The sequence below is a fragment of the Miscanthus floridulus genome, chromosome 2 (assembly GCF_019320115.1).
Source record: "Miscanthus floridulus cultivar M001 chromosome 2, ASM1932011v1, whole genome shotgun sequence".
Lineage (NCBI taxonomy): Eukaryota > Viridiplantae > Streptophyta > Magnoliopsida > Poales > Poaceae > Miscanthus > Miscanthus floridulus.
Window position 1 is genome coordinate 162541016 of NC_089581.1, and position 143627 is coordinate 162684642.

A 143627-nucleotide genomic window follows, 5' to 3' on the forward strand; every position below is an offset into this window, starting at 1 on the left:
CATGCGTTCTTATATTCGATTTTTATTAACAGCTACATTAGTTCATTATCTAACCATTCTATGTAGGCACTTGTACTACTTTCAAGCAGGTGGTAAGCAATCAGAGTTTCATTTTTTCATCTTTTATCTTTCAGTTCTTACTATGGTGCTAGACCGCAGACAAGTCATACCAGAACACCGACGATTCGTGAATCAATGCTCCCAGCTGGGTATCCTAAAAACACATGCCCTGCTTGTACCCAAGGCACAAGTAGGACCAACCCACTACCCTCCTATCATGAGGTCCAGGTCCCCGTCCAAACTAGGACTCCAAGCCCCCGCCCCTGAGTCCTAGACTCAGTGTGGTGCAAGGACCACCTAACCAAAAAACTACCATGACAGTCGGTCCGAAAAGAGTCAGAACCCATGACAAGAGAGTAACAAGTCTTCCAAGCGCTCATACCCAAGTATGTGCTTAGGATAATAAGTCTATGACTTGCCTAGAGCCTTATGCAACGGCCGGTCCTTAACCGACATGGATAGGGAAAGTAGTGTAACCAAGCTATGCCCCACGTCCACGGCGACACAACTTCTTACACCCACCAATACCCAAACCATATCTCTGTCTGGTCACCATTTTTCCTTTTCACCATTTATATTTTCCAAGTGATAATAATATAGTAATATATTTTCTATCTCTCGCGAGTGACAGGCAATCACTCGACTTCTACCAGAGTCCTGTAGCATAGCATTCTACACAATCCTATAATACTAGTAAGACTCATAGGATAAAGATATATATATATATATATATATATGCAATTAGGTTTCATTCAACTCCTTAAAACTTAATGCACAAATATAATTTAAAGTATAGCAAAATAGGGGTTATGCACCGGGGCTTGCCTGGGTAAGATATATATTAAAAAGTTAGTATATGCATCTTCAGATCATCCACTATCAACTGAATAGAAAGCCCATTGTATCATTTTCTAGAGAGAATCCCATTACATCATCCTCGGATTCCCAATCATCGTACCTATATGATATGCATTGATGCAAATGCATAGATGTAAATAATCAACGACAGCCAAAATGCTTAGAAATCTGATCACGCCTCACAAGCTAACGAGATTGCTCTAACACTGGTCTACGTATCCATGTTGTCGAATAAGACGTTACTTCCCAACCAATGTTTTAGTTATACAAACCCAAGTTATTTCTTTATTTCATTCTATCGATTTAATCATTATATGAAATAGGGCATCATTATCTATCTAGCAAACTAATTATTCCAAAAATTATAGTGAGCGGCTAATAATATTAGTAATTTACTATAAAATTTTTAGAGTCAACGTTATCACTGATTTATCACGGAAATTCATACAAGTTCATATTTTAACAATATTAAACATGTTAAAATAATTAGAGCAGCCCTAAAAATATACCGAACCTATGTGAACAAAATACACTATTAGATAGATCATGATTTTAGAAACTCAACAAAACTAGTTTCACTATTTTTGGACATCTATACAATTTTATATTGATTTTACGAGTTTATTTATGAAACTAAATTAACAAATACTTTAGAAACTAAAGAAGGCCAGCGGTCATCAAATCGGCCCAGTGGAGCACAGTGCGCGCACGGCTAGATCCCTAGGCGAGATGCACGGCAGGATGGCCCACAGGCGCGATGAGCAATAGGCCGGCCCAAGCGGGGGCGAGTACGAGTGGCCCAGCAAGGCGCGGCAACGGCGCAGGGGGCCCAAGCACGATAGTCAGTGGTAGGCCAGCCCAGTAAGGTAACCCACGGGGCCCAGTAAGTTGACCCACGGGGAAGAATCCAGCGACGGTGGCATAACTTTGTGAAAAGGCCCCTGCATTATCTAAAATTTACCCAGTAGTACTCTAGACACTAGTCAACACTTTTAACATGAGTCACGTATTTCGCACTGAGAACCCCATATTAGTTTGTATTCACTCTATCTCACCTTCTCAAAATAGAGCACTGAGTAGAGCCACCGGCCGGCGGTGGCGGCAACGACGCTGTCGGGCTAGGGAAGGCACAACGATGATGGAGGCGGTGTGCAGGGGCAGCGAGGGCACCAACCGCTCCCATGGGCACTAGCGGCATGGCCATGGGCACCCCGAGGTAGCCTGGCCACGCACCCATGTGAGCGACCACCGGGCTACGATGGCACAACCCGGCAAGGCCTGCTGGAGGACACGCAGGGCAGTGGCAGGCGGCCATGGCACACTAGGGGGCTACGCAGCGGACCCGGTTGGCATGTGGTCGACGACGATATGGCCCGCGGTGGCCCATGGCATGGCAACAAAGGTGAAATGGAGCCACACGTGGATGATAGTAGGGCTGCCTAGTGCAACGGTGGGGGCGCTTCGGCGACGAGGCACTGCGGATGGGAGGCGCGCGAACGAAAGGCAGCATGGTGCTGGCCTAGAGCGGGGATATGGCGTGGGATCCGGTGCACCTACGCACTACGACCGACGACGATAGGGAGGGAGAGCAGCATAGTGGAGCACAATGGCTCGGGCGCGCTCAAGATCCACCTTAACGGCGGTGAGGGTGTTGGCGTAGGACGCTGCGATGGTGGGGCAGTGCGGCGGGAAAGGCAAGCAGGAGCTTGGATCCAACGCGGGGCCTCAGGGCTCGCACACGCAGGGGAACAAGAGGAGCCACGGTAGCTCAGGTGCGCTACGAGGAAGGCGAGGCTTGGGGATGGAGGCTTAGGCGTTGCGGAGTATGGGGTTCAGCATTTGCAAGGTCATGGTAGGCGCTGTGGTTGCTGCAGCATGGGAGAGGCAACGTAGAGGAAAAAGGGAGGGAGGGAGAGATAGGTCTGGCATGGATTGATCTACGATGTGACTGAGCAACAGTGGCACACGTGTAGGCGTAGGCACGTCGGTTGCTCGGCTCGGCATAGAGGCAGACAAGAAAAAGATCGTGGCAACAGAGACAAGCAAGGTAGGCAAAGGCAGTAGAAGCATTGAAAAGCAGGCATGCGCGAGAGAGTGGGGAAAAGAAAAAGGACCTTCTACTGCTTGAATGCTCGGTGCGACTGGTGCTCACATAAAAATATCAGACGCGACGCAAGTGAGGGAGAGAAGGACAGGGGTGCAGGCAAATGGACACGCCGTGGTGTAGAGCAATGCAGAGCCACGACGAGAGACATGATGTTAATAATTGCCATGCAATGAGTACATAGTATGCCATGCTAGGAAAAGTAAATGAAGCCTACAGAGCTGCTGCACTACCGCTCGTCTGTTACATGCTTCTCAAATTAAACACGTGAGTATATATATATACCTATAGATATTTCTATCGGTTTACTAATTTAGACAATTAGCAACATCTAGGCATAAGGAGATCTTCAACAAAGCTCGAATTTAAATTAGATTCAAAAGCTATGTATATATCATTCTATTTATTAATGGATTTTATTTTATTTATAAAGTTGCTTTTCATGATTAATCTAATAGAATAAACCGTTCGCTATCTATTTACTCGAATTGTTGTGTGACATTCCTAAATATCTTTACGTACTGAGTAATTTAACTTGGGCGTTTATTTGAGTCCATAAAACTAAGTCACATAGGATTCCCTTATCATGGCAAGTATGTTTTTAAATAAAAAATCCGAGAAACTCGTTTCGGAAATTTTTCTTATGCCTAAATCGTGGTGCTAAACAAGCTCGTAACACCAGAGGTGTTACAACCAACCCCACTTAAAAAGAATCTCATCCTGAGATTTGAAGCAATAATTAGAAGAGGGGAAACACGATTACATTTCGTTGATCAGAGATCACACAAAAGATTACACGACTTCGAGTGCTAAACCACACAGGAATTTAGGGATACATGGTTAAGAGTAACCTAATACAACCGAGACTTAATCTAGAAGTCGAGATAGATGAGGATAATGGAGAAATAGTAGGATAATGAGTATCCAAAACATGGCGTATGACCAACAGATCTAAAAACAGTTGACTGAGAAGTAAAACATCATGAACCCTAACATCGACTAACCAACGGTAGACTTGAACTTCTTTGAAACCGAATCCTTTCTTCTTCTTAGATTACACCATCACCTCAGAGTGACGAACCTAATTCCACGAGTGACGACTGGATCTCGTAGCTCTACTCCAAGTGCAAGGGGACTGGGATGAAGAAGAAGAGCAAGGACCAAGGGTATTTTATAGTGGCGAACGGAGGTGGGGCGCAACACATCAGAAGTGGAGGTGGCATGAATGACATACATAGATGGTTCATGCTATGAAGATAAGGTCAGACATGGTGTGCTTCCTACGCGAGTGATAGAGGATAAGGGAGAAGAGAGGAGAGGGGGGTCTAGTAGGGGGACGATGGCATGGGAGTCGAGAGCCGACTAGATGCCAGGAAAAAGGAATAGCGCACAGTGCATAAGGACGGCAAGTGTGGCACGATGCCGTGGCCATGCGAAAATGGGGTGCTAATGGGCTCGACATAGACGACGTTCGTAGGGCACGCAGCGCAATAACCCAGCATGCATAGTGTGGTCAACTAAACACATGGCTTAGGACATGACATCCACTTAGGCTTTTACAATCACTCCTGACTATCCATGACTAACTTTTCTTACTACTCTTCTTTCCTTTCCTTGTCTACCATGTGTACCAACCTCTGTATGAACTAAGAGCACGACATACACACTTTCTCCAAAACCATATTCTCTTGGTTTCTTTAAGGGAACACTATTTCATCCACCCGTTGTGGATTTCCCATTGGAATGCCTGAATATTTTCAAAGAGAATATTTGTAGCAAAAGCGATATGACGGTGTAACTTGGTAAAGATACTTGCTTAATAACCTCGATACCAGTGCATGCCGAGCAGCGTCACATGTGGTAGCTGTTCCACAGAGAGCCCTCGGTTTCATCATGGCACCATAAGCTATTGACCCATCAACTATTATCAACTTACACGCTATGAAGGCGATGGGGTCACAGACCACAGAATAAGAGGAGTATTGCAAGAGAAGATTCAAACAATAAGGGTTCCCTTTACAACAAGGGACAAGGAATTCAAATCCAACAATAGATTTGATTTAAAGGGATTCAAGTGTTCTACTAGGACATCTATAATTAGTCGATACAGTGTCCTATGTTCTCCAATCATGGTAGATCTACTGGTATCTAAATAGCAACTTCTCTTGTAACCCGCTTAATATCGCCCATGAAAACTCTAAGCACATCTCACAAAACTTAAGGTGGATGAACGCAATAAACACAACAAAATAACAAAATGCATCTTCCAACGGTCTTATGTAGGTACATCATACAGGCATCTAGGCTCCCATTCACGACACATCATTCCCTATGGTCGGACGGCCCCAACAACTATGGACAACAACAATGGCAAGAGTACAATACCAGAGGACAACAATGAAAAGCACAACTACTATAGGTACAACATTCCAAGGCAACTAATCTATTCTAGACCACACATCTTCATTCCTAGGCTTAGCGGATTCTTCTACCGCCTTGGCTATGGATCTACATCTTCTCGTAGCAATGGCAGAGTGAGAGGAATCAAGGGCTCTACTTCTGACACTTCCGAAGGTGGAGGTGTTGGTGGCACTGCAACATCGGTTCTCCTTCTTTCTAGTGGATGGACAGGGATCCCTTCCAAGATCGAGGCATCCTGCCTTTCAGCAGCCAGCATCCTCTGCTTGGCCATGGTGACAAGATAGGCCTCACCCAGCTGATGAACATGCCAGTCTTCAGCCTCCTTCAGAGCTTCCAACAAGGCAGTCTCTCGGCTCTTAGTAGCTACGACACTAGCATGTGCTTTGGCAAGTTGCACCTTAAGCATCCGGATGAAGATCTTAGCTTCCTCGACTCGATGGAGACACTTCCTCATCTCCAAGGCTTATCGGTCATTCTGCACATCTAGAGCAAGCAGGTATGTGTTCAAGTGCACCATGGTAGGACTATCTTCTTGCGCCTCCTACCCTTGCAAGGCTTCCACGCGAGCCCTCCATACCCACCGATTCCTGTCCAAAGGGGGAAAGAACCACATGAGGGTACAGGCAATGGGCTCCTCATAGATCTGTCAAAGGTACCACAAGGCTTTGTGGGCCACAACCTGGTAGGTGTCAATGAAGCTAAACCTAGTTGTGGTCACACACTAGGCTTCAGTAAGGTTGGGGAACTCTTTACTCTTTCTAATGTAGACAGTAACCTCACACCACTCGGTGCCACGCTCCTCTACTCACGACCCTCATACTCAGGATGATCTTTAACTCTAAGCTTTTGTAGGGTGGCATGCAGGATTCTAGGAAAACCCTCAACATTCAGGTAGTAACTACTAACCCAGGCTCCTGCCATCTCTGGCGGTGGTTGTGAGGAAGGCTGAGCGAAAAGCTTGCTAAAAGGAAAGGCTAGGTGAGCTAAAGTGCGCTAAGTGGTGGTTCCAATGGCTAAGCTAGGCTCTACTTATAAAGGCGGAGCATTTAGTGGTCCTGGCACGGTCCACCAGGGTTCCTATGCGGGGTCACTATGAATGAATCAACCAATTTTTTTCGCACATTCGAGGCGAGCGAGGTCCGAAGCCATTACTGACTAGTACGACTGTAGGACAGGTGTCTGACAAGAGCACAAAAATGGGTACGAGGAGACATGGGTCACGACCAATGTGAACCATAGGCGAACACGGAGCACGAAGCCACAGTGCAGACCTAACTCTAGAATAGGAACGAGTTAGTCATGCACAATATGACACGTGTGACACCTATGGATGGCATATCTACCAGCAATATGGCACTATAATGCACAAACAGGATATGCATGAATACATGTCCTATATGTCCTTTCACTGTTGCCAATATATAGGGCAACCGTTATAAAATTTTTGGCACATCATTCTCTCTCTGTAACTAGTCGATACTATCAAACTATGCTTGGATCAGTGTACCTATAGAAAAATTGATTAAGCCTACCTAAGTTAGCAGACTGCCATCTATCCTAGATACATCACCATAGTAATAGGGCTACTTATGTAACTTCACATAAAGATGTCCTATTCTTTGAAAAGAATTTGTTGTCAAATTTTATTTTAGAAAAGGTTTTTTAGGCTTTATTTCCTCATTTATGCTCTGATACCACCTATGTTAGAACCGCTTAATCCAATGCCTCCCAGGAGTGCTCCTCTACCATTAAACACTAAGTATTCAAGGGAGAACACCAAATTACGTGGTCCCGTCGAGCACATCTAAGGGAGAACCCAAAAATCCACATTTTTCATCAGGATCACAAATGAGAGAATAAATGTTACATCATTATTAACCATTTCTTATATCTCTTTTAATACAACATCAGAGTATAATATTTATTGTTATAACAACAGAATGTAATCATATTATCAGAATTATGAATAATTTAATTGAACAACGGAATATAAACATGCAATCAGAATTACAGCAGAAATAAATATTTATTCATGATATGATAAAACATCAAAATGTAAACTATGACAACATTTATAAACTTTTATTTATAAAAACATTTAGTGAGAGTTATAAATAAAAACTATAATCATAGCGTAAAGGAAATTCTCTCTAAGCCCACCAGGAGGAATCTACACACAAGAGTCAGCTCTAGCATCCACCTGTCACCTACAATAGGGGAAAATAAAATCCTAAGTACTTAATTGTACTTAGCAAGACTTACCCGACAGGAGGAAATAAAAGACTTCAAGGATATGCAAGGCTATCTGGCTTGTGTGTTTATTGCATCTACAGAAGCATTACTAAGCGTGCGTCCTTATATTCGATTTTTGTTAACGACCGCATTAGTTCGTTATCTAACCATTCTATGTAAGCACCTATACTACTTTCAAGCAGGTGGTAAGCAATCAGAATTTACTTTTTCCATCTTTCATCTTTCAGTTCTTACTACGGTGCTAGACCACAGACAAGTCATGCCGAAATGTTGGTAATTCACGAATCAATGCCCCCAGCTAGGTACCCCAAAAACATACACCCTGATTGTACCCAAGGTACAAGCAGGACCAACCCACTACCCTCCTATCATGGGGGTCTAGGTCCCCATCCAAACTGGGGCTCCAAGCCCCCACCCCTGAGTTCCAGACTCAGTGCGGTGCAAGGACCTCCTAACCCAAAAACCACCATGACAGTCGGTCTGGAAAGAGCCAGAACCCATGACAAGAGAGTAACTAGTCTTCCAAGCGTCCATACCCAAGTATGTGCTCAGGGATAATAAGGGCTTTTACCTCCTTATTCAAGCTCTTGCATTCCCTTCTCTTAATGTCAAAGTGTTCTTTAGCATCTTCTAGCATGTCAAATAATTCATCCTTAGTAGGTTCATCATCATCACTATCACTATCATTTTCTTTTTCATGTTCATTATCATCAATATGTTCTTCATCACTTTCATCCTCACAAGAATGTACCTTAGTGGCCTTAGCCATGAAGCATGATGAAGATTCGAAGAGAGAAGGCTTCTCATTGATGGCAATACTTGCAAGAACCTTCTTCTTGGTGGTCTTGTGATCATCACTATCATTATCATCATTACTTGAGGAGTCATCACTATCCCAAGTGACTACATATGAACCACCCTTCTTCTTCTTGAAGGCCATCTTGTCCTTTTTCTCTTTCTTTTCCTTCTTGTCCTTCTTCTTGTTCTTCTTGTTGTCATCATCATGGTCACTATTGTATGGGCATTGAGCAACAAGATGATCTTTGCTTCCACACTTGAAGCACCTTCTTGACTCTTCTTTGTTCTTGGATGAAGACTTCTTTCTTCTAGCATGGTAGCCCTTCTTCACCATGAACTTGCCAAATCTCTTGACAAATAGAGCCATCTTCTCATCATCATCATCATCCCATGATTCATCTTCTTCACTTGATGTTTCTTGCTTTGCTTTGCCCTTGGATGATGTGGCTTTGAATGCCACGCTCTTCTTCTTCTCATCCTTCTTCTCATCTTTCTTCTCCTTCTTTTCTTCCTTCTCATCATCATCTCTATAAGTGTCATCAGTCATTATATCTCCCAACACTTAGTTTGGTGTCATGGTGTCTAAACCACTCCTCACTAGAATAGTAACCAATGTACCAAATCTTGAGGGTAAGCATCTCAAGAACTTGTGGGAGAAGTCCTTGTCCTTCACCTCTTCTTCAAGTGCTTTGAGATCATTGATAAGCACTTGAAGCCTATGGAACACCTCCGGCACACTCTCATCATCCTTCATCTTGAAGCTTGCAAACTTCTCTTTGAGAATGTATGCCTTTACACCCTTCATGGCTTGAGTGCCCTCAAATAATTCTTCCAACTTCTTCCAAGCTTCATGTGCCATCTCAATATTCTTGATTTGCTCAAATGTTCTTTCATCAATTACATCATGAATGGCACTTAGAGCAATGTCATTGTTTTGGAGAAGCACTTCTTTAGCGGCGGTGGGATTCTCCGGATCACCAATCTTAATTTTGGTTTCTACCACCTTCCACACATTTCTATTGATTGACTTGATGTGTGTGGTCATCTTTAACTTCCAATAAGGATAATTTGTGTCATCAAATTAGGGTGGCTTCTTGGTGTTGTTGATTTGAGCCATTTTAACACCGAAGGTTGTTAAGCCTCAAATAATGGTGACCTCGGCTCTGATACCACTTGAAAGGTCCTAATGGCTAGAGGGGGGTGAATAGCCTAATAAAATTTCTACAACAACACTTAACAAAAGGTTAGCCAATTATGAGGCAAAGCAAGTGTTGCGCTAGCCTACTCAAAATGCAAGCCACCTACCACAATTCTAGTTTAGATAGTGTCGATTCACACAAGAGGTATGGCACTACTCTATGTTAGTGTGCTCTCAAAGACTAACTAAAGAGCCACACTAACCAAGCAAGCAAGCTCTCACAACTAGTTACACTAAAGAGCTTGTCAACTAGTTTGCAATAATGTAAAGAGAGTGATCAAGATAGTTATACCACCGTGTAGAGGAGTGAACCAATCAATCACAAGGATGAATAACAATGGAGACCAATCACCTCGGAATCAAAGAATGAACACAATAATTTTTACCGAGGTTCACTTGCTTGCCGGCAAGCTACTCCTCGTTGTGGCGATTCACTCACTTGGAGGTTCACGCGCTAATTGGCTTCACACGCCAAACCCTCAATAGGGTGCCACACAACCAACACAAGATAAGGATCACACAAGCCATAAGCAATTCACTAGAGTACCTTTTAGCTCTCCGCCGGGGACAAGGTCAAGAACCCCTCACAATCACCACGATCAGAGCCGAAGACAATCACCACCTCTGCTCGATGATCCTTGCTGCTCCAAGCCATCTAGGTGGCAGCAACCACCAAGAGTAACAAGTGAAATCCGCAGCGAAACACAAACACCAAGTGCCTCTAGATGCAATCACTCAAGCAATGCACTTAGATCACTCCCAATCTTACTATGACGATGAATCAATGATGGAGATGAGTAGGAGGACTTTGGCTAGGCTCATAAGGTTTCTATGTTAATAAAAAATGGCCAAAGATGTGAGCCACAGCTGGCCATGGGGCTTAAATAGAAGCCCCCATGAAATAGAGCTGTTGTACCCCTTCACTGGGTACACTGCGCTATGACCGGATGCTTCGGTCTTACTAACCGGACCCTAGACTCAGCGTCCGGTCCACTGATGGATGCCATGTGTCACCAGCTTCAAACGCTGTTCGTCAGTTTTCAATGGCTATGAAGCCGACCAGACGCTCCGGTAAAACTGACCGGATGCTGGAGCCTTAGCGTCCGGTCGAGTACAGTAAGGGTCGAAAACTGGTTTTCCTTGACTGGACATAGCCCAGCATCCGGTGGTAAACCCTAGCCTCTGTACTGCCAGTCAACGCGACCAGACGTAGGCAGTCAGCGTCCGGTGCTTTTGGATCTAGTATCCGGTCACTTGACCGACGCTGGCATCTCCTCTATTTTCACTTCTAACTTCTTCACCCTTGCTCCAATGTGTCAACCACCAAGTGTATCACCTTGTGCACATGTGTTAGCATATTTTCACAAGTATTATCAAGGGTGTTAGCATTCCACTAGATCCTAAATGCACATGCAATGAGTTAGAGCATCTAGTGGCACTTTGATAACCGTATTCCGATACGAGTTTCATCCCTCTTAATAGTATGGCTATCAAACCTAAATGTGATCACACTCTCTAAGTGTCTTGATCACCAAAACAAAATAGCTCCTATAATTTATACCTTTGCCTTGAGCTTTTTGTTTTTCTCTTTCTTCTTTTCAAGTTTTGAGCCCTTGATCATCGCCATGCCATCACCATTGTCATGTTATGATCTTTATTAGCTTCTCCACTTAAAGTGTGCTACCTATCTCATGATCATTTGATAAACTAGGTTAGCACATAGGGTTTTATCAATTCACCAAAACCAAACTAGAGCTTTCACCCGGCCCCCACCTCCTATTTATGGTGTTGTGCGATGGGGGCCCACTAATCATATTAGGGTTGGGCGCCCCCCATCAGGACGCAGATCCAAGGACCCAATAGGCTGTTGGGCCTATTGGTGGAGATCAAGTAACATTACAAGCTCACTTAGGCCCACTCAGACGCACATTCTTGGACTTAGCTCTCCCTGACTTCCTAGGCTTAGCAACAACAGCTACATCACGTGGGTGTGGACTGCTGACATCCCCTCCTCCTTAGGTGGTGGCATGTCCCCATGCCGCAGCGGGAAACGCTACCGGATAGCGACTTCATCTTCCCATGTGGCGAGGCTATTGTTAGAGGCCTGACCATTTGATCAGGAGCTGAGGCATGGATCCAACAGCACTCGTTCTAGTACTTGATAGGCGTCGTCAGGCTCGGGAAGCTAAGCGAAGATTGTTGGTGAGGAAGAGGTCACCGGCTTGAGCAAGGATACATGGAAGACCGGGTGCACAGAGGAGCCTGTTGGCGACTAAAGCTTGTATGCTCATTGATCTTATCGACGATCTATGGCTAGAGGCACAAGTAGACGTAGTCGTTGATGTCGCTGTGAGAATTCTTAATTCATGAGTTATAGGGAGGGATTTATGTCATCACAAACAGAATCTAAAGCAAGTGTTAGATTTAAAGCTGGTGTTAATGATTCTAAATTGACTTACTACACCCCGGAGTACAAAACCAAGGATACTGATAGCCTATTTGCTTGTGCTGTTCAACCGGCTTTAATCCATATAAATCAGCCATGGAACAATGTTTTTCTCTCATAACAAACTAGCCGTATAAATCAGCAGAAGCCGATTTAATACCAACCAAACAGAGCCTGATATCTTGGTAGCATTCTGAGTAATTCCTCAGCCTGGGATTCCGCCTGAAGAAGCAGGGGCTGCACTAGCTACGAAATCTTCTACTGGTACATGGACAATTGTTTGGACTGATGAACTTACTAGTCTTGATTGTTACAAAGGACAATGCTATCACATCGAGTCCGTTCCTAGGGAGGCAGGTCAATATATCTGTTATGTAACTTATCCATTAGACCTATTTGAAGAAGGTTCTGTTACTAACATGTTTTCTTTCATCGTGGGTAATGTATTTTGTTTCAAAGCATTACGCGCTCTACATTTGGAAGATCTACAAATTCCCCCTACTTATTCAAAAACTTTTCAAGGTCCACCTCACAGTATCCAAGTTGAAAGGGATAAGTTGAACAAGTCGTTCTTTATTGGGATGTACTATTAAACAAAAATTGCTTGTACACTCGTTGATCTTATCGACGATCTATGGCTAGAGGTGCAAGTAGACGTAGTCGTCGATGTTGAAGGACGGCTCATAGCCACGCTTGTCTGCCTAGTGCTTCATGCACTACTGCACACAGAGCAAATGTTGGTGCACCGCTGTGAGTACAGTGGAGCGCTCAGCCAACATAGATGCCACATCGGGGATAGGGGAAATAGAGTCCCGAGAAATACCGAAATGACGAGCACAACCATAGAGTACCTCGAAGGGAGAGTGTCAAGGTCACTAGGGTCAAGGATAGTTGGACCTCGACTATGGAGCTCGTAGTCTCGATCCGTGGTTGAGGCGAGGTTTTTCCCCTTAGCTCTCAGGTTTGGTTGGAGAAGAAGGAGATCAGATAAATATTTCTTGCTTGCCTTCCCAGAGTTTGCTTACATGCATATATATGGCCAAGGCCTAAACTGAATCTGAGCCAATTGCTCCTAGAATTAAGGACTGAAAATAGGAAACTATCCTATCCTTCCACGCGCGCTGCGCATTTCGTGGCTCTGCGCACGTCATGGGCTCGCTAGCACCGGATATACATGCGCCCCCACATGACATCTCTCCCTCCATCAAGGAGCAGCTCGTCCTTGAGCTAGAACGTAGGATACTTGGTGCAGCATGGCTCGATGTCCTCCCAAGTCGTCGACACCGTGGACTCCCCTTTCCACTAGATCAATACCTGGCGCACACCATGAGCTAGGCGTGTCCGTACTACATGTTCTGGCTCTGGGGCAATGGCTCCATGATGAATATGAGGCAGAGGCGGCGGAGCATCTGGAGGCGGTCCCTGGAATTTCTTAAGGAGGTCGACGTGGAACACGTCGTGAAGACGAGCCCGAGGAGGCAGGGTGAGGCGGACAACGATGTCGTTGATCAATTCGACAACATGGTAGGGCCCGTAGAACTGAGGTTTAAGCTTGCCAGAGGTGGCCTGGGGCAGAGACGACGCCGCACGCTGTCGAAGGCGGAGGAGCACCTAGTCGCCCACCTGGTATGAGACTTGGCGATGAGCTTTGTCATAGTGAAGCTTCTAGACTGCCTGGGCCTGCTCTAGTCGGTAGCGGATGTCAGCAAGGAACTCTTCACATTCTTCCATGCTCCTAGCGACTGCTGCCATGCGTGTGTCCCCCGGTTCATAAGACCGAATGGATGGCGGATCGCGTCCGTAGATGACGTGGAACAGCGTGTCCCGCAATGAAGTTTAGTAGGAGGTGTTGAAGATGAACTCCACCCACAGCAGCCACCGCAGCCACTATCGCGGCCGATATCTAGTGAGGCAGCGTAGGTACATGATGATGACGCAGTTGGCGGCCTCCGACTGTCCATCCGACTAGGGATGAAAAGTAGTAGTCATGTGCAACTTGGTGCCCACCAAGCGCATGAGCTCACGCCAGAAGTGTGAGGTGAAGACCGGATAATGGTCGGACACCATGGACTGTGGTATGCCGTGTAGGCAAACTATGTCGGTGAAGAACGCTTGAGCGACGGTCTTAGCGGAGTACGGGTACGCCAAGGGAATGAAGTGGCAGTACTTGCTGAACCTGTCCACCATGGTCAGTATGACTGACTTGCCCCAGACGTGTGGCAGAGCTTTGACAAAGTCAAGGGCGATGTCTGTCCAGACATCCTGTGGCATGGGTAGCAGAAGGAGGAGACCCGCTGGGTGTAAGTGCTCCGACTTGTAGCGTTGACAAGTGGTGCAAGCACGCACAAAATCCTGCACAAGTTGTTTCATGTTAGGGAAGTGAAAGTCATGCTGTAGACGGTGCAACGTGCGCTGGACCCCTTCATACCCGTCCTCGTGGACGGCTGCCATGATCTCTTGCATGAGGGGAGACGCCGGTGGAATGTAGAGGTGCCCGCCGAACTGCACCATGTCATCGACGATCGCCCACGGTGCTTGTCTGGAGCCCGCATGGACTTCGTCCTAGAGAGCGATGAGTGTCGGGTCGAAGAGCTGTGCTTGGTGGAGACGCGTGACAAAGTCGAAGCGGGGAGCCAAGAGGACTAGGATGGCCCCGTCATCCACCGTGTCGCGCCGAGAGAGAGCGTCCGCCACTGCGTTTGCCATTCCGGGCTTGTACTCGACGGAGAAATCAAAGCCCAGAAGCTTCCCCACCCAATGATGTTGGGGAATTGTCGCAAGTCTCTGATCCAACAAATACTTGAGGCTATAATGATCCGTCTTGACAAGGAAATGGCGGCGCCATAGGTACGGTCTCCAGTGTCGGATGGCGTGGACGAGGCCGATGAGTTCCCGCTCGTAAGCGGCGAGGGCATAATGTCGAGGCGCGACTGGCCGACTGAAGAAGGCAAGCGGATGGCCATCCTAGACGAGCACCGCGCCAAACCCGTGTGATGAGGCGTCGCATTCGACGATGAACATCTTGGAGAAGTCCTGCGTGGTGAGGATCGGAGCTAAGGTGACCGTAGCCTTGAACGCGTCGAACGCCGTGGCCGCCGCCTCAGTCCAGGAGAAGCCATACTTCTTGAGGAGGGCCGTCAACGGTGCGGCGACGGTGCCGTAGTTGTGGACGAATTTGCGGTAGTACCCCACCAAGCCGAGGAAGCCACGCACCGCTCGTGCCGAGCGAGGTACCGGCTAGTCGCGGATGGCCTGCACCTTGGCCGGGTCCATGGTGACGCCCACCGCTGATATGACATGGCCCAGGTAGGCGACGAAAACGACACCGAAGGCGCACTTGGCGCGCTTGACAAAGAGCTGGTGCTGCCGAAGCTCGGAGAGGACAACGCGGAGGTGGCGCAAGTGATCCACCCATGTCTTGCTATAGATCAAAATATCGTCAAAGAAGACAAGTACAAAGCGATGGAGAAAGGGCCGGAGTACATCGTTCATGAGGGCTGGGAATGTCGCCGGGGCATTGCACAACCCGAACGGCATCACCAAGAACTCATAGAGACCGTCGTGGGTGCGGAACGCGGTCTTGTGTACATCTTTCGGCCGCATTCGTACCTGATGGTACCCCAACCGCAAATCCAACTTGGTGAAGAACCGCGCGCCATGGAGCTCGTCGAGGAGTTCATCGACGACGGGAATGGGGAACGTGTCCTTGACGATGAGCGCATTCAGAGCGCGATAGTCGACGCAGAACCGCCACGAACCATCCGCTTTCTTGACTAGGATGATCAGCAAAGAGAACGCCAAGTCGCTGCCGCGGACAATGCCTTGTTCAATCATGGCAGCGCACTGCCGCTTGAGTTCATCTTTATGGGCCGCCGGGTACCTGTACGGGCGGACTGCCACCGGTGGCGTGCCCGGCCTGAGGACGATGCTGTGGTCGCGGGCACGCTTGGGTGGAAGTCCCTTGGGCTCAGCGAAGACATCCTCAAAGGAAGCCAGCAGCTCGTCGAGGAGGGAGTTGCTGGCTGCTGCAACGGAGAGGCCCGGCGCACTGGGCGCGGCCACGCCCGACCAGCAGACCTCACGGCCGTGCTGGTTGAACGACATGGTGCGTGCGGTGAAGTCCTAGATGATCGGTCCGAGAGTGGCCATCCACCGCGTTCCTAGAACCAAATCGTACCCTACAAGTGGCATGACAAAAAGGTCGACGCGGAACTCATTGTCGTCGATGGTGATCGGTGCTTGCCGAAGAACGTCGGGGCAAGTGACCTTCTCGCCGTTGGCCACGGTTGCCGTGAGGCGCGGCCGGGGTTGGATGGACAACCCGGTACGAAGAGCCGCGGCCTCGGCGATGAAGTTATGGGTCGAACCGGTGTCTAGGAGTGCGATGAGAGTGGTGGCGCCCAACGACACGCTGATCTGCATCGTGTCGCAGATCGGCACACCGGCGACTGTGTGCAGGGAGAAGACCGGTGTCTCTGTGTCCGGTACCTCGGTCGCCGCTGTGTCGTCGTTGTTGGTGATTTCCACGCTGTCGATGTAGAAGAGCCGTCTGTAGACACAGTTATGCCCACGTGTATACTTCTCGTTGCAGTTGTAGCAGAGGCCTAGGCGGCGGCGCTCCTTCTGCTCCGCCTGGGATAGACGCTTCACCGGGCGGCCGTCCACCGTGACCGGGGGCGCTGCAGCCTTGTCGACCAGGGGAGCCGGAAGGGCGAGGCGTGGAGCTGGAGTAGGCAGCAGGCCTCGGGTTGTGGCCTTGGCTGGTGCCGGCGTGTACTGCTCCCGCAGCTCTAGTTGTCGTGCCAAGCTCATGGCAGCCGCCAACGACTGGGGGTTCTGGATGCGGACGTCGATGCTAAGCAGCGGTAGGAGACCCCCAGTGAAGAGCTGCACCCGCTGCGACTCCTCCAGAGGACCCGCGCGTGCCAGGAGCGCTTGGAAGCGATCCTGGTACTCGTTGACCATGCTTGTACGCCGGCAATCGGCGAGCTCGAACAGCGGGGCAGACGCAGCGGCGGTCCGTAGCGCAGGTTGAGGAGGTCGGTGAAGCGGCGCCAGGAGGGAGTACCCTCGTCCAGCTGAACTTGGATGTACCACATCTAGGCTCCCTCCTCTAGGTTATAGGACGCCATCCAGACCTTCTCCTCTTCCATGATCCGCTGCTGATGGAAATACGACTCGCATCGATTAATAAAAATTAGCGGGTCGGACTTGCCGTCATACCGCGGGAAGTCCATCTTCTGGAAACGCGGCGGCTGGTCGGTGTGGTGCTCGCCCGTGGCCTGCCTGCTGCCCGAGGCGGAGGACTGAGCGGCGGACAAGGCAAGGATAGCCTTGGCATTGGCCTCCGCTGTGGCTTGCAGGGTTTTGACGGCCGTGGCCAGCGCCTCCATGGTGGCCTTGAGATCGGTGGAGTCACCCATAGCGGCGGTGCAGGAAGATGCGGAGGCGGGGGAAGGTGGCGCGGCGCCTGTAAGTGGAAGTGGCGGCGCGGCGGCTGGTGTTGAGGTGGAACTCGAGGACAAGGATCGACGAGACCGTGATACCAGGTTGTCAAGGTCACCAGGGCCTAGGATAGCTCGACCTCGACTACGGAGCTCGCAGTCTCGATCCGTGGTTGAGGCGAGGTTTTGCCCCTCAGCTCTCAGGTTCGGTTGGAGAAGGAGATCAGATAAATATTTCTTGCTTGCCTTCCCAGAGTTCGCTTACATGCATATATATGGCTATGGCCAAGGCCTAAACTGAATCTGAGCCAATTGCTCCTAGAATTAAGGACTGAAAATAGGAAACTGAAAATAGAAAACTATCCTATCCTTCCACACACGCTGCGCGTTCTGTGGCTCTACACACATCGCGGGCTCGCTGGCGCCAGATATACGTGCGCCCCCACATGACAGAGAGCGCCCCAGGGAAGCGTGTGGACTGGCATTCAACAATTTCTCATATATATAACCTCGTATCCCGGATAATCAATCTACTATCTCGTCCATAATCTTACAAGTTTGATTAGTTAGGATTGCACTATCTTGTGCATAATCTTACGAGTTTGATTAATGAGGATTGGCTTAAGGCCAAGCCACGCCGAGCCGGTAAAAGGTTAATCTACCTTAAATAATCATAACTTCCATAACACTCACGTAGCTTCACTAGGTAAAAATATTTGACTCTAAATCTGATGAAGCATATCACCATAAACATTGCGACAGGCAAACTATCCAGAAATTCATTACAGAACACATATCACCATTGAGCGAGTTGAACATCGTGATATTGGCAGTTATCCTAAAACTTCATCTTGGTGCTAAAAGATATTCGATTGATAAACAAGAAACCAGTTCAACACTCAAGTTGGCTCATTTGTAGAAATCGAAATCTGTCTCGGGCTTCTTCACATTGGTTCGGTAGCCCTTCTCAAAGTCCTTGGGGAGGATGACATATCGGTTTTTACGGATAGCATGCATGCCAGCTTCTTGACATATAGCAGCAATCTGTAAAAGCATAATGCGAGGGGCATTCAGGGTGACAGGAAAAAAAGATTACCTGATTTTACATCGTCAAATCAATAATCTATAACTAATGCGAGGAGCATTGAGGGTGACAGGGGAAAAAAGGTTATCTCATTAAACATTGTCAAATCAATTATCAATAACTAATGTGATTGGCATAAAAGTATTATCTAATTTAAATCACCAAATGCCCTAAGAATATATATCTACTGCTACTGCAATAATAAGGAGGAAAACAATTTACTAATATGTGTTTACATGACTATGGTGTATCATGCTAAGAACAAGAAAAGATCTAAGATCATAAGCATTACCCTTGTAATGTGGTTTGGCCATCCCCATTAAACAAATATGTGCATTATTGGATCCAAGGTTTACTGGATATAGATTTCATCAATACTACCTCACTTTCAAATTTTCAAAATGCAAGGTGTACCTTGAAGTGGTGCAGTCTCTAACACCACACTCTGAACACTATTATCTCTTATATTATAATTCTAATAACCATGAAATTGATATCATATGAAAGTGCTTTTAATATGAATTAAACAATAGTAAAATTGTATGGTACAATCTAAAAATCTTTGGAATACTGTGTTGCGCATACACCTTTAATAAAAATAAGAAAAGGAGGGAGTAGGATATAAGTGTACTAGCTACGCAGTAGAAATCACAAAAGCACCCATTTACATGTCAAAAACTATGGGGGAAAGTGGTATCGGACGCTATGAAAAGTGTATTTGTATTATTAATTTAGAACGTTACAATGAAAAAAGAGACTCACATCAGCAGCACTGATCTTATCCGGTCTGGAAACATAATCTTCCAAATCAACCTCATCGCTCAAGTTCATTTTGGCAGTGCAAACCTGAAGATTAGATGAGCTAACTATCAAGTGTGAAAAATAGATGACACAAGAAAATCTAGTGGCCCAGAAAACCAAAACCAAACAGCATGAGTTGACAAACGAATTTGTAAAACAGAATTGTAATAAAGAAAGTGGAATTGTTTGTAAATCCTAGGTAGAGAAAACATAACACAGAAACAAGCAAGTAAACTGGTACTTTTTTATAGCATGAAGATAATTTAAAGATGGTGCATATCTATACATCACAAGTCTTGTTGTTGGTATGACGATCCCACTACATGTATAATTATCACAGATAGAGTAATGAAAAATGCTACATGTACAACCCATAGCACAGAAGCCAATAAAGCCTTTCCCGGTGCACTCTTTCCAAGAGTGAGGTGTGGGTGCTAAAATTAAATAAGACCCACAATACACAGTTTCATAGACCCACATAACACAGAGTGAGGTATTTAAATATTGCATGTTTTTTTCAATGAAATGCTCCCAGTGGAGTTTCACTCAACTTCCAACAGGCGGGGATGAAACAAACCGCTCCTAGTGGAGTTTCACTCAATTTCCAATGCATTGGAAATGGTGTGCACTGAGTTTCATCTAGGTAAAACTCATATCCTCTCTCATAATCCACATGCCACGTCGTCATTTTTGCTGATGGTCACCTCATTAAATGGGAATGAAACTCCCAGTGGAACTGGCCTAACAGTGCTCAGGAATCATCCACATGGGCCCACCAAGGAAGCGACTCTATAGCAATTGTATCTAGGACAGATGTAATAGGATGCATGGTTATTTCCATAAATAATACCATGTAGAATAAATAGCTATTAACACTAGGCAACTCATACATCTGGATTGCTCAAAGTTGGTCGTGTATCCAAAGGAACTCTTTATTCCTAATTAAACTTATGTTATTATCCCTTTGAAGAGTGATATGATATGACCACATGTGAACGAGCAAGACTCAAATAATTCCATAGTAATACTCTACAAATCAACAAATACTTATAACTCAGCTCTTGTAACATTATCACAAAACATAACTTACTTGGAAAATAAGCCTCTTCTGACGCCGGTCTGGCAGAGGGAACTCAATTTTCCTGTCAAGTCTACCAGGACGCAACAGAGCAGGATCTAGAGTGTCTGCCCGATTAGTTGCCATTATAACCTTCACATTCACTGTTTGATCAAACCCATCCATCTGCAACATAAATAACCACATTACTAACAAGAAATAAAAGAACTAGTAGGAACTATAATCTAGGAAACTGTAGGAATTCCCCAAGTTAGCTTTTAGAGATAAGAGCTGTTTTCTAAATTCATTTCACATTGCTCTCTTTTCTAATAAAATAGAAGTTCTCAAATTGAATACTATAATGAAAATTGGTTATTTTAACTTGCAAATAACCACTTCTTCAATGTTTCAGGTCTGTTGCTAAATGTTTTCTAACAAAATAATAAATCTTTTAAGTCCTAAAAGTTCATCCTGGTCTTATAATAGCTAAGCTTTACCTGATTGAGTAGCTCCATAAGAATACGCTGAACTTCTCGGTCAGCACCAGTCTGAGCATCAAAACGAGCAGTAGCTATCGCATCAACCTCATCAATGAAAATGATTGCTGGGGCATTCTCCTTAGCCAAACGGAACACATCACGCACCATTCTAGGGCCCTACAAAGGAGTACAAAGATCATAACGCGCCAAGAATAGGACTGACAAATATTGAACAGCCGAAAAGAACAAATTGCAAATTTTTATGTCGGTGATAAGTATCTATGAATAACCACTAATCATACAAAAAATTAAGACATGCATAATGCTTATACTACTCAAACATGATACAGGAAAAATAATAAAATATTACTCCCTCCGTTCCAAATTGTAAGTCATTCTGGCTTTTCTAGATACATAGCTTTTGCTAGGCATCTAGATATACACTATGTCTAGATATACATAGTAAAAGTTGTGTATCTATAAAGGCCAGAACAACTTATAATTTGGAACAGGGAAGTAACATTTACCTTGGTTACATTATATGTGGTACCCAATATAGATTGGGTTAAGGAGATAGCTTTATGGACTATCACAGATACAGTTCCAATGCTAGCATGATGCAACAATTTTGACACAGATGAAGAGCCCATTCAATAGCTCTATGGACTATCACAGATACTGTTCCAAAGCTAGCATGAAACCAGAATGCAACAATTTTGACACAGCTTAGAGCACATTCAAGCTTGTACTAGACAACTTAGAGAATCTATGAACACCTTTCTACTTGTGTTTTCACTTCAGTATAGAGGATGCATAGATACCCATCAGTTTCTCCCCAACCATTTTCGAAAAAGCAATGACAGCAGTATCTACGCTACCAGAACAACTGAGCAACTATATTTTATTATCCAAAAAGCATGAGTGGGCATAAAATAACTCATTAACCTTATAACATGCATCAAATCACTACATTTTATATCCAAACCAAAGGAATTCATATTGGGATTGTAATAGCTCCCAACTTACCTCACCCAAGTACTTTTGTACAAACTCCGAACCGACGACTCTGATAAAAGCAGCAGTGGTGTGATATGCGACTGCTTTGGCAAGCATGGTCTTGCCAGTACCCGGAGGACCATACAGAAGCACACCTCTTGGAGGATCAATACCAATCTGCTTGTACAACTCATGATGAGTCAAGGGTAACTCAACCGCCTCCCGTATTTCCTGCTTTTGGATGTCGCATCCTCCAATATCCTGCACACCATAAGAAACCAAAAAATTGTAATGCACTGAAATTAAATGCATAGATATACCTCAAGAAATTAGAGCCAATTCCTTACAAGCCACTAGAAAAGTTCCAAATTCCGTCTTGACCGCTGAAAAAGTTCATGTCATTTATGCCATCATTTCATTTTTTTAACACCCTTGACCCTTCTATGCCACTGTTGTCTTGTCTGTTAGTTGAAGATGCCGTTACAACACACGTGGATGTCAGTTTTTTTTTAATGACCATTTTAACCCCAGCTATGACTGGAGGCCTAGAGTCTGTTTCATCTTCACTCGTTCTCTCATCTTCCCCACTCCCCCTCTGCTCCCATCAATCTGCCATCCTACCTGCTCCACCTACGGAGCGTCTGCTCTAGAGTTTTGAGATGGAGATCCGCTTGAGAAGAGTGAGGGAGGCGTCAGGGCCGTCTACAACTTGCTTCTCCAGTTCATGTGGCCGTTCATGTTGATGATGAATCACTAGTCTTATCCATTCTTGCAATCTTGCTTCTCCTGTTCTCTGGTTCTTACCACTGCCAATGTTGCAATGAGGCCAAACATCCATGGCCACATTCATTTGAGGGTAAAATGGACATTTCGTCCTTTAGTTAGGACCGTTACTCTAGAGCATGACGGCAGTGGCATAGAAGGGTGCAAAAAATGAAATGATGGCACAGAAGACATGAATTTTTTCAGTGGTCAAGACGGAATTCAAAACTTTTCTAGTGGCTTGTAAGGAATTGGCTCAAGAAATTACGAGAAACATTTCACTTTAGATGCCAAAACAAAACCGCAATGAACCATATTTTGTTTCCTATTCAAAGAAATTCTTAAAACAAATGAAGCACAGATCCAACGTTAATGCGGCATATAGACTTAAAACCCACTGAACCTACAAAAAAGAAGAAATCAATATGGTTTCCATTGCAGCAGAACCATGATATTTTACATGAAAATTGAACCAGTTTCTGCACCAATTTCCACCATTTTCCATAACTCATCTATTGAGGTCGTAATAAAACCTGCTATTATCTACAAATTGGCACAGAACCAAGTGAAACCATCCCCATTTTGTTGTTTGAGGGCATGCTCGAAAACTTGTTTTTTGTGGTCCTCCATGTTGACTGATTTGATGTCGTTTAAAACTTTAGTGATTCTTCCGTCCAGTCTTTTTTACTTCCCACAATGTCCTTGCACTTCTCTTTGTCTCGTCTGGGACAAGACTCATGACCCTTAATTATACAAGTCAGAATCGTGTGTTTTGGTGCGTCCAGTGATGGTACGGAATCCAATTCTAATACATATTGATGACGGGGCCGTAATATAAATATACGAGCCATAAGTCATTCAGGTGTGCACAATAACATGTGTGTTCCGTTGAATCACATGGACACTGTTTGCTGGTAACGATAATAGGAAAAGATGCGGCCTTTTGCAAGTTCTCAAAAATAGATTTGGCCTAATTGTATACCGTAACTAGGGAGAAAATTGCATATTTGGGACTCCAATCGTCGTGCTTCGCAGATTTGGGACTCCAAACATCGACTTCGTAAAAATAGGCCTCCAAACATTTGACATTTGATTTTCATGCCATTTGGTGTATTTCCTTTCTTTTATAGTATTTTTCTTTGTATTTGATACCTAAAAAGACTCTTGTACCCTTCTGTGTAATTTGGATTTGGCACCACGTACGTGGAGGTCGACGTTTCGAGTCGAGTCGCCCTAACCGCGATCCCGACCTTCATCTTGCCGCCGCCCACCGCGATCCCGAGCCTGCGGCACCGGCAGCCATGGCGGTGGCGGCAGCGAGGCAGGCGGAGCTCAGGCGGCGGCGGCCACCTGCCTGCCAACCAGCCAGCAAGGGCGGCGGCGGCCTACTGCCTGCCTGGAAGGGCGGCGGCCAGCCTGCCTGCCTACCAGCCAGAAACGGCGGCGGTCAGCTTACCTCTCCTCTATGTAACCGTGCACGAATCACAGAAGGGCAAATACGTCCATCTAGGTGCTAAATACACGAAAGAATACTAGAAAAGGAAGAAAATACATAGAATGGCAAGAAAATCAAGTGTCAAATGTTTGGAAGCCTATTTTTACGAAGTCGGCGTTTGGAGTCCCAAATCTGCGACGATTGGAGACCCAAATATGTAATTTTATGCCAACTGCAATCAATAACATCGACAGATATGTGGAGCCTGACCAATGAAGAAGCAGAACTCTACAGCAAATGGAAACATAGAAAGATCTAGGGTCCAACCTGACGGATGTACAAACTAATAAGCACATATGATTCGGGATAACAAAGTAACGACCAAGTGATTTATCATCAGAAACATAATAAGAAGTCAAATTAACCAAGGGTTTCATGCGAATCCGGCAATTCAAGGATAAACTTACGTTATAGGTGACGTTGGGCTTCTCCGACGATCCCAGCAAGGAGATGCTGGAGTCGGCCTCGGGCGGCAGCACGTCGACTAGAGCGTTGGAGTGACGATGCAACGCGACGGACGCTGACGGCTTGAGCAGCTCGCGGTTGATGGTACTGAGGATCCGCACGTAGTAGTTGCTGCCCGTGGTAGAGCCCACGATGCCGTTGCTGCCGTCGACCATCTCCATAAACTGGCCGATGACGAGCGGTACGGACTGGATCCGCTTGACCTCCTCCTGCGCACGGAGGAGTTCGCGCTTGAGGTTCTTCTGCTCGTCCTTAACGTACTCCTCCTGGATCTCGACGAACTCCATGTGGCGCTGGAGAGACTTGAGGCGGCCGTAGAGGTCGTCGTCGTCCTCGACGGACGTGGCGACGGAGGCGGAGGCCGTGGAGGAGGCCGGGTAGGACGGAGGGGGCGCCATCGGAGTAGCCACCGGAGGGGCTGGGCCGGTGGCGGCGGACGACATCGAGAAGGGCGAGGGTTGCGAGTTACGACTTGGTGGCTTAGACTTTGGGGATGGGGGAGGAGATCGGTTTGAAGGCTAAAGACGGGTTTGGTTAGTTTTGCGCTTTTGCCTTTGCTTTGCAGGAGGGGAAACCATGGAAGTAGCCTAGTACTCCCTCCCTCGGTCCCTCCCACAAACAAGTTATATATATAAAAAAAAAACTCAGTGGCCGTTGGGCGGTATTCTAGGGTAAAAAGAGAATCTTCTCACGTAGATCGAAAAAAACTCCCGAATCTTGTCCCGCCTCCTTACACAACGGCGCTGCACCGTAAGATAAGCTGGCCATAGACATGTGCTTTGAATATGGGGCAAACGAGGGAGTTTTTTTCTCCTCCCGGTCGCCGTAGCCAAAGAAACAAGAATGAATCCCTTATGACTCGAACTCTAACCACAGGAGGGAGGTACTGAGCCTCGATCAGTCGACCGTTCCCCACAGATAAGTCAAACGTTTTAACTTTGATATATAATATATTTAAGAAAGTATTAATACGATACATAATTAACATCATTTGATAAATCACTAAATATATTTTCATAATAAAATTATTTAGAGTTATAGATGTTACTATTATTTTTAACAAATCTAATCAAACTTAAAGAAACATTGACTATCATGAATCTCATAACGTTGTACTTTTGGGACGGAGGAAGTACGCTTGTAGGCATATGTAGCCGAGTATTCTTAGTTGATCCGTACATAATATGACTCCTACAAAAAAATTTAGCTGAGCATAGGTAGCCAATCTAACAACCTACTTGTATAATAGTTAGATGACTTATAGCCCACACATTTATCTCACAAAAAAATTTGGTTTTTATACATATGATGGTTTACAGCTCGCTTCTCCTTTCTCCTCCGCCTCAACACGCTTGCTCCTGGGAAGTAGGCTGTGCCAGGCAAGAGGCCACCACCCTCCACGTTAGGGAGGAGGCCGCACCAGGCAAGGGACCGCTGCGGGTGCCGATGTCGTCATGGGGGAGGTAGTCATCATGCTATGAAGCATGAAGGATCGATATGGACACGGGAAAGGAGTCGAGGCTTCCGGTGCCACCACACAAGCTGAGCCCGCCCGCCTGTCTACCTCGACAATATCTTCAACACCACGAAAGCACCAGAAGCATAACCCACGAATGCTAGGTGAAACCCACGACAGCCTGTTCATTTGGCTGATAAATCACTAAAAAGTAATGTTCACTAATTTGTTATGAAAGAAAAATATTGTTCCTTCGCTGAAAAAAATACAGCTTATAAGACAAGCAAACAGGGATACGTGCAAAAAAACAACCCATCACAACTTTGCTCAGTTGCCATCGTATGACAAGGAAGCTAAACAGTACCAACTTCACATATAACCAGCTCCATAAAATTATTCGCCAAAGTAAAACCTTCCAACAAAAAATGGAACGTTAAGGGTCATGATTCATTGTAAAAACAACACCGGGTGGCCACCCAAGTCAGTCGAACCTGCCTATCATTTATTGACAGATCTGGACAAGACAAGAAATAAAACAAATTCTCAAAAAATTCCTCCATCCAGCACGTAATGTGCAGTGCTGAGGACTTATAATATACTGACGCCAAAAGTGGCAAATTTTATCGTCTATGCAGACCGTAAACATGGTACACCTGACAGATAGAACTAGTAACGGAGCATGTAGGTCCGGCGTCTGAACCAGTTGTAGTCTGGAAGTCCTTGGATTGGTCCCATTGCAGCAATAGCAACATCCTGAAACAAAAGGCATAAAAACTGAAATGTTGTTTTCTCAAGCTTGATATCAAATAATTCAAATAACACAGTTCTATTTTTCCCAAACTGATGACAAAGTAAAAGCCTAGCATTGAACTTCACGCTGAAGAGATCTGATTGTCTTAAATCATCCAATTGATTGGTTGTAGGCATAAGCAGCACAACATGAAAATGTTTGGAGAACACTCCTATCACTAGAGGTCTATCACAAAAACAGCAGGATATAAATATTCACAACAAAAAGGGTACATCTTAGATAATGAAAGCTGGAATCAACAAACGAAAAATTGGGCTAGATTTTAGCAATTCACCAGAGAAGGAAGCATACAGATGCTGAAAATTCTACAGGACAATAGGTTGTAGGTTGGCAAAACAGTACCTGATCAAAGATGAAGCGATTTGCAACGCGCTTCACAGTGCTTGCATCAACAGCATCTATTCTTGCAAAAAGCTCGGGAGTAGGAATTCTTCGGCCATAGGTCAGCAGCTGGCACAACAGGGGAACAAAAGTAAGGTACCAGGTGCTGAGTACTAAGATTTGGCATAACATCATTGTTTTTAGACATCAAAACAATGGAGCAAGATAATACCTGACGGCCAATGTCCTCGACAACAGCAGTTGAACCATCGAGGTGGAGTTGGATTGAGGACTTCAGCTGAAATTGTCATCACAAAGCAATGAACATGTGATACTAGGCTGAAAATTTTCTAAGGATGAATCACATATGCCAGCATATCAATGAAAAAATTATCATAAGGCTATGATTGTCTCTCGAGCCCAAAAGAAAGAGGACAGCATACATGATGCTTTGTAGCATGCAGTGTCTGAGTAAACTGAGATACAATACAGGTATGACAATGTTCTCCCATAACAACTTCAAGCATTACCTGATTACGTGCACGGATAACATCTTCTTCCGTAACCCGATATGATAATTTGCTCATCTCATGCATAATTGCAAAAGCCAAATCATCCAAGCAATCAGCCTGAAAAACCAAGTTTGCAAGGTCGCGTAAGATCAATGATCGTTAGGAAAAGGAAGGCATGCTATTGCATAAGAGCAACATCACAAGATTACAGTACCACTGCATAAGCAAAAATTAAGGTTCACAACATATTAGTGGGAACTGAAATTTGATTCAGCATTGAACTACAGGAAGGGCAAGCTACATTAACACACAAATACAAGTCTTATTAGTTTTAATATTTTGCAGTAGATTTACCAAGTACATGGGGGCAAGGTTCTTATGGCGGTAAGGTAAGGCGTGGTGAGTCACCTCCTTCCAGACGCCTAGGCGTTTAAGGCGCGCGGCGAGGCGACGCCATACAAACATCTTATAATATATAATGCCACAAGATTTAATCCCATAATAACTAGTGCTACTAGAGTACTAGTGCACAAAGTAGCAAATATGAAATCTCTCCATAGCAGCAAATTAGTCTCTAATGACATAGCAACTTAATAACTAATGACATAACACCCAACTCTTGCCTCTCCCGGTCTCCATTGTGTTGTTGCCTTGTTGGCTGCAGAGCAGAGAAGAGCCAAACACCACCAGTCAACCACATAGGAATCTAGCACAAGCAGCAAGCCAGCAACCAACCAAGTCCTAGCAACCTTATCTAAGGAGCAGAGCAGAGAGCACACAGGCGACAAAGAGGAGAGGAAAGAGCAAAGCAGAGCACAGGAAGGTGCAGAGCAGAGCACACAGATGACAAAGTGGAGAGGAAGGAGCAGAGCAGAGCACACAGACGACAAAGTGGAGATGAAGGAGCAGAGCACACAGACGACAAAGTGGAGAGGAAGGAGCAGAGCAAAGAACATAGGCGACGATCAGAGGAAGGCGCAGAGCAGAGCAGAGCCAAGGAGGAACACGCACCAGTGGGCGGAGCGGAGGTTGGAGGCGCAGATCAGCGGGCGGAACAGGTGGGGTCACAGAGGGAGGCGGAATCGTGGAGCGACGGAGGGAAGCGGAAGGCAGGCGACGGATGGAAGCAGGCAGGCGGCTGAGCAAAGCTGAATCGCGAGGGGGCAGGCCGCCCCGCCGGACTCCAGGCGCACCTTCCTCTTTCCCCTTCCTCCCTTTCCCTCCTGCCTCTCAGTCCGCACCTGCAGGATGAGTGCCTCCTCGCTGGAGTTGTAGGCGGACGATTCCGGCTGCCCTCCCGTGCCTTCCTCTTTTTCCGCGCAACTTCCCCCACGCGAGACTCCCTTTCCTTTCCCGCGCGCGCGTAACTCCTGCTCCGTTCCCGCGCGCTCATTTCCCTCCGCGCACAGTCCCTTTCGGCTCCTGCAGCGTCCGCCCCAAGCCATCCGACGCCACGGCGACAACTTCTCACGGGAGGCGACGCCATACTTGCGGAGGCCGTGGCGAGCTCGATGCCACGATTCAAAAACCGCCCAAACGACTAGGCGCCTAGGCGACGACATAAGAACCTTGCATGGGGGCCCAATATTTTAAATTGAAGTAGGAAACAAAGCTCCCTCTCTTTTATTGTTTACACGGAGAAGAAAGGACCTTCAGTTTGGTATGTAAATAAAGATCAAAAATTCAGAATGAAACCAACTTTTGTCATCAAAAGCTATCAGAGCAATGGTCAATACAAAATGCTAATTACTTGTTTCCACTAAGTGTAAGGGGTTAGAATTCGTCCCAACAACATTGTTGTCACTAACAGACCCAGCTGCAACACCTTGTGTGCCACTTAGATACAAGTCTGTGAGCCGGGAGAGTTTAATAGGAAGAAAAGGTACAACAACACTACAAACATATCTAGAGAATGTGGACTGTGTATCTAAGGCCTGTTTATTTATCTTACTATTCAAGGAATTTTAACAAATAAAATAGCTGTGGGTACACATTTCTTTCATGAGAACGGATATGGACAACATATATGACTACACAAAATGTATAGGATAAAATATTATTTCAGGCAATTTATATCAACTTTATCAAAGGTAGAAATACAACACTAACCTTAGCAACAGCATAGACACCAAAAAGACCAGTGTCCTTGTAATTTGTGTTGAATGCCATTACACTCTCAGCAATGTCATTGATTGCTGCCCTCTGTACAAGCTCTGAACTGTAAACAGTAAAGCAAGGTAACATAACAAAGATATGATCAGTGACAGAATATGAAAAAATGAGGATCAGGCCTGTACACATGATGGCAAAAAGAAAGAACGAGAAAAAAGAGTGAAACTTACCCCATGTGCTTTCCTCCACCAGCACTCTTGTTCCATGAACCAAGCATTGATTGCATAACCATCAGTGCAACAGAATCAGGATCTACCCATGATGCTCCATTGAAAGCAACAGCAAATTGAGCTAGGGGCATGTCATCATCAATGATTCGAACCTATCGAGAAGCATACAATGATGAGATAATGTGTTCATGACAAATAGCACAATTAAGTATAGAACGAAAATTGCAGAACCCACCTCAGAACCAGTAAAAGAGGCTGGTTCCTTAGCGACCAACATGTTTGTCGTTGTAGGGTCAGTTGATACCTTATTAAACAACTTCGTTGCCTGCTCAACAATGTCTTCATGTTTAACATTACCTGCAGCAGTGATAACCTGAAAACATGCAGAAGTACTTCCATCATACTCCAATAACAGGAACATAAAATGGCACAGTTGCGTCGCGGTTGAAAATTTTAAATATTATGTACCATTCTAGGAGCTGTATAATGAGTTGCAATGTAGTTCTCGAGGTCCTCTTTGGTGATTGACTTGACATTGTCTGCAGAACCCAGGATTGGTCTGCCAAGAGATGTATATTGGAATGCAGTTGCATGGAGATGATCAAATATAACTTCCTCAGACTGTCCCTCAACCTATGTAAGGAAGAAACAGAGAACAATTATGTTATAAGAATTTCATAGCACTGAACACACAGATTTTACTATACAGAACACCTTGGCTGTTTAATCAAATTGAGAATTACTAACAAGTAACAGCGATGTTAAGGGTTGATTAATATAATGAGCAAAGGATCCAGGTATACTGATAACACCCTGATATGAAGTGACGATGTGTGCATCAGCTAGATGTATTCAACTCTTTCATCTCCTTGCCTGCTTGGAAAAATATTTTTCACTCGGCTCTTTTAACTTCCCAGCAAGTTTAAGAGGAACAAATGCCTAGCAGACTACTCACCTCCCTTCCTCACTCTAAATTTTCCAGACAATTCTCCCATGTCAAAATGCATAGTCCTCTTCATGATATAGCTTTAGGATTAGTAGAAATGCTAACAACAAACCAGAAAGATCTATTCATCACACACCATAGAACACATAGTGCATCTTATCTGAGGTAAATAAAACCATCTACTTTAAGATGACAAAAACTGTCTCGATAAAAAGTTTCACATGGCCAATAAACTTAACCATAGAGAGCAATGAGCATAGATAAAACAAATGCCTGATTAGTGATTATTACCCAAACTGATTAATAATAAAGCACAAAAATGAGAACTTTGAATAAAAGATATCTACAAGACTACAAATCAGGGTGCATACCTCCTGCATCTCTCGTAGGATCACGTCGCGCTCACTTTCAATGCGTTTCTGGTCGAGATTAGAGTTCTGCAGGATGTCCGCGAGGACCTCCATCGCACGGGGCACGTCCTTGTCAAGCACCTTGGCGTAGTAGGTCGTCTGCTCCCGCGACGTGTACGCGTTGAGGTGGCCACCCATGTCCTCGATCTCCTGCTCCAGCTGCGCGGCGCTGCGCTTCCCTGTGCCCTTGAACAGCATGTGCTCGACAAAATGCGCGACGCCGGCCGCCTGCTCGTTCTCGTACCTGCTGCCCGCATCGATCCACACGCCGACTGTAGCCGTGCTCGCGGCGAGGGACGACTCCGTGGCGACGCGCAGGCCGTTGGGCAGCGTGGTGACCCGGGTCTCCGGCGCCGCAAGGATGGCCGTGTGGTCGGCGTGGGACGGCACGGGGCTGGCGTAGCGGAGGAATCGCGGGTCCGGGTGTTCGAGCCGCCGGAGCCTGGCGTTGACGGCCTCGGCGATGCGGTCATACGGCATCACGGGAGCGCGCACCGGGGTCGCGTCGGGAGCGAGCACGCCGGGCGCCGCGGCGACGGCCGTGGAGGCCTCGCGCGCGTTCCCGGCCGCCGCGGCGGCGACGGCCGAGCGGCGGCGCACCGCGGTGGATAGGATGCGGCGGAACGCCATCGCAGCGGATCTGATGCGGTGCTCTCGCCGGCGGCGGCGGAGGCGAAGATCTGGCTGGACTAGGGTTTGGGCACGGATGGATCGGGAGAAGGGGAGGAGAAATAGAGAGAGGGCGGAGAAGATGCCTGGCTGCCAAAGGGCGGAAAGAGAAGCGCTGGTGCGCGTAGCTTAGCTTACGGGGGACCCACGTGTCATAGAGAAGAGGCTATTGAAGCGTCTCGCTCTCGCAGAATGAGAGAAAATTGCTACTTCGCCGTTATAGCTTCGCTCTTTTGCCATTCCATAAATGGGATCCGTCCGTCTGTTATTTTTAAACGTGACGCACCGTCAGAATGTTTTAGACCAGTATATGTATCGTATTTTGATTTTGATTTTTTTTCGTTATTTCCTTTCCCCTTTTACTCTTCACCCATCCCCATCAGAACCCAGATCTCCACTCCTCATAACCTTTTCCTCAGGACTCACGATCGAGAGAGAGACGCGAGACGGAGTCGTTGACTGCCACCGCCGGTGCCTTCAGCGCGGCCTCCCCGACACCCCACGCCGCCCCGCGGCCAGCACGCCGTGGCCGCCACGACGCTACAGGCCAGCCCACCGCGGCCGCGTCGACGCGCCACGCTGTGTTGCGGCCCGCCGCGGCCGCATCGACGCTTTAGGCTGAGATCTCCTCCAGGCCAGCCGCCGCGGCCGCCCCATCCACGCCGCAGCCAGCCCGCCACGGAGCGACTCCCCGACATTGTCCCCGACACCAGCCTGCTATGGGTGAGCCATCTCCTGGTTCGTCGTTCATCCCAACAGTTGCCCTTTCCCAGTACCTAGTTGGTCCTAGTGGGGTCCCCCTGATTCCATGCCCAAAATGCAGTGATAAAGTAGTGGAATGCAAATCCTGACAGAACAAAGGCAAAGTCGTCTTCAAATGCGTAAACTACAATGAATATGTGAGTATATATTGCTATATTTGTCGTATCCAACTGAATGAACTAGTTACTTTGTCAAGGTTTGGATAAATAAGTTGTGTTATGTGTTATCATCCACAGGCGGAGAAGAAATGTCCATTCTTTGCTTGGTTGGCAGATTACAAGAAAGTAGTCACAAAGAAGCTTAAAGAAGACTTGCAAGCTACAGTGCCATATGAAGGTCATGGTGAAACTAAAGGATTGCCATACCAAGGTAATGGTGAATCTAAAGGCTTGGTCGAAATGAAGCTTAAAAACAGGCTGTATGAAGAAGAGATGATGGATCTTAAGATGGACAAGCATGAAGGGAGGATGGACCTCAAGATGGACAAGCTTATTGGTCTGGTCCAATTGTTGGTGATGCTGTGTTTAGTAATTGTTGTCATAGTTCTTCTAGGTGTGGTAGTGCTCATTACCAAGTGAAGCAAGTGTGTTGTAATGTTGTGCTGTAAGACTCCTGGTTAGTAAATGACCAGCAGATGTGTTGCAATGACATGTAAGCACTATGGAATGAAGTTGTTTTCCAATCATCTCATCTGCTGGTTTAGAGCCTGAGTATTCTGCTAGTCGTATTTCATTTCAGAGTATGTCATCTTGCAGATGACCGAAATGTAATGATTTCACATAAGCTCATACAACATCCTCGTCGTGTAATGCCTGAAGCTTTGGCATTTAGCATAAATAAATGCATCTTGGAAATAGCCTTCTAGAGTTGATTTTCTATTATGTAAGAGCAGTAGCTTTTGGCTAATGAATGCATGCCCATTTCAAGATATGTACATGCCTTTTGGACAGTGGGAAACTACAATTTGCTCCTGTGTTAATTGGAGAAAGCATCGAAAGTGCTCAAACCTGCTCATCGAAACTTGTCTGGTATCATCATCTGGGACTGTCATACAAAGCTAGGTTCTCACATAAATGATCTAGTGACCAAGAAGAAAAAAACAAGAGGAGAGATGATCAGATGGCACAATGCATTACTTTTTGCCTGATGTGATAATTTGGAACTGTTTTACAAGCCCATTTTTTTACATAAAAGATCCAAAGGCAGAAAACATGTGATCCTCCTTCTCTAGTCTATTCATGTGCATTGTTGCTGATATGGAAACAGTCCCAGAATGGTTCTGCAGATAATGAACAAGAGCTAGAACGAAAAGCACTGGATCTGTTAGACTACTAGAAATGTGAAAGGTCCAAATTCACAGAACATCATCATACTGACTAAAGTCATATGGTGTACATGATCACAGAATTTTCACAGAATTCTAACAGAGCAAGGGGTGTCATGATCACAGAATTTTCATAGAATTTTGACAGAGCAAGGGGTGTCATGATCACAGAAGCATAGCTTGAATATTGACAATGTCATGATCACAGAAGCATAGCCAATTTATATGAATTTCACATCCCAAACCATAGCCAGGTAGCATTTAAGTTCTAATACAATAACATAGGTCTACATAGGTCTAATACAACAGCACAAAGCATCATTTGATTTTTAGTTTCCTGGGCTTCATTTTTTTCGTCGGGCTCCTCTTCTGGATTGTCTTGTCTGGTGAGGCAGCAATGCTTGAATCCACACCTTCTCCCAGCAAAATTTGGAGTCGACTGCAATAGAAGCACCAATATTGATTATAGTTGTGTATATCTGTAAAAAAAAGGAGAACTAATGTGTTGCGTACCCTCTTGTCACCCTAATGGGGCTGTTCTGTATGATCTGGTCTGCTGTGAGCCTTATGGGAATGCAGACTGCATATGTGGCTGTTGTTGCCATTTCTTGGTCATTGGGGCCAGGTGGTGCCATTTCTTGGTCATTTGGGGAACCTGGTGGCATTTCTTCCATTGTTGGTTCAGCAGCACTGTGAACCGCCTTCTTTGCTCTCTTTGTTGGCATCTTTACATTTTCACCATATTTTGTTTTATTTGAACTTGGCTTCCTTTGCCTGCAAGTGAAATATTCAAGTGAAATATTGAAGTTAATGAGCTCAACAAATCAAGGCAGCAAGTGAATATAGGAGTTCTTGCCTTTTCTTAGTCCCATTAAGATGGCATTTGTAGCTTGTTTCACCATGGCCTAATTCTCCACATCTCCTACACTTCCTTTTGCCTCTAATCATCCTTTTGTTGCCCTTTTGTGCCTCATTTGCATCTAGTTTATCTGCCTCTATTGCTGTTTCCTTGGCTACCCTTTTCCCTCTGCTATTTCCACCTTCAAGATAGCTTCTTATCCTAACTTTTCTGTATCTAACAGCTTCCTTCTTGTCAAGGGGTGCCTTAAGCCCAAAAGGCAATTCAACATTTGGCCACTGTGACCTATCAGGCAATGGCTCTATGAGTCTCTTGTAGGCTGCCTTGAACCTGTCTACAGAGTAATACTCGTGCACAAAATCCTCCATATGCACATTAGCAGATTGCACACTTGTTATCAAAGCCAGAGCATGCTGGCAAGGCTTACCAGTATGCTGCCACTCAAGACAGGTGCACTCATGTAGATATGACTTAACAACATGTCTACTGTGAGTGTTTGAGGTGTCCCAAATTTTTGTTGCAGAATATCCACCATCCACGACAGTCAAGTGCCCAAGTCCTCTTGTTCTTGCATTCAACTGATACATGACTGCTGGGAGGATTTTACCACTAAGCCTTTCTGAAATTTTCCTCCTTTTTGCCCACAAAAACCATTATCATCTCTCTGTTTTTTTTTCTGCGAGCTCCACAACAGGAAGGTCCTTCCAGTCCTTGATCCAATTGTTAAACGACTCAGCAAGGTTATTAGTGATATAATCACATTTAATAGCAGGGTTGAAGGCAGATCTCATCCACAGCTTATAATGGTGAGCTTGCAGCCAAACCAAAACAGCAGGACTAGCTTCAACAACTAACTTGAAAAAGTACTGGTGAACTTCTTCTCTATAAGATCTGGCTGCAGGATACATCTTAGAGAATACGTCACCCCCAAACTTTTTAATAAAGTTGTTCATTAGATGTCTAAAGCACTCTCTATGTTCAGCTCTTGGAAACACGTTCTTAACTGCATTTTCTAGACCTTTGCATGCATCTGACGAGATAGCTAAAACAAGAAGGTCTCCTATGGCCTTATGCAACTGAGTCATAAACCAGGTCCGGTTGTCTGTTGTTTCACCATCAATGAAGCCAAAAGCAACTGGGTACATCCAGTTGTGACCATCTATACCATAAGCTGCAGCTAAATGACCATTCCACCTACCATTAAGCGTAGTAGAGTCAATGCTAAGATATGGCCTGCATCCTTCCAAGAAACCATCTATGCAAGGTTTTAGTGCATAGAAAAATCTATGGAAATAGAATATGCCATCTACCTCCTTAACACCAATCTCGATAACACTACCTGGAGACCTCTTCATGACCTCTGCCCTCCAATTGAATAGCATCTAAAAGCTCTCTTCCCATTTACCATACAATTCTCTCAAGGCAATTTGCCTATCCTTCCAAACAGTGTCATAATGAATTTCACACTTCTGCTCATCTTGTAAAGTTTTTTTCAGATCCTTACATCCCATAGTTGGTGTCTTCCTGAGGTGATGTATTGCCTTTGCAGCAACCCAGGCACTAGTTGGTGTCGTAGTCTTCCTCCTAGCACTTGGTGAACAAATGTGTATAGGATCTAACACTGTCACCTGCAAAAAAAAATAATTAGTGTCTGCAAACAATAATAAAGGAAAAATAAATTGGCATCACTAAATGCAAGTTAGTACCATCACAGTGCACCCATCAGGCTGTCTATGCCCAACAAGATGCCAATGACATCGTTCTCCATTGCATCCTTCTCCCTTGCAGTCCACAATGTATCTAGTTGGGTCTATTTTGACAATGTGTAGTTCAAACTCTGCACGTATAGCAAATTGTCTCACAGTCAATCTAAACTCCTTCATATTAGGATACACTGAACCAAGATCCAAGCTGGGTCCATTTGGATCATGCACCACAATCCTCTCTCCTGGTAAATAGTCATCAACATCAATGGCTGCCCCAGTTGTATTAAAATCCTCATCGACATCATTGGCTACCCCAGTTGTATCAAAATCCTCATCTACATCATTGGCTGCCCCAGTTGTATCAAAATCCCCATCTACATCATTGGCTGCCCCGGTTGTATCAAAATGCTCATCTACATCATTGATTACGTCAGTAGTACAACCTTTTCGGGCTGCATCCTCGGCCCTAAACCCCAGCAATTCATACATAAGCTCATCATCAACAATCTCTATTCTTCCCTCTTCATCTCGACTTTCTTCAATGCGCAATGTATCCCAGTCAACAAGAGGTGCGTGTAGCTGCTGGGCAGGGGCTTGCCAAACAACACAAGATGACTGCATCTGCTGTGCAGGACCTTCCCAATCAAGAAGAGGTGCCTGCAATTGCCGTGCAGGAGGTTCTACCACTGCTAAGCTAAGCTCAGGCTCTCCATCGAGCCTAGGACAGAAAAAATACGGGACAGTTAGATTTACAATCACATCTACACTAATAGATGCTAGTCTATACGCTTGGAGAACTTCTACACTAAATTGGCACAGTTAGATTACCACGAGAACTTCTACAACAGCAAGAATACGTACCCTTGGATGAGATCTGGCAAGTTGTCCATCCAACACTTGGAGAAGCACGGCGGCGACGGCGGAGTCGTGACACCAGGCTGCGTGGGCGAGTGGGGGCGGCCGCGGTAGGCAAGACGTGGAGGCGGCGGCGCCGTCGACCAGCTTGCTGCCCGCGCACCGGCGAGACCTGGCCGCGCGCCGGCAAGTCCTGGCCACGCGCCGGCGAGTCGGGGCGGCCTCGGTGGGCTGGCCGGGGGAGGCGACGGCGGCGCCGTCGACCACCTCGCTGCTTAGCGGCGTCTCTCTCTCCCTCGTTCCTTCTCTCCCTCCCGGTCCTTGTCGTGCGAACAGAACAAGGTTCTGATGGAGATCTCGGTTCTGATGGAGATCTCGTTCTGATGGGGATGGGTGAGGGGTAAAAGGGGAAAGAAAATAACGAAAAAAATCAAAATCAAAATATGGTACATATACTGGTCCAGGGCATTTTGGCGGTGCGTCGCGTTTGAAAATGACAGACGGGCGAATCCCATTTGTGGGATGGCAAAAGAGCGAAGCCCACGTTTGATAATGGCGAAGTAGCAATTTTCTCGCAGAATGAAGACTGATTAAGCTAAACATGATGGTTGCTCTGCGTCGAAAAAAAAGATGGTTGCTCTGAATGCCTTGGCCGTGCCTGAGCAGGCTGGGCCTAATCTAACACAGAAATTGAATGAATCCACTCTGACTTGTGAGCTGCTTTTGTTTTCATACGAGATTTACGCTTTTTTATATATTTTTTTTTGTGAATCACGTAGGCAGACTTACCCCTCTATTAGCACAGTACGCAAACCCTACTCTACAAGCACCTCTGAAAAACTTTGCCAGCACATCTCGAAATTGATGAAATCACACAGGCGTCAAGCTATCGACTGTCAATGCATCTTGCTCAACAAGTTTTTTTTTTCCAGTTATACCCCTATTCATTTCGCTGAAATTTGGCTCATGAACGGTTTGTGTTGCTCATGAAACAGTTTTGTTCGCCCGAGGAATTGTTCAGAATTTGAATTGTTCAAAGTATCATTTTGCTACGCTTCTGCACATATTGTTTCAAATAAAAAATACACTTCTGCACATACATCACCAAATCAGCAACAGATTACTCGACTATTCCATATAAAAGCACACTGGGACTACTCGGGCAAGAACCAATACTTTAGTCAATAATATACCACCGAAATTCATCTTTGAATTTCTTTATCAGCTTCTTGGACAACAAATTTTCAACCTTGGTGGGATTGCATCTGAAGCACAGAGCCAGCGATTTTGCATATGCATGTACATAACAGAACTTAGAGGCGAGGCGATCCAAGCAAAGCTAGAAAAACACGCCTGATAGCAATTTCTTCACATATGGAAGGAGAAGAGTAATCAAGAATGAATAAGACGAGGACAGGTGGAAACAATTGTTGGATCATGTGTGTCGATGCTCTGCATTTCTCGATTGCCATAGCGGATGTTGGCACTGCTGTTGAGGATTCAGCTTTCCAAGCTCCATACATCGCTGTCGACAGTAACTGTCAGCATGGTGAGCATGCTTTGCACAGATAAATAAATACAGGGCTCGGGAAACACGTTTTATGCACAAATATGTCAACTTAGTTATATCTTTTGACACTAAAAACTCACCAGGATAGCTTTTCTGGCCTGAGGTGGAATTTCGGTTCCACAGGAACTGTAGTCGGTTTTGTCGACCTATGCAGATAAAACGGATAAAAAATTAACTGTTAGTTGTGTAAATGACAATACATCTCTCAAGTATTGAGGTAAACCAACAGTACTGTGAAAGGTTACAAAAAAGATAACTTGTTGAGCCTGTAGAGAGTCAAAATATAACTTGGTCATCACCTTTTGGGGATGAAGGGGCGGTCAAAGTATGGCATGGGTTGAGCTTTAGGAATTAGCTCAGTCCTCCTCAGTTGCCTAATCCTTTCTTCTTCCTCTAATTCCTGTTGCCTTTCCCATTCTAGCCTTTGTTGCTCAGCGAACTTGTTCCTCTCCAAAACCTAAATTCTCAAAACGAACATGATTAAATATATTAGGTACATCAATTAACTCCATTGATATTACATCTCAGATAGTAAAGTATGTAAAATGAGTTTTTAAGAGGCTCACATGATGATCAAATTCTGCACGTTCAAGTGCACGCACATCGCTATGCAAAACAAGGTCTATCGGCTCCGTTCTTTCTTTGATTGCAGGCTTTATCAAGCACTGAAATGGAGAGAATGAGTAAAAAAATCGCCATTTTACCAAGATACTAAAAACAAAAACTTTGCAGTTCCAAAGAAACATCAGGCAATTATATATTTATATTCCATAGAACTTTGATACTATTTCGACTTTCCTAAATAAGCTATTGCTGTGAGAAGAATAAGAACATTCATATAGGTAGTAATTTCCCAATCAATCTATGGTCACATGGACATATGCTAAGTTGTTGACACAAGCCCTCTTTCAAGAAAAGTTAGTTAAACATACCTCGGGTTCATCGGTAGTCCATGGCAATCCTTGCGCAATATGAATACGCTTTTTCTCTTCCTCTACAAGCATCTCTTGAACCTTTTGAACGAACTGTTGTTCTTTAAATTTTCCCCTTTGCTGTCATAAAGAACATGGTGACTGAATTTTCACAAACTAGCTGAAGAAAGTACGTCAACTTATAGGACATGAGTCGTGACTGTGACAACACTGAGGATGCGCTATTACCTCAGTCCTCAACTTGAATGGATGCTGGCTGGTGACCTTGAGCTTTTTGTTCCAGCTGCTCCTTAGTGACTCAGATGACTGCCAGAGAGCAAGCATGCATTCAGATATTAGAATATGCTCTAACATGACCCAAACCAAATAGAAACTAAACCTATGCCAGGCTTACGTTTCTCCTGCTCCTGCGCCCGCCCGCCGATGTTCTGGTCCTTAGTGACTCAGCTGACTGTCAGAGAGCAAGAATGCATTCAGATATGAGAATATGCTCCACAATGACCAACCCAAAAAAAACTAAAAACTATGCCAGGCTTACGCTTCTCCTGTCCCTGCGCTCGCCAGCCGATGTTCTGCTGTCCCAGCTCAACCTAAAATGGGTGACAAACTGTGATCAGAAAATTGCATTTGAGTGAAAATCATAAGCACTTCCTTGTGCATGTTTGTCGACATCAACCAACCTGTCGGTGTTTCCATCTAGTGACGAGCAGAGTTGATTAGACCCTGCATTCTGGAAATCAGCCGAAGAGAACACCGACACTGGTGGGAACCCCAGATCAGCCTCTTCAGGCTTCTCCTTCCACAGCTGCAACCCGGGCAGCGCCCATGAGCCCTCACCGGCCCTTTCTGCATCTGAGGTGGCGCCGGAGATGTTGAGTAGGCTCTCGAAGGCCTGTACCATATGCTTGACGCGGCCAGAGCCAGGATCTGGAATGCTGGTCATCGCCTTTGCCATTGCCTTCGTCCTCATCGCCCTAACCTTGCTGCTCCCCTCCAGCTCCGCGTCGGTCTCCTCCTCCTGCCGCTCCTCGAATGCTCCACCTTTCACATCCTCTTCAGCCACCGGCTTCCCCTCCTCCTCCTCCTCCTCTTGCTCCTCCTGTCCCAATTGCACCTCTACGGTGGCGGTGCACGCGGCGAGCTCCTTGCGGAAGAACTCTCCCTGCGACGCGCGCAGCGCCTCGCGGGCGGCCTCGCGGACCTTGTCGAAGTCGATCTCTCCCCCGCCCCCGCCGCCTCCCATGGCCCCGACGTTGCGCCTCCGCCGCGCGCCCTTCTTCGCCACGAGGAATCGCCGCTCCCGCTCCGGCGGCGGCGCGGCGGGCGCGGGCGCGGGCGTGGAGGGCTTCTTCTTCGCGGTGGCGGACCTGACGCCAGCGGCCGCCGGGGACTTGAGGACGGGCTTGGACGGCGTCGGCTGCGGGGGAGGCGGCGTGCCCGGGATGTTGGGGTTGGAGTTCTCGGATGTGTGCGAGGACCGCGCGCGAGAGGGGCAGGGTGTCTTGGACGGCGTCTTGGCCGCCGCGGGGGGCTGGGGCTTGGTCGGAGTCCTGGCACCCGCGGCCGCGGGGCCCAGGGGCTTGGTCGGAGTCTTTGCGGCCGCCGCCGTCGACATCGCTAGGGTTTGGAGCTCGGCGCGCGGCGGGGATCGGACTGGATCGTGGATTCCGCCTTGTGGGTGGATGGATTTGGGTTGACGAGATGTTTCCGTGGGTATGGGGAACAGAGAAAAGGGGGGAGGGGGAGGGGGAGGCGGCGATGGGAAAAGGGAACGTTGGGGGGCTGGAGCCTGGACGCGTAACGGCTAGTTCTTCCGAGGCGCTCCGCCCGAGGCGCTCGAATAGCTGTGCTAGTTCTTCGCCCCATTGGACGCGCTCAAGTCCTTGACATGTGGGGCTCCGAGACTCGTGGACCCCAACGTCATCCAGGTGTTTCTGTTTCGTGTGTATTGGATCGAGCCTTTTACTTGGGTGTCGTTATGAAATATGCTTTATTCCAACATGTCATTAAAAAGTTTATATGGATCTTGGTGTCATGACGCTAAATTTGTTTGTTCAACATGCCATTCCGTCTTTATTCTGTTTGGTTTTGACCGTTTGACAGCTCTTACATGTGGGACCGGACAGGAAAAATATCCATGTTGCCCTTTCAGTCACGGGCATATGTGGAGGCTATGTTGACCGATATTGATCGGCATCTCTCTCAATCTCACACTCTCTCTTCTCGCTCGACTCCCTCAGTTCTCTAACCCTAGCGGTGGAGAAACCCTAACGGCGGCGGATCCGACGGCGGAGGTTGTAGCGGCGGCTAGGAGAAAAGACGACGAATCCCTCGTGCTTGTGGCGGCACATAGGGTAGTGGAGCGTGGATTCGACCATGGATCTAGAGGATAGACGTGGCATGGCGGGGAACAAGGGCGTGGGCGAGCGACCGGATTGGCTTCCAGACGAGTGAGTTCACTGCTTTCCCCCTTGGTTTCGTGGTGCCCCATGTTTACAGTGTTGATTGGTATTTAGTGCCCTGCGTTTGTGCCCCGTGTTTGTAGTGTTGATTGCGTGCTCCTTGTTCATCTGTAGGATGGACACAGAAAGTAGCTACAGCTTAGAAATATAAATTGTTGCTCCAATTTCTCGTGCGTGGTGGTTTTCGTTGAACAAAGTCATGGATGCTGACCATACTAACTTCACAGACCTGGTTGCTGAAGTTGTCGATAAGTATCCTCGTAACTATGGTGACATAGTGAGTGCTTTTATTTCTGCATGGATAGTAAAGTGAACATCCAAGTCTGCACTGATCAAGATTTAGTTGAAATGTTTGCAAAATATAAGGCTTTCAAATGTTGTTTGTTGACTGTTGCATATCATAGCCCAAGTAGTGAGCCCCCCTATGATTCTTGATTGGGATTCTAGTAGCACTGTGAACTCTGTTGAACCCCCATTCACCCCTTTAATTGCTTGTTCAAGCTTAGCAAAACCAAGCCATGCCACACATACTCAATCTACTAAACCTAAATACCTAGCTAACTCAAACCCAATGAATGAGCATGTGGGTGTTGATGAGGAAGGGTTGTATATTGACCTTGTCTCCAATACCCCCTACATCCTCCCAATCCTCAAAGCCAAGGTGGGAGTAGATAATGTGAAGGTGAGAGTTCTGGTGCTGATGAATCCTCTAAGACAGACTCTGATGATGAATCCTCTAATAATGAAGTAGAAGACATAGATAATATGGTTAAAGATATAGAACCTGAACATATACCTGATGTTGATTATGACAAGAAGGACCCTCCTATGTCAGTAGGAATAGTGTATTTAGACATGGATGCTTTTAAGATTGCTTTAGCTACTCATGCTGTTAAACATGAGTTCAACTATGACATTGAGAAGAGTGATACAGGGAGGTATAGGGTGAGCTGCTCACAACAGAGTGAGGGTTGCAGATGGAGACTTCATACCTCAACTCTAAGTGATGGGCACAATATTAAGGCAATATGTTAGTACATTGTTTTCATTGACTGCTCCCTATTTTTTTACATTGTGTGGCTTGTAATAAGTGCATTACTTGACTGTTTTGCAGGTGAAAAGGAACCCCTACCCTGATGAGTGTCAGAGCACTAGGAGGCAAGGAATCTGTGTAGGGGTAACACAGTTCTAGATGTGCAGTCAGGTGATTGATTAGCTAAAGGAAGATGGAACTCTAGGTGTAACAGAACTGCAAAGGAGGTTGAAGGATGCACACAAATTTGTGGTGCCCTACAAGAGAGTGTATAAAGATAAAAATCTTGCCATGGATAAGATTTATGGGCCTTGAGGCAAAAGTTTTAATAACCTGTATAGGCTTAAGGCCCAGTTAGAAGAATCAAGTCCTAGATCATTTCTTGTCATTGATAATCACACAATCAACAATAAGATGAGGTTCAATAGGCTATTCTTTGCACTGAAACCATGTGTTGATGGATTTTTTAGAGGCTGTAGACCATATCTTGTAGTAGATAGCATATTTTTAACAGGAAGGTTTAGGGAATAGTTGTGCATTGCTTGTGCAGTAGATGGGCACAACTAGATGTATCCGGTAGTTGTTGGTGTAATTGACTCATAAACCAATGAGAATTGGGTGTGGTTTATGGAGAGGTTGAAGGAAGCAATAGGCACCCTAGAGGGCTTGACATTCTGCACAGATTGTGGCCAGACAGACATGAATGGGGTTAGTGAAGTTTTTTCAAATGCTAAACATAGAGAGTGTATGTATCACTTAGTACAGAATTTCAAGAAGAGATACAATGATAAGGTATTTAATGATCACTTGTGAGCTTCTTCAAATTCATGGAGCCCTTACATGTTTGAGAAGCACTATCAAGTAATGGCTACAGCCAAACCTGAGGCAATGAAGTATCTACAAGAAACTCACAAGAAACTTTGGACTAGGAGCCAGTACAGGACATTGTCAAAGGTTGATTATGTGACTAATAATTTGGCAGAGTCATTCAATAATTGGATCAAACCTGAGAAGATAAAGCACCTGGATGACTTGTTGAACACTATAAGACAGAAGATTTTTATCAAATAGAACCATAGGAAGAAGGTAGCTGTAATAGAACCGACCAATTATACGAAATTAAGTAAGAAAATCATCCGCCAGAGCAGACGATTTAGCAAACTTAAGCCCGTATAACCCGGTAGTCCGTGAAATCACGAAGGATTTCAAATTAACTTCCATTCCAGCCAAGATCGTAATAAGTTTAGCGGTCACCATCATATTTTACATAAAAGTTCGCAATCTCAGATACATCAGAGTTTCAACATAGTTATTACAAAACAAGTTCGAATAAAAGTAGCGGAAGTCATTTGTTCAAACCACACACACACTCACTCAGAGTTTAAATACAGTGCCAGCGAATGATCATCTCCAACAAAAGTATCAGACGAGACGTAAGGAATGACCATGCTCATGGTCCTAAGCATCACTCATCGCAGGATACAAGCAGTTGATACAGTAGCCGTAATACATCTGCCCATCTGCAACAAGTGGGAATAAAACTCTGAGTACGAGAAGGTACTCAGCTAGACTTACCCGACATAACCGAAAATAAGTGACACCAAGGATTATGAAGGGCTTTATAGTAGGATAGCTGACTTATTTGCAAAAAGAAGCATTTTTAGCATTTCAAGACCCTTTTTAAAGTATTATTGTCAAGTTAATTGTTATTAACCTGTCGACTAGATTTTGCACCTATACTAGAGTGAACATGTGATTAAGCAGATAATGATAACCAATGATCATTAAACAACTTTCATACTGTCATATCCATTATAACTGTCCAAGTGTTCCATAAACATTTACTATGATAAAGTAACTCAAGTCAAGTGCTCACTATCCAGGAGCGATGGCGATTCGAATCGATTCCTAACCAGCTAGTGATTTATTCCTTACACAAACCTCACTCACCCGCTAAAGTGAGGTATTAATCACCGAGTTAACTATCCAGGTATCTCGAGTTTGCTAGGAACCACATGTATCCGAGGCCCTACCGACTGCACTTTGGTCTTATCATCTCGCCCCCGTGTCCTACCACACCTGCTCCGGCACAGTGCACTGCAGGTAATCTACTCAGCCCGAATAATCTCCCAGCTTCGCGGTCGGAAGGTACTTTATTCGGCTAGCTAAATGTAAAGTATGCGTTCAACATGACTCGAGGCCCAACAACGGTCAGTCCTTAATCGACACAGACGGAAAGCACTACAGTCAAAACTCTACAAGTCTCCGTCCGGTCTCAACTTCATTTAACACTTAGTTATACCATGACTTCCTAGTCATCCAAGCAGATCCAGGTAACCACCTATAGCTCGTAGGTGACAGGAAATCACCCAACTTCTACCGGTCTAAGCCAGCTAAGCATTGACTCGACTGCGGATACCAGGATAACAAGGATATAGTATAACAAAGGTAAACAAGGTATAATGCAGCAACGGTTGCAAACAACTCCTGAACGTAATGCATCAATTAAAGTAAAGCATTTAATTAAATAATTGTAAACTGGGAGAAAATGCTCCGGGGCTTGCCTCTCTCGAAGGAGCTCGGACGGTGATCGGGGCACTCTAGAAGTTCCTCAACGTCCTCCTCGTCGGCTTCGGGCACTTTCTGCGGCTGCACCTCGAACTACTCCTCGGGCTCCTCGGGTATGACGACTGGGTTCTCGGTTTGCGATCCTGTATGATGCAATGTGCGTAAGTGCTTATGCAATTGGTGCATCAGATGAGATGAATACAATGGATATGTTTGAATGCAAGGTAGTCAACATCATCCAAGAAAATATACTACAAGCACATGTCATCTACTGCATTCTCTTCTACTACTAATATGTTAAGTCAACACATTTTATTAAATGCTTCAAAGATACACCAAAGCTTTACTAATTTCTTAATCCCACAAAAAGCAACACTTAATTAAACCCTAATTAATAATAGGTTTGAATAGCAACCTCTATTTTTCTTGCTTAGAAAAATCTTAGAAAATTACTACAGCATAGTACTACCCTAAGTAGTCTACTATCCGATTTTCATGGTATTTGAATGAGTGGATTAGCCTACACAAAAATAACAAGCTATGGCATGATTATGAACATAAAAATACTTTGAACTGTGAAAAGTGGCAAACAGCAGAGTTAGTATTTTTCCTAGGTTCTTCATAGCATACAATGACTGTACAAAAATTATCACATGCATGTTTTATACAAAGTTTGCTCTCTAGCTAAAATAACAAAAATCAGCCATTAAAGGTACTTGAACTACACCTCAAGATTTTCCCATAGCACATGCATGAAATATATTTTTCTTGGGAAGTACATTACATAAGAAGATTAACAAACTTAGAATCATGTTTTTCTGAAGCCTATAGATTTTTCTACACATTTTTCAAGTTATCAGCAATATACATGATTAAATAAAGTTCTACAGAAAAGTATTTCAAAAACGACATGCAATAATTTTTCCAAGTAGATCTGATGATAAGGAACTTAGAAAAATTTATTTCAACAGTTTTGGAGCAAATTTGAGTACCCAAACATTTTCCAAACCATTTCTATCTTCAAATAATAAAGAAAAATTAAAAACAATTCATCCTATCGCTACTGGGCCAGCCTGCTGGAAGCACTCGGCCCATTGCCACATTTGGCCTGCGCGGCCCGAGCGAAGGGATGGGGGAGACGGCCCGGCAGGGCGTCGGCCCACGGCCTCTCGGCCTAGCTCGGCCGAGGCGAATGCCACGCCGGCACTACGACGTCGCGGCGGCGCGGCTCGGCCACGAGGCCGGCAGCCATTGCCAGCCGTGACAGGGCGAGCTAGCGGGAGCATGAGGTTCGCGAGAGGCTGGCGAAGGCAGGAAGGTAGCTCGGCAGGGTTGGAGAAGAGGAGGAAGGTGCCTTCCATGGCAGCCGAGCACGGCGGCGCCATGGCCGACGGTGGCGAGGCTCGAGACGGCGCTACCTGAGCTCAATTAGTCGGCACAGGCGCGAGCACGACGTGCCGGAGAGCGAGGCAGAGCTACGGGCGCATGGTCGCTGGCCGAGGTGGAGAAGGCGCGGTGGATTTGGCCGGCGGGTGCGGTGGCACGGCGAGGGGAAGAGTGGGGGCGCTCGGTGCTCGCGGGAGGAGAGGCAGCGCAGGAGTGAGCAAGCGAGCGCATCGGCTTCAGCAGGAGTAGGCGGGCGCGTGGGCGTGGGCGCAGGCTGGCTGCGATGCGCGGCGGTGTCGACGGCGCATGGCCGCCGCGTGGTGGGCGAGCTCTGCCGTGGTCGGGCGCGGCGTGGCGCGTCAGTGGGCAGGCGAGCGCGGAGGCAGGCCAGGCGCAGCGCTGGGCTGGGCTGGGTCAAGGCGAGGCGTGCGGCGCGGCGGGAGGCTGGCTGTGCCGGCTTTGGCCGTGGACCAGAAGCGAGGCGGCGGCCCGCGATTGAGAAAAACCCTTTTTCATTTATATTTTCAAGAAATTTTTAAATGCCAGCTTTCAAATATTATTTTGAGCAAGAAAATGATATCTTTTGAAAATGTACCAAAAATGAAAGTTGATTAGAATTTAATTCTCTACAACTTTGCTTTTATGCCCAAAGCCAAATTCTTTCTAGATTTTGAATTATAAAATCAAAGTCCATGTTTAACTCAAAACCCTAATTTTTGGGAAATTACTTTGGAAGCAAAATTTTGAATTAATTTGAATACAAACCTTGCTCCAAAAATTGAACTAAATAATCCTAGATGATTTACAATAGTAGCCAAACATGTTTTACTAACCTAGCAAGCAAAATCAGGGCAAAACAATTCTAACAAAGGTATGCAACATTTAGGTTTCACAACATGTTTCAAATGTTTTGAAGCAGTGTTTCAATTGTTATTTACATGATTAGGCATGTATGATTATGATGCTTGATGATGCATGATATGTATGATTTGTAGTGCCTAAATGCAGGCATAACACCGGGGTGTTACAGTAGCCAAGAAGTTGGAGGGAAAGATTCTGCCTCACATCCTGCATAAGCTAAGGAAGGACAGTTACAACCTGGACATTGAAGTGATCACAGCCTCCCCTGATGGTGTGGCAGAACTATGTGCTAAGGGAGGTAGTGGCTTCAGGTTTGTAGTCAGCCTACTTGACAGAACTTGTTCCCGTAGGGTTTGGTAGGGGTCAGGAATCCCATGCAAGCATGCAATAGCCTACATTACTTCAAGTCCTAGCAAAAAACTAGAAGACCATGTGGATGATTACTTCTCTGCCAACAAATTCAGAGCTGCATATGAGGGTTCCATCCCTTGTATTCCTAACAAAAGCATGTGGCCCAACGCTACTAATGGTTTTTTCATGCACCCTCCCTGTCTTAGGTCCACAGGAGGTAGAAGGAACAATAGGATAAAATCATTACTTGAGGGAGGCAGTAGCAAGAAGAGGGCAAAGAAACATGAGTGCCCCATCTACCATGAGTTAGGGCATCACTGGTACACTTATAAGAATGGGAATATAGAAGATATAGCTGCAATGGAGGCTGAAAGGTAAACTATGTAATTAAATTACTTTGCAGATACATGTACAGCTTCAATAACTTAGTTAACTAATGTAACTTTTTCTATGCAGGGGTTTTCCAAAGAAAAGACTGAAAAAAGCAGCGAGCTGTAACACAGAGACTAGCATTGTGGTTGCTACTCCATCCCAGTTGATGTTCCCACACAATAAGACAGTGGTCAATGCTACACACAAGAAAAGGAAGAGAAAATCTTCTTCTTCTAGTGCCAAGAAGAGCAAGGGAGTAGCTACCACTACTACTTCAAGCTCAGGTTCAAACAGTGTGTCTAACAAGTATGTTTACCAGCTCTTCAATTGATCACAACACTTCTATTATGACTGCTAATGCTAAAGCACACTCTGTCTTTTTGCCACAAGGTCTGTAACTGGTTCCAATGACCCAGTTCCAATCCAACTGTGCACCTGACCTCTTTTCATGAAGACTCCATTACAATAGAGACAGAGCCACTGGAGACTCTGCTGCCCCAAGTTTCACCAAGGAGGAAGATAGGGATCAAGTAGAAGCTTGCACCAAAGAAGCTCTAAGTTGCAGCAGCCAGCCCAGCCAGCCCTGCTTCAAATACCAGAAGCAAGAAGAAGCTCTAGCTGCAGTGAAAGTTGCCTGCTCAATGTTCTTTTGGTGATGTGGTTCTGTAAAAACACCTGCTATGTGATGGCACGATTGTTTTTTTCTCTGTGATGAATGTTCTGTGATGACATGACAATACTTAGCTGTAGATGAAAACTAATAACTTAGCTGCTATGTGATGAATATTGGTGACATGTTGGTGCCATGAAACCTTTGTGATGAAAAACAATAAGGTAGCTGCTGTTATGTGATGAATATTTGTTTACTATTGTAGTACTCTAATTGTTGTTATATTGTTCTCATATATTGTTGTATTTTGGATAAATGAGCAATCTTCATATTCATCATTTAATATTGATTGATTGATTCATCCATTTATCCATACATCCATTCATCCATGACTACTCACACACACAAATAGAGCTGAGGACCTATACATAGGAGGAGAAACCAAGGGCTCAGTTGGCGCCAACAACCCTGGCTTTGGTATAAAAACGCTCGGTCTGGGACTGGCCTGGGAATGGCACAGAAGCAAAGCAACTAGTTCACAGAGCCTCTCAAGCCTAAGAGCATCTAAGTCATTTGGCTGCGCCGTTACCCATCATTAGGAGCAAAACTGGACGGAATGATGTGTTGGACAAAAGAGTTTAGCGTCATGGCATCAGGGTTCGTGTAAACTTTTTGGTGACATATAGGAATGGAGCATCTTTTATAATGGCACACATGGAAAAGGCCTTTTTGGATTGGGTCAGTTGTGGGTTATCGACGTGGAGGCTGACGTGGAGAAGCAGTGACGGCGACGTGATTCCGGGGCAACGGAATTCTCACGATCCAGCTCGCATATTCCCGTTTTCAGGGTTCAGCCACCGGTCGGCATTGTGTGTTTGTCCAAATGCGAGTGAAGAAAAGCACGAAGAACCTCATCGACGGTCGGCAGTCCGTCACGCTCAGCCGGCATTTGCCTTTGCTCATCCCGCCTCGTTCGCCGCCAGTTGCAATGCGCGGCATGATACACCGACCTTTAATTATGCTTCTTGGACGAAAAAGAGGAACAAATTCACGGCCTCTAGTTTGCCAGACACAAGTTTTCTTGAATCATCATTTATTCAACCTTCGTATTACGTACACTACTGATTTGGTTTCAGTGTTTTACATAAAAGCCTCAGCGTCGTGTCGTCGACCAGCACAAATCAACGTGCGCACGTAGAGGCCGAGGTGGAGATGAGCAACAACGACGTTACACCGCTCGTCAGCCGTCGCCACGCCGGCCGCCGCCAAGTAACGCGCACTTGATCTTCCTGAAGAGCACCTTGGGCGCGTTGACCCAGCTGCCGGCGGCCTTGCGCGGCCGCCTCGCTTCGCCACCGTCCCCGATCAGCACCCGGTTCAGCCGCACGACCATCGCGTTGAACTCGAACGAGTCGTACAGCGTGCCACGCTGCCCGGCGCCGGCCGCCACGAGGGGCAGGCCGTCCCGCTCGGCTCTCGGCTGCTCGCCGCGCCCGTGGGTGCCGCTCGGCTTCGTCGTCGTCGCGCGTGCCACGACGCGGTGCGGGTGCGCGCTCGGCGCGAGCCTGACGTCGTCGGGGAACATTCCTGGCCGCGCGCTCCGCACTCGGCTACCGTGCCTCCGTGCAAGCCGCAAAGTAGCACTAGGCTAGCACCTAGCAGGCTAACAGCCCCTCTTCGTCGTGTTTGACTTATAAGCCATGTTTAAAAGTACTGTTGGTTGATTTAGTGTGAGAAAAAATACTATTTGTTGACTGTTGCCGAAAACAAGACAAAACAAGCCAAATAAGGCACCGTTTAGATAAAAAAATTTGGATTTTGGCTACTGTAGCACTTTCGTTGTTTGGCAATTAGTGTCTAATTATGAATTAATTAGGTTCACGTTTCGTCTGTGATTCTCACCCAACTGTGTAATTAGTTTTTTCGTCTTATTTAGTACTTCATGCATGTGCCGCAAGATTCAATGTGACGGGAACTGCACAAATTTTTTTGGAATCTAATTTTTTTGGAATCTAAACGGGCCCTAATCCTAACGAAAGGGCCTGGGTTGGCCTGTTCGCTCGATCCATGCTTGAAGGTGACAAGTGACAACGGCGGGGCATGGTTTTTTACGTAGGCGAGCGTTGAGTACAAGAGGCAGGACCTCACGAGCACGGCACAAGACAACGAACAAAAACACACGGAGTAGATGCGCTCACCTCCATCTTGTAGTTGTAGCGCTTGCACGGCGGTACACGGCCAGCACGTCGATCCGTCCAGGGCTGAATGGCACCTGGTGTTGCAGGCAAGCGCCGCTCTGTTGGAAGACTTGGCATCTTGTGCATTCTATCGAGCAGATGGAGGAAGTAGAGAGCCGCGGGTTAGTTTCTAGGCTGATAAGCCTATCTGGTGCTAGCTTTTGTGAGAAAAAACACTGTTGCAATCAGCACGTCGGCGGCGGGGCATGGCGCCACGCAACGCAAGGCGTGCTAGCTTGTTGCCGTTGTTCAGAAGTTGTAAGCTTGACCTTGAGCATGACCTTATGCGCATCAAACTGAACTACGCAGAAATGAGAAGCCAACGCCAACGGTGATAAGTTTTGAACTTCGACAAAGCACAATCATATCGGACTACCTTTCTCTCAACAAATTTGGGGCTGCTTGTTATACAACACTGGAATTCGAATGTTCTCAGTTCAATACAAGGATCTTTTTTTTTTACGTCCAAACAGAAAATACAAGGATCTTTCTATTTTCTCTAAAACATGTAAAACAACAAGGTTCTTCTTAAATCCTGCAGTTCAGGCGACGGTCTCCAAACTGCCCGAATTCCTGGCTCCGTATCACTTGCCCAGCAACCGGCGTCCCCATTGATTCGCGCCTTTCAGTCTGAAATTCAGTTCATCGACGTCGTCGCTGAAAGGAACCAGAGCTTTGTTTTGCCTGCAAGCAAGATCAAAACCTCCATCAAACTGTATACACAATAGATAGCAGTAGATAGCACAGCCGAGAGTCTTCTGCATCAATTTGCTTAATGGTGTGCTGTGGTATCTATAGAGAAGTCACTACGGCAATATTACCTGTCAATTTCTGTGCCCATATCCACTGCCATTTCCTTGAGTTGTCCCAACGTGCTACACAGGTCGGAAAGTGCATCATCCTGCTTTGCTCTCTCAGCCTAAAGAAAGAAAGAAATCAATCTTTAACTCTGATGAAGAACTAGAAGAAAAAATGTAGAGAAGATAGTACTTGGTTCCATAGGTCACACACTTCATAGTTAATTCTGAAGACAGACCTGATTTTTTTCCATTGCAGATACAGGTGTGGTTTGTACATGACTGGGACGTTCTTGACGTGCTGGGGCAATTCCTAGCTTCCACCTCTGTTCCGTGTGGTTAGCTGTCGTCGCAGAATAGTTATCTGCCACAACTCAAAACGTTTAGCTAAGCAAAAAATAAGTCTGACAAATTAACTGTAGTCTACAATAACATACTTCCTGAGACTGGTCCTTTTATCTGTTGATTTCTCTTTGGCCTCCATGACTTTGAAAATAGTCCACCCAGACTTCCCAGGAGCTTCTCACTCTGAAGACAACAAAAGTTTTGACATATTATTGCAGTGAATTGAGCAACACCAAACATTTATAGCATGATAATGAATTAAAAAAACAAAAAACAGGAACAACACAACTCATCCTTATATATGTAGAGCTCAGTCAAAAACTCAGAATGAACCCATGAATCGCAAAAGCAATAGTGACAACAAAACAGAAGGAAAACCATGTACGCTAATACCATCCAATTAATTCTTAGCTGTGCTAAATCATAAGATTCCAAATATAGTTATCACTCTGAATGACAATTAGCAAGCATGATTTGGCCCAGTAATTGGTGATTCACAACATACAGAAACAAAAAGAGAAGAGGGTTAAAGATAGGCCTGGGCGCTCGGTCCTGACCGACTGTTTGGTCCAGTCTCTTCGGCTTTTAAAAACGTTCGGTCTTCAAGAATCGATACCCGAAATTTAACATAGGAGTTTAGTCCCTCAAAGATCGGGTACCCGATTTATCGGGTCAGTATTTCGGTCGTAACCGAGATGGCTTTCAATAGTCAACAGGACTGCAGCGGTGCAGTCTGTACTTTGCAGGAACAGCTGAACACGTACACACATACTCCAGTATTAGGCCTTTGGCGACACAAACACGTACTAGTAAATAAACTTTATAATAGGCTGACAACACATGACAGCAGCAGTGCATGGCACTTTTGTTCCACGAAGTAGCACAGACTGGCAGGTGGCAATAGGCAACAGCACAGACTAACAGAGTTGAGACAGACTTCATATACTTTCAGAACTCAACTGCATTAGTGTGGGCGGGAGGGAGCGTGGGACAGGCTGTGTCGCTTGGAATTTGGAAACTTGAGGTTGGATTAAATATCGGGTTGTTCAGGTACCCGACAGTGCAGACCAAAGACTACTAAAGAATTTCGGTCTCTACCAACTTGGAACCGAACTAGTACCCGAGGACCGAAAATTCGGGTATTTCGGTCTCGGTTTCAGTTTCAGTTTTTTTTGCCCACCCCTGGTTACAGATCATAGTGTGATAACTGCTCAACATGTATCTGTACAATAGTTCGGCGCAGTTTCTGTTACGAAGGTGCATGTCGATCAAAATATGTACTTATACAAGTCATGTACACATCTACGCATCTCCATCAAATATTTTGAAAGGCCAATGTTTTGACAAGGTGTCTGATCACTGAACTGGGTACCAAGTACCAACATACTGTATTGTACAGAAGTTCAACTTATTTTGAGATAAAATAGTTGTTGGAAGGTACTATTCAACTATTGTATACTTGGGCTATCCAATGATCAAAAGATAGAGAACTTACCACTGTAAGGTCCTGCTCAATGTCAGCTGCTACTTGATGAGACCGCATGATCTGCTCACCTTGACGGTGCAAAGTTAGCATGGTTTGTGTAGCATCTTCCCTGATGGCTTCAGCAGCCCTGACACAATCATTTACTTTGTGTGTGGTTTCTTGTGCTTTGGTTATAGCATAATCTTCCAACTCTTGCACAGATTGATTGGTGCGTCGTACTGGAACAGACTGTTCCCTTGATGGCCCTTCAGAATCAGAATCTGAAACAAACGGGTTTGTCTTGTGGGCAGGGGTGCCCAATGAGTATTGTTTCTTATACACTGGCACCGACATCACAATCTGTTCAAGTTCTGTACTGACGACCAGATGTCTGCAACAAAAAGGAAAATAATAGGATTTTATCAGGATTTAGGGGAACAATCAGGTAGTTGTGTGCATTCTTATGCAACAACAACATAGCCTTTCAGTCCCAAGAAGTTGTGTGCATTCTTATCAACAAAAAAAAAATGGTTTGTTAAAGATTTTTGTTGTGAGTGAAAATAACAGGTGAAGGCTAAGCCAGCATTGAAAAGCAAATGAAACATTATGAAAAAGCATAGGAATCAAAGAATGCTGAATGGCTTTTTAATTTACACCAAGATCTAACTTCCCATGACTAAAGCCATATTTTCTTGGAATACCAGTTGTGAAGCTTTGAATCATAACAGCAGTAACAACAAATTACAACTCAACTGCAGAAGGAGTAAGCACAAGCCAAATATCCCATATAAAGACCATGACCTTGAAATTGACAATCTTGGAATAATGGATTATGCCCAGTACCAACAAGCCAACTGCGATTGATTCAAAACATATGCGCTGAGCCAAACCAGAACTACTGCTCGTGCGAGGTCATGCCAACCTCAGAATCACGGGTGCGCTATCTACCTATCTGCCAACAGAACATCCAGGGGCGGATCCGATATAAGGCAGTGTACAATGTACAGAAGATGATTTGAGCCCCCCCCCCCCCCCCCCCCCCCCCCCAAAAAAAAAAAAACAAAGTTAATAGGCATAATACATGCTTGTGATTAGATCAGATCCGAATACAGATAGCCAAATAGCTTGAGCTAGGGTTCGGGTGCTCCGCTTTGCACACAATAAGGGAAGAGACAAGAGAGGGGGCGGGGAGCGGGGGGCATACCTGGTGTGGTGGGTGCTCGTCGCCGGAGAAGGGTCCGACGAAGACCTGGGCAGCTGAGGTAGGGCACTAGGGCGGCGGCGGCGGTCGCGGGCGTGTTCAGTTGACGGTTGCTTTGATGCGGACTGACCCGGGAGATTCAGAAAACGGTCGAGTGGACCGTATAGGCGGGGGGGGGGGTGAACGGGAGAAGAGAGACAGAAAACAGGGCCACGTTTAGTTCGCCAGAATCTGCGCCGCCCGGTTTACTGTAGCGGCACTGTAGATACACTACCGTTTTGTTTTTATTTGGTAATAGTTGTCCCATCATTTACGCTCAAAACGTTCGTCTCGTAAAATACAACCAAACTGTGCAATTAGTTTTTGATTTCGTCAACATTTAGTACTTCATGTACCGTAAGTTTGATGTGACAAGGAATCTTCTTTTTGTGTAGTGCCAAAGTTTAGAATTGGGGTCAACTAAACAACGCCCAGGGCCTCGTTTAGATTGCGAAAAAATTTCAACCCGATGAATAGTAGCACTTTCGTCTTATTTAACAAATATTGTCCAATCGTGGATCAACTAGGCTCAAAAGATTCATCTCGTGATTTCGAACTAAACTGTGCAATTAGTTATTTTTTTACCTACATTTAATACTCCATGCAAGCGGCTAAAAATTGATGTGATGGAGAGAGAGTGAAAAAACTTGGAATTTGGATGGCATCTAAACAAGGCCCAGGTGTAAAAGCAGGAGAACAATATTGGGCCGATTTCTCTTTTTGTTTGCGCACGTGCATGACTACGTTGTTCGGTGTGAGCAGCCCATGAAACCGGTTCGTGCTTTCTCGGTTTCTTTTTTTTTTCTTTTTCTTCTTTCTTTTGCCACGACATTTGTTTTTTTCTCTATTTTTCTTTTGCCTCTAACTATATAATTTCATTATTATAAATCATATCACTAATAATAATTTTTAGTTTTTCCTAGTCCACTAGTTAAACCTTTTTTCCACTTTTCTCTCTCGCTGGCCTAGTAAATTGTTACCAGTCTACAATCTTTTTAAATTGAGTAAAAATGCACGTTGCATTTTTAAACTTTTTAGGCATTCCTATTTAGGTCCTTGAACTTAAAAAAACAACTGCCTGGGTCCCTGAAGCTATTGCGGTCGCGCACCAAAAGTCAAAAACCACAGTGGCAGCTGGACTATCTAGTGTTATGATTTGGGTGGAATGTTACTTAGTTCTTCTCCTAATAATATTGCTCGAAAATTATCTCGAAGCTATGATATATGCTTGTTCATGTCCAGGTGTAATATCCCAGAGAGGTTAGCGTGGATAATATGATTGGTGGTACTGATTTAAATCTCCACTGCTCCACACCACCTGAGTTGTCTTTATTTGCCTGAGTCAGATTATTTGTACTTCTATGTTGAACGAACTGCTGTTTTGTAAGTGCTTGTTTGGACAAAAATTATGGGATGGTGTAATGTTTAATGTTTTAAATGTCTTTGGTTGGATGCATTAAATGTTAACTGTTACTCCCTCCATGTTTCTAAAGGAAGTTGTTTTGGGTTGTCTTAAGTCAAATATTTTAAACTATCACTACAAATAAATTCTTTTGAATTGAGTTTGAATATATTAAAGTGATGTAAGTAGATTCATCTTAAAATATAGTAGTTTTATAAAATGATATATTGACTATATTTTATAGTAAAAAGTAGTGGTCAAAATTGTTTTTTGAAACCGTGTCGATGTCCAAAATGACTTTCTTTAAGGACTTGGAGTATAATATATTGTTTTGGTTCTTCAATTTATTGTATACTAGATGAGTGTCCCGTGCGTTGCACGGTAGCAAACAAAAATGTGTACGTGATATTTGGTAGCTAAGTCAAAATCAATGCCACAAAGGGAACTAATATGATCCTGAGAAATTGAAATATTGATATGTTAGACAGTAGATTGTGAGAAATAAAAAATTTGGGGGAAAAATAATTCTAGACAGTATATTCATGTTCCTGTTTTTGTTACACATTTTCGGTGTCCTCTCTTGCCTTGTGTGATTAGTGGACACAAATATACGAGCATTTTTAATATGAGGAGACAATGATGACTGAATAGCAGGTAGTATTTTAGACGGATGACCATTGCAGACGTTGGTTGATCTACCTTCATAACTGTTGCCGTACAGTGAACGACATTAGGATTAGGCCATGCAATAAGAGAAAACAAATGGCTTCTACTACCACTCCAGTGACTAGTGATACAATGAATGCATAGGAAAACAAGTGTCGAATCTGGTTAAAAACAGTTCGTTCGAAAAACAATGACAGCGTGGCTTGCAGACTTGGCAATTCTTAAGATTAGTTCAGTTAACTGTAATTCAGCAAATTGACAATAGATTTGCCAGCAAAAGTGTATGTACCTACCAAGGTGGAATTTAATGCGAGGGGTGGCAGCTTGCTAACCCATACGCAAGATGAACTGAAGTATTAACCTTGAACCTGATCAATATTCGATCGTGGGGCGAAGCTCTTGCCAAACATATCATATTTGGCCTTGCGTTTTCTGCTATCTTCTTCAAGGTTGCATCTCAAATCAAATACAAAGACGGCCGGTGGGGAAGGATTCCCATGTGACAGCATTTCGAACCGGCATTTCTTCGAACATATCGTGTGCGTATCGAACACCCAAGAGGCCAACACGCACCAGGCCTCCATCGGCGTAGCTGCAGTGGCCGCTCCATGCCCTACGCAGCATGCAGGCGCAGCTTGGGGCAGACCAGGCGAGAGATGCGGCGGCGGCGCCACTGCACTGGAGCTTGCCTGCTTGTGCCACTCATCCGGCGACGGCAGGCCTATCGAGGTCGCGGTGGCGTGGCCGCGTGGGTCTGCTCGGCCGGCGGCTACGTGAGGGAGTCGCGCCGCGTTTGCTGGTGTGAAAGTCGCGTGGTGGGATCGGACAGGGCCCACTTGTCGGTGCAAAGGATCGCACGGGGTGCGCGCGCAAAGATCGCTGCCGAGGTGAGGCGGGACGGTAAGACCATAACGATATTTTAGGTGTAATAGATACAGGTGAGTCGTTGCAACTAGGAAGTGATTTTCCATTTTTGCCGGCACCATGCACCACGGGTCAAGCTTGATTCACTCAATCAGTTTGACAACCTTCACACATATGTAAGTTAGATGAAGAAAGAAGACATGCAAGTTATACTGTATGAAGAGATAAGGCTTTCTGTTGAGATTATTGTATTCGAACAGAGAGAAGCTCTCTCTTAGAAATTATATTATCAAAGGGCCATTGCCGCATTTTTTTGTAACTTTCTCTCTCTTGAAATTATATTATCAAAGGGACACTGCCGCATCTTTTTTTTTTTTGAACTTGAGTAACTTTCATTGCATTCGTGTTGACAAATCGTCTACAACAATTACATTTACACTATCCGGGATATCACACGAAATGTGCTCCTCCCCTTCAGTGCTACCCACACCAACAGCAGCAAGAGCATGAGCTCAGAGCTGCCATGTTACAACTTCTTGGAATATGAACACACTCAAAACTAATAAAGCTAGTCGAAGCTATGAACTTGAATTCTTCTACCAGTCCACCTGCTACTGACATATCATGTGATTCAGACGACAGTGCTTGTTTTACCTTCAGCGCATCCGTCTGCAGGATCAACCGGCCAATTCCCAGATTAATCGCAGCTTGAACGCCCTGCAGGCAGACGATCGTTTCAGCCTGGAAAGCATTCAGTAAGTGATTGGCACGCCCCATTCCCCTTAGCACAACATCACCATCGTTATCCCTGATCAAGAAGCCCCATCCTCCGCTTAGCATCTCTTTTTAATATAACCAGCTGCTTAACTGTGCGGGTGCTACGCAAATAGAACTCTTAGGTTCACCAAGCTATTGGCACGTCTCTTTAATACAATCAGCGGATTAACCGTGCGGGTTCAACACAGACAGACTCTTCATCAAGCTATCAAACAACCGAACTACATTCTTCCACGGCCACAGATCCAAGAACAGAGTTCCACATGTAACGCACTCCGTCCTAAATAAATAAATCAGCTTCTATAGTTATTCTAGGGTCAGTGTAGAAAGTGACCAACAAATAAATATTTATAGTTTTGCCGTACGTTGTAATCGGAGGTGGCCTAGCACTCAATAACATAGGGTTTATACTGGTTCAGACAATGTGCCATACGTCCAGTTTGAGTCGACCGGTGACTTTATTCCTAAGCTCGTGTGCTCGAAGTTTGCAGTGGGGTTACAAACGAGAAGGAGAAAGATGGAGGGTGCAAGAGGTCCGATCGGACTCCGGTCGGAAGGGCAGGGAATGACGGGAGCCCCGCTATGAGCTAAGTGTTTAAGCGTGTGCCTGTGGTACGAACCTGACGGTTCTGTGGTTGTGTACTAGTGAACTTGATCGATCTGATGAATCTGCCTGTTGGAAGAGAGCGCATCCCCTTTTATAGATGAAGGGTATGACCTTACAAGTGAGAGGGAAGGAGTACGCTTGCTGCCGAGCCTTGTTGCCCACGTCGACGGGTACATGACGATGGTAGGCGCCCTACAACACTGTTGAATGTCAGATGCACATGGGAGGTCGTGTTGTCTTCTTTGGGTATGGCAGACGTCGGCGCCTGCCATACTGTTGATACCTGGAGGTGTGTAAGGAGTTCTACCATGTTTGCTTGGTACAGTAAATGTCGGCGCCCACAACACTGTCGATGCCTAGAGGCATGTGGAGAGCCTTACCGTATGGGAGTCAATGACACCCACAACACTGTAGGGGAAAATGTTGGCGCCTACAATACTGCTTGGGCTCTGCCATGCCAGGGAGGTCGCAGGGTACTATCCTGCAAGTGCGCAGGGTATGATCCCTGGTATTAGCGGTTTGACTTGTGCGCCCTGCCGTACTCTCTCCGTCCGTTCTCTGGTCTTTACCGAGCGGACGTCCCCGGTCGGTTAGTCCCAGACGGCTCTGAATGCGCTAGTCGGAGAAGAGCAAGCGAGCAGGGATTCGGTGTGTCCCTAGTCGGAGACACGGGTCGAAGTCGGAAGTAGTGCTTTTGGCCAGACCCTCCGATCGGAGAGGCCGTCCGAAGGCAGGCTGGAGATCGAAGCGAGCACTCCGGTCAGAGAGGTGGGTCGGAGTCAGAAAATGGGCGCCGCTCCTCCTCGGCCAGACCTTTTGGTCCGTGATTGGACCACTCTCCTGGCCTGTTGTTTAGATACTTGGGTCGACCCATGAGTTGTGCGTTGTTGGCTTAGGTCGAGCCTTTGTTGGGAAGTCGGTTTGCGAGGGACCCCGGGTTTATGAACCCGACAGGAGCCCCCAAGCCCCCAGGTGATTCAGATAGAATCGTCTGGAGGATTTTTGTCTTGACGGTGGGTGCGAGCGAGCGCACTCAGCGGGTGTAGCCCCCGAGCCCCCAGGCGGTTCGGTCAGAACCGTCTAGGGGTTTTTTATGTCGCCGGCGGGAGAGGCTTTTAAGTCAAGACAGAGTTTGTTAACCAAGCGTCGTTGCGCAGCCGAGGCATTTTAGTTTTGGGATCGGGCGAGGTAGAGCTCAGTGGATCCTAGCGTCGGTGCGTGCCGTGGTATCGGGCGAGGCAGTTAGTTTAGGGATCAGACGAGACGGAGCTCGTGGGTCCTGACTTTGGTGCACGCCATGGGATCGGGCGAGTCAGAGTCATAGATCCTAGCCTTGGTGTAGCCCACGCCGCCGAGGCAGTTAGTTAGTTAGTTTAGGGATCGAGCGAGCCGAAGCTCGTGGATCCTGATGGGGCAAGTTTGGGGTCACAGACCCAGGCGTTTGGTGTGCAGTCGAAGCGTAGCCGAGGGATGGGGCGAGTTCGGGGTCACAGACCCAGGCGTTTGGTGTCTTGAGCCCCCAAGCCCTGTTGGGCCTTGGTAGGGGTTAGTTTGAGTTATGTGCGTTACCCCGTTCTCGGTTTCTCACAACCAGAGGGCTTGAGTTTTGTCGCTTGCTTCGATCACTCGGGCTTGAGTGACACACTCGGTGAGCTCGCTAACGGGTATGATCGAGTGAAATCTAGGTCCGTTGTTCGTGATGGGGTCGGCATAGCCCTCTTGTGACATTCCACTACTCCTTTACCTACAACCCGATAGATGTCTGGGTCGTTCCAAAGACTGACCCAGGTGGCCTGCTGGCCTCCCCTCAATGGAGATTCTGTAGGGCTTGGTAGAGGTTTAGAATCGAACGAGAAGGTTGAGATGACCCTGTCTGCTTTGGGGTAGACGGGGCGAGGGCCGCACGGGGCTCATCTGTGTTTTCTCCCCTGCTCTGTTTGATGTGGGGCAGCCTCGATCCCTTTGTGGGCCAGCCTTCGAACCCTAGTCGGTCGTTGCTCATGTCAAATGAGGCAACTGCCGCTTCGTGACGCAACATGAAGCGTTGTGATGCATTTCGCTGCACGTGCGTTGGCTTAGTTCTCGAGCCCCCAGGCGCTTTAGGGCCCGAATCATCCGGGGGGCATGGGCATATGGAATGAATGCGTGTATGGATGTATGAAATGATTATAAAGAAATAGCGGGGGTCGGTAGTGTTACCTTGATGACTCGAGTGACGGGGTTTGAAGAGCTCCAATCGGAAACGTCCGACCAGGACCCATGCTTGTCGTTCATGACGGAGTCAGCATGGCCTACATGGGGCGTCCCTTTGCTCCTTACCTATCTCTTGGTGTTATCCTAAACCGTTCAATCGACTTATGAAGCTCGATGGTCTCTCCTAGCGAAGATCTTGTTTCGGGTTTTTCCAAGTCCCGCATGGGGATGCGGAGAGCTACCTGTGTGCGGTGGTGCTTTAGTTCTTGCGCCAGACATGCAGTAGTTGTGGGGCATACCTAGGCCATGTCCTATCTGATCAGGCGTCGTTCCATCAGGCAGGGCGCATCTCATTGGTCAGGGCGGTCCCATCGTATCCCATCTGCATTAAATGGGAAAGAGAGGGTTTTTCGACCATCATTTTGCTTTTCCCCGATCGGCGTGCCTTCCCCAACTGCTGCACCCTTTTCCTTAAGTAGGAGAAGGGAGAAGTCTTTTTGCTCTGTTCCTTTGCCTTTTCCTCATACGCCGCCTCTTCTCATCTTCCTTCTTGCTGAGAGTGTTTGAGAGCCACGACAGTTCCTCATAAAGAAAAGGGAGAGAGCGAGGAAGAGAAAAAAACTCACAAATACTTTTGTGAACCCAAAGCGAGATGTTGGACTGGAGGTCATCCACTATGAGGGAGTCGGTGCTGAAGGTCTTCACCGTGAAGGGGTTTCTATCGCCAAAGGAGGTGGCACACTGGAGGGCTCCCGGGAGGGTGGAGTTTTCACAACCTTGGCCCATTGAGTTAGTTTCCTTTCTCGCCTTCCATGAGCGTGGGTTAGGATACCCCACGCACTGGTTCCTACGTGGACTCCTCAATGAGTGGGGTTTGGAGCTGCAGCACCTCAATCCGATGAGGGTGCTGCACATCGCCGACTTTATCACCATTTGTGAGGCCTTCCTCGGGATAGAGCCGCATGCGGACTTCTTTCAGTGGCTGTTCTCTGGGTGAGCTTTGCTGGTGGGGAATCCGCCCGAGGTCACGCCGATGGGGGGTTTTACCCTATAGAGAAAACCGAGCGCAGGGGGCTTGTATCCCGCGTACATCCCCTGCGACTCCAACCGGGGTGGCATAGGGAATGGTTTTATATTAGGAATTCGGCGGAGGCGTCATTCCTGGCGTTCACCGGCGGGAGGCCAAAGAAGCGGGATAGTTGGTCGTGGGGCTATTCCTGTTGGGAGAAGAAGAAGGTGGAGATCATTGAGGTGGAGCTCTAGAAGCTTGTGCGGCATGGCTGAAAGGTCCTTGTTTGGTTTTGGTAATTGAGTGACAACTTAGGTGGACTAATTGTGTTTATGTAAGATACACAGGTGATTAGTCCACAGGTACATGTGTGTGAGCAACATATGCCATGAAGGTGAAAATGGCTTGGAAATGTTGCAAAGCTCACACATGTGATGATGAAGGAGCTTAAATGCACATGAGACATGACATTGAGTCATGTGATCAAGGTGGAGAAGATCAAGACAAGACTTGGCTTGATGGACCGGTTGCAAGCGTGAAGGGCAAGTCGAAGGCTTTGGAGTGATGGACCGCTGTGGCGGTGAAGCTTGAGCAAGACTTGGCGCCGATGGACGATAGCAATGGTGAAGAGCAAGTAAAGTCAAGATCGATGAACCAATATGATCATGTGATGATATGAAGTGGATCATATCATTGTTGATCGTAGTTGGTGCATGTGTTGCATCGACATTGAAGGAGATGGAATGGGATGCGCAAGGCAAAGGTATAACCTAGGGCATTTCATTTCACCGGTCATAGGTGTGTAGAGAAGTTTATGACTAGGTTTAGGATAGATGGCCGTACTATCAAGAGGGGCAAACTTGTTTGCATATTGGTCATCTAGTGCCACTCGAGTGATCTAACTTTGCATCGTCGCTAGGATCGAGTGGCGTGGCAAGTTGAGTGGCTAACATCCTTTGGGAAATGATTGTGAAAATGCTAACATACATACACATGGTGGTGTACACTTGGTGGTGTTGGCACATTTACAAAGGAGGTGTTGTTTGCAGGATTGAGATGGGTTGGCGGGATTCGGCGCTTTCGGGAAAATGAAATGCCTATTTTCTATTGCGCCGGATGCAAATTCTTGTGGTTAGCACACTTGAGTAAGGGTGAAGAGAATGGAGGAGATGCCAGCATCGGTCAAGTGATCGGACACTGGATCCAAAAGCACCAAACGCTGACTGCCTGCGTCCGGTCACGTTGACGTGGAGTGTAGCAGTAGCTAGAGAGTGACCGGACGCTGGTGCTGCGTCCGATCGCGTTCGACCGGACGCGTCTAGTCATGCTCGAGAGCTTACTGGAAACGACTAGATGCTGAGAGTCCAGCGTCCGGTCAGTTGAAGCTGCTGCGTCCGGTCAGGTCAAGTGACCGTTGGAATCGGGACACGTGGCCGTCTGCGGGTGACCGAACGCTGAGGTCCAGCGTCCGGTCAACACGACCGGAGCGTCCGATCGGCCCAATTTTTGCCTAGTGAAGGGGTAACGGCTAGTTTAGCCCTTGGGGCTATAAATAGAAGTGACCTTCGGCCATGGCTGGTGTGGAGCACCTTGGGGGACTTTGTGTCCATGCTTGAGAGTGCTTAGGAGCCCTCCATCTCACACATACTTGATAGTGATCATTCGATTGTGTGAGTGAGCGATTCTAGTGCGATTGCATCGTGAGGTTGCATCGAGTGGCACTAGGTGATCGAGTTGTAAGCCGGTGGTGCTTGTTACTCTTGGAGGTTGCCACCTCCTAGATGGCTTGGTGGTGGTCTCCGTCGAAGCGCGCAAGAAGCTTGTGCGGCGCTCTGGAGAAGTGCTTGTGAGGGGCATTATGCTCGCCCCGTGGGAGCCACGAAGAGCAACTCTAGTAAAGCGTGTCATTGAGCTACCCTCACTCAAGGGGTAGGTTCTTATGGCGCCCAACATGCGGGCTTAGCGGGTGATGCTAATTAGCCACCGAACCACCAAGTGAGTGGTCGACACAATGGGGACTAGCGTGTTGGCAAACACGTGAACCTCAGGAGAAAAATTATCGTGTCAACCTTATTCTTCCCGTTGGTTTGCATCCTCGTTACACAAGCTTGCAATTACTTTTATACATATTAAGCTTGTGTAATTGCTCTTGTAATTAGATAGCTTGTGTAGCTTGCTAATTACCTTCTTGCTTGTATAGCATAGAAGTAGCTCCCTTGCGTGGCTAATTTGGTTTTAGTAACCTTGTTAGTCATATTGCTTAGTTTGTGTAGCTAAGTTTTTGCACTCTCTAATTAGGCATTGGTTGCCTTGTTATTGAGCATTGCTAGTGAGCTTAGTTAGATTTGTGCTTTTGCTTACTAGTATGTGTAGGAGCTCCCTTGTTGCTTAAAGTACTAGTGGCATAGGTTTGTGTAACCTTGCTCCTAGAATTGTTTAGGAGAGCTCTAGCTAGCTCGGCACCTTAGTTGCATAATTAGTATCTTTGGAAGGTGCTAGAGAACATATATAGAGGGATGTTGTCTTGGCTAGACCTAATAGTTATAATTCCGCACTTGTTTCGGTTAGCCAACGTGATTAATTTTAGAAAAGACTATTCACCCCCCCTCTAGTCCGCCATCTCGACCCTACAGCAGCCTTGATGGGGTGCGGGTGTTCCACACTCTTCTACCACCGCTGGGTTGCTCTGTTGGTGGAGAGGGCGTGATCGATGTGGAGGTACAGCGCCCCGTCGGCCCCCGATCATGTGTCACCGGAGGAGCTGCCGAATGACAAGGTCTGGAGTCGCCTTGGCCAGGTGCTACAGCTGAAGCTCAAAGAGAAGGTCGATGGAAAGCCTAGACCTTTCAATGCCTTAGTGGTGTCCAAACTGGTATGCTCCTCTCTCTTTACTCCATGTTCTTTCCCCCTTTGCTTTCCTGCTTTCTTGATCTTGAGTAGCCTATTGCGTAGGGACTTGATGCTTACTAGGTCCTGGCCGCACCTTCTGAAGGGGCCAGAGGGCATGGCTCGGTAGGCCGCCTAGAAAGAGGCGGCGGATGCCAGGGAGCAAAAGAAAGCCGAAGTGGCTTAGTGGAAGCATAAGAAGGAGAAGGAGATTGCCCAGCGCGTGAAGGCTGGGGAAAATAAGAGCGACATTGAGTCAGAGCTCGAGTCAGAGGATTCCATAGAGGTGGATGACATGATTTTCTCCGGGGAGGAGGAAGGCTAGGAGGTCGTTGCAAACTTGGCAGAGCGTCACTGACCCTGCGGCGATGTCTGCTAGCAATGAGCAGGAGGCAGAGAGGCGCGCCATGGTTCTCGTGCCGAGGAAGCGTGCGGCGAGTGCAGACGCTGCTAATGAACGGGAGGCGAAGCGGATGTAGTCATCGCGCCCCTTGGTGGCATCGCCGGCCTCGTCCCCGCCTGTAGCAGCATGATCCAGCAAGCTAGGTGGTCAGAGGAGCAGGCTTGCACCCAGTGCGTGACTAGGACCGGTGCCAGCATGTGACTCACAGCGGGAGGATGCCCCATCTACTGCTCTGGTCGAAGCGTTCCAAGTCGAAGGTCGCTGGTGACCCATAGGATGGGCAGGAGCCGATTGGGATGACTCTACCCCTGGTAGAAGTAAGGGGGCATGGGTCGCAGCCCGAGAGCGGTCCTCTGCCCTATGGGCCCATCGACGCCGGTCTTGGCTTCAAAGTCGTGCCGTTTAGCCCCCGATATGTTTTTCTTTGTTTCTTTTTTTATCTTGCTGTTGAGTCTTTTTGGAGTATGACTGACTAGTACTCTTTGTTAGTGATCGAATGATGATGGGCGTTGAGCATCGCCCCAACTCCCATGTAGGAGGTTTGGAGTCCCTCCCTACAGCGTGCCACGGCGAGCGGCAGGGGGGAACATGGTGGTGGCGGTGAGTTCTTCCCTTCCGAGGGTGGTGCTCCCTAGGTTGGTTGCTAGTACGGTAGTAGCGGTGGCGATAGTGCTAGCAGCGATCCCGATGGTGATGGTGGAGGCTTCGCTGGCGGTGCCCCTTGCGGCCCCTCCTCCACCAGCTGTGGTGGAAGAGGAGAAGGATACCAAGACCCCAGGCCTCACCAGGTGGGGGTCTGCACAGCTCACCCTTGTGGTTGGAGCTGAAGGTGCCAGGGGAGACAGTGGCTAGGATGGAGTCAAAACACTCGGCAGTGGCCCGCGTAATCGAGGTGGTGGAGATCCCATCCAACAATAAAGCGGATGATGTGGTAGAGCTACCGATATGGTCAGCAGGAGCTGGTGGTGGTTCGGTCGGAGGCTAGGCCCTCCGGCGGGCTACCGGAGGGTGATCTAGAGTGGCCCTGCCCTAAGGACCTGACAAAGGTGCAGGTTTGTCCTTCGAGATTCCTAGGAGTGTCAGCTCTGAGACATTCTTGGGGAGAAAGGACTCGCCATGGAGTCTGATCTTGCCAAGCTATCTGTGAAGCTTGAGGACGCCTAGGAGTGGGTTAAGTCTATTCAGTAATTGGTCCTAGGTCGACCTGTAGCATGTCAGTAGAGGTGAGTTTCCCAGTGTTTGTCCTTGATCTCTTGTTGGTTACCTCAGCATGCTTTTTCGTTTTGTAGGGTCTAAAAGAGATATCGTCCCGTAAGTCGCGTTTCCTCTAGATGGAGCATACCCTGATGGCCGAGCTTGAGCATCTGCTGGAGTCCGCCCATTGTGAGTCCTAGGACCGAGCGGCTGAGGTGACCGTGGTGCGGGTGGAGGAGTAGCGTGAGCAGAGCGGGTGACCACCGCTGAGCAGGGGCTTGAGGCAGCGAAGGCCCGCCAGGCAGAGATCGAGGCGGGGCTATGGAAATCCCTGGCGGACACCGAGACAGCTGCTCCAAAAATTCCTAGAGACCCTTGAGTTGGAGTGGAATGCCCTAGAGTTGGCGCAAAAGGCCCTAGAGTCTGAGCGAAAGGCCCGGTCAGAGGCAGACCTAGGAAGTGCTTGTGCTCTAGGGCTAGGTGATGGGGACGGAGGAGGCGAACACCTGGCTATGCGAGTAGGTGGCCCGACAAACAGAGGAATTCTCCACCCTTGAGAACTTCCACCTTGGTATGTACCTTTTTTGTTTTTCATCATGCTAGGTTTCTTCCTTTAGCTTATTTCTGAGCTTGTCGCCCTTCTTGCAGAGCTAGGTGGAAAGATGAAGTTGTTGGAGCAGGACCTGGAGATGGTCAAGGCGATGTTTGGCTAGAATGCGGAGGCACTGGCCAAGTCCCTTGAGGAGCGACGTGCCCTTAAGGGGGAACTTGACTAGATCCACAAAGTTTCCCAACGCGTCAGTCTCGGAGGTCTTCGGGTCAGTGCCAAGTACCAGTGTGCCTGCCATCTAGCTAGCGGAGGTCCTGGATGAGGTCCGGGCCCTCATCACACATGGACTGTTCTACGGAGCATCGAGGGGTGTTGACTTCGGTGATGACATACCACCCTGAACCTAGACTTTACCACTATCTACAGTGGGTATGCCGATGGCTTGAGCATGGAGGACATCCAATTGCTCGAGGAGAGCTTGCTGCCGCATGCAAGGTTTGTGGTAGAGCAAGTCTCTACTGTAGTGGGTGATGGATGCCCACCAGTGAGGACATGGCCGAAAGTGTGCAGTCGGGGGGACATCGCCTAGCCTGCACATGGTATGGAGCCTAGGTCAAAAGTGGACATCGCTCTACCTTCAACCGAGCCAAATGTCGTCCTGTCGGGGAGTGAGCAGCTCGTGCCTTCGCCGGTTGTACCGACAGCAGATGCCACCAAGCGGCCCCAATAGCTTGTAAAGTATAAGTAGTTTAATAGATGTAAAAAGTTAAGTTCGTGGGGGAGCCCCAATGTGAACGTTCTTGTGTACTTAATGACTATGATCGGTTTTGTTTTTTTGTGATGGAGTCACTCCGTTCGGGGAAGCTTGTCCCATTCATTCCTTAGTTTTTATCTTAGCATAATTTTGTTTTCTATTCTTTCTTTTTTGCACTTGCCTGTTCATCTCATAGGCTGCAACCTTAGGAGCCTGGGGCATGGCCTGCGAGGCTCAGCTGCTCGTAACCGTAGGTAGAGACAGGGTGCGATCGGTCGGAATATTATAAAGCAAAGTTATGTAAGGCAATTTAAAGGAACAAACTGCCCTTTTGTTCAGATAGGAAGGAGTTTCACCATATGATAGTAAACAAAAAAGAGAGGTAGTAGTGCACCCTCATGGAGCCCCCGAGCAACCCGGTGAAAGGTCCTAATATGGCTAGAGGGGGGTAAATAGCCTATTTAAAAATCTACAAATCAACTAGAGCAATTTGATTAGTATAATAAATAGCAAAATACAAACTTGCTCTAGCTCTACAAGGGTTATAAGCCACCTATCTAACAATTCTAGTTGCTATAATCTCTAGACACACAATTTTCTAGGTCACTCTCACACTTGCTAAACTAAAGAGTGCCACTAGATGAACTTAAAACAACAAAGCAAGCTCTCAATTCTAATTACACTAAAGAGCTGGCTACAACTAGTTTACAAGAATATAAATAAGTGAGTAGGGTGATTATACCACCGTGTAGAGGAGTGAACCAATCATAAGATGAATGCTAAATCAATCACCGGGAGAATACCAAGGGACAAGAGACAACCAATTTTCTCCTGAGGTTCACGTGCTTGCCAACACGCTATGTCCCCGTTGTGTCGACCAACACTTGGTGGTTCGGTGGCTAAGAGGTGTTGCACAAACCTCATCCACACAATTTGGACACCACAAGAACCTACCCACAAGTGAGGTAACTCAATGACACGAGCAATCCACTAGGGTTACCTTTCGGCGCTCTGCCGGGGAAGGTACAAATCCCCTCACAATCATTAGAGATGGCCACGAACAATCACCAACTCATGCCAATCCTCCTCCGCTACTCCAAGCCATCTAGGTGGTGGTAACCACCAAGAGCAACAAGCGAATCCCACAGCGAAACATGAATATCAAGTGCCTCTAAATGTAATCACTCAAGCAATGCACTTGGATTCTATCCTAATCCCACAAAGATGATGAATCAATGATGTAGATGAGTGGGAGGGCTTTGGCTAAGCTCACAAGGTTGCTATGTCAATGCAAATGGCCAAGAGGATGAGCTTGAGCCAGTCATGGGGCTTAAATAGAAGCCCCCATGAAATAGAGCCGTTGTATCTCTTCACTGGGCATTGCTCAGGGTGATCAAATGCTCTGGTTAGATCGACTGGACGCTGGACCTCAGCGTTCGGTCGCCCGATGTTTGCCACATGTCATCGGCTTCAAACGTTGTTCATCAGATCTCAATGGTCAAGTGTTGACTGGATGCTCTAGCACCAGCGTCTGGTCGTTTCTAGTAAGGTACCAACTACGACTAGACACGTCAGTTGGATCATGACCTGGACATAGGACCTCAATGTCCGGTCATTTCCAGTAAGGTACCACGTGTGACTGGACATGTCTGATCAACCCTAACCGGACACACCCAGCTTCTGGTCACTCACTGCCTCTTAGTGTGCTGCCACTTTGGTGCAACCAGACATAGCCAGCCAACGTTCGGTCACATTAACGCCAGTGTCCGGTCAAAGACCGACGCTGCGCTGTCTTCAGCAGCAACTGACCGGACGTATCGGTCCATCCGAGACCAGTGTTCGGTCACTGCGTGACCAGCATGACTAACTCCTTTTCAACTATATCTTCTTCACCCTTGCTCAAATGTGCCAACCACCAAGTGTATCACCTTGTGCACATGTGTTAGCATATTTTCACAAACATTTTCAAGGGTGTTAGCACTCCACTAGATCCTAAATACATATGCAATGAGTTAGAGCATCTAGTGACATTTTAATAACCACATTTCAATATGAGTTTCACCCCTCTTAATAGTACGGCTATCGATCCTAAATGTGATCATACTCACTAAGTGTCTCGATCACTAAAACAAAATGGCTCCTACTATTTATACCTTTGCCTTGAGCCTTTTGTTTTCTCTTTCTTCTTTCCAAGTTCCAGTATTTGATCATCACCATGCCGTCACCATCATCATGATCTTCACCATTGCTTCATCACTTGGAGTAGTGCTACCTATCTCATAATCACTTTAATAAACTAGGTTAGCACTTAGGGTTTCATTAATTAACCAAAACCAAACTAGAGCTTTTAATCTCCCCCTTTTTGATAGTTGATGACAACCCTTTCACAAAGATATGAACTGAATTTTAATTGAATCCATGTTGCTTGCCCAAGCATATTTACCATGTGTAAATGAATATGGACAAGTTTCATGAACTCCAAATGGTAGCAATTGCTTTCCCTACATATGTGCTAAGAGTTTGGACTGTAGCTTGCACATATGCTTAGATAGGAAATATAGGAGACAATTTCTACCAAATGATGGTAAGGCATAAGAGATGGACCTTTGAAGTGTGATACCAATCGGAGTGCACCAATATACCATCCTTAGCACCTATTAGTAGCTAGACATACACAAAAACTAGAGTACCCCATGAGATCAACATTATAAGCAAGTGTCTAGTTTTCATATGATGAACATAAGTCTAGTTACTTTAGCCTATGCATGCTAGTTTTTCATTTCAACATTCAAACCTATAACTAGCATGCACCACACAAGCATGGATATTGAAATTTAAAACTTGTGCCATGCAAGCAAATATATTAAATGCACATTCAAAATGAAACATACAAGTTTATGAGTTTGCTCTCACTACTTGTGTGCATTTTTTATTTGATCCCCTTACTATGTCATTTCATTTGTTTTCTCCTCCTATCTTACTATCTTCGTGAATTTCTCTTCCCCTTTGTCAACAATTAGCATAAAAGGTGAGCTCAAATTATAGATAGGTTAGGGTGAAACCATATGAAATGAGGATCATTTTCCTAATTTGGTTCAATCTAGATCACTTGCAAAAGATATTTAACTCGGTTTGATCTAAGGACAAGCTTCTTCACACCTCCAAATAAGAGTTATCTTGTACCATATTGAGTTAAACACTTATAGCTTATTTTCTAGACCAAACACTAGGTTTACAAGCCCACAAACATGTCATATGCTACCACTAAATCATTTCAAACATACAAGTAATAGTGGTACCATACAAGCATCAAATTCATTTGGTTTTCATGAATGAGCCTATTTAAATGCGAAATATGTCTAGATGCACTAAACATGTCCTTAGCAAGGATGTATACCATGCCAATCAACTTTTACCTTGGATTGCTCGAGGAAGAGACATGCCATATAAGTGGGGGTACATCAACACATATTGGTGAAGTCAAGTATGTTCAATTCATTCCTTAGCTTGCAAAACCTCTTCTCATCAAGTGGCTTGGTGAAGATATCGGCAAGTTGATCTTCGGTGCCCACACTCTCAATACAAATATCCTCTTTTTGTTGGTGATCTCTTATGAAATGATGGCGAACATCAATATGCTTTGTTCTTGAATGTTGAACCAGGTTGTTGGTGAGCTTTACAACACTTTCATTATCACATAGCAATGACACTTGCTTGAATTTGATTCCAAAATCACTCAAAGTAGCCTTCATCCAAAGTAATTGAGCACAACAACTACCGACCGAAATGTACTCCGCTTCGGTGGTTGAAAGTGCTACACTATTTTGCTTCTTTGATGACCAAGATACAAGTGATCTTCCTAATAGTTGACATGTGCCTAATGTGCTCTTTCTCTCAACTTTGCATCCCACATAATCGGGTTCTAAATGAATTTTTATCGGACTGAAAATGCTATAGAACGCTTATGTGAAACTTTGATAAAGTTCGTAGTATGAATTTCATTGGCAATGATAAAATACATGTGGTCGAGGATGGGGTTCACTAGCTAGTGTATCAAGTAGCTTGGAAATGGAATTCAACGCGAAAACGTTTGAAGCTTCATCAATTCTCGTAAGTCTGAAAATGGGTCGATGGAGCCATGTTTGACAATTTTTGTAGAACGATCGGGTTAAGTAGTGGCAAGATATTTTGGCTTAGTTTGATAGCCCTATGTACCCTCTTGTGTATAGAATAACTGGTTTGGCTTTTGGATCAGCAAATTGGTTTTTGTAGCAACTTTAAAAAGCGTGCACGACACGGTTTTTACCTCCGGGCACGGTCACCGCCTCAGTTCGGCCTGGAACCATGGCACTAGCCTGCCAGCGTGCGCTGTCGCGCCGGCCACGTCACCACTACCGCACCTGTGCAAGCACACCTGCGTGCATGGCCCCTACGCTGCTGGCCATGACCTTTTGTCGCTATGCTCTGGCACGCAGCTCGCACATGCCACATGCGTCCAGTCGCGCTGCCCGCCCATCATCGCTGTGCGCTGGCCGTTCAGCCATCACTACCGCTTGGACCACACCGTTGTTGCTGCGCCTGGCTTGTGACTCGTGCACACACACGCGCACTAGGGTCCAGCAGGCCTAGCTGCTCTGCCTCCTCCATCACATCCGCCTATGTCCACTGCCCACCATCGCGTCTACCTGCGTTTTTGGCTCATCCAAACCAGTGTCGCTGCTCGCCCACACCCACCGCCTACACAGCTATTGCTTCCATTGATGTTTTGGCTGCACGCGCATGGGTTGGCCCTGCTGGCCCTCGTCTTCACGTTTGCGCGCGAGGACACACCACATTTCCATCGCGTCGCTTAGAGGATCGCCGGCCATGCCACGCCAAGGCCTAACTCACTGAGCCGGTCCCCTTTTTGCAATTGCCCACATTTGAAGGATGAGTGGGCATACAACTTCATGCCTAACTTGTCCTGAGTGGTAGTATGATGTTGGGCAACAATTTAAGTTTTCGCCGTCGCCGTCGACCCCATTAAGCCGAACGCCGTCGCCCCTCAAATTGGCCGTATGTAGTCCATCTCTTTCCAATTCACTGTGCACCCAAATAGCTAGGGTTGTTAGCTTCTGATTGGAGTCATTTCGATGAGCTTCCTTCCTTCGGTGAGGTAATGGGGAGAATATTTCCCCTCGGCAGTCCGCCATGGCCGGTGAGACAAGTTCTTAGCCTGGGGCGATGCTCCTTGCTCTTTTGTCTCAATCGTGTAGGGCTCTTGCCTCTCCTTGACTTGTTTGCCTCGCTCGTGTAGTGGCGCCGGGAATGCCTTCACCGTGGCTAGCGTGAACCGAAGCAATCTCGCGCACGTGGCCAAAAATAGTGAAACAAAGTTTATTAGGTTCACAAAAATGCCATCTATTTGTTAGTGTAGTTAGATTATAGTTACCTGTGACAATGGTAGGATCATAAATTCAAATTAGAGAGCTTAGTATTATGTAGATTAATATTTGTAGGAATTTTTGTGGTAAATTGGTGATAGCTATAGCTATAAAAATTTTACAGTAGGCTCACTAGATTATTATGTATTTGCTGTAAATTTTGTAGCCCTAGAGTAAGTTGATAAATAGAGTAGCTATTATCCCTGTTTTATCATATATAGATTAAATCGGTGTTAGGAGTAAGAATACCTTTAGTTACTATGATAATGTATGTCATGATTCATACTTGTTAGTGATAACAGTAGGCAACTTAGTACCTTAGCCAATAGCATGAGCTAGTGGTTAGAAAATGTACTTTTATTTTAAGAGTTGCTGTTGTCATATTACTAAGTATTGCATCATTATTTCATGCATGTAGATCATGAGTTGGTAGAGTTCGTATCGGTGGATGAACATGAGTACGAGGAAGTCATTGAGGAGTATGAGGAGGAGATCCTCATGCAGGAGGGAGCCCTGGAGCCTTTTGGTACTGACCTAGCTGACCCGTCGCCTGCCCAAGGCAAGCCCTGGTGCTTAACCCCTATTTTATGATCACTAAATATATATATATATGATGTGTACTTAAGTTACAGGCATTTTATGTAAACTACATGCATAAATATATCTACCCATGAGTCCTACTAGTATAGGTCGAGTAGTTGCTATGCTCAGGATATCGGTAGCGCAAGTAACCTGCCGTTACTCGCAAATAGGTGATAAATATGACCACTCCTGATAAAATGATGGAAATGAAAATGCTGACCGGACATAGGATATGGTTTGGGTATTGGTGGGTGTAAAGTATTGTGTCCTACGGCCAACAGGGCATAACTCGGTTACACTTTTTCCCTATCTGTGTCAATTAAGGATCGGTCGTTGCATATGGCTTTAGGCAAGTCACAGACTTATTATCCCAAGCACATACTTGGGTATGGGTGTAGGGAAGACTCGCTGCTCTCTTGTTGTGGATCCGGCTCTTTCCGGACCGACTGATTAGAGGCGGGGATGGTGGAGGTCCTTGCACCGCACTGTGTCTGGGACTTAGGAGTGGGGGCTTGGAGTCTAAGTTTGGATAGGGACCTAGACACCCTAGACAGGAGGGTGATGGGTTAGTCCTGCTTGTGCCTGGGGTACAAGTGGGGCATGTGTTTTCAGGGTACCTAGCTAGGGGCATTGATTCACGAATCGCCGGTATTTCGGTATGGCTTGTCTATGGTTTAGTGTAGTTAGATTACAGTTAGCTGTGACAATGATAGGATCATAAATTCGAATTAGAGAGCTTAGTATTATGTAGATTAATATTTATAGGAATTTGTGTGGTAAAATGGTGATAGCTATAGCTATGAAAATTTTATAGTAGGCTCACTAGATTATTATGTATTTGCTGTAAATTTTGTAGCCCTAGAGTAAGTTGATAAATAGAGTAGCTATTATCCTTGTTTTATCATATATAGATTAAATCGGTGTTATGAGTAAGAATACCTTTAGTTACTGTGATAATGTATGTCATGATTCATACTTGTTAGTGATAACAGTAGGCAACTTACTACCTTAGCCGGTAGCATGAGCTAGTGGTTAGAAAATGTACTTTTATTTTAAGAGTTGCTGTTGTCATATTACTAAGTATTGCATCATCATTTCATGCATGTAGATCATGAGTTGGTAGAGTTCATGCCCGTGGATGAACAGGAGTATGAGGAAGTCATTGAGGAGTACAAGGAGATCTTCATGCAGGAGGGAGCTTCGGAGCCTTTTGGTACTGACCTGGCTGACTCGTCGCCTACCCAAGGCAAGCCCTGGTGTATAACCCATATTTTATGATCACTGAATATATATATATATATATGATGTGCAATTAAGTTACAGACATTTTATAGAAACTACATGCATAAATAGATCTATCAATGAGTCCTACTAGTATAGGTCGGGTAGTTGCTGTGCTCAGGATATCGGTAGCGCGAGTAACATGCCGTTACTCGTAAATAGGTAATAAATATGATCACTCCTGATAAAATGGTGGAAATAAAAATGGTGACCGGACAGGGATATGGTTTGGGTATTGGTGGGTGGAAAGGGTTGTGTCCTGCGGCCAACGGGGCATAGCTAAGTTACAATTTTTTCCTATGTGTGTCAATTAAGGATCGGTCATTGCATATGGCTCTAGGCAAGTCACAGACTCATTATCCTGAGCACATACTTAGGGTATGGGCATAGGGAAGACTCGTTGCTCTCTTGTCATGGATCCAGCTCTTTTTGGACCGACTTATTGGAGGCGGGGATGGTGGAGGTTCTTGCACTGCACTGAGTCTAGGACTCAAGAGTTGGGGCTTGGAGTCCAAGTTTGGACAAGGACCTAGACACCTAGGATAGGAGGGTGATGGGTTAGTCCTGCTTGTGCCTAGGGTACAAGCGGGGCGTGTGTTTTTGAGTTACCCAGCTAGGGGCATTAATTCGTGAATCGCCAGCATTCCGGTATGGCTTATCTACGGTTTAGCACCTAAAAGATGAAAGATGATGAAATGGAACTAATAGCTAAACTCTTGCTTTAAAGTAGAACATGTGCTTATATAGACTGGATAGATAATAACTTAATACGGCTGATAATAATTACATAAATAAGGACTCATTATTAGTATTGCTTTCTGCCAAAAGAAAACTAGCAAACCATAAAGCTTATCATATTCCTTAGAGTCGGGAAATTATTCTCACCAGTCGGATAAGTCTTGCGAGTACATTGTGTACTCATGGTTTATTTACCCCTATAGCAGGTAATGCATGAGAAGTACTATTGTATGGAGGATTCTTCTGGTGGGGCTCAAACGATCCTCGTTCCTTATCGCTAGATGTTTATGTTTTAATTCCGTTGTTTATTATTTCGCATTCTAACATTTGGTAATGTAATAATGTAATTTTTAAGAACTTCAGGTGTATGAAATGGATAAGTATTGTAACTCAGTTTTTATTATTGGATCCTTGGAAAAAATGTGGATCTTTCGGGTTCTCTCTTGGGGTGTGCTCGACGGATACCACCCGTTGTAGGTTGCAGTTGGGGTGCTTGGTGTCTTGTGGAAGATGAGCACCTCCAGTAAGCAGTGTTATTTCAGATGGTTTTGCCACAGTTGGTACCTAGAGCCAATAATGGTTACGAGTTTCAGTCACCTTTTTTTCAAAACATAAAAATTTTACCAACAAAAGTGTTGCGAAAAGTAGGATGCGATTAAGTTGTGTAAATAAGTATAAGCCCTAACAATATGGTCTATCTAGAATAGTGACACTGGTTTTATCTAATCAGTTTTCTATAGGTACACTGACTTACGTTGCGTAAGAAATTGTCTAGCATACGGAAAATGAGTAGTGCGATGTGCTGAAAATTACACGAATGTTGCCATATTCCTGCTTGAGTGAATGCATAGGATGATACATGCATCATGATAATAACATCTTACTTAAATTAAAATCCCCCTACACTTATAATTGGATTAGTAAAGTGATAGGATTAATTAAAAGAATGTCTTAATTAAATGTGCTATCATTTCTCTAATCCCTTGCTTCTGATCGGGAAGGTTGTTCTTAATGAATGGTTCCTATCTCTTATAGATGAATCTAAGGTCCGAACACTGGAAGCACCAGGGCTAGGCGGCTCACAGTCTTGGCGAGGGCCAAGGCGAGAGTGGTCGGGCCAATGAGCATAGCAGTGGGGGGAGTCAGGAAGCTCCACTTCTAGCTCCTCATCCTTTTCTGCCACCGCCACCGCCAATGACTAACGCTGAGATGATGGCGGAACTGATGGCTGCTCGGCGCGAGTCAGCCCATGCCATGGAGCTAATGGCACAAGCTATCATTGGCTTTGCCCACGGAGGCCACAGGGGCAATGATGGGAACATGGGTGGTGCCCATCATCCTGAGGGACCCTTCTCTTACTAGGATTTCCTCAAGACCCACCCATCCACTTTCACCCCGACAGACTAAGCCCATAGATGTGGAGCACTGGCTTCGCATTTTAGAGCAGAAGTTTCTGATGCTCAATGTGTCCGACAAGTAGAAAGTGCGCTTTGTAGTGCAGTAACTATTGGGGTCCATGAGTGCATGGTAGGATACCTTCCATGCCATGCAGCAGCCAGATCATCCGGCAACCTAACAGGAATTCACCACATCATTCAGAGAGTTCTATATTCCTACTGGTGTCATCAACCAGAAGCTGACTGAGTTCCTAGAGCTGTGACAAGGGAGTATGATAGTGATGGACTACATTAATAAGTTCAATCACTTGTCCTAGTATGCTGGCATCCATGTGGACACTAATGATAAGAAGAAGGACCGCTTCTTTCATGGCCTCTCTTGATATCCTTCAGGAGAAGCTGTATACTGCGAACTATCAGACATTTGGGGCACTGATTAACACTGCCATCACCATGGAAGGCTTGCAGCGAGATTCCTAGGTAGAGTGTAAGAGGAAGCAGGGTGGCTGTAGGATCTTCTAGCCACCCTTATACTTAGAAGGTATATGTTGTCCGACGAGGGCCCTATCAACCATCAGGTGGGTATTTGTTTCAGCAGCCCCTAGCATACTTCTTAGACTTCTTCCACACAGTACTGTACACCCACTCAGTAGGTGCAGCCCCTAGTAGCCTTAGGGACAATAGGTCCCACCTCGCTAGGGATTTGGGAACAAGCATGGCGCTTGTTTCAAATGTGGCAAAGATGGCCACTATGCTCGAGAGTGTCCCCAGAACCAGCCAGCTCAGTCTGCTCAACCATCGGCAAACTTTAGGCTAGTCAAGCGGACCAGTGATCAAGAGGAAGGTGCTAGCCTAACCGATCTAGACAGGTGAATTTCACATATGCTGAGCAGATATTGCAGCAGGAATCGAAGATGGCTGGTATGTTTACCATCGATTCCCATCCAGCTTATGTGTTGTTCAATTCTGGTGCATCACATTCTTTATGAGCATGGAATTTGTAGACCGGCACAACTTACCACTTATGGCTATACAGTATGCCTATAGAATCCATACTATGGGTTCATAAATATTCATCAATACCCGAACAAACACAGTAAGCTTGGTATTAGCCACCCACACTTACCGCCTACAATTCATGGTAATGCCTAGGCAAGGCATTAATGCTATTCTTGGAATGAACTGGTTGTGGGTGTATGGGGTAGTTTTGGATTTAAAGTGGAGAAGTGTCGAGTTACAGCTTCCTTCTTCTAAGGATAGGATGCCTCTTCTTGTACCCTCAGATCCAATCTTACCTATTGTTGCCCATGCTAAAGCCTCTCCTGATCTTACCCCCATCCCTGTGGTATGTGAGTTCCCGAATGTTTTTTCTAAAGATCTTCCTGGGTTGCCATCGGACAGAGAGGTGGAATTCTCCATTAAGCTAGAGCCTGGTACTAGGTCCTATCTCTAGACGCCTGTACCACATGGCTCCAAGGGAATTGGCTGAGATAAAGAAGCAGCTGGATGAGTTGATGAAAAAAGGTTTCATCCATTCTAGTTCTTCACCACGGGTTGCCCAACAATTTTTGTGAAGAAGGATGGCACTCTGCGGATGTGTGTATTACCGCTCCCTTAATGCGGTAACTATTAAGAACAAGTATCCTTTGCCTCATATAGATACTTTGTTCGACCAATTAGCTGGTGCCAAGGTGTTCTCAAAGATTGACCTTCGATTAGGCTATCATCAGATCAAGATCAGACCACATGATATACCAAAGACAACTTTTTCTACTAGGTATGGGCTATATGAGTACCTAGTGATGTCTTTTGGTCTCATCAACGCTCCTGCATTCTTCATGTACTTGATGAATTCAGTCTTTATGCTAGAGCTAGACAAGTTTATGGTAGTATTAATTGATGATATCCTGATATATTCCAAGAATGATGAAGAGCATGCCCAACACCTTCGGATAGTACTAGCTCGACTAAGGGAGCACAAGCTGTATGCTAAATTCAGCAAGTGCGAATCTTGGTTAGATCGAGTGCAGTTTTTGGGGCATGTGTTGACACTTGACGGTGTTTCAGTAGATCCCAGCAAGGTGCAAGATGTGTTGGATTAGAAGTCTTCGAAGTTTGTGCATCAGATTCATCAGTTCCTTGGTCTCGCTAGGTACTATCGGCAGTTTCATTCTAGATTTTTTCAACATAGCTCAGCCAATGATCAAGCTACTCTAAAAAGAAGCTAAGTTTGACTGGAGTCTAGCCTATAAAGAAGCCTTCTAAGCTTTGAAGACATTTTTACCACTGCTCCTGTATTAGCCCAACCAGATATCGACCGACCCTTTGATGTATATTGTGATGCCTCAAAGACAGGGTTGGGGTGTGTGCTTATGCAAGATGGGCGTGTGATAGCTTATGCTTCAGCGCCAACTAAAAAAGCATAAGGTGAATTACCTCACTCATGACTTAGAGCTGGCTGCTATGGTCCATGCTCTGAAGATTTGGAGGCACTACCTGTTGGGCAACAAAGTGCATATTTTTATAGATCACAAGAGCCTCAAGTATATTTTCACTCAGTCTGAGCTGAATATGAGACAAAGGAGATGGTTAGAATTGATAAAGGATTATAACTTGGAAGTCCATATCACCTAGGAAAGGCTAATGTAGTGGCTGATGCTTTGAGCCAAAAGTCACACCAGGTTGAGAAAACACCTTTGTCTCTCAACCATGTAGAGGTGTTGGCTCACATTGCATTGACCTCAGAATTGCTAGGAGCAGATTATTCTAGAGTAAGGGAAGACCCCGAAGAAATTCCCCACATCAGAAAATTAATTGTCGAAGGTCATGGCCCTCACTTTAGTATTGATGAGCATGGAGTAGTGAGATACAAGGATAGACTGGTGGTTCCATTCAGTGAGGAGCTAAGAAGAAAGATTTTGAGTGAAGCCCATCATTCAAAGCTGTCTATTCATTCTGGCAGCAACAAGATGTATCATGATCTGCACCACTTGTACTGGTGGTCCAACATGAAGCGGGACATCACTTGGCACATCAGTGGAGTGCGACACTTATGGTAGGGTTAAAGCAGATCATTTGCGTACCCTAGGATATTTGCAGCCCTTGTCCATTCCTGTTTGAAAATGAGAGGATATCTCTATAGGACTTTGTGGTGGGTTTGCCCCGTACAACTAAGGGCTATAATTCCATTTGGGTCATTGTAGACTGTCTAACTAAGTCTGCTCATTTTATCTCGGTGGACACTAGATATGCAGCCAGGAAGTACGCTTAGATATATTTTGATCGGATTGTGACTCTGCACAGGGTTCATCTCACTATCATCTCGGATAGAGTGTCAGTCTTTGTCTCCTATTTTTAGGACCAGCTGTAGCAATGTCTTGGTACTCGTCTCCTCAGAAGCTCCGCATATCATCCACAAACTGATGGCCAAATTGAGAGGGTGAACCAGGTGCTCGGGGATATGTTGAGAGCTTGTGTCATTTCTTTCCCTGAGAAGTGTGATACCTGCTTGAAGGTAGCAGAATTTTCTTACAATAATAGCTACCAAGAAAGCATCCATGTGGCACCATTTGAAGCTCTATATGGAAGAAAGTGTAGGACACTGCTCGATTGGGTTGAAGTGGGAGACCATGGGTACTTTGGATCAGAATTCATCAAAGAGGCTTGAGAGCAAGTAAGCATTATTTGAAGTCACTTGAAGGCAGCTCAAAGCCGACAAAAAGCTTATGCAGACAAGCGAAGAAGGCCCTTAGAGTTTGTAGCTAGAGATTATGTGTATCTCAAGGTGTCTCCTATGAGAGGGGTGCATCGGTTTGGTATCCACGACAAGCTAGCACCTCGATATATGGGTCCTTATAAGGTGTTGGAGCAATGTGGTCCAGTTGCTTATCATCTCTAGTTTCTTGATACTTTATCTATGGTACACAATGTGTTTCATGGATCACAATTAAAGAGATGTTTGCGGGTTTCGGATGAAGCTATGGAAATTGAAGGGCTTCCCCTCTAGCTAGATTTGGCTTATGTTGAGCACCCTGTCAAAATTCTAGATGAAAAAGAAAGAGTGATCAGGAATAGTGTGGTAAAGTTCTACAAAGTGTAATGGCAAAACCATTCAGAGGATGAGGCCACAGTGGGAACAAGAGAGTTACCTATTGAAGCATTACCCCCACCTCCTCTTTGGTTCTAATAGTTAGTTGTTGCAAAGAAATGTATTTCCTATATCCTTCTCACACTAGGCACATAAAATCTCGGGTTGAGATTTTATTTTAGGGGGGTAGATTTGTAACACCCTTGGTGTTACACTATACTATTTTTGCTAAAACACTGCATGAGCATCATACTTGTGTGTAAACGTGTGTAATATATGGTATAAATCAATATACGAAACTTGAAACGCTCGTTTGAAACAGGAAACGAATGTTATATTTCATGTCGCGTATTATCACATAGGGTTCTAAATGAATTTTTATCGGACAAAAATGCTATAGAACGCTTATGCAAAAGTTTGATAAAGTTCATAGTACGAATTTCATAGGCAACGATAAAATACATGCGGTCGAGGACGGGGTTCGCTAGCTAGTGTATCAAGTAGCTTAAAAAATGGAATTCAACGCGAAACCGTTTGAAGCTTCGTCAATTCTTGAAAGTCTAAAAATGGGTCGATGGAGCCATGTTCGACAATGTTTGTATTATGATTGGGTTAAGTAGTGGCAAGGCATTTTGGCTTAGTTTGATAGCCCTATGTACCCTCTTGTGTATAGAATAACTGGTTTGGCTTTTGAACCAGCGAATTGGTTTTTATAGCAACTTTAAAAAGCATGCACGACACAGTTTTTACCTTTGGGCACGGTCACCGCCTCGGTTTGGCCTGGCACCATGGCACTGGCCTACCCAGTGCGCGTTGTCATGCCAGCCATGTCGCCACTACCATGCCTATGCAAGCACGCCCGTGCACGTGGCCCCTGTGCTGCTGGCCATGTCCTTCTATCGCTACGCTCTGGCACACAGCTCACACACACCGCACATGTCCAATCACGCTGCTCGCTCATCATCGTTGCGCGTTGCCCATTGGGCCATCACTGCTGCCTGGACCACACCACTATTGCTGTGCCTGGCTCGTGACTCGTGCACACATGCGTGTGCTGGGGTCCAGCGGGCCTAACTGCTCTGCCTCCTCCATCATGTCCGCCTGTGCCCACTGCCCGCCGTCGCGTCTGCCTGCATTTTTGGCTCGTCTGAACTAGTGTCGCCGCTCGCCCATGTGCACCGCCTACACAACTACTGCTTCCATTGACGTTTTCACTGCATGCGCATGGGTTGGCCCTGTCGACCCTCGCCATGGCTGGCCAGACAAGTTCTCGGCCCGGGGCAATGCTCCTTGCTCTTTTGTCTCAATCGAGCAGGGTTGTTGCCTCTCCTTGACTTGTTTGCCTCGCTTGTGCAGTGGCTACACTGATGGAGCAGCAGGGCACCGGGAATGCCTTCACCGTGGCCGGCGTGAACCAGAGCAATCTCGCACACATGGCCAACCTATTGTCGAACCTCGCGACCTTGTCTAACCCATCCGTCACATCTCTGGTAAGGCCCTCTTGCTCCTAGGATTGGTGGTTGATCCAATTAGGGGCTAGGTCATCCTAGACATGTTGGCTGCCGCCAGCGAGCTGGCTTAGATGTCGTTCCTATGGCCAGCTTGATTGGGCACAATAGTGATTCAATTAGGGCTTCAATGTTGTTGCTCTTAGTCTATAGATGGATACCAGGCAACGGTAGAGGTGTGGCGTTAGGTGATTCTGGCGGTTTTGGATTGCCATGGACAGACCCCGTCGTGGCGTGTGGCCATGCATTTGTGCTATGATATTCTTGGTGTTTGTTACCTTGATGTGTTGCGCGTTGCACGTAGAGGCTCATGGTGGTGCTGGTTGGTGCCGGAGAGGTCTGTGCTCGCCGGTGTTTGGCCGGTGAGGCTGCGGTCTTTGTTAAGACCGGCTAGGGGCGTCGCAATGTAAATTAGAAAAGAACCAGGGGGCGGGTTAAGTGTGAGTGTCAGTAGAGAGTGGAATAGTAGAAGGGACTGTGGATTCGTTTAGCTAAAGTATGGGGTCTCTTTTGCATAATTGCTAATGCACGAGTGGGTCTCCCCACGTTGGGCCACGGTCATGGGAACGGGCCACCACGTGGGCTGTGCTGGTGCGCACGTAGGGGTCATTGTGGTGGGCCAAGCCACGTCTCAAGTTGGGCCACGCAGTAGAATACGTTTTCAAATTTCCAGTGAAGTATAAACGTTTGTTCAATAGATGCCCAAAAATTATTGAGTTGGGCCACGTCTTGAGTTTTGAGCTAAACTTTGATAAATTATTGTAAATTCTATAGATGCCCAAAAATAGTGAAACCAACTTTGTTAGGTTCACAAAAATGACATCTATCTGTTAGTGTAGTTAGATTACAATTAGCTATGATAATGGTAGGTTCATAAATTCAAACTAGAGAGCTTAGTATTATGTAGATTAATATTTGTAGGAATTTTTATGGTAAATTGGTGATAGCTATAGCTATGAAAATTTTACAGTAGGCTAACTAGATTATTATGTACTTGCTGTAAATTTTGTAGCCCTAGAGTAAGTTGATAATTAGAGTAGCCATTAGCCTTGTTTTATCATATATAGATTAAATTGGTGTTAGGAGTAAGAATACCTTTAGTTGCTGTGATAATGTATGTCATGATTCGTACTTGTTAGTGATAACAGTAGGTAACTTAGTACCTTAGCTGGTAGCACGAGCTAGTGGTTAGATAGATGTATTTTTATTTTAAGAGTTGTTGTTGCCATATTACTAAGTATTACATCATCATTTCATGCATGTAGATCACGAGTTGGTAGAGTTCATACCGGTGGACAAACATGAGTATGAGGAAGTCATTGAGGAGTATGAGGAGGAGATCCTCGTGCAGGAGGGAGCCCCAGAGCCTTTTGGTACTAACCTAGCTGACCCGTCGCCTGCCCAAGGCAAGCCCCGGTGCTTAACCCCTATTTTATGATCACTAAATATATATATATATATATGATGTGTAATTAAGTTACAGGCATTTTATGTAAACTACATGCATAAATATATCTACCCATGAGTCCTACTAGTATAGGTTGAGTAGTTGCTATACTCAGGATATCGGTAGTGTCGGTGTTTTGGAACCGGGGGTCCCTCAACCAACGAGTGAATTTGTACTGCGTGTCCCTAATCCCGGATGGTGATGCAAAGAGACACAAGGTTTATACTGGTTCGGGCAGTCGAGGCCCTACGTCCAGTCTGAGAGATTGATCTTGTATTCCTTGCACCGGAGTGCTCGTGGTAGGGGGTTACAAGCTGAGTGAGAGAGGGAGCTAGCCCCAGGTCTCGGCGAGGGTGGTGCGAACGGCTTGGGACGTTGCTCCCAAGCAGCGTGGAAGTGCGTGATTCTATCGGTGTGTTTTTCCTCCCGCCCCCTAGAAATGGCCCTGGCTACCTCCTTTTATAGTTACAAGGAGGAAGCGAGAGGTACATGAGAAGGCTATTATTTGCTGACGTATTCCGCTCCCTGAAGCAGTATGGCGTCGTGGGAGTTCCAGTCGATGTCTAGTCGGTATGGTCTTCAAGGCTGACGACATGCTGCGCTCTTGTACTTTTGTTGACTTGGTGAAATGCCGAGGCCTGGTGGCTGCTGTAGTAGGCTGCGTCGAGACCTGTCGCGCTGAGGCCGAGACCCACTGTGCCGAGGCCTGCTGTGCCGAGGCCTTTAGCGGGTGGCAATGTGAGGTCTGGGCGGCCATCGCCGATAGTTGATTTGGGCGGAACAGTGCCGAACACGCGTCTACAGGATACGGTGCCCTGTATCGTCAGTAAGGGATGGTAAAAAGGCGATTTGACCGTTGTCCTGTCGCGGCATGCTGCCGATCGTGACTTCCGTAGTGCGGGCAGCTGGGTGCATTAATTGGATGCGATAGCCTGCCGGAGTGACTTTTGAGGTGGAGGTGACGAGATTGCGGGACGAGCCCAGCCTCGGGCGAGGCGGAGCATGGCCAGTTCGCCCGAGGCCCTACCGGGAGTCTCGGGCGAGGCGGAATCCGAGGCTCATCGGGGGTCTCGAGCGGGGCGGAGCGGTCGGTTCGCTGGCCCCGAGGTCACAGGAACCCGGTTCTGACTCCCCACGTCGTGTCCGTCCTTGGTGCAGGAGTTTAGGCAGCACAGTAGCCGGTAACCCTTGCACAGTCCCGTCGTGGATGGCAGGGTGCTGACGTGACGGACGTCTGGTCTGCCACGTCGCTGCACTGCGCCGCCGTGTGATTTGTTGGAGTGGTTGAGCGCCTCGACAGGACGTGCGGAAGTGACATGCGGGTCGTACTCGGTCTTGTGCGTCGTGGGGCTCTAGTACGGCTTGATGCAGGACATGGCGGGCGACGTACGGGTTGCCGTGTAATGACGTCGTAGGGGGCAGCGGCTATGCCGAGGCCGAGCCATCGCGGGGGGCTCGGTGGTCATGGACCCTCAGGCTGCCGAGCCCGTGAAGCAAACTGTCGAGGTTCTTGGGGGGAGTTATTGGCCTTGGGTACCGATTCCGAGGCTACAGTAGCCCAGATGTGGCTCCCCACGCTGCATTGTCCTCGGTGCAGGAGTTGGCAGCATAGTGAGGCATGGGCGTCACGGTGGTTAGTACAGTGGCGGGTAACCCCTGCCCAGTCCTGCCTCCTGTCCCATCGGCCATTCTGCTGTGCTGTGCCGGGCGTGCGGTTGTCGTCAGGGGCAACAGTCGGCTGAGCTGATGTGACACGACGTTTTGTCAGAGGGACGGGAGAAGGAAGAGGCGGCGGAGTGCTGCCGAGCCTGCCTTGCACGAGACGGAGGGTCGGTGGCCCGGCCGTGGCCTTTGGCGGGGAATCGCTCGGGGTCGGTAGCGAGGGGGCCTCAGGCGAATCGGAGAATCGGCCGAGGCCTGCGGCGATGGGCCTCGGGCGAGTCGGAGAATCGGCCGAGGCCCTTGGAGCCTCGGGCGAGTCGAAGAATCGGCCGAGGCCCTTGGAGCCTCGGGCGAGTCGGAGAATCGGCCGAGGCCAACAGCGTTTAGCTGGTTTCGATCTTTACGAAGTCTAAGCAGTCGTTTTTTGGATTTTGCTTAGGGTACCCCTTCTCACGGTATCCGACAGTAGCCCCCGAGCCTTGGGGGGAGTGGAGGCACTCCCCCTGAGGTTCTGACGAGAATTGGCTCTTGATAGTTCCTGTCGGGATGTTGTTTTGTTTTCGGGGTTTCGGTGGGTGCGCGCGAGCGCACCCGCCGGGTGTAGCCCCCGAGGCCCTGGAGGAGTGATTCCACTTCTCCAGGGGCTTTTCTCTCTTTCGAGTGGGGAGTTATATTGTGTTTGCCGGGCCCGTGGGCGCGAGTTCGGATCGCAGGGCCTCGACGATGCTGCGGGAAGAGCCCCTTAGCCTCCGCCTAGAGCGAGAGGGCCGTCAGGGGTTCACCCGACTTTTTATTCGACCCTCGCGCTTCCTTTTCGCTCGGAAGGAGGGTTTGTTTTGCCGAGACCCCTCGTGTGCGAGTCTGAGCCGCTGAGTCTCGGCAAAGTGTCGCAGGAAGAGTCCCTTAGCCTCTGTGCGGAGTAAGAGGGCCATCAGGGATTCTCCTGACTTTTTGTTCGACCCTCGCGCTTCCTTTTCGCTCGGAAGGAGGGGTGGAAGATGCCACGCTACCCTCGGTGGGCGCGAGCGACGGCATTTTCGGTGAGCTGTTATCGGGTAAGTCCGAGTGGAGGCCCGTACCCCGTTCGCTGGGGGTCGGCTAGCGGTCCTGAGACGCGCTCCAAGAGTACCGGAGGGTTTCTCTAGTGGGTGCCGAGGCCGTTCGCTGGGCCTCGGTGGCTCGGTGCCTCCCTACGGTGGGATCCCATTCGGAGACTTCCCTGCTGGTCTCGGACATGACACAGGGCATCCCAAGCGTCTCGCTTGCTTGGGCCTTGGCCTCGCATAGGCTCGCCCGTAGTCGCCCCTGACTCTGTTGTCCTGGGGCGGCTGTCGAAACCCCTGGGGGCCCAGCCTTCGAACCCCTGGACCGTAACGGGCTTGGGTCGCTTGTCTTTATCTCGGGTGCAGGAAGAGCCCCCGAGCCTCCGCACGTTGCGAGAGGGCGGTCAGGGGTCCTCCCGTCTTTTTTGCCCGTCCCCCGCCCGTCCTTTTCGCTCGGACGGGGGGGGGGGGCTGTTTGCCGAGCCCACTCGTGTGCGAGCCTGAGCTGCTGGGTCTCGGCAAAGTTGCAGGGGGGCCCCCGAGTCTCTCGCGCGGAGCGAGAGAGCGGTCAGAGGTCCCCTGGCTTTTGGCTCGCCCCTCGCGTGTGAGGGTCTGACTGCCGAGCCCCCCTCGGGTGCGAGCTTAGGTCGCGGGGTCTCGGCGTCTTTTTGCAGAAGGAGCTCCCTAGCCTCTGCATGGAGCAAGAGGGCCGTCAGGAGTTCTTCCGGCTTTTTGAACGACCCTCGCGCTTCCTTTTCGCTTGGAAGGAGGGTTTGTATTGCCGAGCCCCCTCGTGTGCGAGCCCAAGTCACTGGGATTCGGCAATGTGTCGCAGGAAGAGTCCCTTAGCCTCTGCACGGAGCAAGAGGGCCGTCAGGGATTCTCCTGACTTTTTGTTCGACCCCCGCGCTTCCTTTTCGCTCGGAAGGAGGGTTTGTGTTGCCGAGTCCCCTCGTGTGCGAGCCCAGGTCGCTGGGACTCGGCAACGTTTTGCAGGAAGAGTCTCTTAGCCTCTGCGCGGAGCGAGAGGGCCGTCAGGGATTCTCCTGACTTTTTGTTCGACCCTCGCGCTTCCTTTTCGCTCGGAAGGAGGGGTGGAAGATGCCACGCTACCCTCGGTGGGCGCGAGCGACGGCATTTCCGGTGAGCTGTTATCGGGTAAGTCCGAGTGGAGGCCCGTACCCCGTTCGCTGGGGGTCGGCTAGCGGTCCGGAGACGCGCTCCAAGAGTACCGGAGGGTTTCTCTAGTGGGTGCCGAGGCCGTTCGCTGGGCCTCGGTGGCTCGGTGCCTCCCTACGGTGGGATCCCATTCGGAGACTTCCCTGCCGGTCTCGGACACGACACAGGGCATCCCAAGCGTTTCGCTTGCTTGGGCCTCGGCCTCGCATAGGCTCGCCCGTAGTCGCCCCTGACTCTGTTGTCCTGGGGCGGCTGTCGAAACCCCTGAGGGCCCAGCCTTCGAACCCCTGGACCGTAACGGGCTCGGTGCCTGGTCCCTTTGCCTGAAAGGAATCGGGTGGGGGTTACCTCTCTCCCTGCGGTTAGCAACGGCAGGCGCGCCTTTTGAGGCATCTTTTTCGGGGAGGTGGGTCGGCGCCTGCAGCTGCTGCAGTTGGGCGTGACGTGGCGTCAGTCGACGGGACGTAACTGCACGCGCAATTAATGAGGAGGGAGTGGGCGGTAAGACCGGATCTGGATAACCGCGCCGGATTTCCTGGGGGAAACTTCCCCGATTTCGTCGCCCGGTGGTTTCGATTCGTCCCTGCATAAATACGCAAACAGCCTTGCCCTCTCCCTCCTTACCTTTTCCGCGTTCGCCTTCGCCGCCTCCGTGCCGTCGCTGAGAGCATAGAGCGCCGGGGAAGAGAAGTGCGAGGGCGAGAGATCGAAAGAGAGGGGGAGAGAGATTACCGCTGTAGCAGCGTCCTCCACCGCGCAATGGCTGGTGGTCCCGTCATCCTCCCGGCGGATCCCTGGGAGCGGTCCGACGTCACCGAGGAGAAGCTGCAGTCGCTCGTGGAGGCCGGTCTTCTTCGCCCGATCACCGACCCCGACGAGCCGGAGTGGATTGCTCCGGGGGACGAGTCGGAGCCGAGGCCGCGCGACGGTTACGTGGTGAGCTTCGTCGTCTTCCACGAGCGAGGCTTCGGGTCGCCGGCGGATAGCTTCATGCGGGCACTCCCGCACTACTATGGCGTGGAGCTGCACAATTTCAGCCCCAACTCCATCGCGCAGGCGGCCATCTTCGTCGCCGTCTGCGAGGGGTATCTAGGGATCGCTCCCCACTGGGAGTTGTGGCTCCATTTGTTCCGAGCGACGTTCACCTCCAAGCCAGGGGGAACGAGGGGGGCTCGGAAGGCGCAGAGGGCCGGCGGCTGCACCCTCCACGTGCGCCAAGACCGACAGTCCCTCTACATCCCGGCCCAGCTGTCGACGTCCAACCGTCGTTGGTATGACGGCTGGTTCTACCTCCGCAACGACGGCGGAGGACTTCCCCCTTATACCGGGCGGGTTGTAGAGAGTCAACCGGAGAAATGGGGGTACGGCGTCATCAAGGTCGACCAGCCTAGGCTGGAACCGCTCTTGAGGGCCTTGGGGAAGCTGCGTGACTGCGGCCTTTCGGCGGCCGTGGTCGTGGCGGCCTTTCACCGCCGGAGGGTGTTGCCGCTAATGGCCCGGCGACGGCGGTTGTTCGAGATGACGCCGAGCGACCCGGTCGCCGGTATCAAGATGTCCGCCCTCGCCCTTACCGATGACGAGACCCTGCGTCGGGTGAGGGAGGCGGTAGACGGGAAGCCGAGGCTCGATGACTTGATGCCGTTCCCGATGCGCCCGTCGCGGGGGTATGTCTCGCTGGTAAGTTGGATGTTGTCGAGGCTTTCGCGTCCTTCTTGTTTTTCGCCTTTTTGGTCTGTTGTCTTACTTCGTCGCTCTCACAGGGGATAAGAGACGTGCGAGGCTCCCCGCCGCCCGTTCCTGAGGACGCCCGGCGGCGATCCGTGAACAGGGCGCGTGCCGAGGAGGAGAAGAAGAAGAAAGATGCCCAGGAGGCGAAGCGCACGAAGAAGATCCTCGCGCGCGAAAAGCTGGACGCCCGTCGCCGGCGCCAGAGGCTCGACGGTCTCCCTTTGGAGCCGTCTCCCTCGCCGTCGGTGTCGGATTCTTCGAGCGACGGCGGTGGGTGCGAGGTGGGGACGGCCTGCCTAGAACACCTCCCCGACATCAGGGAGATGGTTCCCGGGGCGCCGGCAAGGAGCCTGACGCCCCTAGGAGAAGGAGGAGGTGTCCCGGGGCCAGTGGTGGCCCGTCCCGGCGCCGAGGCCGGCACACCCGAGGCGCGGGTGTCGGAGGAGCATGCCGTCGGCCCGATGGGTTCGACGGTGGAGGTTGAGCGGGTGACGGTGGGGGCGACCCCATTATCTCCGCGAAGGGTCGAGGAGGTGCCGGGGTCCGACGGGGTCCAGCTGGCGCTGGTGGACACCGAGGCCGCGTTGCTGCCACCACCGCCGCCGTTGCAGAGGAGGCTGACGGTGTCGAAGCGGTTGCATCCCCGTTCGCGGTAAGCGTCTTTCCTGGCGGAGTCCGCTTCTTGTTTGCCCCTTGGTTGCATGCTGACCTTGGGAGTGTCTTTTCTTGCAGCCAGACGCTTCTGGTGGGAGACCCTCCCTTGGCGCCCCGTAAGGCGCTCAAGGTGAACGTTAGCTCCTCCGCCCATCAGGCAGCGGAGGCGCAGGCTGACGCGCAGCGTGGCGCGGGGTCGGGTGAGGCCGTTTTGGAGGAGGCGGCTGCCCAGGAACAGGGGGCCGAGGCGGCCGCGGAGCGAGTGGAGGAGGAGGCCGCCCAGGAACAGGGGGCCGAGGCGGCCGCGAAGGAGGCTGGGGCATCTGCTATTGCCGAGGCCACTGAGGGCGAGGCCGGAGCCCCCAAGACCTCCGATGTCAGGGCGGTGGACACCGAGGCCATCAAGGTAGAGACGGCGGAGGCCAGAGCCCTCGGGTCCGTCGAGACCGAGGCGATGGAGGTGGAGACGGGGCAAATTTTGGCGCCGCCCCTGGTTCAGACAATCTCGTCTGATGATTCCTCCCGAGGGAAGGAGGCGGCGGACGTCGAGGCGGCCAGTACCGCGGAGCAACAAGTCCCAGATCCTGCCGAGGGGAGTTCGGCCCTTGTTCCGCTACGGCCCGAGCCCCGTGGGTGGAACTTCCCGCGTGTTTTCTGGCGGGACCAGGCTGATCCCGAGGGGGAGCCTGTGTTCGCCCTTGAGGACGTCGCCGAGGGGGGGCGTTGGGATACCCTCGAGGAGTATCGCCGATTGGCCGTGCGGTCGTTGCAGACGGCGATGACTGTCATGGAAAGGGACTTGCCTGGTGTCACTCGGGTGAGTACTTTCCCCTCTCGTGCCGTGTTGTTTTCTCTCCGAGCCCGCTCGCAGTGTTTTGACGTGTGTTTTTTGTTTTGCCTCCTTAGGAGCTCGAGACCCGATCCCTTGGGAAATCGGTGTTCCTGCGAAATGAGAGGGATATCTGGGACCAGCTCCGGCGCCAGAAGGGCTTGCTTGCCGATGCCCAGGGACTATTGTCGGCGCGGAGTGCGGAAGTGGAGGACCTCCGCCTTCGTTGTGCCGACATTCAGGCGGAGTTGGCCACGGCTAAGGAGCAGTCCGCCCCTCTGGTGGCCAAGATCAAGGAACTGGAGGAGGAGCGAGACTCCTTCAGGCTTCGGGCCCAAGAAGCGACGGCCTCTGCGAAGGCTACAGCCGGGCAGCTGGGTGCGGAGCAGAGCGAGCATCAGGCGACAAAAGTCGCCCTGGCAGAGGCTACCAAGGCGGCCGAGGCCTCTCGGGTCGAGGTCTCAGCCTGGAAGGGCAAGGCCGAGGGTAAGTTCCGCTGAACCATGTTCCTCGTTCCATTTGCTCTTTTTGTCCTGGTTCGCGCTTGACTCCTGACCCCTTGCTGCGACGTAGGTCTGGAGAAAGAGGCCTCCCAGGCGGCTGAGGCCTCCGTCGCGGCGCAAGCAGCGCTGGATGTCGAGGTCCGGGAGCACGAGGCGCTGCGCAGCGCTGTCCGGTCTGCCTGCGAGGCTCTGGACGTCGAGGAGGTCCAATCAGCTAGCTCCCTTGGGAGCCGCCTCATCGCGTTGAGCGGCCACGTCCGCGAGAGACTCCGAGGGGCGTTGCACACGGGTGTCAAGCGCGCCCTGGCCGTCGTCTCCTCGCACTACGCCATCAACCTCGAGGCTGTCAGCGACGGCTACGTGTTGCCAGAAGATGACGAGGAGGCTGATGCAGAGGTCATGAGGCTGTTGGAGGCGGCCGAGGCACCTGGCACCGCGTTGGCCAAGCTGTTCGAAGAAGAGGTGGTCCCTCCCGCGCCAGCCGCCGATCCTTGAGCTTTGACCTGGGCCAAAAGGGGCCATGTAACCGAATCGAGTTAGTTGCCGAATCGTGACGTTTTTTTGTGGCCGTCGAGGCCCTTAAAGTATTTGCGTATGTGTGCTTCTTAACCATTTTCCATTCTATTTCTAAGTTCGTGCCCTCTGTCCCGATCGCGAAGAAATCCCTCGGAACCTAAGCCGTCCTTCGGCGAAGGGCGGTGAGGGAGCTGCCGTAGCCCAGAGGCGTAGGCCGTTCTCACAACTCAGCCGGCCCTTTGGCCTCTAGACAGGCTTTTGGTCTTTGGGTTTCTTGCGAAGGTCCCGTCGGAGCGCGAGAGAGTTTGGTGTGGAAATTTTCGGAAAAACGGTTGAGAAATGGTGTCCGGGACTTAGGGGGGTTCCCCCTTTTTAGCCCCCGAGGGAGGCTCGACTTTGCAGAGGCAGAGCCGAGTCTCCCTTATTGCGTTATAGTGACGTCGAGCCCCTATCGATAGATAACCTCTCTGCAAAGAACTTCCTCGGAACCTAAGCTGTCCTTTGGGCGAAACGGTGGTGAGGGAGCTGCCGTAGCCCAGAGGCATAGGCCGTTCTCACGACTCGGCCGGCCTTTTCGCCCTTGAGACGACCTTTCGGTCCTTGGGTTCTATACAGCCGATTTGTCTACAAGGGGGTTCCTCGAAAGATTATAACAATTTAAAGAACGCTTCTTTATTCATTTCGAGAAACAATGTAAACAACGTTTGGAAATTTAAGGGTAGAAACGACGTAGCTGTTCTATGTTCCAAGCGTTGGTGAAGATTTCGCCCTTCTCGTTGGCTAACTTGTAGGTCCCGGGCTTCAGCACTTGAGCGACGATATACGGCCCCTCCCAGGGTGGGGTCAGCTTGTGGCGGCCCTTGTTGCTCTGCCTCAGTCTCAGCACTAGGTCGCCCACCTTCAGGTCCCGGCTTTGGACGCGCCGGGCTTGGTAGCGTCGTAGGGCTTGCTGATACCTGGCTGAGTGTAGTAGCGCAACGTCGCGGGCTTCCTCCAGTTGGTCGAGGGCGTCTTCGCGGGCAGTGCGGTTGCTTTGCTCGTTGTACGCCTGTAGCCTCGGGGAGCCGTATTCTAAGTCAGTGGGGAGGATGGCCTCGGCTCCATAGACCAGGAAGAACGGTGTGAATCCCGTGGCTCGGCTCGGGGTATTTCTTAGGCTCCAGATGACTGACGGGAGTTCGGCAAGCCATTTCTTGCCAAACTTCTTCAACTGGTTGAATATTCTTGGCTTAAGGCCTTGTAGGATCATGCCGTTGGCATGCTCTACTTGGCCATTCGTCCTTGGGTGCCCTACGGCCGCCCAGGCCACCCGGATGTGGTGATCGTCGCAAAACGTTAGGAATTTGCGCCCGGTGAATTGTGTCCCATTGTCAGTGATGATGGTGTTAGGAACCCCGAACCTGTGGATGATATCCGTAAAGAACAGCACTGCTTGCTCGGATTTGATCTGAGCGATCGGACGAGCCTCGATCCATTTAGAGAATTTGTCGATGGCTACCAGCAGATGGGTATAGCCCCCGGGTGCCTTCTGCAGAGGCCCAACCATGTCCAGTCCCCACACAGCGAATGGCCATGTGATGGGGATGGTTTGGAGGGCTTGGGCCGGGAGGTGCGTCTGTCGAGCATAGTACTGGCATCCCTCGCAGGTGCGTACTAGCTTTGTGGCGTCGGCCACCGCCGTTGGCCAATAGAAACCTTGGCGGAAGGCGTTACCTACGAGCGCCCGAGGCGCCGCGTGGTGCCCGCAGACTCCCGCGTGTAAGTCCTGAAGTAAGGATTGGCCAGTCTCGGTGGTGATGCATCGTTGGAGAATACCAGATGGGCTGCGCCTATATAACTCGCCGCCGCAGAGGACGTAAGTCTTGGCGCGTCGCGCAAGCCGTCGGGCTTCGGTTCTGTCAGCAGGAAGCTCTCCTCGGACGAGGCGATCAAGGAGAGGGGCTCGCCAGTCCGTTCCTTGGTCGGTCTTGGGAGGCTCTTCGTCAATCGCCATTGCCTCGGGCTCGGCTGGCGGGGTCTCGACGGCAGAGGGGGCCTCGAGCCCTGCGGTGGGCTCGGTCGATGGGCCCTCTTCCGTCGCCGAGGCGTAGGCGACGGACGGCTTGTGGAGGTCTCTGGCGAAGACGTTCGGAGGGGCCAGGGGTCCGTGCCGACGCCATCTTTGCCAGTTCGTCCGCGGCCTCATTGAACTTTCGTGCAACGTGGTTGAGTTCGAGACCGTCGAACTTGTTCTCCAGTCGACGTACCATCGCGCAGTACGCCTTCATTTTGGGGTCGTGGCAGCTTGACTCTTTCATCACCTGATCGACGACGAGCTGCGAATCACCCCGTACGTCGAGACGTCGTACTCCAAGTTCGATGGCGATTTGCAGGCCGTTGACGAGGGCCTCGTATTCGGCGACATTGTTGGAGGCGGCGAAGTGAAGCCGGATCATGTAGCGCATGTGTATTCCGAGGGGCGAGACCAGGAGCAGGCCCGCGCCGGCCCCAGTCTTCATCAGAGACCCGTCGAAGTACATGGTCCAGCATTCCGATTGGATTTGAACGGGTGGCAGCTGTGTGTCGGTCCACTCGGCTACAAAGTCGGCCAGGACCTGTGATTTGATCGCTTTCCGAGGCGCGAAAGACAAGGTCTCCCCCATGAGTTCGACAGCCCATTTGGCTATTCTACCCGAGGCCTCCCGGTTTTGGATTATCTCTCCCAGAGGAAAAGACGACACCACAGTCACCGGGTGGGACTCGAAGTAGTGACGCAGCTTGCGTCGAGCCAAGACTATGGCGTAAACTAACTTCTGGATGTGCGGGTAACAGTGTCTTAGTCTCGGAGAGCACTTCGCTGATGAAGTAGACAGGTCGCTGGATGGGCAGAGCGTGTCCCTTCTCCTGCCTCTCGACGACTACGGCCGCGCTGACCACTTGGGTCGTCGCGGCGACGTAGAGTAAGAGGCGTTCGCCCTCGGTGGGCGGAACCAGGACGGGGGGGTTGGTGAGCAGTGCTTTGAGCCTGGCGAGGGCTTCCTCGGCCTCGGCGGTCCAAGAAAAGTGCTCGGCCTTTCTCAAAAGGCGGTACAGGGGCAGGCCTTTTTCGCTGAGGCGGGAGATGAAGCGGCTCAGGGCCACAAGGCATCCCATGACCCTCTGCACGCCTTTGAGGTCTCGGATCGGGCCCATGTTGGTCACGGCCGAGACCTTCTCCGGGTTGGCCTCGATCCCACGTTCCGAGACTATGAATCCTAAGAGCATGCCTCGGGGGACCCCGAAGACACACTTCTCGGGGTTGAGCTTGATGTCCTTCTTTCTGAGACATGTGAAGGCAACCTCCAGGTCGTCGACGAGATCGCCGGCCTTCCTAGACTTGACTACGATGTCATCCACATAGGCCTCAACGGTTCGTCCGATATGTTCGCCAAAGACTTGGATCATGCACCGTTGGTAAGTGGCCCCTGCGTTTCTGAGGCCAAACGGCATGGTTACGTAGCAGTACATGCCGAATGGAGTGATGAAAGAGGTCACGAGCTGGTCGGACTCTTTCATCTTGATTTGGTGGTAACCGGAATACGCGTCAAGGAAGGAGAGGGTTTCGCATCCTGCAGTGGAGTCGACGATTTGGTCAATTCGTGGTAGTGGGAATGGGACTTTCGGGCATGCTTTATTTAGACCAGTGTAGTCCACGCACATCCTCCATTTGCCACTTTTCTTCCTGACTAGTACAGGGTTAGCCAACCACTCTGGATGGGATACTTCCTTGATGAACCCGGCTGCCACGAGCTTCTGTACTTCTTCGCCGATGGCCCTGCGCTTCTCCTCGTCAAACCGGCGCAGGCGCTGCTTTGCCGGCCTGGAGCCTGGCCGGATATCTAAGGCGTGCTCGGCGACCTCCCTTGGTATGCCTGGCATGTCCGAGGGACTCCATGCGAACATATCGACGTTCGCACGGAGAAAGTCGACGAGCACGGCCTCCTATTTGCTGTCGAGGGTGGCGCTGATCTTCAGTCCTCGGCCGTCGGGGACGGCGGGGTCGACGGGGACGTGCTTGACAGCCTCCGCGGGCTCGAAGGCCCCGGCGCGCCGCTTGGCGTCGGGAACCTTGCCACCAAGCTGGACGAGATCGGCGATGAGGGTCTCGGCCTCCACGATGGCCTCGGCGTACTCGATGCACTCGACGTCGCAGTCGTATGCATGTTCGTACGTGGACTCGATGGTGATGACGCCGTTGGGGCCTGGCATCTTGAGCTTGAGGTAGGTGTAGTTGGGGATCGCCATGAACTTGGCGTAGCACGGGCGCCCCAAGATGGCGTGGTAAGCCCCCTTGAATTCTACCACTTCGAAGGTGAGGACCTCCTTGCGGTAGTTGGAGGGAGTGCCGAAGCAGACGGGTAAATCGATGCGTCCGAGGGGTCGCGTGCGCTTTCCTGGTACGATGCCGTGGAAGGGCGCGGAACCGCCTCGGAGCCGTGATCGGTCGAGCTCCAGGAGCTCCAGAGTGTTGACGTAGAGGATGTTGAGGCCGCTGCCTCCGTCCATGAGCACTTTGGTGAGCCGGGTGTTGCCGATGATCGGGTCGACGACTAGTGGGTACTGCCCGGGGTTTGGAACGTAATCAGGGTGGTCATCCCGGTCAAAGGTGATTGCTTCCCGCGACCAATCGAGGTACCGGGGGGTGGCTACCCTGACCGAGAAGACCTCCCGGCGTTCCCTCTTTCGCTGGCGCGCCGTGAGGCATGCCGAGGGTCCGCCAAAGATCATGAAAGCGTTGCGTACCTCGGGAAACCCATCATCTTTATCACCGTCCCTTTCGCCGGCGCCCCTTTTCCTGGCCTCATCGTCGTCGGGGAGCCCGAGCCTGGCGTAGTAACGCCGGAGCATGGTGCATTCCTCGAGGGCATGCTTCACCGGACCTTGATGGTAAGGACAGGGCTTTTTTAGCATGTCGTCAAATAGCCCGGGGCCGCGGGGGCCTCGGGGATTCCTGCGATCTGTTGTGGCGACGTGAACGGCCTCGAGGACCTCCTACTTCCCCGGGCGGCCCTTCTTCTTTCTCTTAGGGACGCGGGTGGGCGAGGCCTCGGGGGCCTCGTCCTTTTGCTTCCCCTTGGCGTCGTTGTTGGGGAAGATGGCCCCCACCGCCTCTTCGCCCGAGGCGAAGTTGGTGGCGATGTCGAGGAGCGCGGCGGCAGAGCGCGGGACGTTGCGCCCTAACTCTCGGACCAAGTCCCGACAAGTGGTGCCGGAGAGGAAAGCCTGGACGATCTCCGAGTCACCGACGCTGGGTAGCTCGGTGCACTGTTTGGAGAAGCGCCGAATGAAGTCTCGGAGAGACTCGTCCGGCTTCTGGCGGCAGTTCTTGAGATCCCAGGAATTCCCAGGGCGCACGTAAGTGCCCTGGAAGTTCCCGACGAAGATCCTAACCAAGTCGCGCCAGTCGTGGATTTGCGAGGGGGGGAGATGCTCAAGCCAGGCTCGCGCCGAGTCCGTCAAGAGCAAAGGGAGATTGCGGATGATGAGCAGATCATCGTCCGCGCCACCCAGCTGACAAGCCAGGCGATAATCGGCTAGCCATAGCTCAGGGTTCGTCTCGCCGCTATACCTGGTGAGGTTGGCTGGCTGTCGGAACCGGGCGGGGAAAGGAGCAACGCGGATGGCCCTGCTGAAGACCCGAGGTCCTGGCGGCTCAGGGGAGGGGCTGCGGTCCTCACCACTGTCGTAGCGACCGCCTCGGTGCGGGTGGTAGCCTCGGGCAGCTCCGTCGTCGTGGCGCCGTCGCCTGCCAACTACCTCGTGGTCGCCTTGTACCTCGCGTTGGTGTCCAGGTCGGTCGCGCACCGAGGGGGCCCTGTTGACCGTCGGCGCGCGAGCGGGCTCGGGACGGACCGAGGCACCCTGACCTTGGCGAGGTCGTGCCGTGGGTTGCTCCGAAGTGCCTCCGCGCCGGCGGGAGGCGGAACTTTCGGCCTGCTGCACTGCTGCGGTCTCGAGGAGGTCGCGGAGCTCTCCGCGGACCCGTCGCCCTTCGGTGGTGGAGGGCTCGGGCATCGCTCGGATCAGCATCGCAGCAGCTGCGACATTCTGGCTAGCGCGGTTAAAGATTGGGGGTGGCTCTCCGCCCTCGTTGTCGTTGATGCGGTGATGAACGTCGCGGGCCCGCGCTCGGGCTCCTCCGCCCTCACCGCGCCCTCACTGCTCCTGCTCGAGAGTGTCCCGGAGCTGTTGCAGAAGGAGTCGGTCCTGTTCGACCTTGGCCTGAAGCTCGCGGAGCTGCTCCAGGTCTGGGCGACGATGCCCCCCGTGGACGAGATTCTCGTTCCGTGCTGTCGGGGCTACGAGACGCGGAGGCGTGGCACCACCCGTCCCCGCCCGGGGCGGTGAACGAGTGCCTGTCCCTTCTTCCTCTTCGCCCACCGTTGGCATCCCGAGCCCGACGTGGAAGCACTCACGGGATGGATCGTAAGTCCCTTCGTCGTCGGAGTCGGAATAGCCGAGGCAGTAGTCGCTTGCGGCCAAGAATTGACGTAAAGCCCCAGGGTTGTGGAGTTCGGAGAAATCCACCCCGGGCCACGTCTCGTCCTCGTCCTCGTCCGAGGGGTCGGAGTGGGTGCTCAGGTCGAGAGCGAAGCGCTGGCGGCGTTCCGAGGGGTGCTCGTGAGCGGCGGCGTAAGCGTAGGCGTAGGAGGTGGCGGCATTTCTTAACCCAAAGGGGTATGGGAACGGGGCCGTCTCCAGATTCTGCCCCGCCGGGGTCGGTTCTTCAGGGAGTGGCGGAGTGGGGTTAGATGACTGGGCATCGTCGTAAGCCCCTGGCGATTTTCCTTTGTCCAGGCTCAGGTCAGACAGGTCCCCAGTCAGGGACCCCGTACCAACAGCTGGTCGCAGGATATCGGCGGGGAGTGTCGTGCTGCCCCGGGCTCGCGTAGCGTCGGGGTGGCCTTGCTCGCGCCGTGCCCGGCGAGCGTGGCGAGAGCGGTCGCCCGGACGCCGCCTACGCCTGGGCTGCCGGGGCGTGACTTCGTCGTCGGACGGTGGGGTTCGAGGAGCGAGGAGCACCATGTCGTACTCATGCCCTAGAGACATGAACTCTAGGCTCCTGAACCAAACTATGGTGCCGAGGCGCAATGGTCGTATGTGGTCTGCCATCCGGAACTTGCTAGGATGACGAAGCTGACACGCAGAGGCCCCTACCTGGCGCGCCAACTGTCGGTGTTTTGGAACCGGGGGTCCCTCAACCAACGAGTGAATTTGTACTGCGTGTCCCTAATCCCGGATGGTGATGCAAAGAGACACAAGGTTTATACTGGTTCGGGCAGTCGAGGCCCTACGTCCAGTCTGAGAGATTGATCTTGTATTCCTTGCACCGGAGTGCTCGTGGTAGGGGGTTACAAGCTGAGTGAGAGAGGGAGCTAGCCCCAGGTCTCGGCGAGGGTGGTGCGAACGGCTTGGGACGTTGCTCCCAAGCAGCGTGGAAGTGCGTGATTCTATCGGTGTGTTTTTCCTCCCGCCCCCTAGAAATGGCCCTGGCTACCTCCTTTTATAGTTACAAGGAGGAAGCGAGAGGTACATGAGAAGGCTATTATTTGCTGACGTATTCCGCTCCCTGAAGCAGTATGGCGTCGTGGGAGTTCCAGTCGATGTCTAGTCGGTATGGTCTTCAAGGCTGACGACATGCTGCGCTCTTGTACTTTTGTTGACTTGGTGAAATGCCGAGGCCTGGTGGCTGCTGTAGTAGGCTGCGTCGAGACCTGTCGCGCTGAGGCCGAGACCCACTGTGCCGAGGCCTGCTGTGCCGAGGCCTTTAGCGGGTGGCAATGTGAGGTCTGGGCGGCCATCGCCGATAGTTGATTTGGGCGGAACAGTGCCGAACACGCGTCTACAGGATACGGTGCCCTGTATCGTCAGTAAGGGATGGTAAAAAGGCGATTTGACCGTTGTCCTGTCGCGGCATGCTGCCGATCGTGACTTCCGTAGTGCGGGCAGCTGGGTGCATTAATTGGATGCGATAGCCTGCCGGAGTGACTTTTGAGGTGGAGGTGACGAGATTGCGGGACGAGCCCAGCCTCGGGCGAGGCGGAGCATGGCCAGTTCACCCGAGGCCCTACCGGGAGTCTCGGGCGAGGCGGAATCCGAGGCTCATCGGGGGTCTCGAGCGGGGCGGAGCGGTCGGTTCGCTGGCCCCGAGGTCACAGGAACCCGGTTCTGACTCCCCACGTCGTGTCCGTCCTTGGTGCAGGAGTTTAGGCAGCACAGTAGCCGGTAACCCTTGCACAGTCCCGTCGTGGATGGCAGGGTGCTGACGTGACGGACGTCTGGTCTGCCACGTCGCTGCACTGCGCCGCCGTGTGATTTGTTGGAGTGGTTGAGCGCCTCGACAGGACGTGCGGAAGTGACATGCGGGTCGTACTCGGTCTTGTGCGTCGTGGGGCTCTAGTACGGCTTGATGCAGGACATGGCGGGCGACGTACGGGTTGCCGTGTAATGACGTCGTAGGGGGCAGCGGCTATGCCGAGGCCGAGCCATCGCGGGGGGCTCGGTGGTCATGGACCCTCAGGCTGCTGAGCCCGTGAAGCAAACTGTCGAGGTTCTTGGGGGGAGTTATTGGCCTTGGGTACCGATTCCGAGGCTACAGTAGCCCAGATGTGGCTCCCCACGCTGCATTGTCCTCGGTGCAGGAGTTGGCAGCATAGTGAGGCATGGGCGTCATGGTGGTTAGTACAGTGGCGGGTAACCCCTGCCCAGTCCTGCCTCCTGTCCCATCGGCCATTCTGCTGTGCTGTGCCGGGCGTGCGGTTGTCGTCAGGGGCAACAGTCGGCTGAGCTGATGTGACACGACGTTTTGTCAGAGGGACGGGAGAAGGAAGAGGCGGCGGAGTGCTGCCGAGCCTGCCTTGCGCGAGATGGAGGGTCGGTGGCCCGGCCGTGGCCTTTGGCGGGGAATCGCTCGGGGTCGGTAGCGAGGGGGCCTCAGGCGAATCGGAGAATCGGCCGAGGCCTGCGGCGATGGGCCTCGGGCGAGTCGGAGAATCGGCCGAGGCCCTTGGAGCCTCGGGCGAGTCGGAGAATCGGCCGAGGCCCTTGGAGCCTCGGGCGAGTCGGAGAATCGGCCGAGGCCAACAGCGTTTAGCTGGTTTCGATCTTTATGAAGTCTAAGCAGTCGTTTTTTGGATTTTGCTTAGGGTACCCCTTCTCACGGTATCCGACAGGTAGCATAAGTAACCTGCCGTTACTCGCAAATAGGTGATAAATATGATCACTCCTGATAAAATGGTGGAAATGAAAATGCTGACTGGATAGGGATATGGTTTGGGTATTGGTGGGTGTAAAGTGTTGTGTCCTATGGCCAACGGGGCATAGCTCGGTTACACTTTTTCCCTATCTGTGTCAATTAAGGATCGGTCATTGCATATGGCTTTAGGCAAGTCATAGACTTATTATCCCGAGCACATACTTGGGTATGGGCGTAGGGAAGACTCGCTGCTCTCTTGTTGTAGATCTGGCTCTTTCTGGACCGACTAATTAGAGGCGGGGATGGTGGAGGTCCTTGCACCGCACTGTGTCCGGGACTTAGGAGTGAGGGCTTGGAGTCCAAGTTTGGACAGGGACCTAAACACCCTAGACAGGAGGGTGATGGGTTAGTCCTACTTGTGCCTAGGATACAAGTGGGGCATGTGTTTTCGGGGTACCCAGCTAGGGGCATTGATTCATGAATCGCCGGTATTTCGGTATGACTTGTCTATGGTTTAGCACCGTAGTAAGAACTTAAAGATGATGAAATGTAACTGATTGCTCAACTCTTGCTTGAAAGTAGAACATGTGCTTATATAGACTAGGATGGATAATAACTTAATACGGCTGATAATAATAACATAAATAAGGACTCATTATTAGTCTTGCTTTCTGCCAAAAGAAAACCAACAAACCATAAAGCTTATCATATTCCTTAGAGTTGGGAAATTATTTCCACTAGTTGGATAAGTCTTGCGAGTATATTGTGTACTCAGGGTTTATTTACCTCTATTGTAGGTAATGCATGAGAAGTACTATTGTGTGGAGGAATTCTTTTGGTAGGCTTAGATGGATCCTCGTTCCTTATCGCTAGATGTTTATTTTTCAATTTTGCTGTTTATTATTCCACTCTGACATTTGGTAATGTAATAATGTAATTTTTAAGAACTTCTGGTGTATGAAATGGACAACTATTGTAACTCATTCTCATTAATGGATCCTTAGGAAAAATGTGGATCTTTCAGGTTCTTCCTTGGGGTGTGCTCGACAGATACCGCCCATTATAGATTGCTTTTAGGGTGCTTAGTGTCTAGTGGAAGACGAGAATCTCCATAAGCGTGTTATTTTGGGTGGTTCTGCCATAGCCCTAGAGTCCCCTAGGTGATTTGGGTAGAATCACCTAGGGGGTTTTATCAGCGGGTGTGAGTGTGTGCACTTTGGTGGGCGTAGCCTCCCTTTTTCAGTTTTTGGCCCATTGTTTGTAGGAGCGTGGTCCTAGGAGTTTGGTCGTGGTCGAGGGACTGGGCGAATTAGAGTCGCGGATCCGGGGATCAGGTGAGTCGAAAGTCACTAACCAAGGCATCGGGCATGCCAAGGGATTGGATGAGACAGACTCGTGGATCTAGGCATCGGGCGCGCCGAGGTATCAGGGTGAGTCAAAGTCGTGGATCCAGGTGTCGGGCACGCCATGGGATCAAGCGAGTTAGAGTCACAGACCCAGGCGTAGCCAAGGCATTTGGGTGTCTTGAGCCCCTGAGCCCCGTTGGGCTTGGTAGGGGTCAGTTGAGTTTTGTGCGTTACTCCGTCCATGGTTTCTCACAATTGGAGGGGTTGAGCTAACGTCGCTTGCCTCGATGGCTCGAGTGACACGCTTGGTGAGCTTGCTAATGGGTACATTCGAGTGAAGTCCAGGTCCGTCGTTCATGATGGTGTCGACATAGCCCTCATGTGGCACTCCACTGCTCCTTAATCTACAACCCAGTAGATGTTTGGGTCATTCTGGAGACTGACCCAGGTGGCCCACTGGCCTTCCCTCGAATGGAGATTCTGTGGGTTTGGCTCAAGGTTAGGATCAAACGAGAAGATTGAGATGACCCTATCTGCATCAAGGGCAGACTAGGGCAAGGGCTGCTCAAGGCTCATTTGTATTTTCTCCCCTATCTCTGTTTGATGCGAGGTGGCCTCAGGCCCCTTTGTGGGTCGGCCTTCAAACCCTAGTCGATCGTTGCTCATTTTGAATGAGGCAACTACCGCTTCATGACGCAACATGGAGCATTGTGATGCATTTAATTGCATATGCAATGCTTTTGGATGTATGGAATGAATGAATGCATGCATGGATGAATGAATGTTCATATAAAGAAATAGTGGGGGTTGGTAATGTTACCTTGATGACTCGAGTGATGGGGTTTGAGGAGCTCCTATCGTATATGTCCTGACAAGGATTCCGCTCTCATTGTTCATGATGGAGTCGACATGGCCCACATGGGGCGTCCTTTGCTCCTTACCTATCTCTTAGCATTCGCCTGAGCCATCCGATTGACTCAGGAAGCCCGTTGGTCTCTCCTAGGCGGAGATCCTATCATTGGGCCTTTCCAAGTCTCGCCTAGGAAGGTGAAGAGCCACCTACATGCCATGGTGCCTTGTTTCTTACGCTTAGCGTGTGGTAGTGGTGGGCCATACCCAGGCCATGTCCCGTCCAACTAGGCACCGTTCCATCGGGTAGGGTGCGTCCCATCATATCCCATCCGCATTGAATGGGGGAAGTTAGAGGGGTTTTCACCCCCGTTGTTTCGCCTTTCCCCAATCGTTGCGCCTTTCTCAACTGCTATGCCTCTTTCTTTGAGTAGGGGAAGAGAGAGGGCTTTTGTTCCATTCCTTCGCCTATTCCTCATATGTTGTAACACCCCAGGTGTTTGTCACCAGTTAATAAATGGGTGAGAGCTCAAACATGACATGTTAAGTGGTGATGAAGGTGTCAAAATCAAATCTACAAAAGGGAGCTCCAACTTAAACTTGGGCCACGCACATTTGCTTACATGTGGACCCTTGTTAAGATTATGCAAGAGTAATGTTAAACATGCTTATTTCATGTACATTACATCAACAGGTGTCCATCTTGACCCATGGAAAAGTTTCATGAAGTTCGGAATCAAGAAGTCGCATGAAATGATGAGTTACATTCTTGCTTGAATTGCGCTAGGAAGTGAAGGGAATTATAGGCCATCAACCAAACCTTGCTACCTTGCCCAAATGACTCTAATTGAAATCTACAACAAAAGTCATGAAGGGTTTGTGTTGAGCAGAGATCAAGAAAATGCATCAATCGGTCTAAAACTCAGATTTAAGCTTTACCGCGATGCTACTTTGACCTATGTTGACCAATTGCTTACAGTGCTTGCATGGAGTTACACCTTAAATAAAAGTTGAAGTTTGAGTGGAGTAGAACAAACTTTGTTTTTAGAACAAGAGCCTAGATCAACTTGGAACTAAGTCAAACCGAGGCTCAAACTTTGAATCTACTGCTGTTTTCAGAGTCCAAAAATATTCTAAGTCTGAGATAACTGAAACCTGAATTTTCCGTTTCATGAGCCCTACTTTGCAGCTCTATATCTTCCAATATAATCCGAGTTAGACCAAAAACCTTTAAGAAAAGTTGTAGTCCTCATATAGCTCTACAACATTTGTTACTACCGTTTGTGCCTAAACTAAACGTATTAGGAGATATGAAAGGACAAAGATGGATGTTCAGTCGCGTTTTTGAGGTAGAATTGGATATTTGAATTTGATGAACATCAATCTCCGACCGTGCACAGGATGCCGCTGCTGCAGTGGCCTCTTGTGCGCCACCTCGCCGTCGTGTGTCGTTTGGAGAAGCTAAGCCCGAGCCTGCCTCCTGCTCTCTCTCCATTCTCTCTCCCTCTCCTTTCCCCATCTGCCGCCGTCACCCTGCTCCTCTCCTCCTCATTCCTCTAGCTGCTCTGCCTACCGCTGCTGGCCACAGCAGAGCTGCAGCCGGCCACCGCGCCATCTCCTCGCCGTGGTGCGCTCGCCCTCTCCCATTCGCCTGACTTGGCTTCCACTGCACTGCCCTCATTCGCTTCTTCCTAGTAGATGGCCAAAAGAGACCTCCAAGTCTAAGAAGATTCTGCTCTCCTTACTTGTTCAACTCCGGCGCTGCACTGGTGATCTCCTTCCCTACTGTTGCTGGTGTTCTGCTCTGGAGGAGCGTTCTTCTCACGACTGAGCGGCCGTGGCCAAGTCTTGCCGACCCCTCCCCACCGCTGCAGGCTCTCGTGGCCGAGCCTGGCCAGCCCATGCTGTGCTCTGCTCCTTTCCCGTGTTGAAGAGAAGGTGAAGGACTGCGGGCAAGAATTAGAAGAAGTGGGAGGATCTAAGTGTGAAGCCGTGACTCATATGAATAGTGTCATAAAGGATATGTTTGTTTGAATTTAATTTCTATTTTCTACAGTGACCCCGATGCAAGACTTACATGTCTTTTCTTTTGTTTTTACAGATTTGAATGATGAACTTTGAAAATTCATAGTAATTTGTATAAACATAGTAAAATAGTAAATGAGGACTTTTTAGAATCCCTGTGAAATTGTCTATGCATTAGATCTATAAAATGGCATGTTTTAGTTTAAATATTTTGCTGTAAAAATAGATTTATGCAGTTAGGTTTTTAATGCTAGTTGTGTCTTGTCTTTTTCATAACTGCAGGTTCTGTGCTCAAATAAATGTAAAATTTTTATGGAGTGCTAATAAGGTGATGGTTGATGTATGGTAAAAATTTCAGGGGTTTAAGTTTGATGGTTTGAGATTTATAAAAATAGCAAATGCCATGTGTTGCTTTGCTCCTATTATGAATAGGTCTGCATGTTTGAATTAATTGGCTTAGTTAAGTTATGAATCATGACTTTATGATAATACATGAGTTGTAGTACTTTTATTAAGATTTTCAAAAAGCTAAATATAATGATTTTTTGGTTAAGTAGATCTTGAGTTATACTTGCTTCAATCTCTGTGGCTGTTTCTGCCCAAACCCAGAGATGGTTTTCTTGTTCTTACTATGGGGCCTTCTTAATAGTATAATTAGCTTGAGGTGTTTACAACAAAGTTGTTTAGAATTTTCTAATATTTCTAAAAAATCTAGAACTACATTTATTGGGACATGTATAACTCCATTTATAGCTGTTTAAAGTGGCATGCCAGTTTCTGTCTATGTTTTGGACAGAGATGCAATTATTGGATTAATTGACCCTTCTAACTATAGAATCATCTTAATATGAGAATAAGAAAGTTGTAGGTAACTTCCTAAGATTTTTAAAAAAGTTATGGTTCTTGTTTGTTGGAGGTCTAGAACTCCAGTTATGCTTCTCTGAAGTTCCTATCAGTTTTCTGTACCACTGCTGTTGGGCTGCATTTGCAGTTTTTGCTTGTGCAATTATTTTCGTGGTGTAAATGATGTGTGCTTTGGTTGTAGTGAATACAAAAGTTGTATCAAATTTCATAATCTTGCTTGTGTTCAAATTGTAAGACCATAGGCCTGATAGTTTAGGAGTTACATGACTTTTAAATCTTCTGTCAGGTTTTGATTGTATTATGAGCAGATCTGAAAGATGCTAGTGTTTGATCTAGTTAGGATTTGAATCGCACCTAGATGATAATAGAGTATTTGTATTTCTTTTGTTGAGATTTCCAAAATGTCTATGAACACCCTTTTTGGTGATCTAGACCTCTGGATACAACTGTCTGAAGTTACATGGCAGAATCTGTCCAAGTCTGGACAAAGGTGTTCAATTAGGCTTGATTGACCTTGTTAATGGTGGAATCACTTTGTGATGATAATAAACATGTTTTAGATAATTTAATAAGCTTTCTATAAAGCTAAGGTTCATGATTGTTTGATGCCTGTAACTCCAGTTATGCCATTTTGAAACTACTACTACTTTTCTGTCCTAGTTCGGTGTAGATCTGAAACATTGGCATATTTGACCTAGTTAGCTTTGGAATAAGATTTTGGTGATAATAACAAAGTTGTAGATAATTCATGTATCTAGCTTCTGTTAAAATTTGGTGGTATTTGGCCTTGTGGTTTGTGAGTTATGCCTGTTTAAAGTTGGGTTTTAGAAATGGCTGCTCTCTAGTCAATTCTGGACCAGTTTCTGTAAATGGGTATATTTGACTTAGTTAACTTGAGAATCATGCTAAGATGATTAAATATGAATTATAGAAAATTCCATAAGCTTTCCAGAATGTCTTGTTGCATGGATATTGGATTTGTATAACTCTAGTTATGATCCAAACATGAAGCTGTCGTTTCCAGTCCAGAAATAGACATATGCTAGTTGTGGTTGTTTACTCCATGTGTTGCTAAGTATGGCTTATGCCCTTGTTGATGGTCTAGTTATGATACTTGTGACCTTGTTAAACTTGTGTCATGCTTGATGTGCTTGCTCTCTATAGTTAGTTGTGTGATGTTAGTTAAATAGCTATTGGTGTCTATGTCTTGCAAAATCTTGTGTTTGTCTTGAATGCTTATGTGATGCATCTTGTGTTACCATTCATCACATTCATACACATGCATCTTGCATCTCATTTAGGCACGCTAGATGAACCATGTGAAGGATGTGATGTGGAGCCGAACTCGAAGATTGGGTTTGGTGGATCTATCCTGAAGATGGAAGGACTAAGCAAGTGCTAGGATCGAAGATGTCACCAAGACGGTGCAAGCTAACTGAACTGACTTATGTCGGATCCCAGGCAAGCCCCGAAGCATATTAAGTCTCCCATGTTTTTACAAACATCTTGAGTATCTCTTATTGTTGATGATGCATTAAGTATAGGAATTGGTTGGAACCAATTACTGCATTATATATTCATCCTTGTCCAGATATCGTACTTGAATCCTATTTAAGTTCAGGAACTGGTTAAATGCTTAGCCATGCTTAGTGCGGTAGAAGTCAGGTGATTTCCTGTCACCTGTGAGCTTTAGGATGAGGTGGATCATGGTTGGCTATATTTGCTATCGTGGAAAAGAACCATGTTAATAATGAATTAAGACCGAGCGGAGTCTTGTATAGGTTTGGACATAGTGACTTCGTCTGTGTCGTTTATGGACCGATACGTTGTACATCCTCATGTCATGTTGAACGCAGCCTAACACTTAGCTAGGCCGAATAAGTCATTCCGATCGCGAAGCCGAGTAGCTCAACTCAGGGCGGGAACCGTGGGGGTTGGATGCATTCTAGAGGTAGTAAGGATGTGCAGAGAGCCATTGGCGTAAGCCCAAGGGGAGTCAGGTGCTTAAAATCCTGCACTTCCTGGCAGAGTGGTTCTCTGAGAATGCAGGGTGGCCCAGACCCACGCCTTTTCTTTTATTTTTCTCCTAAGTTGTACCAAAGGTGACTTGTTTGCGACCCTGACGGGGGAAGCAAGGTTTGTGTTAGGAATACCCCTCCAGCTAGATAGGAATCGATTCGAATCGCTGTCTCTCTCGGATAGTGAGAACTTGACTAAGCAGCGACAACATAGATTCAATTAATTTAACGATATGGTTAAATGGATGATGATGATAATGTTGCCAAGATTTATACCTGATATGGTTATTAATATTTGCATCTTAATCAAATGATTGCTTAGTATAGGTGCTAATATAGATGACAGGTTAACGGCTAAAAGTCACTGCTAGTTCAGGTCAAGAGTTGATCTTTATTACTTATGCTTTTCCGCAAAAAGAAAGTGTCAGCTAGATCCACTAAATTAAGCTATGCATGATCCTTGATGTCATTTGTTTTGGTTTCCGATAGGTAAGTCTGGCTGAGTACATTCGAGTACTCAGGGTTTATCCCACCTTATTGTAGGTGAAGTTCTCGGCCTGCTGAAGATGGTGGATAACCGCCGATGGGCTCGGTGATTCTATAGTTACTTCTCGTCTATATGCTTTTGTTGGATGATGTCACTTATGCTAGCAATGTATTTAGAACTTATATTAAGGTAATCATTTGAAAGCTATGTTGTTTTCACTAAGCGGATTTTGAAACCCAAACTTGTACTATTATTTGGGAACCCATTTGTAATATTATTTTCGCTGCAACTCTGTGTATGTGATGTGTATTTGCTTAATCACGTGATCTTGGTTGTCATGTTGATTTACCGAGGTCTTTTGGGACACTCGGTGGACTATCAGGTTTATATAAGTGAAAGTATGTGCGTGTCAACGTGTTAGTGGGGACAGCCGTACTTGATCTTGTATAAATTGGGCGGTTCTGTTACATATGCCGCCTCTTCTCCTTTCTTCTCGCTAAGAGCGTTTGAGTGCCGTGGTGGTTCCTAGGAGAGAAAAGGGGAGAGTGAGGGAGAGGAGAAAACTCATAGATCTATTCATGAACCTAGAGCACAATGTCAAGCTAGAGGTCATCCATCATGAGGGAGTCGGTGCTGGCTACCTTCGCTGACAAGGGGTTTCTTTCGCCGAAGGAGGTGGCGCACTAGAGGGCTCCTGTAGGGGAGGATTTCCCACAACCTTAGGTCGGTGAGGTTGTTTCCTTCCTTGCCTTTCATGAGCATGGGATAGGATACCCCGCGCACTGGTTCCTACGTGGGCTCCTTAATGAGTGGGGCCTGAAGCTACAGTAGCTCAATCTGACTAGGGTGTTGCATATTGTCGGGTTTGTTACCGTGTGTGAGGCCTTCCTTGGGATGGAGCAGCATGTGGACTTCTTTCAATGGATGTTCTCTGAGTGAGCTTTGTTAGAGGGGAAGCTGCTCATGATCACGCTGGTGGGGGGCTTCGCGCTATAGAAGAAACTAAGCTCATCAGGCTCGTACCCCGTGTACACCCCTTGTGATTCCAATCGAGGGTGGCATGGGGAATGGTTCTACATCAGGAACTCGATGGAGGCATCATTCCCATCTTTTACCAGCAGGAGGCTAAAGAGGTAGTAGAGCTGGTTGTGGGGCCTCGCCAGTCGGTAGAAGAAGAAGGTAGAGATTATCGAGGTGGAGCTCTAGAAGCTTGTGTGGCACGGCCTTGATGGGGTGTGGGTGTTCCACACCTTCTTTCGCCATTGGGTCGCTCCGCTAACGGATAGGACGCGACCGATGTGGATGTACAGTGGCTCGATGGACCCCGATTAGTGCGTTGTTCAGAGGAGCTAGCGAATGATGAGGTCTGGAGTCGTCTTGATTGGGTGCTGCAACTAAGGCCTAGAGAGACCCTTGATGAAAGCCCGAAAGCTCTCAATGCTGCTGAAGCAGTCCAATCTGGTATGCTCCCCTCTCTTTATTTTTGTGTTCTTTTTCCCTTTTGCTCTCCCATATCCTGACCTTGAGTCAGTCTATTCTGTAGGGACTTGGAGTTTACAAGTCCTAGCCACACCTTCCAAAGTGGTCAGGAGGGCGCGGCTCGGCAAGCCGCCCTGATGGAGGCGGCGGTTGAGAGGAAGAAGGAGAAAGACGAGGAGGCTTGGTGAAAGCATGAGATGGAGATGGAGATAGCTCGGCGTGTGTGGGCCAAGGAAAATAGGAGTGATGTTGAGTCGGAGGACCCCATAGAGGTGGGTGATGATGTGATCTTTGAGGAGGAGGAATGTTGAGAGGTCGTTGCGACCTCGGTGGAGTGTTGCCATCCTATGGCCGCATCCGCTGGCAGTGAGTGGGAGGTGGAGAGGCACGGCAATGTTCCCGTGTCGAGGAAGCACGCTGCAAGCTCAGACACCATTGGTGAATAGGAGGCGAAGCAGACATGGTCACCATGTCTTTCAGAGGCATCGCCGGCCTTGTCCCCACCTGCTATGGGCGCGGTGGGTGAAAGGTCCTAATTGCTAGAGGGGGGTGAATAGCCTAATAAAAATTTCTACAACAACACTTAACAAAAGGGTTAGACAATTATGAGGCGAAGCAAGTGTTGCAATTGCCTACTCAAAATGCAAGCCACCTACCACAATTCTGGTTTAGATAATACCTATCCACACAATAGCGATGACACTACACTAAAGAGCTTGACAACTAGTTGGTGGTAATGTAATGAGAGTGAGCAAGATGGTTATACCGCCATGTCAAGGAAGGAGTCAATTAATCACAAGGATGAATAATAATGAAGACCAATCACCTCATAATCAATGATGAACACAATGATTTTTACCAAGGTTCACTTGCTTGCCGGTAAGCTAGTTCTTATTGTGGCGATTCACTCACTTGGAGGTTCACGCACTAATTGGCTTCATACACCAAACCCTCAATAGGGTGCTGTACAACCAACACACAATGAGGATCACACAAGCCTATGAGCAATCCACTAGAGTACCTTTTGGCTCTCCACCGGGTAAATGTCAAGAACCCCTCACAATCACCACGATCAGAGCCAGAGACAATCGCCACCCTCCGCTCAATGATCATCTCTGCTCCAAGCCATCTAGGTGGCGGCAACCACCAAGAGTAACAAGCGAATCCTGCAGCGAAACACGAACACCAAGTGTCTCTAGATGCAAACACTCAAGCAATGCACTTGGATTCTCTTCCAATCTCACAATGATGATAAATCAATGATAGAGATGAGTGGGAGGGCTTTGGCTAAGCTCACAAGGTTGCTATGTCAATGAAAATGGCCAAAATATGTGAGCTTCAACTGGCCATGGGTCTTAAATAGAAGCCCCCATGAAATAGAGCCGTTGTACCCCTTCACTGGGCACAACATGGGGTGATCGGACGCTCTGGTCCGATCAATCGGACACTGGCCCTCAGTGTTCTGGTCATGTGATTCACGCCACATGTCCCCTTCTTCAAATACTATTCATTATATTTCAACGGTCATCTGTTGATCGAACACCATGCACAAACTGACTGGACGCTCAGCCTCCAGCATCCGGATCGTTTCTAGTAAGGTTCCAGAAACGATTTTCTTCAACCGGACGTGTCCGGTCATGCTTGACCAGACCCTGCCAGCGTTCGGTCACATAGTGACTTTCCTCTACGCTGCCCGAACAATAGGACCGGACGCTGAACCTCAGCGTTCGGTCAGTCCAAGACCTAGCGTCTGGTCGTTTGACTAAAGATGGCAACGGGGCCCCGATACCCAATACCCGATGGGTATTTGACCCATTACGGGACGGGGATGGGACGATCTCTCTACCCGTGGGTACGTAAATAGGCAAAAATCCATACCCAATGGGGATGACGGGTATGAGAACGTTCTTTATATACCCGTACCCGTTACCCATCGGGGAACCCGCTATGATACTATTATACAAATTTACCGAGGCGGACAATGGCTGCGCGTGCCTGTTTTTCTGTTTTCCCATGCCGATGTCGACATCCGCTGTAGCACTGGCCCCACCTCACCTCGTTCACTACAACCGATCTTATACCACCTGACGCCACCCATGGTTTGGGCAAAACAACCATCGTCGCTTGCACTGAGGCACCCAGCTGGCTAGCTCGCGTCGCTCGTCTATCTCCTAGAGTCCTAGTCCCAGTTCGGTCTCTAGCTCTCTACCTCTCTGGCTCTCTGCTCCTAGTAAACTAGTAAAGGCTCCTAGCGACTGTACATACCAGCGACCCAGGCTAAAGTAACCTAGGCACTGAGGCACCTAGCTGGCCAGCTCATTTCACTCGTCTCCCTCAGTCCCTCTCTAGTAGTCCAGTTCTAGTCTCCACTCTCCACTTCACTGCTCGGCTGCTTGCGACGCTCGTCTCCACTACGGACCTAGGGCACCCAGCTGCCAGTTGCCGCTTACCGCCATGGAAGTTGCCCGGTGAAGCCCTTCTTCGTTTCTTCCTCCTCGATGAATTAACCCCATCATTTGCAGTGTTCCTCTGCTGACCCATCCCTCCTCAAGAGACGCCGCTGCTACTGAGCCACCACCTACTACCAGATCCGATCAGTCTCTAACTCCCTGTTGTCAGATCCGGTCGTCACCGACTCCCTGCTACCGAATATAACCCCCGGATCAAAGACCAACTGAAGCTACTAGCCGCATCCAAAGAGTTGGTGGATGCTCCATCTACACCTGCAACTGGGAAGAAGAAAGCTCCCCCTGCACCTGCTGCTGAGAAGAAAAAAGCTCCCCCACCATCGTCGACCAAAGCTGCCTTCATAGCTAGAGACCCCAAGCGGCTTCCCCGACCACCACAGGCGAAAGGTTCTGACCCCAAGCGCCGCCGCTTGAAGATATCTGCAGCTGAGAAGCCTGGACGTAAAATTTTTAATTCTCCAGGGTCAGTACTCAGTAGACCTGAAGCTTTTAAACTTGATTAATATTGTTTGTCTCATTATTATGTACAAGTTTAGTGCTAGAAGTTACCAATTTAGTGTTAGCAGTTAGCAATATTTGGAATTTAGTGTTAGCAGTTAGCAGCAAGCAATACTCAATAGATATGTGCTTTTTCCATTGCATCTGAGCCCATTCAAGAATTTTATCTTGAGTTATTTGGTATTAATTTTTCTTGCCAAGCTGTACTATTTTGTTCATGTAGTTGGCTCAGTAAAAAGACATACTTTTGCAATGATGATAGGATTTCTATTTTCTAATCCCAGCTCGATGAGACTTCCCTTTGTGGGTTGTCTAGGATCAAAAAAATTCCTTTCTATCTGATCATGCATATGGTTTTGTTTTGTTTGTGATCTTTTTAAAAAGGGTTGTGTAGCAGCTTATTCTCTTGAATGACATTTGCAATGATGATACTCTTTTTACCCAACTCATTATGAGACTTCCCTCTGTGGGTTGTCATGATATGTGCTTTTCCTTTGTATCTGAGCTCATTCAAGAATTTTATTGAGTCATTTGGCGTTCACTATTTTCTTATCAAGTTGTGTGATTCTACCCATCTATTTAGTCATTTGTACAACTGGGCATAGCCTGATTTGTTCTGCAATGATGATAAGATACTCTAATCTCAGCTCGATGAGACTTCCCTTTGTGGGTTGTCTAGGATCATAATGTTTCCTAGTATCTGAGCAAGCATATGCATTTGTTATTTAAGCAGCATTTGTATAAAAATGATTAATTAGGTTTGTACTACAAATGTACATTGTGTCCTAGTCCTGTAGTGCAAATATTGCCTAATTTATATACTGTTTTGTAGTAGCTTATGTTTGAGGCTTTATGCACTCGTAACCTCGTGTTGTACTAATTAAATATTTATGTGGTTAATTAACTACAGGCTGAAAAAAATGTCAGAAGCTAGTGCAAACAGTAGCCAGGCTCCTATGTCTCAGGGCTCTCAGCCTGAGTCTAAATCGCATCTAGAATCTATCAATGAATCAGAAGCAATTGAAATAGATGATGATGAAGAGGAGATTGAAATTGAACCATCAGATGCGGAAGATGGTGCTGAGGTTGGGTCAAAGAGAAAGCTCACATCTGTTGTTTGGAAGGAGTTCAAGAGAATTAGATGGCATGGCAAAATAAAGGCAAAATGCATTTACTGCAACACCAAGCTTGGAGGAGAAACAAGGTGTGGGACTAAGCACCTTCACTGTCACTTGAAGTCATGCACTCTTAGGAAGATTAAGTTGGGAGGAAAGAAGACACTGTCTCAAACATCATTGAGGTTTAGGGCCACAGATGCAGGGACAGTTTCTATAGAGAATTACACCTTTGATCAAGACATAGCTAGAAAGGAACTTGCTGCTATGATTGTGCTACATGAGTATCCCTTGAGCATGGTTGACCATGCTGGTTTTAGAAGATTTGTACATGCACTCCAACCCTTGTTCAAGATTGGCACCAGAAACACATTAAGGTATATATAGTGTGACTTTGTACATGCTTTTGTATGTAGTGTGCTTATGCAAATTACAACCTACTTTCTAATCTTGTGTGCATATATTTCATTTACTTTAGGAAGTACATACTTGAATAGTATGAAGCGGAGAGGAAGAAAGCCATTCAATATATGGCTGCAATCAAGTCTAAGGTGGCAATCACTAGTGACATGTGGACTTCTGATAACTAGAAAAGAGGATACATGGCTATCACAGCACACTTTATTGATGAGAGTTGGACTCTAAGAAACATTATCATGAGGTGGGCCTAATGATTGTTGGATCTGGTTGCATTTCTGTAGAGTGCTGTAATTTATAAATTTTTTGACATGCTGCTCATAAAGTCTGCTAGCCTTTTACAGGTTTATTTATGTGCCAAGTCCCCACACACATGAAGTCATTGGTGATGAACTGTATGACTCCCTTGTTGACTGGAATATTGATGAGAAGGTATCAACCATCATGCTTGACAATTGCAGTTCAAATGATGCTACAATTCCTTACCTTGTTAGAAAGATTGGCAAAACTAAGCTTATGGCTGATGGAAAGTTTTTACACATGCGTTGTTGCGCTCATATCCTTAATCTGATTGTTAAGGATGGATTAGAAAAACTAAAAGATGCCATTGAAAACTTTCATGATAGCATAGCTTACTGGACAGCCACACCAAAAAGGGTAGAGAAATTTAAGGAGATAGCTAAGTATGTGCATGTCAAAATTGAGAAGAAGATAGCACTGGATTGTAAGACAAGATGGAATTCAACTTACATAATGCTTAGTACCGCATTGCCCTACAAGGCTGTTTTCATGAGAGCAAGCCATGTAGATAGGCAATATACTTGCTGCCCCACTAAGGAAGAATTTCAGTTTGCTGCTGATGTGACTGCAAGGCTTAAATTATTTAATGACATTTCTGTCCTGTTCTCTGGAACCGACTATTGACTGCAAACATGTTCTTCTACAAGATTTGTGAGGTTAGAAGTAAAATTAGGGAATGGTCATCTTGTGGCAATCCATTGATAGAAGAAATGTCAAATAACATGGAAGCCAAGTTTAGGAAATATTGGATAGAAATTCAAGGTCTGATGGGCATTGCCACCCTTCTTGACCCTAGATTTAAACATCACATGCTTCTATACTACTTTGAAGTGTTGCAAGTGACAAACTCTGATGAAGAGGTTGGTAAAGTGAAGGATACATTGAGTGATTTGATGCTAGAGTATCACATAGATGAGGATGCAGGTACAAGTAGCAGTACCATCAAACCCACAGTAGAGAACTTAGGATTTCTGTCATCCTTCACTGCACGTGTTGCAAATTCACAGCCATCGGCATTGAGGTTTAAATCTGAACTAGATCGATACTTAGAGGATGAGATGGTGGACATACAAACCAAAGGCTGGAATGTTTTGGACTGGTGGAAGGTTGCAGGAACACGCTATCCTACTCTGAGGATGATAGCTAGGGATATTTTTGCAATTCCTATTACAACTGTTGCTTCAGAATCTGCGTTCAGCCCAAGCGGGAGAGTACTTAGTGAGCACCACAGCAGGCTCACCTCTCAGATGTTAGAGGCTCTAATATGTTCACATGACTGGATTAGAAACAAATACAAAGGTATGTTGTTGAGCAATTTATAATTTCTTTCTCATGCAATTCAATGTTATATAGGAAAAACACGAAAGTAATTATCTTTTTTTGTAGGAGTCCTTACTGATGAAGGAAAACCTGCTAGCTTCTGGTCTTGTCTCAATGAAGTTCAAGAGGTGCTTCAGGTAATTGTTCTGGACTACAAAAATTACATTTTTGCTTTTCTGCTTTATTTCATTGCATATACTTCATTGTTTAAGATTGCCTACTCAACTACTCATTTGTCATGCTCATGCAGGAGCTAAAACTCTAAGTCCATCGCTCCAACCTTCACTAGATGGTTCCCTTTGGCAAGATCAACAATCAAGCTAGTGTGCAATTACAAGTGCATTTTGTTATGTGCTCACACAACCCAACCACTAACTATTTATGTAATAGTCTGGTTTGTAATGTGTGATAACATTGCGGTATTATGTTGCTGCTTAGAATTTGATGGCATATGCCTACTGGCTGCTGCTATGACTGTGAGCGACTAAGCTATGGGCTATAACTATGTCTGTATTTTGATGTTGAATTGTTGATGCCTTGATGGGATCGAACTGTCAGTGGATCTGTAATATGTTAGGCTATGTAGACATTGAACTTGTAGTTGTTAACTTGTTATCAATCAGTTAAGACCTTATGCTGTAGATGTAGACTTGTATTCTCTATTTATTTTGCATTTTTAAACTGAAAGTACTACCGTACTAATAGTTTGTTGTGTTATTATGGCATGTATTATTGATTGTACACGGGTTTGTTCTCGGGTATGGGTACCCGGTGGGTATGAAATCCCCGGTCGGGGATGTTAACGGGGAAAATCTGTCCCTGCGAGCGGGGACGGGGACGGGGATGGGATACATTTCAGATCGTGGGGATGAGAACATTCTGACAATATCCATCGGGGATGTACCCGTTGCCATCTTTATGTTTGACCGACGCCAGCATCTTCGCTGCCACACTTGATCGGACGCACTGGTCCCTCTGAGACCAGCGTTCGGTCACTCAGTGACCAGCAAGACTAACTCCTTTTCACCTCTAACTTCTTCACCCTTGCTCAAATGTGCCAACCACCAAGTGTATCACCTTGTGCACATGTGTTAGCATATTTTTGCAAACATTTTCAAGGGTGTTAGCATTCCACTAGATCCTAAATGCATATGCAATGAGTTAGAGCATCTAGTGGCACTTTGATAACTGCATTTTGATACGAGTTTTGCCCCTCTTAATAGTATGGCTATCAAACCTAAATGTGATCACACTCTCTAAGTGTCTTCATCACCAAAACAAAATAGCTCCTACAAATTATACCTTTGCCTTGAGCTTTTTGTTTTTCTCTTTCTTTTTTCCAAGTCCAAGCACTTGATCATCACCATGGCATGATCTTCATTTGCTTCACCACTTGGAATGTGCTACCTATCTCATGATCATTTGATAAACTAGGTTAGCACTTAGGGTTTCATCAATTCACCAAAACCAAACTAGAGCTTTCAGCAGGATAGGCTAGGCGGTTGGAGGAGCGGGCTCGCACCCACACGTCGTCGAGGCTAGCACCAGCGCATGACCCACAACAGGAGGATGCCCCGCCAGCTGCTCTAGTCAGTGTGCCCTGAACCGAAGGTCATGGTGATTTGCGGGCTGAGTAGGAGCCTATTGGGTCGACTCCTTCCCTGGTTGAAGTGAGGGGGCGTGGGTTGCTGCTCGGGAGCGGTCCTCACCCGATAGGCCCATTGATGTCAAATTGGGTCTTTAGAGCCCTACCGCTTAAATCTTGGTATGCCTTTTTTGTTTCTTTTTGATCTTGTTGTTTGAGTTTTCTAGAGTGCGACTGACCTGTATTTTTTTACAGCGGCTAGATGCTGACGGGGCTGAGCATTGCCCCAACTCCCATGCAGGAGGATTGGAGGCCCACCTTGCAGCGCGCCAAGGCGAGCGGTAGGGAGAGTAGGGTGGTGGTGGTAGATCCTTCTCTTCTAGGGGCAGCGCCCACCGGGTCGGTCGCCAGTACGACGGCAGCGGTAGCGATGGTGATGGTGGTGATCTCGATGGTGACAGTGGAGGCCACATCAGAGGTAACCCTTGTGGCCCCTCCTCCATCGGCTACGGCAGAAGAGGAGAGGGAGATCAGGCTCCCTGCCTCACTAGGCGGAAGGCCGCACGGCTCACCCTCCTAGTCGGAGCTAGAGGTGCTGGGGGAAGATGCAACCAGGCCAGAGCTGGGATGCTTATTGGTGGCCCATGAAGTAGAGGTGGTGGAGATCCCTTCTGATAGCAAAGCAGGTGATGAGGTGGAGCCGCTGGCACCGTTGCAGGAGCTAGTGGTGGTCGGATTGTCAACTAGGCCTTCCAGTGGGCTAGGAGCCACTGACCTGGTGTGGCCCTGCCCTGAGGACCCAAGGAAGGTTTGGTTCATCCTTTAGGATGGGTAGGAGGATCGACTTTGGGACATGCTTGGAGGGAGAGGATTCGCTATGGAGCCCGATCTCACTCAACTACCGGTGAAGCTTGAGGAGGCCCAAGAGCGAGTTAAGTCCGTCCAGCGGGCGGTCATGATTGACCTACCCCACGTCACAGAGGTAAGTTTTCTATGTTCGTCCTTAACCACTTGGTCTTTCATCAGTTGCCTCAGCATGCTCGCTTCTCATTTTTGTAGGGTCTGGAGGAGATGTCGAGCCACAAGTCCCATTTCCTCTAGATGGAGCACGCCTAGGTCACTGAGCTTGAGCACGAGCTAGAGTCCGCCTGCCATGAGTCCCATGACCGAACGGCAGAGGTGACCGGGGCATGGGCGATAGAGCGGGCGACTGCCGTCGAGCGGGGGCTTAAGGCGGCGAAGGTCTGCCAGGCAAAGATCAAGGCAACAGGCCTAGACTCAGAAGTCATGCTTGTGGAACCTCCCCTATTTTTATGATCTTCTTCTTCCACATAACATTGATGTAATGCACACTGAAAAGAATATCACCGAGGCAATTTTTGGTACAATCATGGACATTCCTGATAAGACAAAGGATAATGTTAAGGCTAGAGTGGATCAAGTGAGGTTATGTGATAGACCAAAGCTGAACATGGCGCCTCCTAGAGCTAGCAAGTCATGGAGAAAGCCTAAGGCCAATTTTATCCCGATGAGGGCCCAAAGGAGGGAGGTACTAGAATGGTTCCAAATGTTAATGTTCCTTGATGGGTATGCAGCGAATCTGAAGAGGGGAGTGAACTTAGCTACTATGCGAATCAATGGGCTCAAGAGTCATGATTACCACATATGGCTTGAGTGCCTACTTCCAGTGATGGTTCAAGGCTATGTCCCTAAGCATGTCTGGCAGATGCTAGCAGAGTTCAATAATTTCTTCCACCAGCTATGTGCCAAGGAGTTATCTCGTACCGTGGTTGCATAAATGGAAAGAATGGCGCCTATGTTGCTCTGTAAGTTGGAGAAGATTTTTCCACATGGCTTCTTCAATCCGATGCAGCATATGATTCTGCACATCCCATATGAAGCACGAATGGGGGGCCTATGCAGGGCCGTTCTGCTATTCAATTAAGAGATGTCAAAAGGTTCTTCGAACTAAATGTAAAAATAAATGCAGAATTGAAGCATCTATTGCAGAGGCATACATTCTGGAGGAGGTGTCAAACTTCACAACAAAATACTATGCTGATAATCTTCCTAGCGTGCATAATCCACCCCCTCGTTACAATGCCAGTGAAGATGAATCGAGCCTTAGCATTTTTCGAGGACAACTCGAAACTGCAAGTGGTGCGACCCACAAGACCTTGAAACATGAAGAGTGGCGCACTATCATGCTATATGTGTTGACCAACCTATCCAAAGTGGAGTCATACATGCTGTAAGTTCTCAACAAACTTGTTCTCAAGTAGTCACTATTCTGTGTCCAACTCCCATGTTTCTCGTTGGTACAGGGAATTTCATCGTCAATTCTAGCGTGAATCAAGGGAACCTACCTCACAGGAAGTTGAGACCCTTCTCAGAGAGGGTGCGGGAAATGGAATGCCCAATTTCATTTCTTGGTTCAAATAGAAGGTACAGTCCAATTTAGCTCGTACTTAGTTTGACATTATAAGTTGCTCGTACATGCGAATAATATAACGAACCACCCTGCTTGAACTTGTAGGGCCAAACTGATGTGTCTATGAGTGCTGAGTTGAGATAGGTTGACGATGGTTGTGCCTATAAGGTCAAGTCATTTACCGGTTATGACGTGAATGGCTATCGCTTTAACACAACAAGCCACGAGCAGAGTTAGCCCAATCGAAAAACCACAAATACTGGAGTTTTTACGCTAGGCTTTGATGGGGTTGAGTACTACAGAAGAATTGAAGAAATAGAAGAACTCATATTTCATGGTTACAAACCTCTTAATCCAGTCATATTCAAATGCCATTGGTTTGATCCATCAGTAGTGAGACGGACCCCTAATCTTGGGCTAGTCGAAATCCAACAATCATCCATCTTACCAAGAGACGATGTCTATATTGTTGCTCAACAGGCCACGCAAGTTTATTATCTCTCATACCCGTGCCAAACCGACGACCGTCTTAAGGGTTGGGATGTTGTGTACAAGGTATCGCCACACGGTAAACTACCTATACCAAACAATGAAGATTACAACATAGACCCCAACACATATGATGGAGAGTTCTTCCAAGAAGATGGGCTCGAAGGGAGTTTTGAGATAGATTTAACCGAAGCGATCAGAATGAAAGTTGACAATGAAAGGGTTGCTGACGTGGACGTTGGAGACGAGGTTCAGAATATGGACTTAGAATTACTTCGGTGATTACATTTAGGCAATGACAGTGGTGATGGCATTCCCGATCATGATGATTATATCGACACGCGTGATAGTGATGATGAGACTTATGATCCAGCTAATCCGAATCATGATGATTATTTCTAATACATGTATGAGTTATACTAATTTATTTATTATTTGTCATATCTTTCTAAGTATGTTTTGTTTATCTGTGCTGATTGGTTTACTCTTTTTAATTGCAGGTGATTGAACAATGGTGGGCAGTACGAGGAAGATCGTGACGCTTTACAAAAAGATCAGAGCTTCGGGGTCAGCTTTAGGGAGGGGTCGAGGTAAGGGTGGAGGGGAGGGTAAAGGGGCCAGGCCCCCATCGCCTATAACTCCCTCATCGTTGTCTGAGGAGGTACCTTCCGCTATTAAGTAAGCTTAACTAGTAGGCACATAACTTTGGCAGATCACCATCAACTGATGAAATTCCCTCACTCTCACTAGCTATAATAATAGCTCTAGAATAGAAAGATCCATGTAGATAAGCTTGTGATATGGATGCATTGCCTGGTTCAGTGCTGAGTTCAACCTTGTTGAGTATTTTTTATAAAAACTCCAAAGCTACATTATCCATGAAAAGCTCATCACCAGAGACATTTGAGTAGCTAGGGTTCTGCAACTCCTCAAATCTATTGAAGAGAAATGATGCACCCCAACTGAGCAAACAATGGCTCAGGCTAGGGGTTATATTCAGGATATTGCTATCTAGAATATGATCATGCTTTGCAAGAATAAGAGCTTTTTTCTCCACTGTACAAGACGAATAAAAATGAAAACTAGGCATAGGTTCAGACTGTGATTCCATGCTGACCTTCTGAAGGGCTCTCAAGTCATTCATGGGATTTCAGTCACTACCATATATGATGATGGCATCAATAGATGATAGCTTGATGCTTGGACCACATGCACGACTATCAATCAAAAAATAAATAGCCCCTTAGTTTTGTCATTGAACATATTCATTGTTGTCTATTTCTTTTGCAGTAGCAATCCACGTTCCACACGTTCATATGACTCATAACCAAATCTCTGATGAACAAAGTCATCCAAAATGTCACCCATAGGGTTGCCAGATCCACCACCATGTTGCTTGAAATTAACAAGATGTGCTTAATGAAAGGATCAAGATGCCCAAGAGGGGAGGGTGAATTGGGCTAATTCTAAATTTTCTTGCAATAATTAAATCCTACGGTTAGCCCAATTAACCCTTTGTGCCTAGAAAAGTGTTTCTATCAATCTAACGCACAAAGGACTTGCAACCTATGTTCCAAACTTACTCTAGCATGTCAATTCTATGAATGTAAAAACAAGTATTGAATTGCTCAAAGTAAATGCTCAAAGAAATTGCTCAAAGTAAATGGAGAGAGAGGAACGCGGCGATGTTTTGCCAAGGTATTAGAGAGTTGCCACTCCTCACTAGTCCTCGTTGGAGCACCCACGCAAGGGTGTAGCTCCCCCTTGATCCACACAAGGATCAAGTGCTCTCTATGGGTTGATTCTTCAACACTCCGTCACGGTGAATCACCCACAACCGCTCACAACTTGAGTTGGGTCACCCACAAGCTCCGCCGGGCGATCACCAAGCTCTCAATCACCACCAAGCCATCTAGGTGATGGCGATCACCAAGAGTAATAAGCATAAACTCTCACTTGACCATGCCAAGCCAAATGAGAACGGTGGATGCACACTTTGCTACTCTTGATTCACTAATGAGGCTACTCTCTTGGATTCTCAAATCTCAATTACCTCACTAGGACCTTGCTCTTCTTAGCACTCACAAATGTGTTTCTCAGCTCTTGGAATGAGCAAAAGTAACTCCACACATGAGTGGAGCCTCTATTTATAAGGTAGCCTAAAAAATGAACCGTTATGTGCCTCTGCGGGGTGACCGGACACTCCGATCATGTTGACCAGATGCTTCGGTCAGTTCAACCTACACACTAGTGTTTAAGTGTTGACCGAACACTGGCAGGGTCTGATCACCACTGACCGGATGCATCCAGTTGCATTAAACCCTCACTAGAACCTTATTGTACTCGACCGAACGTTGGATCCTTATGGTCCAGGTCAGTATTGACCAGACGCGTCTGGTCACAGATTCACTCTTCTGGAACCTTGCTAGAGTCGACCGAACTGCTACCTCTTAGCATTTGGTCACTTGACCACTCAGCATCCAATCGCACCAGACGCTATCTCCTTGATCAAATGAACTGACCAGGACCCTACGGCCAGCGTCCGGTCGCACCGGAGCCAGCGTCCGGTCAACATTTGATGCTCCATTCACTTCCAACTCTCGATCATATGTGACTGAAGTTTGCTTCATAGGATCATAGGGCTATTGTGGAGCTACCTAGTGCTAGTTTTAACAAGTGTGCACCACACCTAACTCACTAGACTCATCTAGGTCAAGCTACCCATCCATACCCCCCTTAATAGTATGGCAAAAGGAAAAACAAAGTCCTAAACTACTCTAAGTGTCTTTCTAACTCCAATCGACACTTAGAACTAGCCATCCTTAACCTTGTCGTCCATCCTTTGAAAACCAAAACGATTTCCATCGTAGGGGCATGACATTCATGATCGCCCTATCGATCTCCATTACCATGACCTAACTTAATTGTCTCTGCAAAACACACGTTAGTCATAGTAATCTTGTATTGTCATTAATCACCGAAACCCAACTAGGGGCCTAGATACTTTCAATCTCCCCCTTTTTGATGATTGATGACAATACCACCTCGAGTATGTGAAAGCATGAGGTTTTTGACATGCTTGGTTCATATAAGCTTTTATCAATAAGAACAAAATAGTTAGGCAAGCTTATATGACCCAAGCCAACACGATGTACTCAAAAGATATAAAATAAGCATGAGTACAAGTAATAAAGCTCATTTGCATCGGAGTATAAACACGGAAGCAAGGCAAATGAGTATAACACAAGTGATATGACATATCAATGAATTCAAAGTAGAGAGCACACATGTCATATATCACAATCACGTAGATATCACTATCACATAGATATAATAGTATGCATGAAAGTAAACACACGAATGCATAATAGTAATAGTGTATCACACAAATAAAACTCTAAATGTATATAATAGACTAATAGCTAACTAGACTCCCCCTAAAAGTTGCTCCCTCTGAGTCTACATACTCAAACCCTCTCCCCCTTTGGTGTCAAACACCAAAACCTAAGGGTCGGTCGGTGGGGCTGCAGCAGACGAGCCTGAGCGTTGAAGTACGAGGGGTAAGCTAGAACTGGGCACCATCATCATCTGACCCTGAGCTCTGTACTGACTGACCCTCTATGGCTAGAAGCGTCACTGAAGCGGTCTAGGTCTAAGCTAGGGTAGGTGCTGCCTATGATGCTGCTGGTATATCTGTCGTAGGATCTGAAGATGCGACTAGAAGAAGGGAGCCTCTGAGTAGTCACAGCGACTAGGAGCTGCTGTAGAAGGACCTAGGGCATACATATGTGGTGGTGTAGGCATCCCTGTCAACTCACTAAAAGATGCTCCAAGACTCCTAGAGACTGACGTGTCAGGCACAAATAGCAAGGGTGACTGGTCCGGTGTGAAGCCCATCTGAAATGGTGTGAACTATGGGGCTACCACTGGCGAGGATAACCACTGGGACACATGTACTGTGGGAGAAGCAAACAGAGTAGGAGGCTGTCCCTGACTCTGAAACCTACTAGGGTTGTACTGCTAGAGTCAGTCATAGTGGTAGTAGGCTGATCCAATCTAGGGCAAAGGCTATGGGTGTGGGGCCCCAATGGTTGTCACAACATGCTGCATGAATCCCAAAAGCTGCTGCTACTAGGAGGACCTGCTGCTGTCGCTAGAACTCGTCCTGACGAGCCTAAAACTGTGCAAAGTTGGTAGCAGTCTCCTAAGCCTATCTAGCCTGATCCTGTTGCATCCGCTCAAGGATAGCAATCAAAGCGGGGTTTGTCTATGGTGTAGGTGGAGCAGAGCTAGAACTGTCGGCCTCTGCATCATGTCTGTGTGGAGGCATATGAGGAATAGGTAGGTAGTCATCATCCGAACTGTCACTAGACTCGCTCCTCTCCTCCTGAGCCTCAAGCTCCTCCTCCTTAGTAGCGGCTATGCCTCTAATAATCTCATCCTACTGAGCTATGGACTTTGGTACATCTAGATGATGGCGAGGCTAAGTGGGTGCCTATGGTGTGCTATGCCTGATCCTCTGTGCCATGTTATAAGCTAGAAACTCTATGGTGGCACCTCTATACTCTGCAACCATCTCTGGTGTCCTAACTTGCACAGCCTTGAGCATAAGGAATGTGATCCAATGTGCATATGGAAGCTGCCTGCGACCCTTGAAGCCCTCAGCTATTGTGTCCTCCATCTTAGACAGAAGAAGATCCCAAATATCGAACACTATCTATTGCATCAGGGCATTGAGGAGCCAAAGCTAGAGGTGAGTCAAGCCCTCTCTATATCCCATCCTGGGAAGTAGTGTCCTCCTTATGATAGCCTCTAACACTCTAGCTATAGGAGTAAGGTCACTGGGGTTCCTCCTCGACCCCTCACCAAAGGGCTCCTTGAAGCAATGGCGCACAAGATCTGTAGGGGACACCAAACCACCATGAGGATGCCTAGGAGGCTCTTGTTGTCCATAATATACCTCATGTAACCTAATAGGCTACTCCTGTAGCCTCAGTATCTCCCTAGCCCTATGACTCATCATCATGTAGTCTCTGCCTCTGAATACAAAGTGTATAAAGTTATGATGCGGGTTAATGTAGAGCGAAGCATAGAACTACCGAACCGTAAGATGGTACATACAATCCTATCCTAGTCAATCAGATCTGTTAGCCCCTGTAGATATGTAAGGTAGGGGCGAATGTGCTCTCCAGCTACTGCGACTATAGCCTCTATGCTACAGACTCTCTGAGATCTGAAGACTACTCCACTATTCAGATAGGCATTATAGAAATCCTCCTACAATGGCGTGTAGAAATCCTCTGCTGCTCTCTCATCCCTCCTGGGTGGAAACCACACATCAAACTCCACGAAGCGAAGCTGCTGAACTTGCTTGGCCATGGTGGCCCTCAAGTCAAGGTGGGTCACTAGGAGGCAGACCCTATGGTCTAGGCGGTGGACGAGATCCCCTCTGCTGAGTCAGGCGGCCTCGGTGAGACTAGGAACATGGGAATGACCAGAGCGGCGTAGCTGTGGTTGGGGTGCCTACTCAGTCTCCTCAGGACTCCTCGACCTACTGGCCCTCCTCACCCTCCTAAGGCTACTGTGACTGTTGTCCCTCCTATGTCTCTTGAGCTGGCTGAGGCTCTGCTAGGTGGGGGCTGCTGCTGTGACTCCTGCTGTGACTCCCCCTGAGGCTAAGGATCCACAATGGGAAGACATCATCCTACCATCATGATAGTCCTAGAAGGACTACCATGAAGATGCTCAAGTTTGCTTAAGTCTGCCCTATGCCTCTGGTGACAGATGATCTGCAATGACAACTCCACTACGGGCACCTCCTCTCTCGGCACACTCTGCAGCCTCTACAACTGCTGCTGCTCTCGCTGTCTCTGCATCAGGGTACTTGCGCTTCTTTGATGTAGTCTTCTTTGTCGCCTTACCTTTAGGTCCTACAGGCTGGCGAGGTGGGGGCCTCCGATCCTCATCTCTTGGACCACCACCAACATTCTTGGTGCGAGCCATCTGATCTAACTAAGAACTACTACCGCTGACAAGATCAACTGTCCACTGACACTTTTGAGGCTTGGCCTCGATCCATACTCGTGAGCTTGACCCTGAGTTGACTGACAACTGCACCTGACACCTCAACGGCACCGACTCACTGCACGATAGAATAGATGGATATACAAATAAATATGATATATCTAATAGATGCGAAACCCTATGAGAGCAAGCAATGTAGGTATGAAATTGAATCAACTGGCTTGCTACCTGACGAACCGATGATCCAAAGAAAAGGAGAGAAGCTTCACATGGGGGAACCACCGAATCTAGGGTTAGGGTTGGCGGTGAGTAGTTAATTGATAGACCTGGATGCAATGGAGAACAATGCTTTAAAATCGATTTAGGTTACGAGCGAGGCAATGTGGGTTAGGAGCTAGGTCAAGGGCAATGGCATTAGGTCAGACCCTTACCGACGCTGGATGCGAACGACAGTGAGGCGGCTCTGGACCACGGCAGCGCAAGCCACGGCGTGGGACCTCGATGGCGCTGGAACGAAGACACGACGGTGTGCTGGGTGGCGCAGAGCAGGGCATGGTGAAGCAGCGAGCACCGGCAGTGATTGTGGCATGGGGAGCTACGGTGGTGGCACGGAAGGCGGCGATGGCATGGTGGCTCGAGAGCACGGCTTGGCCAGGAGGCGTGCATGAGAGGCGGTGGTGGAGCTGGGCAGCGCAGCGGCTCGGGACGAGGGAGGCACGATGATTAGGGTAGATGCGCGATGGGATTAGGTAAATAAGGGTCCCCCGACGTGACAAAGAAGGAAACAGGAAAGAAACCTGATGCCGCACGATATCTACTGACCTGGACGCTCTGGTGGTAGCGACCAGACGCTACCACCCAGCGTCTGGTCAATTCCAGAGAGGTTCAATTCCTCTGGAATCGTGACCGAACGTGTCCGGTGGACACCGACCGGACACAGCCAGAGTCCGGTCAACTTAGCCTTCATCTTCTTCACACGACCGGACACTGAGACGTCATCTGACCAGACAGTAGAAAGACAGAATCCGGTCACTCCTTCACAGCGAGTTCACCTCCTACGAACTGACCAGATGCTGGACTGCAGAGTCCGGTGCAGCATCCGATCACTCTTTTCTAGCAAATCTTCAATGTTCCTTCGTGCTGCCTGTTCCCAATCAAGTCCCAACTTGAATAAGATCCAAATAAACACCAATTGAGACTGATGTGAGTGACCTCTCTCAAACCCTCAAGTTTTTCAAAGTATTTTGCCTTAGGCTATAATTCTTTTTATGAAAATAGGCAATAAAAGGGCAACTGGAACAAAACGACAAAACAACATTCATGCATATGCAATACTTGTAAGTAAATCTAGTTGCTTATCAAGTTTGATCCAAGGTTAAGCTTCTTCACACGCTTTTTGGCGGTTATCTTAACCATGTTAGACAAGCCCTATATGCATTACCAAAAATTAAACATGTTGTATATTACAATGAATGCAAGGGACAACACAAGCTCATCTTTTAGTGAAGTTACTAAAATCAAGTACATTGAGCTCATTCCGTAATCTACAAAATGTAGCCTCATCTAGCAGTTTAGTGAAGATATCCGCTAATTGATCTTTGGTTCTTACACCTTCTAGTGATATATTATTTTTAGCAACATGATCTCTTAGAAAGTGATGGCAGATATCTATGTGCTTGGTGCGAGAGTGTTGAACCAGATTATTTGTAAGTTTTACCGCACTTTCATTGTCGCACAAAAGAGGTACCTTTTCTAGAACTACACCATAGTCTAGCAAAGTTTGTTTCATGTATAATATTTGTGCACAACAAGCACCCGCGGCAATGTATTTCGCTTCGGCGGTGGACAAAGCCACACTATTTTGCTTCTTGGAGGACCAAGACACAAGTGATCTACCAAGCAAATGGCACCCTCCGGATATATTTTTCTATCAACTTTGCAACCGGCATAATCCAAATCGGAATAGCCAACTAATTCAAATATAGCTCATTTGGGATACCAAAGGCCAATGCTTAGTGTGTGCTTAAGATACCTAAGGATTCTTTTTATGACAATTAAATATGTTTCCTTAGGATTAGCTTGAAATCTAGCACACATACACACACTAAACATGATGTCGGACCTAGATACGGTTAAATATAACAAGCTACCAATTATGGAATGATAGAGAGTTTGATCAACCAGGTTACCTTCCTCATCTAGGTCGAGATGTCCATTGGTAGGCATTGGTGTCTTGATTGGCTTACATTCATCCATCTTGAATCTCTTAAGAAGATCTTTTGTGTATTTCTCTTGAGAGATGAAGATGCCTTCTTTTATTTGATTGACTTGAAAACCAAGAAAGAATGTAAGCTCACCAATTATTGACATATCGAACTCCTTTGACATTAATTCACTAAATTCTTTACATGAGTCTTCATTTGATGATCCAAAGATGATATTATCAACATATACTTGACAAATGAAGATATGCCATCAAGCTTCTTGGTGAATAGTGTGGTATCGACCTTCCCAATGGTGAAGCCCTTCTCAATGAGGAAGTCCTGAAGGCGCTCATACCAAGCTCTTGGGGCTTGTTTAAGCCCATATAGTGCCTTGGACAACCTATAAATATGATTATGATATCTAGGATCTTCAAACCCGAGAGGTTGATCAACATAGACTAGTTCATTAATAAAGCCATTTAAAAATACACTTTTCACATCTATTTGATATAGTTTCATTTCATGATGTAATGCATATGCAAGTAGGATACGGATGGCTTCTAATCTTACAACCAACGCAAAGGTCTCTCCAAAGTCCAAACCTTCAACTTGGGAGAACTCCTTTGCAACTAGTCTTGCCTTGTTCCTTACAACAACACCTTGATCATCTTGCTTATTGCAGAACACCCACTTTGTTCCAATGACTCTTGCACCTTTTGGTTACTCTTCAAGAGTCCAAACTTCATTGCGAGTGAAGTTGTTCAACTCTTCATGCATGGCATTGATCCAACCTGGATCTTTAAGAGCTTCTTCTACCTTGGTAGGCTCATAGCAAGAGACAAAAGAGTGATGAGCAATAAATGAAGCAAGTTTTTGAGATCGAGTCATTACACCCTTTGATGGACTTCCTATGATGAGATCTTGTGGATGATCTTGTAGGAGAGGTGTATTTCTTCTATTGACCACTTGAGGAGGTGGTTGTGGAGCATCAACATCTTGTGCTTGTACCACCATTTGCTCATGGAAGATATGAGTGTCTTCATTTTCTACTCTCCCATCTTTTTCACCATCTTGTGGCACACTTGATGAAGAAGGTTGATCAATGACTTGTACATCATCTTCATCATCTTTTGGCTTGATGTCTCCCACTAGAATATTCTTCATAGCCTCCCTCAATGGTTCATCACCTACATCATCAAGATTCTCATGTGCTCCTTGGGAGCCGTTAGATTCATCAAATTCCACATCATATGTTTCTTCAACCAAGCTGGTGGCATGATTAAATACTCTATATGCTTTGGACTTTGATGAGTAACCAATAAGAAAACCAATATCACAACATCTTTGGAACTTTCCTAGGTGTTGCTGCTTCTTATAGATGTAGCATTTGCAACCAAACACCCTAAAGAAAGAGACGTTCGGCTTCTTTCTATTGAGCAACTCATAAGGTGTCTTGCCAAGGAACTTTTGAAGGAATAGGCGGTTTGATGCATAGCATGCGGTGTTGATTGCTTCCGCCCATAGAGCTTCAGGAGTGTTGTACTCATCTAGCATTGTCCTTGCAAGAGTGATCAAAGTTCGGTTCTTCCTCTCAACTACACCATTTTGTTGAGGAGTATAAGTTGCGGAGACTTCATGCTTGATCCCAACTTCATCACAATAAGCTTCAATGTTTATGTTGTCAAATTCTTTTCCATTATCACTTCTTATCTTCTTGAGCTTCACTTCAAATTCATTTTGTGCTCTCTTGGCAAACTTCTTGAAGCAAGATGCAACTTTGGATTTGTCATGAAGAAAGAATACCCATATATACCTTGAATAGTCATCAACAATCACAAGACAATAAATATTTCCTCCCAAACTCTTGTATGTTGTTGGTCCAAATAAATCCATGTGAATGAGTTCTAGCACTCTTGTGGTTAACATGAAAGCTTTGGTTGGATGAGTATTTGTAACTTGCTTGCTGGCTTAACATGCACTACAAAGCTTGTCCTTTTCAAACTTTACATCCTTCAACCCTCTCACCAAGTCATTCTTCATAAGCTTCTTGAGTGAGCTCATCCCAACATGAGCAAGTCTTCTATGCCATAACCACTCAAGTGTTGTTTTGGTGAATAGGCAAGTTTTCAAATTTGCATCTTCAAAGGTGAAGTCCCACTAGATATAAGTTGTTGTATCTAAGTCCATTGAATATCACTTGATTATCATCTACCTTGAATACAACAACCTCCTTCTCCGTGAACAAGCATTGGAAGCCAAGATCACACAATTGTTCCAACGGATAGCAAGTTAAAACTCAATGAAGCAACATAAAGAACATTGAAGATGGAATGATCATTTGATATTGCCACTTTGCCCAATCCTTTAACCTTGCCCTTTGAGTTATCTCCAAAGGTTATTTTCTCTTATCCATCTACCTCTTCATTTAGTGAGGTGAACATACGAGGATCACCAGTCATATGTTGAGTGCACCCACTATCAATAACCCAATGACTTCCACCGGTCTTGTAGTTCACCTACACACAAGAGATTCAAGCTTTAGGAACCCAAACTTGTTGAGGGCCCTTCACCTTCTCAACAAGTGACTTAGCCACCCAAATCTTCTTAGGCCTATTCTTGTTAGGGGGTCCTAAGAATATGACTTTCATCTTTCCACTAGAATCCTTTCTAAGCATGTAGTGAGCATTAAAGGCAAATGGTCTAGCATGCTTGGGCAAGGGTTGTGGCGGTGGAGTTTGGCACTCATGAGCAAAGTGGCCTTCTTGTCCACACTCAAAACATCTCTTTGGCTTTGGCTTTGGCTTTGATTGTTGTTGTTGAACTTGAGCCTTCTTCTTCTCTACACTTGCCACATATCCAATGCCACTTCTATCCATCTTCATGACGGTGCTCATGAGTAGCTCACTTTGGAGGTGCTTGCCTCTAGCAAACTTGCTCAACCCAATCTTGAGATGCTCTTTCTCCAACTTGAGCTTCTTATTTTCTTCCTTTAGAGCATCATCTTTCTTCTCTTCCTTGAGCTTCTTGTTTTCTTATTTGAGCTTCTCATTCTCAAGGATCAACTCTTTATGATGATCAAGAGTTTCTAGCACAATGGCATTGTGGCTTTTGATCTCTTCAAGATCTTTCTTGAGCTTCTCATTATCACTCTTGAGCTTGACATACTCATCATAGTCATTGCACTCAACCACTTGCTTGCCTTTGCCACTAGATCCTTGCTCAATGCTCTCATCAATTAAATCATCATATGATGTAGCTATATCAATCTTAACAATATGGTTAGTAGCATCATGTGGCTTATTTGGTAAAAATTCTTGAGCAATAACAAGAGTATCATGATTTATCTTAAGAGTAGTGTATTCATCTTTTAGCTTGTTGTGGCTAGTGATGAGCTCATTGTGCACCCACTCAAGTTTATCATGTTTATCTTTAAGCTCTTTCTTAGAAGATTTGAGCTCCTTGAGTTTGGATGATATAGCATCATTTGTTTCTTTAAGCTCAACATTAGCCTTTTCCAATGTATCGCATTTAGCTAAGAGTGAATCATTTTTAGCATCAAGCTTTTCATTTTTAGCTCTACTCTTTCTAATGATCTTAGTGTATTTTCTTAGTATTTTGACAAGATCATCATATGAAGATGAATCATCATCATCGCTATCGCTATCATCATCACTAGCTTGCTCATCATCGCTACTATCATCATTATTAGTTACCTTGCGTTCACCCTTGGCCATAAGGCATAGGTGTGTAGAGGATGATGGCGATGGTGGCGGTGAAGATGAAAGATCAATAGGCAATAGTGGCCACCTTCTATTCTTCACTATCATCATCGGATGATCCACTAGATGAATCAATGTCCGTGAGCCAATCACCGATGATGTAGGCCTTTCCACTCTTCTTATTCTTGTGGAAGTCCCTCTTTTTGCCATCTCTCTTCTTGTATGGCTTGTTCTTCTTCTTTTCATCTTCTTCATTGCTTGAGTCATCTTTCTTGCCCTTGAACTTGTTCTTGAACTTGTCTTTCTTGGGCTTGGTGCATTGGTGTGCTAGATGACCAAGTTCACCACAATTGAAGCAATCCATTTTGGAGTTTGGCTTTCTCCTAGAGCTTGTGAAGAACTTCTTCTTCTTGCCGTCGAACTTGATGCCACTCTTGTTTAGCTTCTTTAGCATTTTGTGGCTTTCTTCACTATGAGAGCAAGATCTTCATCTTCATCTTCTTCATCACTTGAGCTCTCATACTCAAGTCTTGCTTTGCCCTTATCTTGGCTAGCTTTGAATGCTATGTCCTTCTCTTTCTTCTTGGTAGAGGATGAGCTATCTTGTGGCGTGATGTGCATGTACATCTCATGAGCATTGATCTTTCCCAAGATTTGTGTCGATGTAGCGGTGGAAAGATCGCCTTGGTGTAGCACGGTCATAATATGTCCATATTTGTCAATGGGGAGGACACTCAAAATCTTTCTCACAACGTCGGATGGTGACATTTGAGTAAGTCTAAGCCCATTGACTTCCTCTACAAGAATATTCAACCGTGAATACATCTCATTAGCACATTCTTTGGGAAGCATCTCAAATGAATTTAGTTTTTTAATCACAAGATGATAGTGTTCCTCATGCTCACTCTTGGTTCCCTCATGGAGCGCACAAACGTCCGACCATAGTGCATGGGCGTCTTTATGGTTCCTTACGCGGTTGAACACATCTTTGCAAAGGCCTCTAAAGATGGTGTTTCGAGCCTTTGCATTCCACTTTTCATAATTAACCTCATCGCCTTGTAAGTGTGTAGCATCCTGAGGTTTTGGGAAGCCTTATGAGGCGGCTCTAAGAATACCAGCATCTAGAGCTTCTAAGTACGCCTCCATGTAGATTTTCCAATATGGAAAGTCATCTCCCTCAAAGATAGGAGGAGGTCCATCCCCATGAGACATCTTGCTCTAAGCAATTAAGATTAAAAATATGAGCACAAGGCTCTGATACCAATTGAAAGGATCAAGATGCCCAAGAGGAGGGGTGAATTGGGCTAATTCTAAATTTTCTTGCAATAATTAAATCCTACGGTTAGCCCAATTAACCCCTTATGCCTAGAAAAGTGTTTCTATCAATCTAACGCATAAAGGACTTACAACCTATGTTCCAAACTTACTCTAGCATGACAATTCTATGAATGTAAAAACAAGTATTGAATTGCTCAAAGTAAATAGAGAGAGAGGAACACGACTGATGTTTTGCCAAGGTATCAGAGAGTCGCCACTCCCCACTAGTCCTCATTGGAGCACCCACGTAAGGGTGTAGCTCCCTCTTGATCCGCACAAGGATCAAGTGCTCTCTACAGGTTGATTCTTCGACACTCCATCATGGTGAATCACCCACAACCGCTCACAACTTGAGTTGGGTCACCCACAAGCTCCGTCGGGCGATCACCAAACTCTCAATCACCACCAAACCGTCTAGGTGATGGCGATCACCAAGAGTAACAAGCACGAACTCTCACTTGACCACGCGAAGCCTAATGAGAACGATGGATGCACACTTTGCTACTCTTGATTCACTAATGAGGCTACTCTCTTGGATTCTCAAATCTCAATCACCTCACTAGGACCTTACTCTTCTTGGCACTCACAAACGTGTTTCTCAGCTATTGAAATGAGCAAAAGTAACTCCACACACAAGTGGAGCTTCTATTTATAAGGCAGCCTGAAAAACAAATAGTTATATGCCTCTACGGGGTGACCGGACGCTCCGGTCATGTTGACCGGACGCTCCGGTCAGTTCAACCCGCACACCAGTGTTTAAGTGTTGACCGGACGCTGGCAGAGTCCGATCACCACTGATCGGACGCGTCCGATCACATTAAACCCTCATTGGAACCTTACTGTACTCGACTAGACGCTGGATCCTCAGGGTCCGGTCAGTATTGACTAGACACTGTCCGGTCGTAGATTCACTCTTCTGGAACCTTACTGGAGTCGACCGGACGCTGCCTCTCAGCGTCCGATCACTTGACCACTCAGCGTCTAGTCGCGCCAGGCGCTATCTCCTTGATCAAATGAACTGACCGGACCCTGCGGCCAGCGGCCAGTCGCACCGGAGCCAGCGTCCGATCAGCATTTGACTCTCCATTCACTTCCAACTCTCGATCATATGTGAATGAAGTTTGCTCCATAGGATCATAGGGCTATTGTGGAGCTACCTAGTGCTAGTTTTAATAAGTGTGCATCCACACCTAACTCACTAGACTCATCTAGGTCAAGCTACCCATCCATACCCCCCTTAATAGTATGGCCAAAGGAAAAATAAAGTCCTAAACTACTCTAAGTGTCTTTCCAACTTCCAATCGACACTTAGAACTAGCCATCCTTAACCTTGTCGTCCATTCTTTGAAAACCAAAACGATTTCCATCGTAGAGGCATGACATTCATGATCGCCCTATCGATCTCCATTACCATGACCTAACTTAATTACCTCTGCAAAACACACGTTAGTCATAGTAATCTTGTATTGTCATTAATCACCGAAACCCAACTAGGAGCCTAGATGCTTTCACTTAACACCATGTTGCAACTGCAGCAGCACGTAGCCTGCTGTGTGCTTAACACCATGTTGCAACTGGCAGCAAGCACGTAGATATGTGGATGCTTGCTAATTCCCTTATTTTTAACATGCAAGTAGCCTGCTGTGTGCATAGCACGAATTTAAGTGTTGCATTAGTGTTGAATGTTGTGATTACAATTACAGTATGCTGTAGATGCACACCTTTCGATATTGAAATTCACTTTGCAATATGAAGTCTAACACTGTTAAAAAGGAAGCTAACATTGTTTCGAATACTTCTCTTTTATGCAGAATCAATCGGCGGTAGTCAAATAATCAGTCTCAAGACCCGAATTTATCGCAGAGGTTCCAAGGGCCTCCGCAGTGATTGTATTTGCATTTGTGGCTTATTATGACTTAGTTGTGACTTGTGATAATGGTTTATTGTAAATTGTGATGATGGTTTATTGTGACATGTGATGATGGTTTATTATGAATTATGATGGATGGTTTATTACCTGTGACATATAATTATGCCTGTGATGATGTTTTATTATGAATTGTCATGGTTTTTTGTGAATTGAGAGGAGTCCGTTATATGTGACAGATTAGTAAAAAGGGGGAGTCTTGGTCGCTTTGCCGAGTGTAACACTCGGCAAAGAGAGGAGTTGCCAAGTGTCAAGGCAAAACACTCGGCGAAGAGACCATTTTCTGTTATCTGGGAACCTTCTTTGCCGAGTGTATTATACTAGACACTCGGCAAAGTGACCATAAATCTATTCGTTGCGCGGTTGTTTGCCGAGTGTTTTGGGCTGGACACTCGGTAAAGTCTAGAAACTTTGTCCGGGTGTTTTGATCTTGACACTCGGCAAAGTTGAGAAACTTTTCCGAGTGTTTTCGTCTTGACACTCGGCAACCTTGAGAAACTTTGCCGAGTGTTTTTTCGTCAGTGTACTCGGCAAAATCACCGTTACCGTGCCATCCCGTCACCATTTTTTTGCCGAGTGTTTATTGACACTCGGCAAACTACTGTTTGCCGATAAATTAATGCCTGTGTGTTCTATGCCGAGTGTTACACTCGACAAATCATTTGCCGAGTGTTTTTGGGCCTTTGCCAAGTGCCCGTGACATATTAAGCATTAAATATTGTAATAATATGTAAAATATTAGGACAAACTTTATGTTTTTGGTAAAGGTACCTGATCCTCATCGTCTGTCAAGTCAAGAGCTCTCTTGTTTGAGTCATCACTTTCGCCGAAGAAAGTAAAATTTTCATTAAGTCCAATTACAAGTGTATTCTTTCATCGTTACTAAAACAATTGAAATGTTGCTGGTAGTCATACCTGGATGAGTCGATTTCCATGTCGTGTATGTTTGCATGAACTTAAGTCGTGAAGATGAAGCCTATATGATTCATAGTATGCGTATTATATAAAATGTTATGGATACCTGCTCTTGATTTTTTTTGGAGCCTATGGGTACTAAGAGTGGTAGTTCTTCAGCTTGAAATTTTGTTGAGCTTGCTCTCATTGATAGACCATCATCTCGTTACTAAAACAAATAAGATAAGCTCAAGGCTGAATGTTTCATCACTTCCAATGAAGGGTATCTTGTACCCATAAAAAAATGGCAGCGATTCAAATCATTTTATATTTTCTTGGTGATGTAAATTTCCTTTCAATACAAACAGTAGTAGCTTACTTCCAATCAAATTGAGTTGTCAAACAGTTTTCGTTGATGCATTTGGAACCATTTCGATGGACTCTAATAGTGCAGTTGCAACTTCTACAAGCTCGATAACACCAGGGTTGCCTCTCAGGAACTGCGGTTATAGACTTATAGTTACAGTACATTGATATCGTTTGTCCTGCATATATTTGAGTTGAATTTACTGTAATAACTGTAGTCAAATGCGTTCCTTAAAGCAGAATCAATCTATGTTAGATTTACTATTTTCGATAAATTATAATCTTTTTAGCTAGCAAGGAATATACCTTTTCAGTAAAGGTGATCATAAACAGGATGCGATGCGTGTTTAAACGCGAGGCATGTTTTTTTTTTAAAAAAGAAAAGAAAGAGAGAGATGACGAACGAGCCGCGGAAACGAACAAATTTCAGATAAAAAATGACGTTTGGGAGTACATTGACGGGCTGGTCACTCATTCGCAGACCGGGTGAGAGAGATCTTGGGTCAAGGAACAACAGCTTTTATTACATGACCCTCGCTGTCACATGGAAAAAACGCTCAGGTCAAGAGACACTGTCACAACAAAGATGATACGTACATGCTACAGCCTAACAACAGATCATCGGCAGATGATATCATCTACGGATTTACATTAATCATGCGACCGAAATCGCAAGCAGATGATGTTCCAAGGACAGGGATGAGAGATTCCTATAAGAACAAGTGAGACATTAAATCAAAATAGCCAACTACACCTGTACAAATTCAGAGAACAGGGGGACTGCTGAAGTTTTCGCAGTTCAAAAAGAAGCCCTCTGCCTCTGGCTCAGATAAGGTCCTGGCCAGTTGCAGTGTCACTCCCATCTTCACTGGAGCCCTTTCCAAACACCTCTTCTATGACATTGTTTGTTGACAAAAAATCATGCTTCTCCCAACCGGTACTGAAACCGAAGTCCCACTCTTTTGTGTCACAATGATCACCAAAGAACCCATGCTCTGCACCACCACCAAAGCTGTCACTCCTGTAGTGATTGTCATCAACAATATCAGTATGTGTCCCACCTTCAACACCAAACTGATGAGCCTCAAATGATGTGCAAGAGTCATCTTGTGCATCTGCATCTAGCTTGAACGTCTGTTGATTATGATCTATAAATGACATTACAGGATGGCCCTCTGACAACATACCAGCCCTCTGCACACCATTATGCCTGTCTCCACTGGCATTGTCAAGCTCATCCTCATCATCAGAATCTTCATAGAAATCCCCCTCCAGAGGAACCGGATTGCATGCAACATCATCTTGATCAGTAAGGGACTCAGCTGGCAAGTATTCATCAGCTCTTCCTGTGATTGGAAACTCACCATCACCACCTGCCTGCCATTCGTCATCGTCACTGTCGATGTTCACAGGGTCGAACCTGTTCTGCTCAGCCCTCTTCTTCAACATGAAAACATTGAAGTAATAGCTCACTAGTTCTTTGCTGGACTTGGAAGGGAAGACAAGAGGGAGTTCATCCCAGAAGTTTCTGCGCAGAGAAGCAGGGTTTGACGAGACCACTTGCTGGAACAAATGTTCCTCCTCTTGTGTCCACCTTGAGGCAACCTCTTCTCCCATATCATAGAAACCCAACTCCCTGAAGGTGTCTGCACCAAGCAGCACCCTTCAGCTTTTCTCTTGCTTCCCTCACATGCTTTTTCACACAATTGATTGAACCTTCATCAAGACAATCACAGCCTGCCTTGCAGTGTACAGGTTCCAACACCAAAGACGATTCATCAGTACCAGGCATTGGCACAACAACGTTTCTGATCCACTTGACACTTTCAACATCTTCAGTTCTTCCACCAAATGGCCTGCACTCAGGTAATTCAGCCTGATGATTTGGCCCAATTGGAACAGGTTTCCTCGAGGGAAAAGGGCCCACAGATTGATGAAAGCTGGCAGGCCATAGATCATCTTCAACATAGGTGTGAGCATGTGAATAATGGAGAGGTGAATCTACACCCTCATCTTCACTTTCCTCACTCTCATATAGTGGTGAGTCAAAGCTTCTTTCACAGGTCGTGTATGTGGGGTACTCATGAAAATCATCCTCAGCAGATGTATGGTTGTCTTCCTTAGTTACGACTGGAATAAACGAAAGACAAGTACATTATCTAACTGTCTCTGCATACACAAACTTTCAGGAAAGACAAGTTTATTTACTGGTAAAGGGAGGATGGAGTTATTACTTTGATCTTCCTGCTTCAGCCGTTTGCATTCAACTATGTCCAGCAGGTGCAGGTCACTGGATGCAGGTCTCTTGTTATGATCGACTATAGGTGTTTCTTTGACACCACTTGGCACCAATGGTGACTGAACAGTAGGATTGGTTAGATGAACACCATGTGCCAGCTCTTCATCAAATAGGCCAACCTTTTCACCCGTTTGGCAAACTTCAGGACAAACTAAACCTGAATTAGAGTCAAGACAAATGTCTAGCCAGTCTAGGGCAGCAAAGAGGATGCTGCTCAGTCATTACCTGCAATCTGGCATTTCACAGGAAGGAAATTTGGACGACCATTATCTGCTCCCCTCATGTTGCCACATGCAAGCTGCTCAGAGTGGTGCCTCACGAAAGCCTCACTGTTCTCCTGGTGCAGCATGCTTGTCCAGACTCCTGAGAGCATAGAATGAAATAATTAATTACAAACATGGCCTAGTTATTAATTAGCAAACAGTCAACAGGACGAAACTGAAAGGAAAGCACCAATTCAGGAGGAACAATAAATGATTTAAGCTATATGCTAGGTCAAAATTAACACCTTATTGAGGTCACTCCAGACCAAATGCACAGTGCATATTCAACTACCATGATGAAGGGCACAGATGAATTGCCGTCTGTAACGAGTAACTTAACAACGTTTTTGTTCGTGCAATAATTAATTGAAGCAACAGGCTCGAACATCGCGGCATGAAACCCTAACGAATTCGCGAGCACGAGTCAAACATCTCTGGGCCGAACGAAACCCTAGCCCCGCATCCGACCACCAGAAAAATCATGCAAAATTGACGCGAGAAATCGCAACAATCCGAGGTGAAACCTAGAGGGCACTCACAGATCCGGCGCCCCCGTGCAAAATCCGTCCTCAATCGAGAGGATCGGGGCCCGAAACCCACCCCCACAAACCCTAACCTCGGGAACCTACGGAATCAAAGAGAGGGGGCAAAGCTGGTACCGATCGAGAGATCCTGTCGAGCAACGAGCGGATCCGGGGCCGGATCGGTGAGCCGAGGCGGCGCCCTGAAGGGATCGGGATCGGGATCGGGATCGGATCGAGAGCTCGTTCGGTGCGGGGGGAGGGGAAATTTTGGGGAAAGGTTTGTTCGGTCCACGACCGCGTCTTTTTTTCGGGCTGATTTATTATTTATAAAAACGGGAAAAGGAAAAAGAGGCAGCGAAATCGCGATTCGCGACCAGGTGTTCTGGGTCACTATTCCGTTCGCACACTAACAGGCCGAGGCCAATAGGCTGAAACTGCGTGTGGCCCAGGGGCTGGAAGCCTGTTCCACACCACAATGCAGAGAAGAACAGGCCCGGTTTCGCACATGAGAGCTTCGTGTTCCACTCAAAAAAAAAAAAGAGAGAGCTTCGTCGATTGAGATTGAGACACGTAGAGCAGAGAGAGTGCCCACAAGCCACAAGCTTCTTTGTTCAAAGTTTCAAACGATCACATGGGAGCTATACACTTGTCGCTACCAAAAGAGAAAAAAGCCATCAACATAGTAGCCAAGGCTTGCATAGTGTTGTGAAAAGGAAACGGGGCAGGAAAGTTGACGCCTACAGTACAGCCTACCCATGAGGCCATGAGTAGAGGTCAGTGTCTGTCAAGCGATGCAAGCTGCCCTTGCTGCTGCCTCTCTGTCCATGTACAAGTACACGTTCCCCAGCCCTTTGCTGCAATGTTGCGTGCCTCCGTCATGTGTACTCCCCTTCCTTGAACATACGTTGCTAATTGCTATAAGGCTTATTTAGCCCTGATCGCTACTATACACTGCATATGTCATATGTGAGGAAATCATTTGACTTACAGTCATATATGCGATGTGTCACATGCGCATTTCCCCTCCCCGGAAAATATTTATCAGAAGTAAGAAAATGCTTGGGGGTGTACATTGTCCAAGTACACGACCTCCAGTTATATATGCGATGTTCATGTGTCACAAGCCACATGTCCCAATTACTGACGTCAAGATCCAGCACATTGCATTATTGTTTAGCTAGACCGGGGTCAGCTGCAAGACTAGGTGACGTGCTGCCGCCCGCCGGTTCGACAGCACAGCCAAATGGGACAGGGACAGCACTCGAAGGGCATGCACAAATCTTCTTCCAAGAATAATTTTGCACATCAAGTACGAGCAACACACTCAATCTAAGCTTTTCACGAACCAAAGCTTTTAGGGATTCCATGACCACCATCATA

At 47.3% G+C, this 143627-nt stretch overlaps 5 protein-coding genes and 3 pseudogenes across 6 annotated transcripts in view; all 8 read right to left on the reverse strand.

The window, feature by feature from the left end:
• Positions 1 to 15940: 15940 nt before the first annotated feature.
• On the reverse strand, positions 15941 to 18015 carry LOC136535520 (uncharacterized; annotated as a pseudogene).
• Positions 18016 to 18231: 216 nt separating this feature from the next.
• Positions 18232 to 25306, reverse strand: LOC136535521 (26S proteasome regulatory subunit 6B homolog). The gene is made up of 6 exons (XM_066527791.1): positions 24664 to 25306; positions 22030 to 22260; positions 21022 to 21180; positions 20558 to 20710; positions 19429 to 19512; positions 18232 to 18626 (listed from the first exon to the last, which is right to left on the reverse strand). Exons 1-6 carry the CDS (start codon positions 25162 to 25164, stop codon positions 18492 to 18494), a joined length of 1263 nt encoding a protein of 420 aa, XP_066383888.1. The 5' UTR covers positions 25165 to 25306; the 3' UTR covers positions 18232 to 18491.
• A 1239-nt stretch (positions 25307 to 26545) lies between these two features.
• Positions 26546 to 32285, reverse strand: LOC136535522 (probable mitochondrial-processing peptidase subunit beta, mitochondrial). Its single transcript, XM_066527792.1, has 9 exons — positions 31481 to 32285; positions 30632 to 30796; positions 30399 to 30536; positions 30164 to 30315; positions 29931 to 30039; positions 27840 to 27938; positions 27542 to 27607; positions 27331 to 27438; positions 26546 to 26930 (listed from the first exon to the last, which is right to left on the reverse strand). Exons 1-9 carry the CDS (start codon positions 32147 to 32149, stop codon positions 26844 to 26846), a joined length of 1593 nt encoding a protein of 530 aa, XP_066383889.1. The 5' UTR covers positions 32150 to 32285; the 3' UTR covers positions 26546 to 26843.
• Positions 32286 to 34592: 2307 nt separating this feature from the next.
• LOC136537367 (uncharacterized) lies at positions 34593 to 36644 on the reverse strand (annotated as a pseudogene).
• A 2159-nt stretch (positions 36645 to 38803) lies between these two features.
• Positions 38804 to 41900, reverse strand: LOC136540394 (microtubule-destabilizing protein 60-like). 2 transcript variants are annotated; one of them, XM_066532401.1, is made up of 9 exons: positions 40877 to 41900; positions 40735 to 40786; positions 40591 to 40647; positions 40425 to 40502; positions 40197 to 40316; positions 39831 to 39929; positions 39564 to 39721; positions 39345 to 39410; positions 38804 to 39219 (listed from the first exon to the last, which is right to left on the reverse strand). In XM_066532401.1, exons 1-9 carry the CDS (start codon positions 41809 to 41811, stop codon positions 39195 to 39197), a joined length of 1590 nt encoding a protein of 529 aa, XP_066388498.1. In that variant the 5' UTR covers positions 41812 to 41900; the 3' UTR covers positions 38804 to 39194. The 2 variants fall into 2 exon arrangements, with proteins under 2 accessions (XP_066388498.1, XP_066388497.1); XM_066532400.1 differs by having other exon boundaries at positions 38804 to 39232.
• A 10530-nt stretch (positions 41901 to 52430) lies between these two features.
• LOC136540395 (SNAP25 homologous protein SNAP32-like) lies at positions 52431 to 56028 on the reverse strand. The gene is made up of 6 exons (XM_066532402.1): positions 55888 to 56028; positions 54714 to 55074; positions 53311 to 53401; positions 53113 to 53237; positions 52898 to 52995; positions 52431 to 52760 (listed from the first exon to the last, which is right to left on the reverse strand). Exons 2-6 carry the CDS (start codon positions 55035 to 55037, stop codon positions 52661 to 52663), a joined length of 738 nt encoding a protein of 245 aa, XP_066388499.1. The 5' UTR covers positions 55038 to 55074; positions 55888 to 56028; the 3' UTR covers positions 52431 to 52660.
• An 83631-nt stretch (positions 56029 to 139659) lies between these two features.
• Positions 139660 to 142560, reverse strand: LOC136540396 (uncharacterized; annotated as a pseudogene).
• A 997-nt stretch (positions 142561 to 143557) lies between these two features.
• The window catches only part of LOC136540397 (B3 domain-containing protein Os03g0212300-like), a 1932-nt gene continuing 1862 nt past the window's right edge, over positions 143558 to 143627 (reverse strand). The window contains 1 exon segment of the mRNA XM_066532403.1: positions 143558 to 143627. This exon segment is cut by the window's right edge and continues 629 nt beyond it. The gene's annotated coding sequence lies outside the window, so the exon portion shown is untranslated.

Coding starts and splice junctions, on each gene's coding strand:
- LOC136535521 (XM_066527791.1), bottom strand. CDS start 25,164: ATGTCGTCCGCCGCCACCGGCCCAGCCCCTCCGGTGGCTACTCCGATG. Junction 19,513..20,557: donor AGAAGAGGCTTATTTTCCAA/GTAAGTTATGTT, acceptor TCTAATCTTCAG/GTTTGCACTGCCAAAATGAA. Junction 18,627..19,428: donor ATAAGATCAGTGCTGCTGAT/GTGAGTCTCTTT, acceptor ATGCTTTTACAG/ATTGCTGCTATATGTCAAGA.
- LOC136535522 (XM_066527792.1), bottom strand. CDS start 32,149: ATGGCGTTCCGCCGCATCCTATCCACCGCGGTGCGCCGCCGCTCGGCC. Junction 27,608..27,839: donor TTATCCGTGCACGTAATCAG/GTAATGCTTGAA, acceptor TGACAATTTCAG/CTGAAGTCCTCAATCCAACT. Junction 26,931..27,330: donor ATCGCTTCATCTTTGATCAG/GTACTGTTTTGC, acceptor CTTTTGTTTCAG/GATGTTGCTATTGCTGCAAT.
- LOC136540395 (XM_066532402.1), bottom strand. CDS start 55,037: ATGTCGGTGCCAGTGTATAAGAAACAATACTCATTGGGCACCCCTGCC. Junction 53,402..54,713: donor TTGAGCAGGACCTTACAGTG/GTAAGTTCTCTA, acceptor TGTTGTCTTCAG/AGTGAGAAGCTCCTGGGAAG. Junction 52,761..52,897: donor ATGGGCACAGAAATTGACAG/GTAATATTGCCG, acceptor TCTTGCTTGCAG/GCAAAACAAAGCTCTGGTTC.
- LOC136540394 (XM_066532400.1), bottom strand. CDS start 41,811: ATGTCGACGGCGGCGGCCGCAAAGACTCCGACCAAGCCCCTGGGCCCC. Junction 39,722..39,830: donor GTGCAGAATTTGATCATCAT/GTGAGCCTCTTA, acceptor TTGAGAATTTAG/GTTTTGGAGAGGAACAAGTT. Junction 39,411..39,563: donor CGCCCCTTCATCCCCAAAAG/GTGATGACCAAG, acceptor TTATCTGCATAG/GTCGACAAAACCGACTACAG.